Source organism: Rattus norvegicus, chromosome 5 (genome assembly GCF_021556685.1).
Source record: "Rattus norvegicus strain SHRSP/BbbUtx chromosome 5, alternate assembly SHRSP_T2T, whole genome shotgun sequence".
Classification (NCBI taxonomy): domain Eukaryota; kingdom Metazoa; phylum Chordata; class Mammalia; order Rodentia; family Muridae; genus Rattus; species Rattus norvegicus.
Window position 1 is genome coordinate 30,402,646 of NC_141538.1, and position 144,179 is coordinate 30,546,824.

At 44.3% G+C, this 144,179-nt stretch overlaps 2 protein-coding genes and 1 long non-coding RNA gene across 8 annotated transcripts; 2 read left to right on the forward strand and 1 right to left on the reverse strand.

Annotated features, from left to right (window-relative positions):
- The first annotated feature begins 12,464 nt into the window (after positions 1 to 12,464).
- Gem (GTP binding protein overexpressed in skeletal muscle) lies at positions 12,465 to 23,450 on the forward strand. Of its 2 annotated transcripts, NM_001106637.1 has the most exon segments (5): positions 12,465 to 12,601; positions 14,004 to 14,340; positions 19,722 to 19,798; positions 20,557 to 20,761; positions 22,113 to 23,450. In NM_001106637.1, coding segments are annotated over 4 exon segments (888 nt in total). In that variant the 5' UTR covers positions 12,465 to 12,601; positions 14,004 to 14,012; the 3' UTR covers positions 22,391 to 23,450.
- Positions 23,451 to 25,478: 2,028 nt separating this feature from the next.
- Cdh17 (cadherin 17) lies at positions 25,479 to 112,924 on the forward strand. Of its 4 annotated transcripts, XM_087660143.1 has the most exons (19): positions 60,858 to 60,996; positions 69,634 to 69,703; positions 73,780 to 73,878; positions 79,834 to 79,968; positions 80,791 to 80,929; positions 82,934 to 83,092; positions 83,190 to 83,389; positions 84,416 to 84,547; positions 84,920 to 85,070; positions 86,850 to 87,065; positions 89,026 to 89,102; positions 90,848 to 91,039; positions 95,329 to 95,573; positions 98,882 to 99,012; positions 102,111 to 102,350; positions 109,285 to 109,401; positions 109,528 to 109,641; positions 112,015 to 112,124; positions 112,668 to 112,924. In XM_087660143.1, exons 2-18 carry the CDS (start codon positions 69,656 to 69,658, stop codon positions 112,101 to 112,103), a joined length of 2,484 nt encoding a protein of 827 aa, XP_087516269.1. In that variant the 5' UTR covers positions 60,858 to 60,996; positions 69,634 to 69,655; the 3' UTR covers positions 112,104 to 112,124; positions 112,668 to 112,924.
- LOC102552377 (uncharacterized) lies at positions 67,787 to 87,366 on the reverse strand. Of its 2 annotated transcripts, none has more exons than XR_015620141.1 (4): positions 87,101 to 87,366; positions 71,421 to 71,628; positions 70,365 to 70,544; positions 67,787 to 69,081 (listed from the first exon to the last, which is right to left on the reverse strand). It is a non-coding gene; the product is annotated as an uncharacterized LOC102552377 (long non-coding RNA). The 2 variants fall into 2 exon arrangements; XR_015620142.1 differs by having other exon boundaries at positions 67,797 to 69,081; positions 70,365 to 70,497; positions 87,101 to 87,329.
- Positions 112,925 to 144,179: the final 31,255 nt, after the last annotated feature.

Below are 144,179 nucleotides of genomic sequence, written 5' to 3' on the forward strand. Positions count from 1 at the left end.
CAGCAGTGCTTGTGCTGCATGGCTCCGCCTTCTAGCCGCCACTTGATTGGAGGACCGAGTGGTGGTGCCTACAAGCTGAGCCAATCCGATGCTCTTTGCTGGGACTTTGGGCGGAACTATGGGGCCTGAAGGCAAAGCTGGCAGACAGAGAGAAGGTAAAACAGATGGAGATGAAGGGAGACAGAGCCCGCGTCTTTACTTTTTGTTTGTTTTCACTCTCTCTTCTTTCTCTCTCCTTCCTTCCTTCCTTCCTTCCTTCCTTCCTTCCTTCCTTCCTTCCTTCCTTCCTTCCTTCCTTCCTTCCTTCCTTTCTCCCCCGTTTCCCATTTCTTGGCTTTAATTCTTCAAAGAAGTTTCTTAGGGCCTCAAGATACTTGAGTCTTACAGGATCTACTATCATTTAAAAAAACATTTTTTTTTTAATTAGGGTGACTTAAGTTTGTTTCCAGCTAAGATCCTCAGTGAGGAGGAAGGAGGGGGAGGAGGAGGGGGAGGAGGGGGAGGAGGAGGGGGAGGAGGAGGGGGAGGAGGAACTTGTATAGTGACTTGTATGAAGTGGGCCCAGTCAGGCAGTTTTGGGGTAGTTTCTGATCCCTCCCACAATGATCTTGTAGCTGAGTGTGCCTCTGTTTCTTGTCACCTAGAAAGGACAAAAACAAACAAAAAACAAACAACCCAGTAACCCTAGAGCCTGACTTCCTAACCAAGCTGTTGCATTACAATGGAGAAAGTAGGGTACAGAAACAATAGAGTTGGATTTCCCAAAAGCGTCTCTCTTTTCTTGTTAACCTTTCCTCATACGATTTTTGTTTCCTTGGAGGGCCACAGCAGGCATAGGCAAATCCATGCTTGGCTTCTCAGCCTCAGAACAGGAAAGACTTCTGTATGATCCTGCCTACCTGTGCCAACAGGGCACGTGGCCTTTGAAGAAGATGGACACATTAGTACCTAGTAAGAGTTCAGGAACTGCGGCTTTACTACTGGCAAAGATGGAGATGTTTGTCATGTGTGTGCTCCAGGGTCTAGCACACAGGCCAGGACCCAATAGACTGTCCATCAAAATTTATCGAGTGAATTACTGAATAGGTTTTCCCTATTGGCAATTTAAAAGATACACATACAAAAAAACAAAAAACAACAAAAAAACAAAAAAACAAAACAAAAAAAAACCAACAAAAAACAAAACAAAAAAAACAAAAAAAGAAACAACCCCCCCAAAAAAAACCCAGAATATAAAACTTGACAGCAAGACACATATTGAATTATATAACTTGAGCATGCAAATGGAGGGTGCCTAATAAAACCCATTACTGCTGTGATACTACACTGCAATATTGTAGCCCAAGGCAGGGCTCCTGAACGTGGGGAGTGCACATAAGGATATTGGGTCTCCATGTTGTTTGCAAACAGCTTCTTTCCCCTCCACCCCAGATTGTGTTTCAATTTTGCAAGAGAAAAGCAAACCCTTGCTACCAGGCCATGCCTCACTCCTGCTGATCCCCCCCCCCCATCCCCTGTGGGGATGACTTCATGATTTCTCAGAGGCTCTCCTTATCTCATTTGTCAGGGGGAACACTCATAGTTTTCACATAAAAGTTAATGGCCAGAAACATCTGTTTCCCATCCAACTGTGGGGTTTCAAATTGGGTAGAGATGGCGATCTTTTGACTGAGCACAAACTGTATTTGCTATGCCTTGGATGCTTAGAAAAAACAATGTAGATCAAAGACAAAGAGACAGAGGGGATGGTGTAGAGGAGAGGCAGATGAAGAGGAAAAAGTAGGAGGGTAAAGAGATGGCAGGTATTTGGGACCAACCTCCCTGCTCCACAGAATGGCATACTCGTGGTCTTGCCCTTTGTGTCTGGTCTTTGTAGATCTCAGTTCTCCTGCAACCTTCATCCCAGGATGTAGTCACTGGGCCTCACAGAGCTCTTAGCTCCTCCAGTTGAAACTACTTCCACTAAGAAATTGCTGGTACTCCGTGGTCCTTGTTTGGGAAAGGATGGTTGAGATGCAGCAGGACATCTGGTTCCTGCACCCATTTGAAACGCCAGGCTGGCAGAACTGGCTTCCTGTTTGCTGCTGGACCTCAGAGACTTGCTCTCACCTCCCAGCGCCTGGGCCCTGGCCTGAACTCTGAGTCATTGGTGTGAGACTGAAGGGAGCATTGGCTTTTCGGGTGCAGCTCAGTGTTTGTTAAGACCCTTGATATCTTTCTTCTCCCCTTGCCCCCACTCAGGTAGCTCTCACAATAGTGTGTATGCATGCTTAGAACACACACACACACACACACACACACACACACACACACACATTTCATTCCCAATATCTGGACACATAGATGCACTCCCCTCTCAAGGTTTGTTCACAGCGTGCAAGCACGTGGTGGCCTTACCCCATTTCTGTCCTCTCACCTATTCAAGCACAGATCGCTAGCCCTCCTTTGTTGCCTCTGCTCTTCTGAGCACACACCCCTGTTAAAGTTTCTGCCATTTTACTTTGCATCGATGGCATCAGGTAGAGTTGACAAATGGTACGGGTCAGCTCTGTCACTGCTGCGTGATCATGAGTAAAGGACCTAATAGCTCGGTGACTCAGTTTTCTAATTTGTAAAATGGGTATAATTAATGATGCTCAGGTTATGAGATGACATAGGCAGATCCCTTAGTGAGCTACCTCGCTCAACTGAAGACAGCTGTCAGCACTAATTATTGTTTGTCCTCTGTGCAGAGACTGACTTTGCTGTGTACCCTTATACTCTTAGAGACCGAGGAGAAAGTTGGCAGCGGGGTGCATTGCTGTCATGTAATGGGCATTTCACATCTGTTTGTTGAGCTGAATTGTGACTCCCGTGGCCTATTGATTAAGTCTGTGTGGGTGCGGTTGTCTGGAGTCAGAAGCTGAAATTCAAGCAACCATTTTCTAGCTGTGCAGCGTTGGGCAAGTTAATCACACTTTCTATGTTTCAGTTTATTCTTAGGTAAAACAATAAGTATGAACATACCTACTTCATAGGGTGGTTGTGAGGACTGGAGGAGATGATCCAATATTAGGGTGCTTAGAATATGCAGAGAGGATCTCAACAGATGTTAGCCTTCTCATTTCACTATCAGCATTGTTATGTTTCGTATTTAAGATTCATCCTAAACATCCCCGCATGGAGCCCCTTTCGGTCACTCTAGATGGAAGTCATCTCATTCCTTATTTGCACATTCGAAATGATTACTGAGGCCGAGTATGATCCCGGCAGCATGCTAGACACTGCTTTGCACTGCTTTGCAAATCAGGTGTGAACTCCCCTTCTCTGGAGTTTGAGAAAAAACAAAAACCAAACCTGAACGTTCTGAACACACAGAAGGAGGTTTCTTAACTCGGTGAGGAAGCTCCTTCCTAGGGACTTTCAGAGAGATGCCCCTGCATGTGCTGTTGGCCAGGACAAGGTGACAGTTTTTCAGCAAAGATGAGCTTTCTCCCCCTGGCTTAGAGTGGTTGTGACTCCTCCATCTCCTGATGCTAGCCTCTCTCTCTCTCTCTCTCTACTGATGACCAAATCTCCTGGAGAAGATGGGGGATCAGAGAGAGCTGCCTGAAGCCTACCACAGAGAGTGCCACACAGAGTTACTGCAGGCCTTTTCCACCACAGCTGTGTGTCACCTGAGAGACCGCCAGAGGAACATAAGTCACCTAAGAGTTACCCTTGTTCCATGTTATTTTTGCTAAGCATTTTTAAAAATATACTTTAAAACTCAAATATAATCAAATCACTTCCCCATTTCCCTTCCTCCCTTTAGTTCCTACCAGGTCCACTCTTGTGGCCTCAAATTGAAGGCTTCTTTTTCTTTGATTTTTACAGTTGCACACACACACACACACACACACACACACACACACACACACACACTCTCTCTCTCTGCTGGTCCATTACAACTCCTGAACTTAAGACTCAGGGAACCTCCTGGAAGAAGAGAGAGCAGAAAGATTGTCAGATCAAGAGGACCAGAAATTCTGCTTTCAGACCTTGTCTCTCAGACATGATTCCTGGAACAAGACTCCAACAGTGGCAATATCAATAGATACGTTAATGCCGAAGGAGTAAAATCTCACAGGGTCCAACCCCTAGACAAATAACTACAGGCAACTGTTGCGGTAAAAATTAATAAGGATCATTTGCTATCAGTTCCCATGAGCCGGATCCCCTCACTCCAGTGATCTCCCTTTTAGACGCCCTCTCTGTGCGGTCCGTTAGTCCGTAGTTACCATGCCTGATACACACACACACACACACACACACACACACACACACACACACACCTCGTTCTTTGGGCCCTGCACATCCTCACTCCCCAGGGGCAACAGAACCAGATCCACATGCTCCAATTGCCTCTCGGCCATTTCCTTCACACACTGTCCTCTTTAGCCCAGTAGAATCAAAGTTCCAGAAACTTGTAATTTAGCAATTAGATTTACATGTTAAATTCTCAATTCAGAATACATCCACACAATAAATTCACTGCCAATTAATAAAGATATAAACCACCCACCTAGACAAGATAAAATTGACCTAGTCCACCTGGATCTGGATCATCCTGCCCTGACATTTCCATCTTGCTTTTTCTCCTTCTTCCTCTCTCCCACTGTGATGGTTTGCATATGTTTGGCCCAGGGAGTGGCACTATTAGAAAGTGTCGCCTTATTGGAGGAAGTGTATCACTGTTGGGTGGGCTTGGAGATCCTTCTCCTAGCTCCTTCTAGGATGCTGAGGCTGTTCCTGGCTTCCTTAGGATGAAGATGTAGAACTCAGCTCCTCCTGCACCATGCCTGTCTGGACGCTGCCATGCTCCTGCCTTGATGATAATGGACTGAACCTCTGAACCTGTAAGCCAGCCCCAATGAAATGTTGTCTTTTATAAAACTTGCATTGATCATGGTGTCTGTTCATAGCAATAAAACCCTAACTAAGACAGAAGTTAGTACCAGGAGTGGGATATTGCTGTCATAGGCCTGATCATGCTTTTGTTTAGAAGAATGTAGACTTTGGGACTTTGGATTTGGAAAGCAATGGAATGCTTTAAATGGGGCTTAATGGGCTATCTTAGTAGGAATGAAGAAGTCTTTGTTACTGAGAGTGATTTGAATTGTGCAGGCCTGGTTCAAGAGGGTTCAAGAGGTTTCAGAGGAGAAGAATTTCGGTATGTGCTGTAAAGACTGCTTTTGTGGTATTTTGGTGAAGATTGTGGCTGTTTTTTTGTCCTTGCCTGAGGCTAAGGTGAAAAGACTCAGATTAATTTCATTGACAAAGGAAGTCTCAGAAACGCCCACCATAGACTTTGTTTTCTGGTTAAGTCTCATGAAGAGCATTTTAGTGAAAAAAGGGAAGTTGAGAAAGGAAAAATACAAAATATAAGGTTCAAGTATTAAAGGGACACCAGGAAGTGAAATGGAGCTGAATCCTGTGTTCAAAGATATTAAATTGAATTAAGGGAGTAATGACCTTGGGGCAAGGTCCCACCCAGCTAAATTAGCTCCAGGCAACTTAGTACAAACCTTTAATCCCTGGAGACAGGCATACAGATCTCTAAATTAAAGGTCAATCTATAGAACAAGATCCAGGACAGCCAAGTTTAGGCAGTGAAGGAGTTAGAAAAGAGGAAGCTAGTGATAATGTAATAGAAGAAGGGGGCCATGTTCCAGCTCTTGCAAGCAGCAGAACTCAGCAGCTTTGGCCATGTGTCTCTGGCTTTATATTCAAGAGGAGAAGGAGACTATTGGATGTTGGTTAGCTGGAACTAAGAAAGAGACCAGCATCACTGAGGTGAAATCTTCTGGGAAGTGTTTTTTTAGAACTGTGTTCCAGAGATGCCAAGGTGTACCTAGTGCTGTGGCTGGGCTTGATAATGTGTGAGAGTCACCCAGGTGGTACTGGTTTTGAAGGCATGAAGGGGTCATAAAGAGCAGCTGAGGCTGGGCACTGTGAGAGGCCATGGAAGGGCATTGGTGAAGGTGCACCCTTGGTTGCAATTGATGGCCCAGGACTGAGGGGGTCATGCAAAGGAGTTGAGGCTTGGCACCATGTGAGAGGCTACTGGTGTAGCCTAGTTGCAACAGAAGACCCCAGTGTATTGGAGATGCCAGTACTGTGAGATGATCACCAAGAACAGCTGAGGCAGTAGAGTGGATCAACCAGAGTGCTACAGAGGACAGAGCTGGAGAAGTGAAGCCAGCCCTTTAGAGGATCTTGTATGGATCCAAGACATTGAAACAAGCTGTAACATTGAAGCTGCCTTGAAGACCCAAAGATGTTAAACATACCAGAGCCACAGGCTATCTGCTGAGGAAAGCTTCTAACAGGGAGTGGAACCAACTCAGGAGTAAGAAGTTTGTTGCAGTCAACAAAGATGAAAAAGGAGTTGAAGGTCCGAAGACCGCTTTGACATCAGACATGGAGTTGGCAGAGTTTGAAGTTTGTCCAGCTGGTTGCCTGTCTTAATTCCGGGATTACAGCTAAGTGATTGGATGGATCTCAAAAGAGGCTCAACTTTGGACTTTTAACGTTGTTACTGCTATAAACTATGTGGACTTTGAAAGTTGGACTAAATGTACCTTTTTTATTATACTATGTTTAGGTATAGCCTCTGTAGACTCGTGTCTAAACAAACCTATGGAAGCCAGGGAGTGGAATGTGGTGGTTTGCATATGCTTGGCCCAGAGAGTGGCACTATTAAAAGGTGTGGCTTTGTTGGAGGAAGTGTGCCATTGTGGGGTGGGCTTGGAGACCCTCCTCCTAACTCCTTCTAGGATGCTGATGCTGTTCCTGGCTTCCTTCCAGTGAAGGTGAAGAACTCAGCTCCTCCTGCACCATGCCTGCCTGGACGCTGCCATGTTCCTGCCTTGATGATAATGGACTGAACCTCTGAACCTGTAAGCCAGCCCCAATGAAATGTTGTCTTTTATAAAACTTGCATTGATCATGGTGTCTGTTCGTAGCAATAAAACCCTAACTAAAGGATCCACTTTATGAAAATTTTGTCCCCGCCCCTCTCTCTACTGTCCAATCATGTATCGTCTTGGCATCAACCTACAGGCAACTAATGCTCTAAGAGAGAGAATTAGCCTCTCCCAGGAATGAGCCCCCTGATTGGTTTGGTAGTTGTTTTGCTCTTATGTGGGACTCTTTTCTGGCCTCTTGTTTGAGAACATCTGCTGTCCTCCAATCAATCACATCCTTCTCCTCAAGAACGACTTTTTTCTGAAGCTGCTGTTTTCTTGCTCATGTTGTTCAATGCTTGCTAAATCTCACTATACACTACTAGGGAGGCATTAACATTATTATGTGATCGATCACCCTAGCGATATCCTCACTTTATCAGTGTGGCCTTGATGCTTGTTTTCTTTACTAAGCACATGCACATCGCTCGTCTTCACCGCTGCATCTGCGCCGCATGGCATCTATCGATAACGATGATGTCGGGGTGCTTTCTGATGGTTGCTCTTTCCAACAGTGTTTTCCAGGGCATACTTCTTTTTAGTTCCTGTGTAATAAGGTGCCCGTTTAGAAGTGGAATAGCTGGGTCGTGAAGGATATGAATGCTTTACATATTGGCGGTGGACCATACAGAGAAGAACCATTGTGGCTGATAGTCCTACAGTGGGCATGCCTTCATCCTACATCATCCTATACCATCCTTAGTATTTCCATTCCCTTTTCCAAGTTGATTTTTGAATTTTGAAAAATTGAACAGGGAAGAAATGTCTGCCCTTTCCAGGTTCCCCAACCCTCCCTGCACCCCAGCAGTTGCATCCTGCTTTCTCTCTGCAGGGTCAATACAGACGGGACCTTGGTTACCTCTGACCCTGTAGCCATGGAGACTTGCAGCAGACTGGCCTGATGGTGTGGATAGTTACTAGCTAAGAGGTTCTTTTCAGTGGGATTAAGTGTGCTCAGCAGGAATCTGATGAGAAGGAGGGGGGTCTCAAGGGGGGACACAGCAGCTGGAGGGGTTGTCCATCTGGATCCTGCAGGCCTCTGGGTGCTGGGAGGTTATTCTTAGTCATCTTTTCTTTAGTCTTTTATTTTCTCTTAATCAGGGCTCTCTTGATTGTGCAATTGGCGGCCCCCCTTACTTCTGTAAAGCAATGATTTTCCATATAGTAATTCTTTCCTTCTTTAGATTTCCCACAGTGGGTGGGTGGCTCCTTTTGTGCTCAGATTTTGCACATTGCCTCCTACCTCAGCTCCTCCCCTGAGTATTTTTGTGGCTGATGGAGACCTATTATGAGTGCTGAGTATTTGCCCCCTCCACCCCTCCACCCATCTCCGAGTTTGTTTACAAAGAGCTTAGCCATACTGCTCTCCTTGCTAATTTTTTCCTAGCACATCTAATGGGAGGAGGACATTTGCTGCCCTTCCTTCTGCCATCGCATGTGTCCTGAATTCTGCTGGATTAATTTAACTGGAGCCTGAAGAGGCAGCAGAGCTGAGGGCAGGTGGCTGAACTCCAGTCCTTGGTTCCTGCGTCACCATCACAGTCACTGCCATGCTCAGTGCCTGGTCTGTAATTCATAAGCATTTCCACAGGCAGTTTGCAGAACAGCAGAAGCCAGGCCCTCGAGGCTCAGCGTCATACGTCATACGTCAACGTCATACGTCATACGTCAACGTCATACGTCATACGGGAGGAGGAGGCAGGGTCTAGGTTCGATCTTGCTTTTCTGATGTGAAATCCCCCACCTTTTCTTTCAGCCCATGCAGAAATCACGCCCATCTTTCGGAGGCAGCAGCTGATATAAAAGGGAATAGCTGGTTGGAACCCAATATGTTCAGGATTAGTAAGGAGAGTGGGAACTGAATGTATACCTGTCAATCCTAGCTCCCCATGTTAGCTGCTTTACCTCTGATTCCTGTTCCCATCATATGAAGCCTCGCTAGATGCCCAAGGAAGAGGGAACCACCCCATCTTGGACTATGAACCTTCCAGAACCATAAGCCTCAAATTGTCTTTGTGGGTTAATTAACTTAGCTATTTTTATATAGTAACAGACAGCTGACCAATACAATATTTCAAATGCGATGGGAAGAAAAACTCCTCTGGGTTATCTTCTTGGTTGTTGGCAGGGAATGGAGACTGTTTGCATAGCTTTCTCTGCGTGGACGCCACGACAGCATCTTGATTGTAGCGAGCGTATGGCATGAGGCAGTGTGTTAAAGGCAACCGAATGCTTTCACAGCCTTTGGAATAGAGCAAGTTTAAAGTCCCAGGCATGTATGAACCCATAATCCCTCCTTCCTAGTTTTCAAGCCACGATCTTCAAGTTCATAGTCTATGGGTGGTTAAGAGAGACACACCCCCCAATACCTACATTCACATCCTGAACCAAAGGTTTTGCTCTTTCTCTACTTCTAGCCTCCTCCTTTCATCCCATCTGAAATTCTGGAAGCTGCCACCTACGTCTCCATACTGGCAGAGTGTGTGATATGGTAGGGCCACGTTATTCTTCTTACTCAGGGCTTAGTTCAGACTTGGAGAAGAGAGGGGGAGTTGTGGCTCATGCCTTTGAAGAAAGGAGTCTCGCTCACTAGGGAAATGTGACCCAGGGAAGGTCGTGGGTGTTAGGAAGACACTTGTCTAGTTTCCCGAAGGACTGGACAGGGTTCTGTGGAGCAGGGGTGCATGTGCCCTGCTGGACATGAAACAGCAGTGACGGGTGGGCCGAGAGAGCAAAGCTGTTACACGGAGCTGTTCTCAGGCCATGCCCCAGTGTTGCAGGCCACTTCCCAGGATTGCTTCTATAACTGCAGGAGGTGTTGTGAGGTCCAACAAGGCTCACTAACACCTGTGTACTTCTTAGAAAGGTGAGTTTTGTTGTTGCTGTTCTTGTGTTAGGTCCCCCTCCCTCGCTAGACTCTGGCTGCTCATTTTGCTAGGACCTGAGGAAGCCTTCAAATGCTGGCAGAAAGAATGTGGGGAAGATATTCACAGAACAGAAACCAGCAAGACGCTGCCAGTCTCTCCTCTTCAGAGCTCACCACTTGCTCGGATTCCCCAATTGTACCTTTTCTGTCTAGTTTCCGACCCTCAGATGGCCCAGGGATCCTGGGTAAGCTAGCTGGGGCTCCGATAGATAGGATTTGCCTCTCAATTGTGCTTTGCAAGTATGGTTTTTCTTCCCTCTAAATTTTTACTCATCATTTGGTCGGAACCTATTTTTACATTATTATTTTCTCATTTGTCAGCGTCTGGCTTCTTGTGGGACAGATGATTTAAAATGGCAGATTCTTTTTCTTTTCTTCAAACACATCACTGCTGTACCCCCTCTCTCCTCAACCATTACATTTTCTTTGGAGTGTTTTACATATGTCATTGGAAACAGTTCAAGAAAGTACTGGGCACATGGTCATATTTTTAATGTGAAGCTCCTCTGTGTGTGTGTGTGTGTGTGTGTGTGTGTGTGTGTGTGTGCATGCGCGTGCGTGCGTGCGTATGTGTCATGATGGGTAGAGGTCAGAGGAGACTCCTCTTGGGATGTCTTCCTCTGTTGCTTTCTACCTTGTTTTATAAATCAGGATCTTTCTCTGTCCTGTAATTCCCTGATCCAGCTAGGCTGGCTGGCCCTGGTCTCTGCCCATCTATGTCTGCCCTCCAGCATTGACGTGTCCGATGGCTGGCTTCTATGTAAATGCTGAGGATCTGAACTCAGTTCCCATGCCTGGTCAGCAACATTTCCCCATTGAGCCATCTCCACAGCTCCCTAATGCAAGGTTCTTACCAATGTGAAGACGTAGGATTAAGAGTCTGTGATATGCTTACAGACACCACACAGTTTACCCCGCAGTGTTTCTGTTGAGAACAGTCGACAGGGTAAGAGACCTAGGGAGGAAACATGGATGGTCCTTAGGGTATCTGCGTGAAAATGCCTTTCCTCAAAGACATATTCACAGTTGTGTGGTTGTCTCCCTGCCTTCCCTTCCTCCTCCACCAGCTCCCTCTTTGTCTCCATCTTTCTTACCCTCCCCCAGTCCTTTTTCCTCTTTTTCCATGTCCCTTCCCATCCAGTTAACAATGAGGAGAAACGTTTCCGGTGAGGAGCAGTATCCAAGCATTATGGTTCCAAGAATATACTTTCAGTTTGGCCGTCTCCTTCCTGAGTGGCCGTCATCCCTCTGGTACTCCACCTTTGAGACTAAGGCGCTCTAAATCTTTCTTATTCGGTGGATTCTACCTTTGCCAACTTGGTTCCTGACAGGCCTCAGAAGCTGGTCACTTGGATAATTCCCAGATCGCATAGATGCCTTCGGGAGAACTGGGACACCATTGTAACCACAGAGCAGCCCAGCCACTCCAACAGTGGTGCTGGCTGTTTCCTGAGGAGTCACCGGCCAACCCACAGCAGACGCTGGCTGGAGAAGCAGATGGATTTGTTGGAAAAGCTAGCATGGAGTCTAAACACAGCATGTGGGAAATGCCCATGTCCTGGGGACGCTCATGTCCTGGGGAAGAGGCCACTTAGCAGTGCAGTTTAAAAGGTACTTAAACTAGGCTCTGAATGTTGCCTCTGCCTCCACCCTGACCTTAGGCAGGTTCCCTTGTAGCGAGACTTGTTCTCAGTCCACAACTGTAGTAAGGAGCAAGGTTCTCTGGGCCCACCAGAACCACAGGTCTTTGCAAGTCTTTGCAAAGGGTTGTAGCAATAGGACTCTCTGAGGGAATTGAGCCTGCTTCTCCCCATGGCTGGGAAGCCCTGGCTCCAGGCCACATCCAGCCATGCTAAGCAGCTCGGTTCTGAGATGCACCGATCGGGGTGTGATTAAATTTCTGATTGGCATTGTGGCCAGACCAGGAGGACAGCAGTGTTTAGCGCAAGCTGCTTGGAGCCAAACTGCCCTTTTTCAAGGTCTTCCCCACTCTTTTCTCTGGCCCGTTCTCTTTGGATCTCTGCAGGAAAAGGGAAACTGTGTGTCCCCAATCCAGAGAGAAGGTGACAGGAAGCAGGAAGGGCCTGGTTGCTTTTCAGAGCATGCTGTAAAGGTGGCCTGTCCACTCAGGTGGCCGTAGCCCCATCCTGGAGGCCGGAGTCCCGCTCACTCTGATGGGTCTGTTTTCTTGGCACAGCTGGACTCGCGACTCAGGCCTGCTTCTTTCCCCATCCTTTATTCAGACAGCTCACAAGTGCTCTGCTGGGAAGGGCGATTAAGATGCACTAAGTGTATTTTTCCAGTGTCCACCTGATAAAAAGAAAATAAAACAAAATCAAGGAGGCCAACGTTTGAACTGTCTTTTTTTCCCTCACACTCTCCTCAAGGGGCTAAGGGAGTCACATGACTACGAGTAAATGATTTAGCCAAGTGGCTGCAACTCCGAGTTTGCTGCAGAGCCGCCCCCTCCCGGCGGGAGCGCTGACGTCACGGAAAAGCCCCGTCGCGGGGCTGCCGGGCGCGCTATAAACGGCGGCGGGCCGCGGAGGCTTCAGGAGGCGGCACTGCCAGCGGACATCACACAGCCTCAGACTGCGGAACCCGCATCGGCAGGCGGCAAGCATTGCAGCAGGCAGCAGGCATTGTCCGGACCGACGGCAAACGCCCACCCAGCGCCCAGTACAGCCAAGTAAGGGGACATGGATGAGGGGCAGTCCCAGTGGGACCCTCCGCGGGAAGGGGCGTTCCTGGTCACTGAACTTTTTAAGTTGGGAAGGGAGACCCTAGACCATGAAGTCTGTGCCAGGGGTTCTCCCATAGGAGAAAGAAGTTCAGGTGCAAAGGATGCGCTTCTGATGGGGGTTCCTTAATTCAATTCCGGAGGAGTGTCACCTTACAGATTAGGTGGCCAGGCGGCAGACTTCAAGGTCTCAACACAACTCTGTCAACCCAGGGATTGTTTTTAAGATTTAAAAAGAAACCGGCTTGTTCTGTCTAGTGGTATAGGTGTCATGTGTGAGCGGAGTGCTATCCCTGCACTCACGCGCGGGGAGCTTGTTGAGTTAACCATGGAGTGGATGCTGCTGTGTTATCTCGGGCAGTCTTGGCAAAACGGACTGCCTGTCAGCAGGGGAGGCGGTCTTGCAAGGAGAAAGTTGTAGGAAGTTGAGTGGCTTTTCCCTGAATCTCTGACCTTCTGATTTACTTCAAAAAGGTGGAATTCTGAGCTAATTAAATCTTGGACTGGACAAGATTCCTTAAGAATGAAGCACTTTTTGTACAAGTTTGATGTATCTGAACGTGAGCAGGTCCTTCCCCTGTCAGAAGAACCAGGCTCAGGGCTGGTTATGCTAAACAGTATCTGTGGGTGAGAGAGCAGAGCTGAGGCATAAACCTCAAACTGTCCCACTCCCCAAATAACGGTCTCTTCAGGCAGCTGGAGAACATCAGGGCAACTTTACTAAACATGGAAGTTCCCCCAAAGCGCCTGTCCAGTCCAGCCAGGGGAGTGATGTCATTGCCACGTGTTTCCCACTGAGGCACAAAAGACTGCAGGACACTGGGCAGTGAAGAGCCCTGTTTAGACAAGAACAGCTAACCTGGCCAGCTGGTCCCTAGCAGTACTGACTTGTTGCTGATGGTAAAGCCATTTCTGGAGGCAATGGGTTCCTTCCAGATTCCTCTGTGCCAACTTCCAGTGGGATTTTCCTTCAAGGATGGAGGAAGCTTTTGAGCAATGGATGGTGTTACTGGTACTACAAATGACAGCCTGAGTGAGAAGCTAGTCACCGTGTGTGTGTGTGTGTGTGTGTGTGTGTGTTTGTGTGTGTGTGTGTGTCTGTGTTTGTGTGTGTGTGTGTGTGTGTGTTTGTGTGTGTGTGTGTGTGTGTGTGCGCGCGCGCGCGCGCGCGCGCGCGCGCTGTTGTTGTTGTTGAAGACTTTGCTTGCCAGGCTTAGGAAGAGTTTCATGGTTGTTCCTTACGTTAAGAATTCATACCCATCCAGTGAAGAACCCCTGATGACAGTATTGAGACTCCCTGGGCCTGGCTCATTCTTAACAATGTCGCCATCTTTACTGCTCTGATTCCCAGGATCCCACAATGACTCTGAATAACGTCACCATGCGCCAAGGCACTGTGGGCATGCAGCCACAGCAACGCTGGAGCATCCCTGCTGATGGCAGGCATCTGATGGTCCAGAAGGATCCCCACCCCTGCAACCCCCACAACCACCACTCCACTGCTCCCGATGACCACTGCCGGCGGAGCTGGTCCTCCGAGTCCACAGACTCGGTTATCTCTTCCGAGTCAGGAAACACCTACTACCGAGTGGTGCTTATTGGGGAGCAAGGAGTGGGCAAGTCCACCCTGGCCAACATCTTTGCAGGTGTACATGACAGCATGGACAGCGACTGTGAGGTCTTGGGAGGTAGGTGGCCCAGTTCCCGGTGCTGTTCTGTCTTGTAAGCAGGAAGAGCAAGAGGGAGTGGGTCGTTTCCCTGCAGAATTGGGAGCCAGGCATAATGGTACACATTTGTAATCCCAGCACCGTGAAGGAAGAAGCAGAAGGACTAGGAAGTCAAGGTCATCTTCAGCTACATAGAGAGGTTTGAGGCTAGCCTGGGCTATGTGATTCTGTCTCAAAAAACCAACAAATTAAAACAAAACGTTATCTTCAGAATTAGGGGAGAAACGCATGCCTTCTCAGTACTGAGATGGGAGACAGAAACCTACCTACTGGCACAGAGCCCTGCGCGCGCGCGCACACACACACACACACACACACACACACACACAGAGGAATATGTGTACACAGTGACCCAAGTTATCAAGAGGCTTTCTGAAAGGTCAGGTCTGGGAGGTTCCAGAAAGGCTGACTCTGCCCTGGACCAGTTTTGGAGAGTTCATCACCACAGATAATTTTCCTGTGACTATGCATAAAACCAAACTGATTTTTGGGGAAAGAGACCTGTTAGAGTGGATCAATTAGTTTGTTTCCACTAACATTAGAAACATTTGTGAGTGTAAGCAGGTCAAATGCTGTACTTGAAGTAACATAATAACTTTAAAAATTTTGAAATGGAAAGATGATGATTAAACGCCCCATGTAGAGCCTGACAGGCCTTCCAGATGATTTTCTCTTCCAGATGAAATCCTAGTTCAAGGATTTATTTATTTAATCCTTACCTATTCCTAGACCCATTTTATACAAACATACATTACACAATATATTGTATATATTACACAATAAATTACAACTGGGTAGCCAGTTGTTGTCATACAGTGTCCTTCAGCTAGAGCCCCAACATCTCATGCATACCCAGAACAGCTGCACCTCCTGTTAACAGCTGTAGAAATGGAGAAAGGAGTGTTGGAACTCCTCACATGGTCTGTCCCGACTCTCAGTTAAGATGTATACCCTCACACAGACTTGGGGGGCAGAGAGGGTTCAGAATGGGAAAGATGGCTCAGTGGTGACTCGTTTCCTATTCGATGTATGCAAATCTTACTCCTCACTACAATGGCCCACGTCTTGGAAAGGGTTTATGCTCCTCAGTTGTCTTGGTGTTAGGGAGTTACTGTGTCAAAGGGCAGCCCAAGGAAAGCCACGAACGATGGCTCACCAATGTAGCATCCATTTCTATTCCCACTTCCGGAATCTCGTGGACTATAGTTAAGCGAGGGTCAAGAGAGAAACAGGGTTGGCACTGTGTGGCTGCTTTGCTCTTTGTACAATGGGCGCTAGAAGTCAGCGAAAGAGGAGGGCGTGAATACTTAGGATGGGTATTTGCAGTGGGAGGGGCCTTCCTGAAGGGCCTCATGGTTGCTGTTTATCTCAGTCCTTACAGAATTCCTAGGCTCATTTGTGAGTGAACAGGGCCTTGGGGAGGATGAGTGACAGATGGCGAATCACCCCTCAGGGAAGCTGAGTGTAGAGGCTGGGGTTTAATAATCTTATTTTGGCGCTTTTCACTCATCCTACGAATGTGGGGCCTATGCTATGTGTTGGCACTTCCTTGATAACGTGTACAAGAATAGAGTCCACGTGGTATCGACATCCCCACAGGCGTGGAGGCTAAGTGACTCCCAGGGCTTGCATTTAAACCCTCTTGTGGTTTAAACTAAACCCCACATTCTTTCACTGGCCTCTGGATTTAACTTCCAAATGCTGTTATAAATAAGGCTGCTATGAACATAGTGGAGCACGTGCCTTTGTTATATGTTGGGGCATCTTTTGGGTACATGCCCAAGAGAGGTATAGCTGGGTCCTCAGGTAGTTCAATGTCCATGTAGATCTCTCCTGAGAGACACAGCCAGAATACAGCAAATACAGAGGCGAATGCCAGCAGCAAACCACTGAACTGAGAATGGGACCCCCGTTGAAGGAATCAGAGAAAGAACTGGAAGAGCTTGAAGGGGCTCGAGACCCCATATGTACAACAATGCCAAGCAACCAGAGCTTCCAGGGACTAAGTCACTACCTAAGGACTATACATGGACTGACCCTGGACTCTGACCTCATAGGTAGCAATGAATATCCTAGTAAGAGCACCAGTGGAAGGGGAAGCCCTTGGTCCTGCTAAGACTGAACCCCCAGTGAACGTGATTGTTGGAGGGAGGGCGGTAATGGGGGAGGATGGGGAGGGGAACACCTATATAGAAGGGAAGGGGAAGGGGAAGGGGTTAGGAGGATGTTGGCCCGGAAACCAGGAAAGGGAATAACAATCGAAATGTAAATAAGAAATACCCAAGTTAATAAAGATGGAGAAAAATAAAAAAATAAAATAAAACAAACAAACAAATGCTGTTAAGTATGTAGCACACAGGACAGCACCATGTAGACTTTGGGTACCTAGGGATGGCTGAGTGGTGAGGAGCTCAGAGCCACTGAGTGTACCTGACAGACAGCATGGTGACATTAGCAAGTACTGAGAATAATCGCTCCAAGGGGCTGACGTAAGGGCAAGGCTGTTTTATTTGTTTTAAGAGGGAAGAGTTGAAAAGTTAGTGGATAGTAGGCCCAGGAGAAGCGTTTACCCATCAGAAGGCGTGGTATCTCTGCGGAGGGCAATATCCCATAGGCATAGGGCAATGGGAGGAATCGGGAACTTCTTTGGAGAGAGTCGGGAGGGGCTCTTCCTTAACTGCTACTACACTGAGCGTCTGATCAAGAGAAGCTACCTACATTAGACACCAACAAATGAGTTGATTACACTCATTTGGCTTAGAGGTGCATTAGAAGTCATTCACATTGACACACTAGCTTTGTGTTTCCAAAGCACACCCATGTGTTGTTTTTCTTTCTTTTCAGTATTTACCAGGGGGATGTGCCCGATAGCCTTCCCCATCATCTCTCCTAATAAAGAAGAATGTTACTCCAGCATGTTGCAACGCTCGTACGGTCCTCTGTGCATAGTTCATTCCATCTGTACACCCACCCATCCATCCATTCATTGACCCATTCGTTTCTAACTCGTTAGCCCAGCACTTGGTGAGGCACAGTGGAAGAGGGAGGCACGTGCGGGGAGCCCTGGAGCTTCCTCCTCAGCAGTCTCACTCACAGTCTGCGATGGAGGTCAGACGCCCATTGACTGTAAAGCAAGCCGGGTTAGGACGATGATCTTGAGTTACAGGGAGGAAGTGGAGTTTGGAGGAAAGAATTCTGCCTGCGTGAATCAGAAAAGGCTCGGTAGAAGTAAAGCTCTCTGAACTGGCCTTGAAGACAACTAGGGCTTAGGATACCTGAGCTGGGTGGGAAGGTGCCCAGAAACACAGGGAGAGAGCTCTGGATTTGGGATGTAATGAGTGGGTTGAGACTCCCCCACGCCCAGGTCACACAGACTTAACTAAATGCTCTTGGGTTAGCCTCTTTACCCCAGGAAGCTTCCTCCCCAGTATAATTGGGATGGCACTTCCTAGGGCAGTACAGGGACGGAAGGAGAGAGCAGAGAGCAGCAGCACAGTGTTGGCGTGTGTGGCCCAGGGAATCGACCTGGTTTACGGCTCACTCTGCAGCTCATGTTTCCCTATTCTGTTTGTAGCCTCAGTTCCCATGGTCAGGAAACTGAGCCTTAGGGACCCCGGAAGCACTGTCTAAAGCCACATAGGTAAGAAAGGGTAGATCCTAGATTTGAGGTGAGGTTTGTGTGTGGTCATAGCCACAGCACCATGGTATTTGCTGCTCATCCATGCGGGACACAGGTTTATATGGAGCACATACAATGGGTCAGGTACATGATGGGTCAGGGGACCAGGGAAGGAGGCACAGGAAACAAAGCAGGTGCAAATGCACACGCAGGGAAGGGGACGTGGCACAGGGTAGTAAGGACCTGGCAAGTGTTGCATGCTAGAGAGCAAGTAACACAGAGATTCATAGAGCAGGAAAAGAAGCAGAGGATTCTGATGCGATTTTAAACTCACACCCAGACAGCACAGTTAGCCGGGGCAAACACTACAGAGATCTAGGGGAAGAGATTCAGGCCCAAGAGCCAAAGAGACATAAATTGTTATGAAAGTTAGTTCCGAAGGATGGAACTAAAAACAGAAAACCCCAGAGTAGGCATGGGATTAGTGCACAGGGTTGATGGGAAATCCTCTTGCAAATATCCCAAGACATCTTGTTTTTCCAGATGGCGCTCCTCTGGCCTGTGGATGTTGTCATCCATCACTTACAGCCAATCAAGGCTTGAGTTCAGAGGGGAGTTTCCATTACTTTCTATATAACAATGGCACATTCCTAGCACCCAGGAGGCAGCTTCTAGGCCAGCCTGATTGTGTCCTGAGTTCTAGGCTGGCCAGGGCTACTAGCAAGAATCCATTTCAACACAACAAAGGAAATGGGGCGGAGAGTTAAAGAAAATAATGGTCCAGTTAGGGACCACCTCAAAATATTTTTTCTTGTGCTTCTGCAAAGAGGAGAAACATCACTGAGCTCAGAGTTTATGAAGTTTCCAGTGTGTGTTCAGGCCTGCCCCACCCCCAACTGGAACACAGTGGAGCTCCCATAAAGATTATGGAAATAGGGCTTATAGTTAAAACATCCCATAATGCAGCTTATGGTTAATGCTTTCTCATAGCTTCAGCCGTTGAACTGGAGTCAAAAGGTCTTAGGGAGTTTATTTATCCTTATAAATGGCTTTCCTCCATAAAAGGCCCAAGAATGATGAAAATGATTCCCTTTTAACTCGAGCTATTGAGCCTTCCACAAGAGCTGTGGGAAGTCTGCTTAGTGACTGGAGGACTGCGTGCTGCATATTGAAGGGGAACAATTGTGTGTGTGTGTGTGTGTGTGTGTGTGTGTGTGTGTGTGTGTGTGTGTGTGTATACACAGAGAGACTAGAGGTCACTGAACCATGTTCCCAGCTCTTTGAAGTTGATTCTGTCTCTATCTAACCCCACCTCTGTAGGTGTGTATGTATACGCTCATGTGGGGGCACATATGTGTGGATATGTGTGCATGTGCATTTGGGTTCTAGATGTCAGTCTTGGGTATTGTTCTTCCATAGACATGAGTCTTGTTTTGGGAGACAGAGACTGTCGGCTAGGCTGGGCTGTCATTGAACCTTAGGGATCTATCTGCCTGTTTCTCCCTCCCCAAAACAAGGATTTCCAGTTGCCTTCCACAATGCGTGGCTTTTCACATGGATTCTTGAGGACTGAACTCAGGTTCTTGTGCTTGTACTAAGCACTCACTGACCGAGCTGCATCCCTAGTCTCCTGGAGTATAAATTCTAGAGTAAAGTCAACAGGAACCTCTCATGCCGAATTATCTCTTATCCACCGGACTGATATCAAATCTCTCTTTTCTAGAAGATACATATGAGCGTACCCTGGTCGTTGATGGAGAGAGTGCAACCATTATCCTACTGGACATGTGGGAAAATAAGGTATGCAGAGCCTGTAGCTGTCTGTGCGTTCCTTTAGGGCTTGCCTTTCAACAGGCTGCTTGGTGCCAGAGTGACCTTGTCCTACATAGTAGATGTTCCAGACAAGGAGGGCTCATTTCCTTGATTGAAAGCATTTACTTCTGAAGAACGAGACTGTGCTGGGGAACAGGTCGTTCACAGATGAACCCTGAAGAACAAACAAATTGCAGTGGTTTTTTCCCCCGAGTTCTATTAAAAACCACAAGAGGCATATTTGTTTTAGGGAAAGTTCAAACAAGCATGGCCACTTATTTTCAATGACACAGAACCACCTTGTGAAAAGTTGGCTTTCTCAATCCTGGATTCCAACATGGCTTTTGACAGGTTTTGGGTCTCCCAGCAAATATGAAAGATCATTGTTTATTGAGAACCTTCCTATTCCCACAAAAATATTCTTAATTAGGAGGACTCCAGGGAGTCAGAAAAGGCTGGTTCTTGGCGACTTAGATTGGGATTGGGAATACTGTTTGTCAAAGTACTTTTGTATTATATCAGCCCAAGCTGTAGTAGTAACTGGAAAGTAAGCTGTTTGCTATAAAAACAGTACAGACTGCCTTTCTTTGCATCTCTAGGCATCCTGGAAGGCCAATGCCTTTTGGGGTGTTGGAAGCAGTTTTCTTGTTTTCTCTTACTTGGGATAGACATACGATTTCTTTGCAATATGGCACCTCAACTTTTAGGCTAGCCCGAGTTCATGGAAGGTCTTTTTATTTGATTAGGGGGAGAATGAATGGCTCCACGACCACTGCATGCAGGTCGGGGACGCCTACCTGATCGTCTACTCCATCACAGACCGGGCGAGCTTTGAGAAGGCGTCTGAGCTGAGGATCCAGCTCCGCAGGGCCCGGCAGACAGAAGACATTCCTATAATTTTGGTTGGCAACAAAAGCGACTTAGTGCGGTGTCGAGAAGTGTCTGTGTCAGGTGAGAGGGTGTGTGATATGGGGTCCACCCCTGCACAGCACACATCGGCCCACTAGCAGGTTCTCTTCCTCATCCCCTGCAAGGCTGCAACCAGGGCCTCAGTGGGGTGCTCCGTGAAGCTTAATGTGTATTGGCTAAGACTCTCATGGTTCTCATTGTTTGTATCAGTCATGTGTTGTTCTCTGTATCCTCTGGGTATCCTGAAGGTCCAGGGTACCCAATCCCCCTTAGGTGTACTCCCGGAATTACTTTAGAGAGGAGAGCATCCTCAGGAATTTCCTGACAGTTTTAGCCTTTGCTCATCCTCCTGTTCTCCAAGCAGATCCCAAGTTCAGGGGAGGAAAAGCCATATCTGAATGCAAGGAGAGGAACTCTGGATTAGGAGACTCAGAAGAGAGAGTTTCCAGAGAAACAGCTGTTGGCATTCCATTTAATACTCTCTAACGCCGCCCACTACTTTGTAAACTTCTGTGAGGACATCGGACTGACGGGACCACACATGCTTCTTGGTCCTTAGTTCAAGTATAATTTCTATTTGATGAGTAGGCCTCCATATTCTTTTTTTTTGGGGGGGGGGCTTCGAGATTGTATTGGGTCAGTGTAGATTTAGTACAACTGTAAAAAAAGTAAAATATGGCATTTTCAGTCTCTACTCAGTCAAGGCACTGTTCCCAATTGGTGGGAATGTCTTACTAGGACGCAACAGTGTTCAGGGTTCACATCTTTTCAAACTAAAACACGGACATGTGGACATTAAACACCATGGAGTATCTGAAATTGAGAGTGTTAGAAAAGCTTGGACAGTTCGATGTAGCTGTATTATATTTTTACACAATCATTTTCCCTAAAAATATATCATTTAATCACATTTTTCAAAAGATAGGAAAGCTACATAGTAGAGTTAGAATCACAGTTTTTAGGGACGGAAACTGAATCAGGAGAAAGTGTATAGGAAGCAGGGCTGAGTTTCCTGTCCTTGTTGGCTGTATGAGTTCTTTCATTTTTTTTTTAAACACACACTCAGTTTCTTCCTCTATCTGGTAAGAATGAGGGTATGATTTTCAAGACTGTTATGAGCAGTGAAAAGTGTTTGGAAAGAGCTTAGCCTGGGTTTTGATGGAACTGGACTTTCACATCGTGAGTTTGTGGTGAGCCGGTTCTAGCCGGCTTCCTGGAATCCTCTTATGGGCTATTTCTATTCAGACCCAGGAGGGTGCATGCTGTTGTGCGTCCTTCTACCTGTAATGTAGCCTACTGCCCCATGCTACCCCTAGGACAGTTTTCGAGCGGTGGTCTCCAGCGTGGCCATACCCTATGACCCTTGACTCACTTCTCTCCCTTTCCTTTCTAGAAGGGAGAGCTTGTGCCGTGGTGTTCGACTGCAAATTCATCGAGACCTCTGCAGCCGTGCAGCACAACGTGAAGGAACTGTTTGAGGGCATTGTGCGGCAGGTCCGTCTGCGTCGGGACAGCAAGGAAAAGAACGAGAGGAGGCTGGCCTACCAGAAGAGGCGGGAGAGTATCCCCAGGAAAGCCAGACGCTTCTGGGGCAAAATTGTAGCCAAAAACAACAAGAACATGGCTTTCAAGCTCAAGTCAAAATCCTGCCATGACCTGTCTGTGCTCTAGGCACCCAGTGTCGTCCAGATGTCCCCTTGATGGACGTCGTTGAAGGCTTTTGGGACCAGTGATCTATATTAGATTGGATACAGAAGCATTGTTAAGACGCGGCTTCCCCTACTACAGATGGGAACCAAGAGGTTAGCCTCATGGGCAACCAAGTGCATGGGTGGCGAAAGATCTCTGTCGAGAGTCAGTATTTATTTGTAGGAAAAGCTTGACCTGCTATGCTAGATGGATGCCCCAGACTCACTTAAGGGCACGTTTGGGGTTCACACGAGTTTTTCTCTCCTTTGGGCAGCAGAATATTGAATCTTGTGAAGAATGCCTAGGACAGAAGTGTTTCATCATTGAAGTTTTGCTCAGTGTTCTGTGTGAATCTGAGGTCCTTGGGTCATAAAGAAATGTAGGAAAATGGTGTTTATTGGAAGGAGAAGGGCTCTCTGCAAACTTATACTCCTGGAACTGCAGCTGCGGAACTGGCCTCCTTGCAGTTTTTACTGCTCTATCGAACTGTGGAGAGAATTGTTAGAATTTGCTAGAAACTGAGGCTTACTGACAGTTTTTGTTTAAAGACCACAGAGATTCCTAGACTTAGACGCTGATATGCGTGTACCACTTATAGGTTCAAAAAATTGTTTACTTATGTGTCTTAGAAGTGTTTATTTTGAGGAAACTATTTTTTTTTTTGCCAGATCCTACTTAGTCAAATCATCTTTTATGTCTTTTTTTTGAAATCATGAAGCTGTCATAAAATATTTTTTTAAAAAAATCTCAACTATATTGATAACTTGGAGTGCAAAATTTTAAATATAGTCAGAAGCCTGCTTTTCCCCCCCAAACATAAAGATGCCCCATCCTTTGGGTTGCTCCTTGTACGCCACAGCCGAATTATATTTATTATTATTTTGCAAATAACCATTTTAACCTTTGATAAAGCCTATTTATGAGCATATTTCTTACTGAGAAAAATGTCTGTTTTGTTACCTTTTTTATATTTTTCAAAATATGCAAGTTTTTACCTATATGTCTTATAATAAAATAAATAAAATCTTTGAAAAGGAAAGCATTCTGTTTTCCCGCCACATAAGACAACCTTGAGCATTTCCCTCTGGCTTTTAGAGCAAGCCGCATCCACAATGGACAGACAGTTTCCCGGTCACTAGCGAAGTCCTTAGCTTTTTTTTTTTAAAGACTCCCCAAGTTCTCTCCTTTGGAATCACGGTTCACAGAAGAGTTCTTTCTGGCTGATTGAGTCAGGAAGGATTTGGGGTCACAAAGCTGAGCGAGAATCAAAGCCGATTGTCCTTGTACTTAGGTCTGGCAAATTCCTGACCGAACAGATGGACCTTGCTTTGTCCATTGAAGGCTCTTAGGGCTTCGCTAAAGCATTAGGAGGGATTTAAAAATTGTGTGTGTGTGTGTGTGTGTGTGTGTGTGTGTGTGTGTGTGTGTGTGTGTGTGTTTGGCAGGGGTGTGTATGTGTGTGTGTGTGTATGTGTGTTTGGCAGTGTGTGTGTGTCTATGTGTGTGTGTGTGTGTGTGTCTATGTGTCTGTGTGTGTGTTTGGCAGGTATGTGTGTGTGTGTGTGTGTGTGTGTGTGTGTGTGTGCGAGTGTGTGTGTTTGGCAAGGGCAGTGGCGATTAGTGATTGTCAGCCTGAGACCTAGCCAGGTAAAGCTTAAACCAAATTGCTCTGCCACTAATATGGCTTGGCACGGCTCTCAGGGCAGTTCTGCAAGGGCAATGTGGCCCTTGTTGGAATAGACGCCTCTGGTGGTCCTCGTTTGCTCTCCTCTGCCCACCCTCAACCCCACATACTCCCTCACTTCCAGTCCCTTGTCCTTCTCAGGTTGTAGACACCCTAACAGTGACACAAGGTCTCTGGAACCGCCTCAAACTTCCGTGGTTTTCAAAGGCAGCTGCCATACTTTGTTTGGCTCCTTTTTTTCCAGGTTGAGGGCAAAGGTTCCATGTCTGTGCACTTTGTGTCTCTGGATTGCTCCAGGAAGTTGCACAGGGAGCTAACAGGAAAGAGTCAGGTTGTCCAGGCCCGGGATGGACTTTGGCTCTACCTTCCCTTGAGCCCGAGTGTGTCTCTGGGTTGACGACTGAACATTTCTAGCTTTGTCATCTGTGAAATGGGCTCACCATCCCTTCCTTCTGAGGCGGTTGTGAGAGTGACATCTGTTTCCGTTGTGCAGTAGGGAGCTGCAGAAACGTTGGTTTCCATTGCTCGGTGCTATGTATCCTTCCTTCTTTGAAGCTTTGAACTGGCTTTAGGAGTCTGTTTTTTTCCAAATTCAAATGGAAACCCCTTCAAATCAGAGACTACGGTGCCTTTCCCCTTAACACTCCTACTTTTCAGTGTAGACCTTACACAGATTTGGACTTTCGTGGTGTTTCCTCTTGAATTCACAGGTCTTTCGTGATCCTGTGAAGGAGACAGAATTCTTCACAGCACACGCACACACACATACAACACACATTGGTATACGTACTGTGAACAAATATGTGTACAAATTACAAACAGCACACACAGACGACATATATAATTCCGATATTACTTTTCTCTCTTTTAAAACTCAACTTTCCTTTTAACTCTTTCAGACAACTCCCTCTTCCCCTCAATGGCTAACAGAAGACAGGCCTAGCACAGAGACTTGGTCAGTGTTGTTGCCAGGGCTCACAGCTTGGCCCAGGCTGAAGATCACAGGGCTATGCTACAAATCCAAAGGGCTTTTGCTTAAGAGCTCTAGAGACAAACAGACCTGAATTTTCGATCACTGGGTACCACCAAGTGTAACTCTGTATCTCTCCCAGCCTCATTTTCCCATCTGTAAGGTCAGAAATGCCTTGTGGGAGTTGAAGAGATCCATGCTTTACCCGGAAGAGCTGCGACCCCTCCCACTCTGCCTCAGTACAGGCCCCTCCTCTCACTCAAGCTTATCACACACCCAGGCACTGCTCACTGCTGGGAATGCAGAGATGACTAAGACATTGTGATTGGCCTTGGAAACCTCATGAGCAGTAAATCTGATTGTCCCCAGTGAACAGAGATGGAATGCGGGGGAGGGAAATAAAACCTCATTTAGCCATACCTAGGGAACACAGGACGGGTCCAAGCAGCTTGTCTTTAAGAAGCTTAAATACAGGTATGGTCCATAATGGTGGGGTGTGGGCGGGATGGTGATGAAGACAACTGCACAGGCACCTGGAGTGTCCTGTGGAAGTCAGTAACCGCTGTGTGAGACCCGAGCGAGGGAGAAGAGAGGGAGACAGAGACCGAGACATACAGAGAGACAGAGACAGAGACCGAGACATACAGATACACAGAGAGACAGATATAGAGACATACAGATACACATAGACATACAGATACACAGAGAGACAGAGAACGAGACATACAGATACACAGAGAGACAGATATATAGACATACAGATACACATAGACATACAGATACACAGAGAGACAGACAGACACAGGCATGATGTATGAGAGAGATATTGATACAAAGGAGACATACAGAGGAGGCGACCACGTAGAGGTTGGGGCAGAGCTACATTCGGAAGACTTTTTGGAGCCACCAAAGCTAGAAGAGCAATGGAAGGGGTTCTCCCCTAAAGACTTCACAGGATGCGTGTCTCAAACGACAAGGATCCATGTTCTAGCATCTAGAACTGCAATAGCACTGATTTCTGTTGTATCAGCCACTAAGCTTATGCTCACACCAGCAATGGTAGAAAACTAGGCTCCATGGGTCCATTAGAACAAGGGGTCCTAGTTGATTGAGCCCACTCCATTCAGCTGGAAGGCGAGGGAGTGCCTCTCAACTCCCAAGAACACCACGAGGCCTTAATGTGTCTTGCTTACTTGTTAATTCATCTTTCAAGAGCTGGGTGCTAAATTTCAAGCCCAGGACATGTGGTCGAGGTTCCAGTTTAACCTATCTAAGTAGTCCATGCCTCCAGGTTCTCTGAGCATCCCTCTGTTACAAAGTATGGCTGGCATATCCCCCCATCTACCCTGACCTCTCCAGCCCAGGGGCTAGGCCGCCTTTTCCACAGAGACTCTTCTGTGTCTAATCCAGACATTTTGGTTACCTGCCCCTTTTGTACCATTGGCCCCTCTCTCTTCCCCTTTCCTCTCCCCACATGGCCCAGCTCAGTCTGGTCATGTCCACTCTAGACTCCCCCAGATACTCCTATTTCTGTTTCTGGTTATGCTCTCCCTTTTATCTACAATACACTTTCTCCTTCACCATACCTAGGAGCAGCCATGTCCTTTCCTTTCCTCTCTCTCTCTCTCTCTCTCTCTCTCTCTCTCTCTCTCTCTCTCTCTCTCTCTTTCTTCATTTAGTGGGGACGGAGTTAATTGGACATATAACCTAGGGAGAAGTTGCAAGGATTTTGAACTTCAAACTGGGAAGTGTTGCCTTGATTCAGGAAGCAATTCAAGTAACTAATATTCCCACACAGGGTGTGCCCCTGATGCTACTTCGGGACATCTCTGGGATTGAGGAAGCTGGCTGGAACCAGAAGGAGAGATTCACCTCAGGCAAGAGGCAGCTTTGGTTGGGAGTACTGAGCGAGGTGATCTTTGCAGAGTCCTTCAAGTGCAGACGAGGTTCTCTTAGGATGTGCATGCATGTTAAAGAGGACGTTTTGGAGTTCGTGTACCTAGCAGCATAGATTTATTTACATGTGGAGTACTAGCAAAGTAGTAAGGCCTGGTCCCCATAAATTCCAGATATCAGAACCGAAGGGCTTAGGTGAGACACAGAAGCTGCATGGAGTGGGTCAGGCAAGGCTCTACTTAGATGATTTCACTGGAGTAAGGATGTGGGTTCCAGCTATAACCGCATAGAGGACAGCCACAGAAGATCATGTGCCCCTAAACTTTCTGTGATTGGCTGGTGTAACCCTCAAGGAAGCAAAGAAGTTTGTACAGGACACCTGGTGGATGCTATGGGAAAGGAAATGTGTGGAAAGCAAAGACAAGGTTTTAAGTATTGTGTGTTCTCATGGTGGAGAACTGAATACAGACTAGCTTCACGTATCGATGAGACAACCTGACTCTCAGTATTTGTGTTTCCCAAATGGGGAGGCTATCTGTAGCTTAAGGTGTTCCAGAACACACCAAGAACACTGGGCATCCGAGAGGAACATCCCCATTTCTGAAACTTCACCCGGGCTACTGTCAATTAGGCTTACCTAAGTACATAAGTACACAAGTGAACACCAAGGTGTCCCTGCATCTCCTACTCTAGCATGTGATTACCCCTACATTTACCATTGGGCTATGGGAAAAATCACAACATGTGGAGATACCGAGGAGTGGTCCTGTGAGCCTCATCCAGAGGCCCTGTGGGTGTCTAGCTTTCCTATGATGTGTGTGGATGTCCTTCCGGGAATGTGAGCATCCAGATTTACCAAGGAAGTACACATGTGTGGATATCAGAAATGGGGATGGGACGGGGGAAGGAGGCGTTCAATTTAAGCTGTCAGCTCTAAATTTGGCTAAAAACCAGCAATCAAACATATTTGAAAGTAGTCATTTCTTTCTTTGTAAACACTAGACCAGTCAAAGCAAGGAGGTAGGAGTGGAAATCTTATTTTTAAAAAAATCCAAAGGCAACTGCCTTCTGTGATTCATCTATTTGATTATAGATGAGCAGGGTGTAAGGATCTTGGACTTGAGGAGGAATGACTGGGAAAATGGAGTCCTGAGCCGGGTTGGAAAAATAAGAATAAATGAAACCAGGGCCTCCAGATGTCTTTGGACAAGAACTGCAAACATCCAAGAATAGAGAGCCAAGGAGGCAGGCGGCCGGCCGGCCCTGCTGCCATGGCATGGGGCTCCCTGAGAGGCATATGCTAGCTGTCATGTGTGAATTATTTGAGTCACTGCCAACAGACTTTGGTGATGAGGATGGGAGTGGCTAATGTTTATTTTGGGCTCTGTCACAGGGCAGCACATGTAGATCTCTAGATTCCAAAAGATGATTCACACTTAGAGGTTGAGAGGACCTTGGCTATGGGCCCCCTGCTCCTTTTTATACAAAAAACAACTATCCTGAATTTGTCACAAGTGGTTTTTGCTCCAGGTAACTCAGTGACTCTGTTTGCTTGGGACCCTGAGCTACAGGTCTAGATCGTTGCCGAGATGATAAAAGTACACCACCGTGTCACCTGAGTGTCCACATGGCAGGCAGAGGCGCTCTTTGGTCATGCTCCTATGTATATGACATTCTCTAGCCCACTCATCCCAGCACGCGTCTAACAAAACTCACTTGTCCAAGGCTTCTGGCTTCTGCCAGGTGAGAGGATTGTGTTAAAGAAGCCGAGAAGGGGTTTATGTTTTATATCCAGAAAACACTGGGCTCAGAGTAGGAATTCTTGATATCAGCCTTGGTTTTGCTATTAATGAACTCTTAAACTCTCGCAGCACGGAAGAACAATGCAGACTCCAGAGGGTTTTTTAAGATGACAGACTGGGATAAGGGATAAAGAGTGGGTATTTTAGTCTCTACAGGACCATTAATGTGCTGTGCGCAGGAGCTGACCCAGAGCTTGTCTGCACTTCAATTACTTTGATGATCTTTAAGGGAGAATTCCAGGCATCTCAGTTGCATGGGGAGGCCCTTGGGTTTTGTGGTTTTCTTGATGTCCACCGTTAGCTTGCCTAGCACTGTCCAGCATCGAGACCAAACACTTTTTTTTTTTTGCCTACATTGCACTGGCCTTGATCACTGTCCCTCAGAACACTTAAAGTCAGTTAGAAACATTAGCTGTTGAGACAGTGTCAGTCTCTTCTGGCAGCTGAGGGAGGGAACTCTTAATTTGACTTCCTTTGTTATGCCTCCGAGAGCCTCTGTACAGACTGTCAATTAGCACTCTATTTTTAGTGACGCAGAGAAAGATCTTTGACTGATTTAAAAACCTTTGACTGAGGGCGAACTGGATCATTCCCCTGCTGTTGAGAACAGCGCTCCATCCCATAAACAAATGGGTCCCTGGGGCCTCGAAGGTGTTTCTGGTCAGAACTCTGAGTAAGGCAAGATGTTTGTCATAGAAGGCACAGGCAGGCTGACTGATGCTGTTAGGTGAAATAGCTGGAAAGGGGCACATGCTAAAATGCCACTGCATTCTGGCTGTAACACTTTCATCTTTCTTGTTTTCTAGTATGCGGGCGCGTGAGTGTGTGCGTGCGTGCATGCGTGTGCATGTGTGTGTCCATGCCCTGCCAGTGTGTCCAGGTGTTTTGATATGAAGTATCTTCCTTAATCTTTGCCTACCCTCTTTTTTGGGACAGTGCTTCATATTGAATCTGAAGCCAGCCGGCCAGTGATACCCAGGACCCTCTTGTTTGTGCCTACCCCACAAGCTGAGGTTGCAGACATGTGCTTGGCTTTCTTGGAAAGTGCGGGTGTTAGAGATCCAGACCGAGGTCTTCATGTTTTTTCAGCAAGCACTGACTGAATCATCTGCCTAGCTTGTTTAGCTTTCTTCAGCCAGATTCTTACATCTTAATGAAGGAATTAAGTACATACGTTAAATATGTTCTCTATTCTTTTTTTTTTTCCTTTTTTTTTTTCCGGAGCTGGGGACCGAACCCAGGGCCTTGCGCTTGCTAGGCAAGTGCTCTACCACTGAGCTAAATCCCCAATCCCGTTCTCTATTCTTCATATTTCTGGATTTCCCAGAAAACACACTCCTTGGGCAAAGGTGCCCTCCCCAAGCCCTGCAACTGAGAACAGGTTGAAAAATTTGAAAGGCCTTTAGGAAGTCCTAAGATGGTGAGGTAGCCTGTGCTTGAGATTTGAACAAGATGGCGGCCTGTCATGTTGCAGGACAGCAGCCTCTACCTCCTGGAGCATGAGTTGGACCTATATTGCCAAAGACCTCTGGCCTATAATCTTGTGCCTAAGCTTCTAAACTTCCAAGAGAGGGTTAGCCTTAACCTCTGCTTCTCCGGGAGTACCTCACAGGTACCGGAGGCGTTGGGGAGTGAGTGCCGGGCCTTACACTTGCTGACAGATCCCACTCACTGAGCTGTACCTCACCTCTGCTCTCCGTTGCCTGTGGTGGAAGCAGAAGCCTTTTCCTTTATGTTTTTTGTGCTTTCCCTTTTTTACCCACACTTCACAGAGGCAGCCATCTTCCTGTTGTGATTAGCCCATCGGACTTCTCTCAAGTGTAAGCCTTACTCGACTGAGCTCAGGATCGTATCCCTGAAGGTTCAGGTGCAGTGTTACACGTCATCCGAGAGAGAGTTCTCCAGGCCATTCACTCTCAGTTCATGTCAATTTCAATGAAAGGGGAGTCTATGGTCAAATGTGTACTAAGTTTGAACCCAGGGTCCTGTGCGTGCTTGGCAACCACTCTGCCACTGACTTCTGAACATTCTGCTTGTAGTAAAATGGGACTCGGTGGCTTAAGAAATACATGCTTACAGCTGGGATGGAGAAATAGCAGTAGGGGAGGAGAAGGGATGGGAGGAAAGAGAGCAGGGGATGGATTTGATCAAAATACGTTGTGTGCTTCTATAACACTCACATAAACAGTAGCAAGTATATTAAAGATGCACCTAAGGTGACAGTTACCGCTTTAAGAGTTCATTCTTCTGCCTTAGGTATGTTCAGGGCCATGCAGCCGTTACACCACCCATTTCCAGATTCCCCTCATCCAGCCTGGTCTCTGGCGGGAACGCCATTCACAGCCTGAGAAACCTCCAACTTACTTCTGGTGTCTGTGCATTTTACTGCTCCAGGCAGCTCATATGAGTGGATGGCACACTGTGCTTCTCTTTTTACTTTGTTTTTAGAGACTCTAGCCATGAAGTTCAGCTTTTCCTTAACCCCCCTCCCTCTTCCCTTAGCCTCCAAATGCTGGGATAACATGTGTGCACCATTCCTGGTTCATACTTAGCTTCTTTCATATAATGTCTCTAGGATTCATCCAGGTTGGGGTGTGCATAAGATATCTTCCTGCTCCTTCTTCTTGATCCCTTTCTTTGTTTGTTTATTTTTGCTATTGTAGTTAAATCACACATTCCCTCCTTCCAAACTCTCCCATATGCCCCTCCCTATATTCCTTCAAATTTATGGTAATTGTTTTCATTACTTGTCATTGCATCCATGTATGCATTTGTTTATTCATACATTCTCCTAAGTATAACCTGTTGAGTTCATATAGTGTTACTTGTATGTGTGTTTTCAGGGCTGACCTTTTAGCAGCGAGCGACTACCAGTGTCACAACCAGGGGTGAATTGCTTTCCCTGGGGAGGACCACCTCTCTTGATCCCAGCTTTCCTCGGTTTCCTGTCAGTTTTTGTGTAGGATTGAGGCCTTGAGGGTTTTTCCCCATCTGGTTTGGCATACTCATTGGTGTCATCCTGGTTCAGCTCACATTTGGGCAGTCACGTTGGTGACACAATCTCACAGAAAAGTCCCCACCCCTCTGCCCCTTACAGTCTTTCCTCCCCTTCTTCAGCAGTGTTCCCTGAGCCTTAAGTGGGGGAGCATTTTGTAGATGCCTACATCAGGACTGGGCTCCACAATGTTGTATTTTCACTGATTGCAGTCTTTGTTGCAAAGAGAAGTTTCCTTGATGGGTGGTGAAGGCTGTACTTATTTGTGAGTATAAGGACAAAGGCTTCTTGGTTGCTGTTAGGGTCTATGCTGGTTTAGTAAATGAATGGTTGTAGATTTTCTCCTCCAATCACCATAACATCACTAATTAGTTAGCTAGGTTTCCAGTGCCAGGTATGCTCTCCCTCTTGTTGGTTGGTCTTGAGTCCGGTTGGAGAGATGTTGGTTGTCATCAAGGTGTGTGTGCCACTACTGCACCCATAGGGCTATCATGCCATGATGGCTGTTGATGTGTTCATAGGTCAGTTGGCTCTCTTCTTTGGAAGCTTGCATGGCCCCTTCTAGTACCATGAAAGCTAGTCCTCAGGGAGGGGGTGTGCAGGTCAGCTCCAGCTCAGTGCTGTTTCTGAAGTGCATGGTGTCCTCACCAATAGGGACTTAACCTCCCACCGCTGGAGTGTAACCAATGGCAACAGTAATAAGATGTATGCCTTCGGACTTTCTCAGTCAGTCCTGGCCAACAACTCAAAGGAGGGCTTCTCAGGTTTGGTATTGGGGATTTTCTTAGGTGGCCTTCAGCTCAGCTTTTAGAAGGAGCACTGTCGGTCCAGATGAGATTCTCTCTCTCTCTCTCTCTCTCTCTCTCTCTCTCTCTCTCTCTCTCTCTCTCTTTCTCTCTCTCTCTCTCAATTTATATACTATACATAGTCTCTTCACTGGTAATAGATTCTTAGGTGGCTTTCTGTTTGGGAACATGGGTGTAAATACCTGTTTGTGCTCCCACTTTCAATTCCTGTTTATTTCTGTGGTATTTGTGGTTGAACCCAGAGTCTCAGGCATGCGAGACAAGTTCTCCCCTACTGAGCAACATCCTAGGCCTCTGACTTCAATTCTTTTGAGCATATACGGTAAAATAGTAAGTGTTTTGTTTTTTTAATTTTTTGAGGAACTATGATCTGCTTTCCTTAGCGGCTGCATCAGCCGCTAGCATGTGGGAGGAATGTAGCTCCTCGTTGCCTCAGCAACACTTCCTGGTTTCTGCTTGAAATGTTAACAACCGTTTCTACAGATTGTGGCTGTTTTCCTTTTTCTTATTGAAATTTTTCTACAATGTATTTTGATCATATGCTTTCTCCTCCTCCAATCCTCCTGGACCCTTCTTACCTCTCTTCTCATCCAACTTCACCATAGCTCCTTGCCCTTCTCAAAGGAAAAAAAATCAAAACAAACAAACAAACGAAAACAGCCAGAAGACAGAGAGATACCATAACAACACAATAGCATGTTTAAGGAAACAAAAGCAAAACACCAAACAAAACCAAAACAAACAAACCCCAAAAGCATGGATTCTGGGCATGGGGCCTGTCCTGGAGTGCAGTTGATAAACTCAGTGATATCCCCTGAAGAAAGCTGATTTTTCTCTCTCCCAGCAGGGGTGAATTGCAAATAGCTTCTTGGTTAGGGTGGGACTTTGTATCTGCTTCCCCCTTCTCAGTGCTGGGATTGTGTCTGGTTTGAACCTAGACCAGCCTTTGTGTATGCTATCACAGTCTCTGAGCTCACTCTGTTATGTCTAGACCATGCTATTTCTTTGAAGTCATATGCCATTCTGGCTACTAGAATTGTTCCACTTCCTCATCCACATGGATCCCTGAGTCTTGAGGGGGAAGGGATTGATGAAGAAATCCCCTTTATGGCCGAGTAATCCAAGTCAGTTACTCTTTGTACATTGTCTAGCTGTGATGTTCGTTCAGTGTTAATTCTCAACTGCTACAAGAATAAGCTTCTTTTGTGTGGGTTGAGCTAGGCACTTGTGAATGGGTATAGCAATATGTCATTAGGAGCCATTTTATTGCTGCTTCTTCAGCGGAAAAATAAAAGTAAGTTGCCCATAGGGTCATGACCTATCTAATCTTAGGTCCTAAACATTAGCAGTGTTAGAAATGGATTCCATCCCATGGAGTAGGCCTCAAGTCCAATCCGAATGACTCCCATAATATTTGTTTCACAGCTGCATCAGTTTATCTTGAGGTAGGTCACTTGTAAGTCTCAGGTTTTGTAGTTGTGTTTATGTTGATGTTAACATTTCTTCTTTGGTAGCATATAAATGTTGCTGTAAAATTACAAAAAAAAAAATAAATGCTATCTTTTATCCTGCCCTAGATCTGACACCGTAGTGTCCCAAGATATCTGGTAGATATCTTTTTCTCAGTCATCAAAGTGTCTCACCTACTTTGCTCCATTCCATAACATATTGCTGATGGCTACTCTCTGAGCCCGGCAACAATCTCTCTACCTGTCTAGTTCCCAAGGCAGGCTGCCACCATGCCAGACAAACACACGTCTCCAGCCACCACACACTCTCTTGAACTTAAATCGCCACATGAAAGAACACACAATACAATAATCTCTGATCCAATTGATAAGATATAATTGCCCACCTAGACATGCAAAGCCATGTACGCATCCATCCCTTAAGAATATTCATAACAACCTGTAAATGTGCAGAGAGGAATCTTAACATCAGCCTCCATGGTCTCTCTGCTGCTTCTCCCTCCCTTGCTCTGGTCTCCTCCTCTCTCTAAAACTTTTCTCCCTCCTATCCTTCCCTCTCATCCAATGACAGGCCTCATTCTATCTTGTACCTGCCTTCACCTGTATAATGACATCATCCTACATATAAAGTACCTCCGGACACCATGAACACTAGTCCGTGGCGGTGAAGTTTCTAGCTGGGTACCAGCTCAGTTTTCCGTGTTTGATGACATGAGTAAAGTATGTCTTCAGCAATAGAACCTTACCATCAGGCTATGGGGAGTAGTGGATGGCCTTGACAATAGCTGGGGTGTTTGAGGGGTCTTTGGGATCCCTTTGGCCAAAAGCCCAAAAAGATGGAGCCCATTGAAACGGAGATTTCATTTGGTGGTATGAAATGTCTACTTGGGACTCTGTGTTCCCTATTATTTGGGGACTTCATTTATATATACGTGTGTGCGTGTGTGTGTGTGTGTGGGGGGGTTTGTTGAGGTTTTGTCTTTTAGTGTCTGTTGTAATGCTAACTGTGGCCCCCAAGACCTGGAGTCTGCACATAGCCCCTGGGACCCTGCCCCAACTTAATTCTGATTGGTGAATAAAGATGCCGACAGCCAATAACTGGGCAGGAGAGACATAGACAGGGTTGAGGTTTCTCAGGCTTGAGTGAGAGAGGACCACGAGGAGGGAGCAGACAGGAAGAAGTCTCCACAGAATAGAAGAACTTTCAGGAGAGGAGAAAGGAGAGCCACCGTGGATTATCTGGGCTATAACAATGTGGCCATGAGGGCTGGCCAATTGGAGCTAAGAGCAGACCAGATGAAACATAGTTAGTGATAACTTGGGATATTGGTAGGAAGGTAGATTCTAACAGCACGGAGGGCAGGCAGCTGCCCAGCTACTGTGCTGCTTAAGGTATATTAAAAGTATAGACTGTGTGTGTCTTTCACCCGGGAACATAAATGGTCTAAGGCAGGGAAAAAGCTCTGCACCAGGATTTTAAAGTTTTTTACTACACACACACACACACACACACACACACACACACACACACACACACACACACACACGTATGTATGTGTATGTATGTATATGCATGTATGTATGTATGTATACATATATATGCATGCATAGTGTTAGTTATCTATTCCTGTCATATGTCCTTCCTTACCTTGCCTTCCCATCCCCTCCCCATTTATTTCTCCTGTTCTAATCCCCTCTTTATGTCTTTATAATAGCATATCCTATTGCCTTCTTCCTCCCCCTGGTCCCTTACTAGCTGCCCAACCTCTGTGGTTATCCTTACTGAAACACATATCTAAAGCTTAAAAGCTAACATCCACATATAAAAAATATAATATTTATATCTTGAATCTGGCTCACTTCATTCTGGATGATAGTTTCTTCATCCATCTTCTTGCCAATTTCAGACTATTTTTGAGTTTCTTCGTGTTGTCCTAACAGTCCTCTAACTCACTCTGTAGACCAGGCTGGCCTCCACCTCACAGAGATCTGATTGCCCCTGCTTCCTAAGTGCTGGGATTAAAGGCATGCATCATCATCCAGCTCAGAAATTCATGTTTCTTAACAGTGGAGAATATTCTATTGTACAAATATAGCACATTTCCGTTATCCATTCATCAGCCGATGATCATCTACGCTGTTAACATTTTCTGGCTATTATGAGTAGAGCAGCAGTGAATGAAGGTGGATAAGTAAGTATCTCTGTATAAGACATGTCATCCTTTGGGTATTTCCCCAACAGAGGTATAGCTGGATCTTGTAGTAGATTGATTTTCAGCTTTTTGAGGAACCACCACATTGATTTCCATAGAGCATGGTACAGAACTCACAATGCATGTGTTTAGAGATCATAGTGCACGGGTACAGACCTCCTAGTACACAGATACAGAACTCACAGTTCATAGATACAGAGCTCATTGTGCATGGGTATACAAATCAGAATGTGACAGTTCATAGAGGCCTGTGTAAAACTGGTAGCTCCTTGTTATGAACTCATAGTGCTCCTGAATACAGTGCAAAGTTCCTAGGCCAGCATGTAGCATGCACTGTGTAGATATCAGAGTGTCCGATTAAAAAGTGAGTACACAGGTGTGGCCATCATAAGGGTGTACAAACCATAGAGCACAGGCATGTCATGGTGCCCTTGCACACAACTCACAGTGTCTCATCGAGTTGTCACAGTGCCATCTCATCGTCACCTGCTAGGGAACAGTACACAGTGACCATGTATACATCTGCGTGCATTGACAGTACACCTTTACAGAGCACACGATATAACACCTAGACATCAGAGTTTTTACATCACAATGAACCTGCACTGAGCTACAGTGCTCTCTCTGGACATCGGTGTCTTTATATCATAGTGTCCTGACAACAGGGTGACCTGCCTTTACATCACAAATTACCTGCATAGAATCCACAGCATCTCATTTTGACATCACATTGCTCAGGAGTCATGTCTCAGGGCACCTGGATGAAGTACCCAGTACTATCTAGAGAACACAGTGCCTTGAGTTCATATCACAGTGAAGCTTTACAGAGCGCCATTAGTGCCTTGTGCCCATGCCACAGTGTACCTGTACAGCTCACAGCCTCCTATAGAGTTCACAGTGTCCTGCCTACACATCGTGGTGAACTAACTTCATGCACAGTATGTCTGTAGAGATCTCACAGTACCCCATTTAGAGATCATAATGTCCTGCGTTCTTGTCACAGTACTCCTGTGTTGAGCATAGCATGCCCTGTCTATACATCACAGTGCCCCGTGCCCTAGCTAGAAAGCACAGAGCCATGTCTCAAGTCATAGTGCATTCACACAAAGCTCCCAGCTCCCAGCCTGTATTCCCACTTCCCTCTGTTTATGTCACAACACACCTGCTCAGAGCTCACAGTGAAGCAGCATACAGACAGTAGTGTGCTGGTGTATATCTCATAGTGTCTTGTACAGGGCTCGCAGTGAGATGTACTGAGGACATAGCGAACTTGATAGAACACACAGTGTCCTAGACAGAGTCATTAAGGACCTATAAAGCACAGTGCCCTTCAGAGACCTTGAAAATGTCCATTCATGCTCATAGTACACCTGCAGTGAACTGATAGTGCTTTCCGCAGAGTTCATAGTCCACCTCTGACAACTTTATAGTGCCTCCTTTCAGCTTATACCTCACCCACATGATGCTCACAGTACACTGGTATGGAACTTAAAGTTCCTGCTACACAGGTCTCAGTGCTTTGAGTATGTGCGCGTGTGTGGTGGCCTACATATAACCCATAATGCAGCTCCATTGAGTCATAGTGCCATGTGTCAAGTTCACTCTATACATACATATGGTTCCTAATCATGTAATAGCACATAGAGATCATGTATTCTGCGTCGCACTCATAGTCTCCTGTATAGACCTCACAGCATACTTCTACTGAGCTTATAATACCCTGCGCTGAGTTCATACTATTCCTGCATGGGGCATATAGTGCATTTGGGTGGAGTTTGCAATGCCAGGGACCGCATAGTGCCCCGTTTAGAAACCACAGAGCCCCGTATTGCATCATAGTACGCCTGTGTAGATTTCCTGGTGCTCTATATAGTTCTCGTGTACTTCCTCATGGTGGTTCTGAAGAGAACTCATAATGGTTGGACTGAGCCAATAATGCCCTATATTCAGAGCTCCTGGCGAGCTGTGTAGAACTCACAGTGCATGTGAGCGTACACACACATACACACACACACACACACACACACACACACACACGTACACACACACAGGTACACACACACAGGCACACACACACAGGCACACACACACAGGCACACACACACAGGCACACACACACAGGCACACACACACACAGGCACACACAAATTGGTGTAATGCATCAGACTATAGCTCACATTGCTCTGTGTAAGCTTTGTGGTGCCCTGAATACACTATACACACTCATGTCCACAGTCCACTTTATAGGGTTTAATGCCAGATGTGGGACTCAGAACCTTGTGTGGTTGTAGCAGAATGTATAGACATCGCATCACTCAGCAGTGTGCCAACACTGCCCTTTACAGACTTCATACTGTACGAAATGCATTGTGCTCCTGAGTGGAGATCACTATTCACCTACCGAGAGCTTGAATTGGTTTGATATAGGGTGACGGTCCAATTTCACACTTTTGCACATGAGAAACAGGTTTCTTGTATTAACTAGAACTTTTTGGTCTCAAGCAATAGAAACTGATATAGGTTAGCATATGGAAAAGGGGAAATGGGGAGAGGGGACATACGTAGTTCAAAGAGCTAAAGTAAGGTAAAATACTTAAGCTTCTGGGTATAGAGGACCTGAGAAGGCTTGTGAAAGCTTAAAAATAGGAACTCATAGATGCCATCTGTGGAGCTGCATTCTGAGCAAGTCAGCTCTGCTTGAGAGCAGATGAGGTCATTGGTGAGGTGTAATGCTGACATTCAAGGCCATGGCAAGGACCCCGGTGTCTCAAACCCATAGGAGTGGCAATGCCTTCTCCAAATCAGACTGAGTAAAGAAAAGGCCTTCCCCTGGTCAAGTAAGAATGTAGAGTGTGTCAGCAAGTATCAGCCACAACTGTGGATAATGCAGCCCCAAATCACAACTTCCCACTTCCTACAGCCGGCTTCTGCACTCAGCTGTGTGCAACAAAGGGCCAAGTTTCCAGGCTGCTGGTGTGTTTCCATCGTAACGCATGTGCCACGTGATCCCGGCATGCATTTCCATCATAACGCATGCCCTACATGATCCCAACATTTTCCGTATGTGTGTCTGTTGTTTCTTTATTCCAGTTTCCCCAGCCCGGTCAATCCCAAAGCCACATAGGCTGTGACTCCCAAGCGTGTGATTCTGCACGAGATGGACAAGCGACCTGTAGGTGGACTGTGTGTGAGTGGTCAGGCAGTTTTGTGGTTCCTGGTCTCAGCAAACAGGACCATGTGAAGTGCAGGGGTAAGAGAGGAAAAGGAGCCATGGCTTCCCAAGGGAAAATCCCAAATCTTCAGGCTGAAGAGCAGGTATGGGCTTGCTACATTCCCCACTGTGGATGGCTTTCTTTCTTTCTGAAAACGTTTTCAGAGTTTGATGCTGTTAGGATTCACAGGTGGCAGATTAGAGAATATGCATTTCCCCACAACTGTTTTTCCAGAAACCCTTGGGGGCATCGTATGGGAGAAAACACTCTCATACGTTAACAGAAGAAAACGTTCACACAAACTCCTTGTGCTAGTCAGTTGTTGTTATTATTATTGTTGTTGTTGTTTGGTGATTTTATTTGTTTTTTTTTTCTTCCAACTTGGCACAAGCTAGGGTCAGCTGGGAAGAGGGAGCCTCAATTGATTAAATGCCTTCATCGGTGTGGCCTGTAAGCAAGGCTGTGGGGGCTTTCTTTCTTTCTTTTTCTCTTGGATATTTTTATATTTACATTTCAAATGTTATCCCCTTCCCTGGTTTCCATTCCATAACTCCCCTATCCCATCCTCCATCCCCCTGCTTCTATGAGGGTATCCCCCCATTTCTGCCTCCCCGCCCTGACATTCCCCTACACTGCGGGGGGGGGGCAGTCTTGGCAGGATCAAGGGCTTCTCCTCCCATTGGTGCCCAACAAGGCCATCCTCTGCTACATAGGCAGTTGGATCCATGGGTCTGTCCATGTGTACTCTTTGGATGGTGGTTTAGTCCCTGGGAGCTCTGGTTGGTTGGTATTGTTGTTCTTATGGAGTTGCAAACTCCTTCAGTTCCTTCAATCTTTGCTCTAACTCCTCCATTGGGGACCCTGTTCTCAGTTCATTGGTTGGCTGTGAGAGTCTGCTTCTGTGTTTGTCAGGCTCTGGCAGAACCTCTCAGGAGACAGCTATATCAGGCCCCTGTCAGCGTGCACTTCGTGGCATCAGCAATATTGTCTGGGTTTGGTGGCTGTATGTATATGGGATGGATCCCCAGGTGGGGCAGTCTCTGAATGGCCATTCCTTCAGTCTCTGCTCCAAACTTTGTCTCCCTATTTCCTCCTATGAATATGTCTGTTCCTCCTTTTAAGAAGGACTGAAGCATCCACACTTTTGTCATCCTTCTTTTTGTGCTTCATGTGGTCTGTGCATTGTATCTTGGGTAAACCGAGGTTTGGGCTAGCATCTGTGGGGGCATTCTTGATATTAGTGACTGGTGTGGGAGGACCTAGACCACTGTGCTACCCATAGACACCCAGGTGGCCCTGAGTTACACAGGAAAGCAGGCCAAGTGAGTCATTGCGAGCACACCCGTGAGCAGTACTCCTCCACAGCCCTGAGTCAGTTCCTGTCTCCCCATTCTGACTTTCCTTCATGATTTACTACAAGCCGTAAGATCAAATATCACTCTTCCTCCCCGGGTTGCTTTTGGTAATGGTGTTTATCACACCAATAGAAGGCAAGTCTAAAGTTCTCCTTTAGAAAGACTTAGGTAGAGCCTGTCTCCTAACCCCTCTTTGGTGAACTGGTCTAAACTCTGTGACAGAGACCTGGTTTGACTCCAGAGGCAGGTAGGAAAAACTGTCTTTCAATGTGTTAACAGCTGATTCCCCAGCTTCCAACAATGCCAACAACATGCAAGCAATTCAGTCCATTTTTTTCCCCACTGGATGAAACACTACACCCAGCCTCACAGATCTGTGTTCAGGGGACAGAGTCCAGAAGGTGTGGTCTGCCAGGCGTCTGCCTGACTGTGGCTGGACACCTGGTGTTGTCTGGAGTTGTACCCCTACTAGATGGGATTGAAGTCGGAAGGAGTAGAGATAGACAGGAGCCTGCACGCCTAGTAGGGCGCCTTCCTATCTGCAGAGCTCGGTGGCTTTCAGAATTAGTGTCATTAGATTTTCTGTTGCTGCGTCAACTCTTCCTGCTTCTCTCAGGCAGACAGTGGAACTTTTGTACATGCTGCTGTGCACCCAGGGAGTGGTCACCCATCAGGAGGAGCAGCTGATAAGCAGGAAATGGATGTCATTAATTTCAGTCACCAGCACTCACCAATGCCCTGTGAAGCAAGCCGCCTGGAGTCTCCTAGGGTCCCTGACAGCTTCCGAATTTTGTGATCTCCAGACTCACCTTGCTTTGCAGAGATGCAGTCTGGGAAATTGTATTCTGTACACTGAGTGTAAGCAGCTGGGCTCAGGACAAGTGAGAACCAAAGTCCTGAATCATGGTATTCTCCAGAAAGTTGACCAGGAGGCAGCACCAGCATTTCCATATGTGGCTAGTCACCTCTGAGTTACAGGACACTTGTCCCTATAAAGTTAAGAGAGTTAGGCTACATACATTTATTCACAACCAAACATTTGCCAAGCTTTGGGCAGTGCTCTGCATTAATGCAACATGACATTAAATAAGGGTCACATGTGCCCTTGTGATATACCTCCAGGGTCTCTCTATCTAAGTCTATACAACAATGCCAAACCCAAAGAATCCTATGGTTCCATGCATCATCGGACCACAGGGAGAGGTAGGCTCTCCTTCTCATTGGCCGAAGGCCCAGGGACTTGTCCAAGGACACATAGCTATGAGGTAGTAGGACTGGACTGACTCCAGCCTTTTGATTCTTGGGCTTGCCCATACTACTTTGTAGTTTTCAGTCACAGGTTTTATTAAGATTCTTACACCCATGAAATCATAGATATCATTTGTTATCTACTTTGTGTTCTATCCCATGCATATCCCCAGAAGGCCTTCCAGCGACATCAGTTGGTGCTGCAGTATTGGTATTTTATGGAGAAAGAACAGGCATGGGGGGTTGGGTGGGGGTGGGGTGACCAGTTTGCCTGGAGTCACAGCACTGATCTCAGGTCTCCATGAGGCTGCTGTCAAACTGACTTCTGGACAGGAATATGGGCAGGCTCTGTTCTGACACAGAGGGAAGGTTCTCTTTGGGAGGGCCCTTCCTGGTCTTACACTGGAGGAAGGGGTCAGTCAAGGGGAGATCAGGGTTCTGGCTGTGAAGAAAACTTGATGACGGCATACCTCTAGAAAGTAGGGTTTTAATAGGCATGATCATGGGTGTTCAAGGTCCAAATATCATTCCAGATTCACAGTCATTCCATAAGCCCAGAGACCCCTCCTAACAGCTAGCGGAAGGCAGGCACACCCCTGCTTTTGAGCCTGCTAAAGTGAGGTAGTTGGGCCTCACAGGTACAGCTTCTTTGCCTCTGAACCTCAGCCTGGTCTCCACATTTCAGAACCCAAAAGGCCTCCCTTTCTCCCAAAGCTTGGAGTTTTGACCTCTGAGAATGAAGCTGACACCCAAGTAGTGCCCTCAAATGCAGGCTTCTGCTCACCTCCACACTGCCATACAGAAGCCATTGAAAGACAGTAGGTCCCCAACTTACAAGTAGCACAGGCGAAGAGGGTAGAAATAACTCAATTCCCTGTGTACTATCCCTCATCTTTGAGAGAGAGGTGATCTACCTGACCCCATTTGCCTCGTGCCTGCCTTTCAGACACCATTTCGTCAGCAGCAGAGGAAGAGTAGAGTTGCACAAATGGGAAATCTCAGGCTTGGAGTAGTGCATTAGCTTAGCCATGACGCACAGAAGCATAAGGTGACTTCGGGTCCAAAGTCAGAACCCTTCTATGATGCTACTCGGTGTCCTCCCACTTCCCCAACTTTGAAGCTTTCTAGATTCCTAGGGCTCAAAGTCAGGCTGCCCTTTGTTGGAAGCAAAGGAGGCCCCTCTGGAGGGCGGGTCCAGCAGTAGGTGGGTGGCTGGTACATGAGTCCTAACTTTCCTGGAAGTTGAATCTGGGTCTTCATCAGCTCCCAAGCAGATAAGCTGGGATCAGCTTGCATCATCAGGCACAGGAAATGTGTGGGATCCAGGGAACCTTTTAAGGTAGCCAGCAGCTGGGCAGCAGCTACAGTGGAGTAAACAGCCCTGCCTGGAGATGAATCTGCTCAGCCCTGGGGAGGTAGCTTTGATGGCTGTGAAGTCAGTCCCAGTATGACAGATGCCAAGAGAGGTCACAGCCACCACAGAGATGGGCATGAGGTTTGTGTCTGTGAGTCATCAGGGAAGGGACTCAGTCATACTCTGAAACCTGGGGACAGGAACCAAGCTGTCTCCACAGCCAGCTTCCCACAAAAGCAAGATTAATTCTCACACACGAGGGCTGCAGAGCAGGATCTCTGTCGGCCTGGAGCTACAGCAGTGACAGAGCATTCAATTAATCTTTACCTGCTTGGCCTGCTGTGCAGAGGCCAAGGCCCCCGCCATGCTGGGAGAGCTAAGCTCTGCCAGGGCCTCAGGGACAGCAGCTTCATCCTGAAGCCTCCAAGCTACAGGAGAACGGATTTGAGAACTTTGAAAAAATAAAATAAATGGCAGAGCCCAAGCAGGCGAGGAGCAGGGAGTGTCATCTTGTCCCTGGAGACCCGGCAAGTCCCAGGCAAGCCTCTTTTCTTGGAACATGAAGAAAACTCAAGTGGCTTTTTTTTTTCTACCTCAAGAAAACATTTTTGAGGGAGAATTTCCAGTGGGAGAGAGAGGCGAGGACAGGTTTCCTGAGGTTGACTGTGACCACCACAGGCCTGGGCTTCTCACAGGGAACGTTAATCTCTCACCTTATTGAGGTCTGTATTGAGCGAGGAATGGGGTATCTTTACTCAGTGAAGGCAGGACAGACTAGCCATGCTGTGACACAGTAACAGAAGCACTGACTCTTTCCACAGGCGGTGTAGAAGGGACCTAGATAAGCCATTGACATCCTTCACAGACGGCTTGCTGGGATGGGAAGATCTGTTTCAGGGGTTTGGAGTCACGTCGCTCAGGGTGCAGGCCGTCCTGGAACATGGAGCGTTGAGACTAGGGTTCAGAACTTTGAGTACTAGCTGGATACTGACGGGCTTGAGTCAGACATAACTTCATCGCACCAGTGGTCCTGTGGCAGCTGCTCCACTCCAGTTTTCACGCTGTCCTGTGTCCCCACTGGAGCTGTTCGAGGGTCCGTTGAAATAATACTGGATTCTCTGAGCCTCTCAGCTTGTTAGGATCATCCTTGCCTTTAATATATCTTTACAGACCTTTGACCTCTGGGCAGATGGCTCACTGCCTACAGTGCTGAGCAAGACTCTTTCTATGGTGTGGTTAAAAATCTAAAATCTAAAACCTGAAGGAAGATGCTGAAGTAAAAAGGAAATCTCCCCTGTATAAAAGCTCATCCGAATCTCAGTTCAGTTTCTCAGTAGACTTATACGATGTCCCCTAACCTCAAAGTAGTTAGGAAATTGGAAGGCAGCACAGGAGGTGGTTAAGATTTTTGGCTTGACAGAGCTTCCAGGGACTAAGCCACTACCCAAAGACTATACATGGACTGACCCTGGACTCTGACCTCATAGGTAGGAATGAATATCCTAGTAAGAGCTCCAGTGGAAGGGGAAGCCCTGGGTCCTGCTAAGACTGAACCCCCAGTGAACTAGACTATGGGGGGAGGGCGGCAAGGGGGGGAGGGTTGGGAGGGGAACAAAGGGGAGGGGAGGGGGGAGGGGGATGTTGGCCCGGAAACCGGGAAAGGGAATAACACTCGAAATGTAAATAAGAAATACTCAAGTTAATAAAGATGAAAAAAAAAAAAAAAAGAAGTAATGTCATTATACTTTGATTAAAGTTGAAAAGAAAAGCCAAAATAAGAATTATGTAGGTTACCATGCCCTATTCCACTTCTTAACCCAGCACATCCCTTCCGCTTTCTTTCCGGGTAACCGATGGAACAAGTCTTATTTGTGCTTGTTTGTTCTCATTCTAATGCCTGCTCATCTTGCTAGATATTCCAAGAATTTATATTCTGCTTCTATAGAAGGGTTGCATAATTATGTTCAATGTAAAAAAAAAAAGATTCCAAGGTTGGGATCTAATAAAAGCTAATTGAACATGAAAAAAAAAAGATTTTTGGCTTGAGTCAGCTTTCCTGGCTATAGCACGTCCCTGGCTGAGTTACTTGGTGTGAGTTTATCCCAGCTCCCTGGGTCCGAGGCTCCCTATAGAAGACTGTGAGAATGACAGCATGTACCTTAAGAGTCCGCTGTTTTAGACCTGGATGAGTTAACGCATTGTTATTTTTTTTTCCTGGTACAGCATGAGTCCTCACGTGATTATTCCTTTATTGCTTGATGTGCTTTTTAGACTCAGAATGCCACTTCCCTGCTTTCTACTCATTACCCCTGCATTAAGGCCCTGGGTTCCCTCTCTGTGGCTCTGATGTACTGCACCGGCTGCCCTGGCAGCGGCTTAGCTCCCGCGCTGGTTTGAGCTTGGCTGGGGTGTTTGGTGCATCGGCAACTGTGAGGAAGGCCAGCAGGGATCTCTATCCACTCACCCTAGAGGATACTGTGCAGAACCGTCATTTCTTACCTACCCTGGTGGAGTCCCACTCTCTGGGCTGATGGTTGTCCATCACAGTACTTGGGTACTCTGCCAGGTACTTGGCCTCTTCTGCATGCTGTTAGCCCCTGCCTACTGAAGAGAAGCCACAGAATCAAGGAGGGAAAGGGTAGGTCACATCTCTTGATATACTAGGCTAGCAACAGGTACTAGACCTGTAGAGAGATGGCCTTCTTAGCCCAGATGCCAGAAGGAGCCCTCAAGGCAGACAGCAAGAGTGCTTTCATGATGATCCGCCCCTTATGTCTCCGCCTCTGAGATGCAGCCGGGAATGAGAGCCCATCTGAGCCAGATCCCAAGACGCAGTTTCTAAGGTGTGTTACCACTGCCTGAGACCAGCTGGAGGCCATAGTGCAGCTACGCTGTTAACTGGCCGCATCTCACTAGCTCTTTGAAAAACGTTCTTGCTGCTGCTGACGGCACCCATTACAGTAAGCTCCCACGGGCAGAAATGAGCTTGCACCTGGGTGATGGCTTTCCAGGGCTTCAGTAAGTTTCTTCAACAGTTGTTTCAACAACAACTGTCGAGAGAGTGTGGGGGTTGGGATATGTGGGCATGCCTTTCTACCAAAGCATCCTCAAGACTGTATAAGGGAATGTTGGCTTGCACAGACCCGGGCGTACATCCAGCCAAGTATGTTCCTCACAGTGTGCTTCACCAAAGGGGCAACCATGGATCTATAGAATCTCACATGCCCATTGTACTTTTGAAGACAAAAGACAATGCATGCCAATTATTACCAGTCTAGTTCTATAATCAATTTAGTATAATATGGTCACAATAGTAGTTATCAATGTATAATCAAGCTCCTTCAATATGTTATCTCGCTGTGTATATATGGGGAGGGGGATGTGTACTTGTGGTCAACCTCAAGTGTTGCTCCTCAGGAGATGTCCCCCATTTATTTTTTTAGACAGAGTCTCTCTCTGGCCTGAAGCTCACCAAGTGGGTTAGGCTAGCTGGCCAGTGAGCCCCAAGGACATGCTTGCCTCACCTCCCAGAGCTGGGCTTATACACATGCGCTGCCGTGCTTGGCTCTTTATGTGCGTTCTGGAGATTGAATTCAGGTCCTCATGCCTACAAGGCAAACCCTTTACCCTCAAGTTACCTCCTTAGCCCTGCATGGATGAGGTCATAACCAGGAAAACTCTAGATGTCAGGTCCTCATCAACTCAATGAACATCGCCGTGGCTCCAACTTGTACTGCTTGCCCTTCCTCCTAGAGACAGTGCAGTGATGTGGAAAGTCTGGTTTCCACTTATTAATAGCACATTCTTTCCAGTGAAGTCATAAGCCTGATTCTCCACAATCCGTGAGACGGTGAATGGCTATGACCTTGCTCTGATTCCTGATTCGGTGTCAGAAAGGTCAGCATGGTCAGGAGTTCAGCATTCAGGGTGTCCAGGTCTTCTGTTTTTGTGGCTGTCATATAACCACTGCTGCTAAACTGTTGGATTAATTCAGTGAGATGTGTTTACCATTCTGCCTCTCTGGGTATAATTGCGTGTTGATGGCATGCCCTGGGCCCCTTACGACACCATGATGCCTTCGAGTCATTTCTGCAGCCATCAGTTCCCATGGTATTCTGCCGTTCCCTTCTCATTGATAGGGTGCTAAGTGCATTGTCTGTTATTGCATTCCTTGCCACAGGGGGAAGGGAGGCTACATTTGTCTAGGATATTGTTCACAGTCTCTCTAAAAGTGATACAGGGATCTGGGAAGCACATGTCTTCCTCCCTTGTCTCTACCAGCATCTGCCCAGCTCCCTCCATCCTCTCATCTGCTCTTGGACTCTGACTAATGGGTGGCTCAGGGCAGAGAGCTGTTTTCTGACTCACTGGCTTTCCTGGGTGATGAAGTTGCCTTCGCTTTCAAGGATTAGAATGTTTACCATACTTCTGAGTATGGCTTTTGTGAAGAAACTGCCAACCAGCGGTGTTCACAAAGCACTGTCCAAATCCAAGCTCACCAAGTCCAGACTGCAGAGATGAGGGTTTCCAGGCCAGATCATTTCTCTGGGGTGCATGAGCCTGGACAAGTCACAAACTTTTCTTCTTTAGCTTCTTCAATTAACCTTCTTCTTATTCAGAAAACTGCCTTCTACGTCTGTCATGGCCCAGGGGAGGTCTACAGTGCTAACTCACAGGCTATAGACTGTGTGATGACTTGTAACTGCTCTCAGGCCATATCTCCATGCAGATGTTCAGACGAAGCTCTCTAAAGCCTTAAGACACACCCATAGTTCTGGCAAATCACCGCGCCTAACCTGAAGGGGATGGTCACCTTGAGCTTGCATTCTCCTTGTCTGCTCAGCACCCTCCAACTCCCCAGCCCAGCTTCTGTCCCTACTTCACAGACATTGATGGGGCAGGACGCTGCTCAGCACAGGGAACCAGGCAGTTCCAGGATGGCTTGAAGAATCAGCCTCTTTTCAGTGTTCCGGCCCCCTCAGGTTGTACTCTTGACTCTAGATTTCCCTTCTGGCAGGAATCTGCATTCAAGCTTTCTGCAGAGCGTGGAGGTGTCCACAGCATTGGCAAGGTGGTAGAAGAATCGTTTCGCAATCGCTTCCTAAAGAAGTTAGCAGTGTTATAGAAAGAAACATTCACCCCTAGTCCACCGTGAACCCTGGAAAGAGGCGGGTGGTGGTGGTGGTGGTGGTGCGGAGGGATAGGCATGAATTTCTTATGTCTCAGTGTTCTTATTTTTAAAGGATCTAAAATCCAAGGTAGAACATCCTATTTTGTCTTCATCCACTCTGGATTTGGGCGTCATCTGTTTGTGCCTGACCTTTCACCTTGCTCACTCCCCACCATTACACCCACCTGAATAGAATAGGTACTTCTGAGGCAGATCCAAGACTAAAATCCGCTTCATTCATAACTGTTCCTGTGTCTATTTGGAGATCCAAGTATTTAAAAACCCCACCTACCACCGTCGTATTCTGAGACCCAGAACACGGATTGGCTATTACTTAGGCATGCTTGCCCTGCAGGGCTTGGTGAGCATGAGTCTCAGCAGTGGGGTCAAAGCAGGGGTGTGTGTGGGAGGGGCATTAAAAGGTGGGATCTAGTGTTCGGGGTTGTGCAGTTGGCTCATGATTACCTTTGGAAGGGACAAATTTTGGCAGTAAATTCTCATAGGAGAAGGATATTCCAAGGTGGGACCAACTTAAGAGATTGTTCTTAAGTTGTGACTTGTTCTTCAACATTTTTTACACCTGTCCCTCTCCCTGTCCATCTCCCTGTCCCTGTCCCTCTTCCCCTCCCCCCCCCCCCTCTCTCTCTCTCTCTCTCTCTCTCTGTGTGTGTGTGTTTGTGTGTGTGTGTGTGTAAACATGCCATTGCACATGTGTGGAGGCCACACTCTATGAGAATGAGTTCTCTCCATCCCGGAATTGAACCAGGGCAGCAGGCTCCCTCACCTCCTAAGGTCCCAGTTTTCTTTTCTTTGGGGTGACACATCCAGGGCTCTTGCCAGAATGAGGTCATCTTCTAGTCACCAGAATTCTGTACCAAATAGATCTCCTTACTTTATACAGCAACTAGAGGAAGATACTTAGTTATATAACACAAAATGGACCAGTATGATCCATTCTTTCAGTAATGCCTACAAAAAATATAATTGCTCCATTTGTTAGTTAGAAGAGTCACATAAAGAATAGCTTTTGATTGAGCACTGGTGACTGGGTAAGTGTGTCCATGGTCAAGAGCTGGTTTAGTACACACAAGACTTTCCATTCTACCTAATGTCACAAGCTAAATGTGTCATGAGCTAAAACAACATCTATCTGGCTACTCTGAGACGCTTATATTAGCCAAGGTACTTCTTGATTTCTGCCCCGAACTTAAACTTTTAGAGTAAGTGGGCTGCCTGGCATTTTCCAGTGGGGTTTGTGGGGCATATATTACTGAACACAGTCGTGATCTCATGGACGCTTAATGTATTCAATGTATTAAATTCATTGACATTATTATTCCTACCCTGTTTTCTGGAGGCAAGGCCTTTCTAATTAGCAAAAGCTGGCTTAGAACCCTAGATTTTCCTGACTTGTTGCCTGAGTGCTAGACATGTGTGGGCCACCATGCTTGGCTTGGAGTCATTATTTTCCCTGCTTCTCTGACGTCCCCATGTGCTTTGCCATCAAGGGCTCCTTCTGGCTTCTGGGTGCTTGATGTTCTCAGGTTCGAAGCTTTCTCTTGGTGTGGTATTGACAAATGCTACCCTCACATCTTGTGTGTTTTCCACTCCAGGCCATTAGCCATCAGATTATCTAAGAAGACTAATTTTTTTTAATCTCTTTTTTAAAAATTAAAAAAATTAAATTTATTTATTTATTTATTTATTTATTTATTTATTTTTACACTCCAGATTTTATTCTCCCCTCCCTCAGTCCACCCTGACTGTTCCACATCCCATACCCCCACACCTTACCCCACCCCGTCTCCACAAGGATGTCCGCACTCCACCCACCCCACCCATCCCACCAGTCCTCTAAACTCCCTGGTGCCTCCACTCTCTTGAGGGTTAGGTGCATCTTCTCTGACTGAACCCAGACCTGGGAGTCCTCTACTGTATATGTGTTAGAGGCCTCATCTCAGCTGGTATATGAAAAAAAAAACTCTTAAAACTGAGATTTAAAAATCACCAGCTGGTGGAAGGACAGCTCATTGATGAAGAGTTGCTACTTCTTTGTGTGTGTGTGTGAATGTGTGTGTGTGTGTGTGTGTGTGAGTGTGTATGTGAGTGTGTGTGTGTATGAATGTGTATGTATGTGTATGAATATGTATGTGTGTGTATTTGTGTGTGATGTGTGTGTATGTGTGTGTATGTGTGTGTATTTGTGTGTGAGTGTATGTGTGGGTATTTGTATGTGAATGTGTGTGTGTGGGTATTTGTGTATGAATGTGAGTGTATGTGTGGGTAATTGTGTGTGAATGTGTGTGTGGGGTATTTGTGTGTGAATGTGTGTGTATGTGTGTGTATATGTGTGTGAATGCAGTAGTTAAGAGAAAAAAATATCACGAGTCTAAACTAATATTTTGAATTTGGTATTGCAGGCCTTTTATTTCACCTCTTTGATTTTATAATCATCTCTTTTTACCTTAAATCTTGGTTCTAAACAAGAGTAGCAGTGATTTACCTGTTTTACTATTATGTGTTTCCGAATGGTGATCTCAGTTCTGCAGGTGACAGTATCATTTCTGGAAAATGCTTAAGAGACTATTAAAGTTCTTATAGTCTGTCCATAAGGCTCACGGGGATATAGTCAAAGACCACTTCACATTTCATTCGGATTAACTCTTGAGCAATTACACTTCCAGCTCATACACTGAGGAGGCCCATTTGTCTCACTTCAACTTCAATTCTTTTTTTTTTTTTATTAACTTGAGTATTTCTTATATACATTTCAAGTGTTATTCCCTTTCCCGGTATCCGGGCAAACATCCCCCTCCCCCCTCCCCTTCCTTATGGGTGTTCCCCTCCCAACCCTCCCCCCATTGCCACCCTCCCCCCACCAGTCTAGTTCACTGGGGGTTCAGTCTTAGCAGGACCCAGGGCTTCCCCTTCCACTGGTTCAACTTCAATTCTTAAGAACCGCTTCTGTCCATGTCGAGTTGACGTTTTATAATAACATAAGGCACCGGCACAGGTCTCAAGTCAGATTTATACACTATACCATTATGCTCAGAGGAAGTTCAACTTCTAGCTCTTTCTACCTGGCCCCTCTCTTACTGTGATAATCCAACAATGCGGCTCATCTTTCTGTTTCTTACTGCAGAAGTCAATGCATATGTCCACATAGGTGTGCATATGTGTGTGAATTGCTTACACTGTGTATCTTACTCCTTGTGGGTGACAAAACATTATGTTTACATTTGAGGGGCATCGGGATCAAACTTACTAAGCACCAGTAGTACTAGGTTACATATGTTTTTCTGCTGTGTTTTTTACTTAAGAGTATATCCTAGAAGTCGGTCTATAATTGTAGATAGCGATTGTCCTCACTAGGTCACTCAGGTTGACTTCACACATGGCAGTCCTCCTGCCTCAGCTTCTGTTGTGTTGGAATTATAGACTTGGCTTTAGTGTGCCATTTTAATCTATGTATCTACTGTATAACTATCATGTAATAGATCATATCCATTATCAGACCATGTTTACAGTATACAACGGAGCAGTCATTAACTCAAATTCTCATTTCATTGTGTTGAGAGTTTTATGAATCCTTTTTAGTAGTTATTCGAAGCACTCTCTACTCTCACACTCTACTGTTCTGGAAGGCTAGAGTCTATTTCTTCTATTCATCCAAGCCTGCTAACAATACCCTTTATTTCCTGTCCCCTACCATTATCAGCGTCTAGTGACCACTATTTTACCTATGACACCTGTGGTTAGTATTTTGATCTTTCACATATAAGTGAGAACATGTAGTATTAATCTTTCTGTGCCTGAGTCATTTCACTTAGCCTCGTTCCATCTAAGTTGACTTTAATCTTTTAAATAACCAAATGATATTCAACTTCATACCTAGGCCATACTTCCTTTATCCATCTCTCTGAATGGATATATCTCAGCTATTGCGAAGAATGTTGTAATAAATGTGGGGATATAGGCATGGATTTGGCACACCAAATTCCTTTTCTTTGGATCTACTTAGTAGTGGAGTGTATAGATCCGCTCTTCTCATCATACCTACTCTACTCTAGGCCCCCAGCACCAAAGCTTTCTTTCTCTGCCTCCTCGCCAGAATGCTCAAACTGCTCTGATTCTCTTTCTCTCCCCTCTCTCCACTGTGTGCTTGCTCCTCCTAGTGACTCCCGTTGTGGGCTGGCCGTGTGGTGAGTGGGCCTCTGGGGGTATTCCACTCACCTGGCCATGGTGATATTCTCTATAATTGCTGTTTTATTATTTTTGTTTTTTAGGTCCTTTTGCCTACATGAATTCCTGGTGCCCACAGAGGCCAGGTATTGGATCCCCTGGAACTAGACTTACAGGTGGTTGTGGGGTGCCATGTGGGTACTGGAAATTGAGTCTGGGTCCTCTGGAAGAATACCTAGTACTCTTACCTGCTGGCTCTCTCCAGCCTCCACACTGATACTCGTATGGTCTCTAAGTTTATGAGTCTTTTAGCTGGCTCGTGGAGTTTTCTTCTCTGTAGGAAGGTAGAAGAGGATGAGAGACGGTCATTGCAGTGCCTGCTACTGAGATTCTGCAGAAGGTAGCAGCTTCTATTTAAAGTATACCCTTTGATACTAAAAAAAGATGATTTAAGAATTATTTTAAGTGTATGTTTAAGCATCTGCCATGTGTCTATGGATGCCTACGAGGACCAGATGAGTGATAGGTGCCCCAGTGAGCCACTCAGACATGGGTACTAGGAACCAAACTTGGGTCCTTTGTAAGAGCAAGTGCTCTTAACCACTGAGTTACTGCTCCCTGATATTTTCTTTTCAAACTAGACCTGGGGGCTGGAACCATGGCTCAGTAGTTAACAACATTGGCTGCTGTTCCAGAGGACCTGAGTCCAATTCCCAGCACCCACATGGCAGCCCAAAACTATCTGTGACTCTAGTCCCAGAGACTCAGATGCCCTCTTCTAGTATCGTTGGAGATCAGGCATGCATGTGGTGCACAGATATCCATGTAGGCAAAAGACCCATGCACATAAAATAAAAATAAAACTCGAAGAAAATGTCTTCGTGTTTTTTACATTCCCCCTAGTTTTTAGTTGTGAAGATTGAATACGATAATATATATGGAACGCTTGTAAATGTGTCTGGTAGAGGATATGCATTTAACCTGTTAGTTCTTAATGTCCCCATATATCAGAATTAAGGAGACTTTAAAAAGAAAATTCTGACAGTTTTCCTCAAACCCCAGAACAGCCGGAATCCCCATGATGGCATGCAGCCAGGGTATAGAAACCTTGAAGGAAAGTCATAGTTCTATGAAGCAGAGTCTTCCTGGGCATAGGAGGTGCAGGAGGCATTAAGTCTATGTCGCGTTAACTGCTGCTGTGTTTCTTTGGTTTACTATGGTTATTTAGAAGATTGAAGATAGGTACAGCTGCTTCTGTCTTATCGTGTATCTGGTTGGATATGATCCTGGTTCTGTGAAATTGTGTCTCCCATGACTGGAAGAGCAGACTTGGAAAGATCCCAGAATAAAAGGCCTTTCTCAGAAGTCTGCCTACCCAATCAACATTAAACCAAAGGGTGAGGGTACTGGGACCCGGCATATAAGTGGGGAGCTTCTCTCCAGATGGTGTTTCAAGAATCTGGTGTTACAGGAATGAAGGAATAATGGACCACCATTACCCAGGGCATTGTGTAAGTGAGAGTCGTGATATTTCACTTCCTGTGTTCTGTCACATAGCATTTGGAAAATTCCAGTTCTAAGACATAGTGACCTCTTCAGAAGTTCTTCTGGGTTGATGCTGGGACTGAACTTAACTTTTTCCTGAACTAGAAAACAAAAGGGAGGACAGTTTGTTTCCTTGGTCTTCTGACTTAAGGTTTAGTGACATAGCCCTTTAGGGGCAAGAGTAATGAAGTTGCAGCACATGGTTTGGCTAAGCCAAAGCTTAAAGGCTGCCAGAATTATCACGAAAGGGGAGCACGCAAAAGGAACACTAAGGTAGGGGCTGGAGATGACTCAGCCGTTCTGAGCACTTGCTGCCCTTTCAGAGGACTGGGGTTTGGTTCCTTGTACTTACATCAGAGAGTTCACAGTTGCCTCTAACTCCAGCTCTAAGGGATCTGATGTCCTTTTCTGGTCTCTGTAGGCACTCCCACACAAACACTAAGCAAAAATGAATCTTAAAAAATAGAAGACATGGTAACTACAGATTGTGATGTTTGTTGTGAATATGGGGTGTGGTTACAGCTATGGGTAGAAAAGATAGTCATACTTCTGACCAGAGGAGAGCTCTGGACTGGAAAGAAAACTTTGACATATCCAATCTCTAGACTGAAGTACAAGGCAAGGTAATATGGGCTTGGACCCAAAGAGTCCCACATACACGGTTGCAAGAGATTGCCTCAAAGGGTAAAAGAAAACCCAAGACAGTTCTGGTGAGGACACCCTGGGTAAAAGGGATGGTGTTGAATGCTATGCGAGGTCACAAAGGCATGGATGGGAGGGCGCCACTCTGACTTTTCATGAGACAATTGTTGGTTACCTTGTCAAGTGCTGTCTCTGTGGTGATGGAAGAGGACACCAGATGTAGATACATGAGTCCTTCGCTAGATGTAAGCAGAAGCTTGTTTGGTGGAATCTGATGGCAATCTCAGAAAACCAGCGAGATCACTATCAGCCCTTGGAATTTAAAGATCATGCAAGGTCAAATCAAGAGTTTAGCTGACTGTGAGAAAAAAAAATGTTAGTGGCAAGACGGGCATGTTGTGTGTTCCAGATCTGCATTGTTGTCCGAGGTTATCTCTGCAGAAATGGGTCTTCCGTGTGGGAAACCATAATCTTGACAAGCACAGGCCTTGAGGAAGACTGTTCTTTGATCCTCAGAGCACTAAGCTCTGTGCTCAAGGAAGGATTCATGCTATCTGTGTCAGAAATCTAGACTGTTGGTACAATACCAGTTCCCTGGATGATTAGTGCCACTGAGCTGATATTTCAGAATGGAAGCTAGGCTTTGATAAACTATCAGGTTCGGAAGGTCCAGCAGCCATCAGTCCAATGCATAGCCAGGGATATGAGAGCTTACCTATGTGGACTGGCTATTACAGATCATATCCCTGGACTGAAAACCACTGATCAGGTCTATGTCTGCCAAGGGGGCATGGTTTTGTTATTAGTTTCAAACTCCTTTTTTTTTAAATTTAAAAATTTTGTTTTATCTTTAGTTGTGGGTTTGTGTGTGGGTTTGTGCCCATGAGTGCCTTTACAAGAGGAGATGAGAAGAGGTCACTAGGTCTTGTGGAGCTGAAGCGGTTGTGAGTTGCCTGATGTGGGTTCTAGGAATTGATCTTCAGTCCTCTGGAAAGAGCAGTATGCATGCTTAATTTCCTAAGCCATTTCTTTAGCCTCCAAAGTTCTTAAATGAATATTTTTAGGACCAGTGTAAGGTGGCCACCTTCTACAGTTTTTGCAACAGCAGTATGGTGCTTAGAGTAAGAATGGCCCTCATAGGCTCATATACTTGAATTCTTAGTCACCAAGGAGTGGCACTATTTGAAAGGATTAAAAGAAATAGGAGGTATAGCCTTGCTGGAGAAAATATGCCATGGGAGATACGCTTTAAGGTTTTAAAAGCCAAGTCCAAGTCCAGAATCAATCAATCAATCAATCTCTCTCTCTCTCTCTCTCTCTCTCTCTCTCTCTCTCTCTCTCTCTCTCTCTCTCTCTGTTTTTCTCTTTCTCTCTCTTCAGATCAGGATCTAGCTCTCAACTACTTCTCCAACATCATGCCTCCCATGCCTACTATCATGCTCCCTGCCATGATGATACTGGATTTAACCTCTGAGCTGTAACCAAGTGTCTAATTAAAGGCTTTTTTAAAAAAATATGAGTTGCCATGATCATGGAGTCTCTTCACAGTAATAGAACAGTGACTCAGACAAGCAGCATGTATGGTTTTATGCTGTTAGCTGATATTCCATTTTATTATCTAAGCCTAATTCTTTAATGATACCCTATTGTTAATCTAGCTTAGAAAATTTCTTAAAAAATCAACAACCAACCAGAAGGAACCTTGAAATAAACTCAGCAGCAGATATAAGGACTATGAGAAAGGAGAAACTGTTCTGTTTGAATTAGTCACAAAACAGTTCCTGTCTGGGCCAGTGAAAGGAATCATGGAGGATTTGGTTTCAGCTTGAAGTACTGACCAGCAGGAAATTAGTTTTGTTTTATCCAACTGAAAACATGTGGAACAAAAAAATGTAAACTCTTCCTTGAAAGGTGTGTAGAGTCATTTGGTTGTCTGGATTCCTGTCAGCTGGCTGAGCCTGTAGGTTTATAAGCTTGACAGTTCAGAGCTGTTAGATTACATGACCAATGAGCCTTCAGGTCTAAGAAGTGATTCCTAAGAAGCAGTGAATGGAAGCTTTTGGTGTTGTTTTTGTCAACATTAAGTTAACAGATGCTGGACACATATTACATTACTAAAATACTTCCTCATACTTCTCTCAAGCAAGGTGATTGTTGACAGGCTGATGCACAGTGTATAACACGTGATTTAGAGAAATATTTTCAAGTGATTCAAAGTAGAAAATGTCAGAACTCACTGCTTCTCGTTTCTTGAAAGGCTAAATATAACAAAAATGTTCCACACTTTAAATCTTAAGAACAATTGTAAGTTGTCATATTGTTTCTACGAGTCTACTTACACTTTTTTCCTCACTAACCTTATCCATAAATGAGACTTTACTTCTGAATTTCCTATGGCCAACATTAGAGGAATGACTAAAATATCATTACAGACAAAAGTTCTGAAGTGTTTCACCTTCATGAGCTATCTACAATTAAAAGCGTCTTTCAAACACTCTTGCTTACTTGTTAAAACAAAATATTTTAATAACTTTTTGGAAATTTTACACATGAATACAAAGTATTTTGATCATACCCATCTCTCTCTTCCCTTAACTTCTCTCGGGTCTAGCTGGCATTCTCCAAATTTTCTATCCTTCCCCTTTGTTTTGTATAATCTCCTGAGTCCTGTTTGTGTTGCTCAAATACTCTTGGATATGGGGTCATCCACTGGAGTGTTGGTCAACCTACCAAGGACCACACCCTGAAAGATACTCTTCTTTCTCCAGAAACCATCAACTGTCTACAAGTCCTAGATTAGACTTGAGCCCCTGAACCACCCCTCCATGCTGGTACGTTGCCTGGCTTGATCCTGTGTAGGCAACCATGAGGGCTGTGATTTCGTGGATGCAGTGTTCCCTTCATGTCTCTGACTCTTACAGTCTTTCTACCTCCTTCCCCTATGGTGCCTGAGCCTTAGGAATGGTAGCATGGGGTAGGGTACAAATACAGATGCCCTATTTGTGGCTGAGAGTTCTACGTTTAGTTTGTGCTTTGACCAATTGTTAGTTTCCATGTTAGCTTCTGTCTACTGCACTAAAAAACTCTGATGAAGCCTGAGAGCTGCACTAATCTATGGGTAAAGAGATAAAAATTTATAGGTACAGAGATATGATTAAAAATAGTAGTAGTAGATGTGCCCCTGGCTCTCTGAGTTTCCCAACCTTGGGCTCTTGGCCCGATTTACGGTATCAGTTATGTGTCTCCTGTGGAACAGGTTTTAAATACAATTGGATCATAGTTGGTTGCTTACGTGACATTTGTGCCACTTTTGTACCCATGAGCGTATCTTGACATGCTGGTTGTTATTGTAGCTCTCAGGGATCACACCTGGTGAGACCCTTGGTGACTTTTCTACCCCAGAAACCTGCATAGAATCTTCTGGTACTATGAAAGCTAATTAATGGAGAGAAAGCTTTCTGGACAATAACAACTCGATTTTCTCAATGTCCTATGGTCAAAGTGTGTGGAGTCCTCAGTAAGAGGGCTTAGCCTAAAGTTCTGCTTTAAGAACAACTAAGAGTAATAGACATAGGGTGTATTGTTCGGGGAGTTTCTAGGATACCTCTAAACAACAACTTATCCTACACTTGACATTGGGCTCTTTGTTTTGTTAACCTGTGGCATATGGGAGGAATGTATCCCCTGTATAGGGTAACTGCAATTAAATTCTTTTATATGAATAGAAGTTTTTCATTTGTGTGTGAGAGCATACATTTGCATAGATATGCATGCATGCATGCACCTCAGGAGTTTGTCTTTTTGAGGTTTGTCTCCCACCTGGGACTAAGGGCCTGACTGTTTAGGCAAGATTGGTTGGCCAGCAAACTCTACAGATGTTCCTATCTCCATGAGTCCATGCTGCCATGACTGGCTTTTTACATGGGTACTAGAGGTCAAACCTCTGCTTCTCATGCTTGCTTGAGCAGGCACAGCTCAGCACTGACTGCCCCTCATTCAACAGTTCTTGTCATAAAAAAAACCAAAAAACCCTATGTTCTTTGCTTTCAAAGGGGGAATCACTAATCTTATTACCGATATTGACCTTATTCCTGTTATTATCCTGTTATTACCAGGAAGGTGTTAAACTCCTGTTGTCACTGCATGCAAATGGGTTTCTAAAGCACAGTGCTGTCTACCCTGACCCATGTATTGGTCAGCATGAAGCATCAGTCTCAGGAGTGAGTCTGGGGGAATACTGGTCTGATGAATCTCGACACTGCTCTCAGAACCATGTGACCCTCATACTCCAGAGAAGACAGGAAACAATTCAGAAATTCAATCACATGTGAAGAGGATGGCTGCTTTGGGACTTTTTAGAGTTTAACCAACAAATTATGAGTTTGCAGTCAAGGATACAAGTAGCGTAAGATAGGGACACAAGCAGGATCGTGGTCATCTTCTGATAAGAATGGACCCCTGGGGGATTTTTACTTTATTATTCGCAGGAGCAGGAAGAGCAGAGTCCACGTCTGAATGCTGTCTTTGTTTTAAATCAGCTAGACCAGCTGGGATAGACTATCTTGTCACAGGCTGTGTGACTCCACCCAGATAGAGAATCTCTCCTTACTCTGTTTCCTGTGTCTAAGCTGGAATCTATTCATAGACATGGGAAGACGAGCTGAAAAGACACCCTTAGCTGGTTTGCCCATGTGCCATGGCCCTGGTGGCATGGCATTATCACTGAAAACAACAACAGTCTAAAATTTTATCCAGCTACACATTTCCTTTTCTTAAAACAAAACAAAACCAAAAACAACCCCCCAACCTCCCCCACCCCACAAAAACTTTGTAGACTTAAAAACTACTTTTTACACTATTATTAAAAGACGACTAGGCAGGAAGCCAGCTCCTCCCAGAGAAGTCCTGTGAGGAGAGATGCAATTGATTGATTCCAGGAAATGAATCATCAGGCAGACTAAAGCTATTTGATTCTGTGGCCCAAGGTCATTTTATCTAGCTGATGGGAAAGCAGACATGGTCAAAATTTGAGAAGTTCTTGGCCGAGTCAATCTTACTTCTCTAAACACAGTGAGATTAGCATGAGACTGAGGAGGGGGTGCTGTCCCTGCACCCTCTGTTCTACCACAGATGCTGCAATCACTGTGCAATGGAGTCGTTTTCCCGTTAAGCTACTGTCTTTCTGTCAGTAGTTTAGAGCACCCAGAAAGCTGTTCGAGAGATCTTAGAGGGAGGGGGCTCCCATCAAGATGCCCTGAACCCAGCAAAGGAAGGCAAAGACAACAGCAGCTCAGGAGTCATCCGGACACACTTTAGAAACAGGACAAAGTTTGATCTAGGTGACCTCTGCCTGGCATTTCTTCTCATTTTCAAGATGGCCTCCTAGAGGCACTAAAGTATGGGACATAGCCATCAGTCAGAATGAAGCCTTGACTTAAGATGTCTATGGCGGTAGCTACCGTCTGGGCCATCTACAGAATCACTTGTCAGTGGCTGACAGTGGATGCCACTGTCACCAGACGTGTTACCTTGAAGTTTGGACTTGTATAGAACCTATCCAAATCTTGCTGACAGAGTCTCCTTACAGCTACTCTGAGAGTGATTGTCTAAAATGTTGGCAACTCTCTTTGATGCCACAGAGCTCACACTCCAGAGATAGCTGGATACGCACTCAACGTCCTTATTTACGCTTCTTCTAATTTGCTCATATTTTTAAAACGACAACAATGACAACAACAACAGCAGCAGCAGCAGCAGCAGCAACAACAACAAGAATTCAGCAACCGGTTTGAAAGCATGTTCAATATGAATGGGTATAAAGTAACTTTTTTCTTGGACTGATGTAACGATACCTTTTATGATACCAGTGACTCTCAGATATCAATAAAAATGTTGTGGTTAATGTTTGACTGGGGTTGAAGGGAGAGGTTAGAGGAGAGAGCAGGTTGAGGAAGTGTCTCTTGGGGTTCTTCAGCCACAGCAAGTATCTCCACGGCTGAATGGACGACAACGACTTTTAAGCAGTATTTTCTTACTTACAGAAAGGTAAGGGTGGATTGTCCTCAGTATTCTCTCAGGAATTCATAAGAATGATAACTTAGATGACGGGATGGGTGGCTTATGGTTTAAGAAGAGCTGGCTAATGTAACCCTCGAGGCCAGTGTGTAGCACTGCTACAAAAGGTGAGTGTTCCTCATGTCTGTAGCCTTTCGGGAGGGCATGGTTCCTTTCTCTAACACTCAGTGGCTTTTGGTGGCTTTCGGTCGAACTGAGTTTGGGATGGAGTTAAAGGAAACATTGGGTTCTTTGAGGCTTAAGTGAGTGTGAACACCCATCGTTAGTGATCAGCATCTGAAACTTGTCCAAGAGCAACTCTAGAAATACACTGTAGAAGTTGAAGTCAGAATCTCAGTCTCATAAATCGTGGCGTCTCTCACATGTCTTGAAGGATCACTCAGTCTACTTTTCAGAGAGGACAAATTCAGTGTTGGATTCTTAAGACTGTCTGGGACGAGGTGGGAAGGGTTGGCCCAGAGGAGAAAGGAACCTTTTAAAGAAAGCACTAGAAGACTTAAAGGGAGAAAACCAGTCCCACCTTGCAGCTGGGAAAGGGAGGTTGCTGTGTATGTGTCAGCTTCTGCTTCCCTTCATAGCGGATGGGCTGTTTGCTAATGAGGGTTTCTCAAGATGTCATATATCACTTGGAATCTTTATAGTTTTGGCGATTGCCTGTGTGTCTTGATTATAGGTGACCTTGTAGGGATGAGACAGATGTCCTCTGTAGTAGGGTGTATGAAGCAAACTGTTCAGGCCATGTCTTCTGTCATACTTTTCTATAAAATTGAAGTAGCAAGTGAGGCACTGTTTAAAGAAGAAAGTGCACATTGGGAAGCCAAGAAAAACAGGCAGCACTGAGGCTTTCTAAAGAAATAAATGGAATCCTTTTCTGGAGAGTCTACAGTAAACTGGGGGACATACACTTTATGAGTCTTTGGGGTTGGTCAGTCGGGTTGGGTCCATTTCATCATTGATAGGCTGGAGCACACAAGGCTGTGTACTTATGTCCTCTGAACCTTAATCTTTTTCATTTAGATAACAGATAACTTGCCCAAGTGGCTGATCATGAGAAAAAAATGCACAGGTAAAATGCTTGCTGCAATGGTAAGCACTCATGAATGTTGGTTTTCTTTTCCAGGAGAAAGTCCAGATACTGAGTCAGGTCAAGCTGAGGTGTTACTGTAGGCTCTGTAATGCCATAGCAGGAAAGGTGTTTTAGATGGGTACTTGCTGTGCAGTATAGGCCACTCATTTTGTCCTTGTGATTCTTCTGCATGTTGGGATCATATGTGTGTACCACCACAGCCTTCTAAGGGGATCATCCTCTATTGGACACGCACACAGGCACAATACACAATGCCCTCCCCCTGTGCAAGGTTATGCAAAGAACATGGATCTAACATGGTAATAAAAAGGATAAGATGATTGGGTTCTGGTAAATAATATTCAAAAGTTAAAAGTCCCTCAAATGGTTCCCATGTAAACCTTCAAGTCTGAAGATCTGAGGGAAGATCTGAGCTCTGAGGGGAGTCATTGCTGTTGAAAATGAAAATTGCATCTGCAGTATCTTCTTATTCTTACCAAGGTCAAAGTTTGTCCTGCGTCCTACTGCCAAAGATAGGATCCATAAAAAGAACCCGCTCCACTTTCGTGTTGGCACAGGTGACTCTGAGGAACAATGCTGAACATCCTTTTGATCCTTTTCTCAGAGGTCCACAAATAAATGTGCCTATATGTTGCCATAAAAATGTGTTCATTCAGGAATATCCGGTGTTTAACTTAGAATGGTTCTAGCCTTTCTGTGACCTACTCATTGATTACCTAAGGGAAGAGGCTGTGATAGATTGTGTTAGGTGTCAGACCCATCTGTCATTTGTAAGTCGTGAGAATGAACAGGAATAGTTACTTCAATTTGAGCCATGTTAACTTACTACAATGAGACAGTCACCCAGTGACTCATATTTTTATGTACATGACATGTTAACAGATTAAGCTGTATTTGGTGGTTGAATGGGTGGTAAAGAAAACCTTAATTTTTCTTTTATGATGACAATCTGAATTGTATTTATGATATCCAGATTCAATACTTTCTTACCATATTAAAAGATTATGACTTGTTGATATGATCAAACCCAGGGCCACATGCATGGTAGGCAAGTGCCAGGTGTGGTTCTTGAGTGAAGAGACTCAGAACTCTAGATTTGTGTTTTGGAAGAGTTTGAAAATGAACATCTTCCTCACAGGCATACTGCCTAGACCGTGCTTCCTTCTTCGATCTCTACATTCAGTCAGTAAAACCTTTCCCTTAGTTTAGTTTCCTGCCTTGTATGATAATGGGACCACATTACAAGACTGTGTGTTTAAATGAATAGATTTTCCAAGGTGCTTTGCTTTAGCAAATGTTTAGTAAATGCAAGCTTTTAAAGACATTTGACTCATTATGCGCCTTTAAGGGATGAGGTACCCTTCATTTGGTGGAATTAACTTATGTTCGTTTTTGCTTCCTGTCCTCTGCATACTCATCAAGGTTTAATTACAGGAAGGAGAATGTTAACCTCCTGTTCTTCAGCAAGATTGTGGTTTTGCTGCTACAATACTTGCCTCAAGGTCATCTTGCAAATTAACTAGAATAATAGCCAGTGGTGACTGTTTTTCATCCTTCAATGTGTCCGTCCTGTGCTATAGGATTTCTATTGACTTTCTGAGACTAGCAAGTATGATCTGATTATCTCCGCAATGCGCTTATCTTTACGCCACATACACATGAAGAAACTGTCACAAAATTTTAATCCATCTTTTAGGAAAACTAGAAATCCCTACCCCTGGTCTTTAGGTCAGAGAGGACCTTCATGGTCGTGGTATGGCTAATATTTGGAGTCTTTCTGCGCCCCTCCCAGGGCACCTGGGCTGTGACCCTGATCATATCAGGGAATGCAGACCTAAATCCTGTCTCCTGGGATAAGAAAGGTGAATCAAAGCCCCCCACCCTCTGAAGACTGGGGACATTTGTCCTTTTGAAAGGGGGCTGGAATATTAGATACTTTCTACATCAGTTGCCTTCCTGTGATAATATACCATGGCCACGGCAGTGTAGACGCCAGTGTTTATTTGGGTTTCTGGTTTCAGAAGGAGGGTCCATAATGGGGGCAGTGGGTGGGGCTTGGCAACCAGCAGGAGACATGGAGGCAGGAAGAAGAATCTGAAGGATCACAGCTTCAATTGTGAACATGAACCACAGAGTAAACAAGAAGTGAACCTCCCAAACCCACTCTTAGTGACGTGCTTCCCCATCAAGGTTGTACCATCTCCCCAAATTGTGCACCAAATGGGGATCGAGTATTCAAAGCCCCAGAGCTCTGGGTTTCTCTTCAAATCACTACAGCTCGCTGTCCTGTGAGCCTCTGAGTGGAGGCCTTTTCTTCTAGCCCGCCCAGTCCTTGTCTCCTGTGGGAGTGCTAAGTGAGACGAAAGCCAACTGAGAAAGAGCATGACTGTTTCTCAAAATATTCCCAAGAGCTCTATTTTTTTCTTTAGTAAAGATAATTATGTTGATAATTCCTATTATATTTAATTATACACATTTAAATAATTTTAAGTTATCCAGGGGAACTATCTATCCCCTTGTGAATTCACGCATCTCATCATAAAACTACTGATAAAATAAAACCCTTCAATTTTGGATACATAAATCCAGACGCTCGTATGCCTTTCCGCAGTAACATTTAGTGAGACCAAGAAGCTTATTTTCTTGGTAGGTGTCTGGGGTAGATAGTGGCTGTTTGTCCCCTCTCCTCCTTCTTCTTTTCTTTTCCTTCAGCTCTAAGCACACCAGACTGTTTCTCACCTCAGGGGGAGTCGCCAGTCGGCAGCATGAGGTAGCAGACCTCATTTTCTGCCTGGGTGCTTGTTTCTAGCTTATTAAGAGCTGCTTTAATTGGGTCCCTAATTTGTCAGGAGCACAAATTGGTCAGCTCCTACTTAAGCAGCATAATTGGTGCCAGTGATTTGTGAGCCAGGGCAGAAAGATGGGCTCGAGTGACCTCGGCATGGCTTGGTGAACAATGGTGTGGGCCAAGTTTTAATCTGATCTTTATTCATATCTGGCCTTGCCTTAGAATTTATGCTTCTCTTCGCAATATACAATGCCGCTGTAAAATAAATGACACACAGAGTATGAGGCACTGCTTAGTCCTGGTGGCATTATGAGTCTGGTCACATTCTTTCTTGCCCACACTACCCTGTAATAAACTAATTTTGTGTCCTTCTCCCATCTTCTCGTGCTTTGGGCTCATTCCTTGATGTTGGATGAGTTATTTCAAAGCCCATTGCTGTCCCTCTCATAGTCTCCTACCACCCTCCAAAACAACCAACCAATTAAAAAGACAGGTAAAAAGAGGAAGAGATGGCTGAACTTGTTTAAGATTTGCCTAGCACTTAGTCTTTAACCAGGTGTGGGTGTGGACCAATGTTCGAATGTTGAATTCTTTAGGTTTGGAAATCTGAGAGCTAGAGGGTCCCTGTAATTACTCAGATAAGTGCAGAAATGACAAGGGTGTCTTAAAATGACATGAAGCCATTTGAAAACGTCGGAGACTAGAGAGAGAATTGTCCATGCTTGTGTTTCTTGTGTCTCCTCTAGGATGCCATGAGATGTATAATAGCACTGTAAAGTTTCCTTTGACCAAATCTCTGTTCTGAGAGGACAGTGTCTGGTTCAGTCAAAGTCAGGAATGAGTGGCTTAAACAGAGTTTGCCCTCTTATGGTTCTGGAGTTCAAGTCTAAGACCTTGGTGTCCGTAGGGTTCCTTTTGAGGTCTGTGGAGAAAATTCTGTCCCAGGCCACTCTCTGGGCTTGTAGATAGCTATCTTCATGTTCAAGTGGTGTTCTTTCTATGTGTATGAATCTATGGCTAAATTTTCCATTTTGGAGGGGGGCAGCAGCCATCTTGGATTAGGGCCCACCCTGGTGGTCTCATTGTAACTTCGTTTTCTACGAAGAACTCAAAATGAGGTAGCATGTTGAGGAAGTAGGGAGTTAGCATACTGACATATGAACTTGGGAGGAAGATGACTATTCGTCTGATCGCACTGGGCTGGGTTAAAACCTGGGAAACACCCGGGGTGAAGCTCAGTATAAGAACAAACATCTCTCCAGCTGGTACAACTTTTGCACCTTGCACAACTTGGCACAGTGGGAGGTGTGTGTTGGACAGGGTGAGTCATGTTGGTGTAGGAAAAGGTCAAGCAACCACAAAGTAAAAGCAGAATCTTTTGAAATCTGTGGACAGAGAGAGCGCACAAAAGAGACATTTTCAGGCTAGAAGACCCTGCAGTGAGAGCATAGGCCTGGGAATGAACAAGGCAGCGTGACCTTGGCCTAGTCCCTTAACTTCGCTGACTTTTGCTTTTTGATATTTTCATCTCAAATGCATGTGGTGTCTGCTTCAGAGAGTTCCTGGAGGGGGAAAAATCATAAGATAATTCAATGAAAGGCTCAGCACTGTGTAGCTCGTTTCTAATAAATGCCGACTGACTGCCTTTGTGTTGTGATCCTGTATAGTCTGCTGGGACATCTGTGACTTCCAGGCTAAGGTGGACTGAGGGAGGACACCTCTCCAAGAGAGTTCCACATTTGAGGACAAGGTCCTGATAAGCTACCTCCTGGATAAGGTGACTGAGGTCTTCTCAAAACCCATTAAGAGCCCAGAGCCTTTGATCTTTGTCACTGCAGGTACGCTTGGCCTTTCAGATAGTCACCACAGGAACTGTCAGAATTGGTCTTTGCACCTGAGGCAGACCCTGACAGAAAGCGAAGCAAAATTTTTAAGCAAATGATTGGGTCAACCCTTCCAGGAATCTCAGAGGAGAGACCACAGAGTTCTCTGAAACGACCAACTGAGCCCTGTCCAGCTAGTGTCCCCAAGTTGTCCTATGATGTGGGTGTCCAGTGACTTTAGGCAAACTTTAAACAGTGGTTTCCTGTCCTCATGACCCATGGTCAGATATTCACCTAATGAGTCATGTACCTAGGAAGAGGAAGTGAAAGCAAGACTTGTCTGAGGCAGGACAGAACCTTAGCATTGGTGCAGTTTGCTCTGAGTCAAGTCTTCACCGTGTGTGTGTGTGTGTGTGTGTGTGTGTGTGTGTGTGTGTGTGTGTGTGTGTGTAGGCTATGGGGAGCTGTCAGAAAGTAGGCTGTGGAAGGAGACATCCAGGGCATGGTTTAAATTCTGACTGAGAAAGCACAGATTGCAGATGGCGCATGCTGTCCAATACTAACTCCCTGAATCCTGTCACTCTCAAAGACAGATACTTTCACTGCCTTTTGCTTTACGGTGAGTGACCAGGGCCATAAGTCAGCACAGACGCCAGGCCCTAAACTATCAACCTCCAGGGTTCATGCTTCATACAGCTTCACGGTCTGGAAGGCTGTCCTCTAACAAACCATGATGCCCTTTCCAAAGAGGCAGCAAGTGACCATTGTTATTTCCCCCAGGAAAGAATGGGCGACTTTTGATCCCTCTCTGTTTGAACCCCTGACTAAGACCTTCATTTTGTTAATGTTGATTTTTCTGTCATTTCAGCTTGTAACTCTTTGTAAGATTAAAGATCCTAAAAAACACTGGTTCAGTGAAAGAGAACATATCCCAACTGTTTCTCAATCGTTTATTGGAGCAAAACTCTTACCGCGTCTATCAGAAAAATAACCCTTTTCAACAATTAAAAAAAAAAGAATTGTACCTTCAAGATAAGGCTTTAAATCTCAAATTAATGAATAGTCATTTTATGAGAATATTTATTCTGATATTTATTCAATGATGGATACTGTAGAATTTAACAAACATCTGTTGAGGTCTTAATGTAAGCAAGTTATGGTATGGAACGCTCTGGGAGGTTAAAAAGTAACAAGACCTCTATTTTTTAGGGGAGTCAGTAGCACTGATAAATAAAGGATAAGTAAATAATATAAATAAAGGATGAACAAATAAAAGATAAATAATAAAAATTGGAAATGCAAAAGGAAAAGGCCCCTGTCTGGAAATCAAGGAAGACTTCCTGCAGGAAGTAGGAACAGAGTCTAGCTGTGCTTCTTGTGTGGGAACTGAGTTCCTAGCATCCTGTCTGGTGCACATAGAAGTCCGTAAGTAAAGGGGTGAGTAGGACCCTGCTGAGGGGTGAGAGAGAAGCAGGAACAGTTGTGAGAGATGAGCTCTCAAGGAGGTATTTGTTAGGCAAATACCTGCTGTCCATTGTCTGTGCCTGGGCCCCTGGCAGGTGGGGAGAGCAGCTAGCACAGGACACAGATCCAGTGATCTGGGCAAAGGGTACAGTGGCCAGGGTGTGGGGAGGGAGTGGCAGATAAGCAAACCTAAGAGAGTTGTCAGAGCGGGTGAAGAACCTGGATACTGAGAAATTTGGGGAGTGGGACCACCAATGGCTCAGTGCTGTTCTTTTCTTTGGAATAAGAAACTGTAGGTTGATAAATGATTGTGCAGATTTGGCTCATGTTAAAACGGTGGTTAAGCCCAAGCACTGCAGTGTCTAGGGACTTCTACACTTACCAGATCTATGCTGTTCAAGCCCCTAAGGTCAAAGGATGTGATGTTGTGTGCAACCAGCCACCTCCTCGTGTACACCCTGAACCAGCTCTAGATTACCTAGCTGCATAATTGGTTTTAATCTCAAAGTGATTAACATGTAAGGTTAGCTCCGGCCGGTTTCCTTCCCCTCCCTGTGGGTTTCCTTCTCTGCTTTCCCATTCTGTGTTTTACTTTGCTCTATCGCCCACGTCCCTCAAGATCTCTTCCTTCCCCCTCATAATTGTCTTTCCAATTTCCTGACTTGTAGACACAAATATAGAAGCACACACACACACACACACACACACACACACACACACACACACACACACACACACACATTGAATTGTGAGGCTAGGTTCAGCATATAAAAGAAAACGTGTAGCATTTGTCAACCGAGCATGCTGTCCTTGGCTTTACATAATGATCTCGGGTCACCCGCTCATGGTAATCTTACTCTTCAGTTCCACACTCTCTTCCTGAGCCATCGTTTCTGTGAAATGTAAGAGGAACTGGTATGAGTTCTTTTGGAGCTCTCAAAAGTACAGGCTGTAATACTATTCAGAAGACCAAGAGGGCAGCTGGTAAGGTCTCAGAAAGCTATAGAAGTTCTTGGCTTTCTTTGCGCTTGCAGAATCTCATGTATTTGCAACTTTGATTTAGAATCATGAAAATAATCTGACCTAGCTTCGCTGGCATCTGCCACAGTCCATCTCCTCACCTATGGGAACAAATAAAAATTCTAAAACAAAACGCAGAGCAGACATGAGCGGAAGAGGTCTGCTCTGCCTGTGATCTAAGGCTCTGAAGTGAGGTAGTCATAGACATTACAGAGCTGGTTTGGAGATGCCGGCTGGTGCGTTGGCTGTAGATGGGGAGCAAGAAGCTTCCGGAAGCTCGGCCATTCCACACAGTGGAGAGTTGGCCTCTAAGGACCCTATTTTGTGAGGTTTGTGACAGGAGGTCATCCAAAGATCCTGACTATTGGAAAGATAGGACTTAGCAGGCTGGTAACTAACATGCTTTTTCTCTGGTTCACTCACAGGAGTCCAAGTGAAGAGAGCAACATGGTCTCTGCCCAGCTTCACTTCCTGTGTCTTCTCACGCTTTATTTGGTAAGCACAGAGGGGAGGGTGTCTGCAGGTTATTTCCTGACATCCTTATCATGAAATGAACAGTTATCACCAATATTTTAAAAGGTGGCTTATATAAATTGTACAGAAAGATGTGATGTTTTCTCTCCTGGGATGTGTCCAGTGAAGTGACCCCAAGCCCCGTGATTGTCCATTGTTGAAGGGTGCCCTTTATTCTCAGCTCTTAGAAGGTAATAAGTCACGGAATAGCAAGGCTTAGCTCTATGGTTATAGTTTTATTTGTTTCTGTTTCTGCTACTGAAGCCTGAACCCCAGACCTTGTACATAGACAAGCGTTCTACCACAGAGCTACAGCCAGGAGTCTAGACTAAACAAAACTACTCTTACCTGTTGCTTCTGGCCCGGAAAGGAATTACACCGATTCATCTATAAGTCTCTATAACCCAACTTTAAAAACAGCTATGAAAACCATCCACCAAAACACCTCACCTTTCCTGTCTTCACCTTCCTGTGCTCTGTATTTTTATTTTCATAAATGGCTTGGAGGTCCCTAGTTAAATTTGCCTTTAGCCTCGTCTTCTGTTGTTGCAATTGTCAGAGACAGGCTTTCAGCATGGGACAGAATGGAAACTGGGCTCAAGCTATTGGGTAGGCAGTGGGGTACCATATTTGTTTTACTTACATGGTTCTTGTGGTGCAGAAGGATGTCCAAAGTTTCACTGTCTTATGAGCCAAGATCTCGGGTGTCTTTTTGCTCTTTTCCACAAAAGGAAGTTTGTAGATTGTTGCACCTAAAAATCTTGCTTCCTTTTTTTCTTGTACCCAAAAACAACACACCAAATTTTAAGTCCTCAAAATCCTCCTATACAGTTTAAAAATTTTAATGTTTTTTATTAATATACATTATACACACATATATATTAACACATTATATAATATATTTTTATCCCCCCACCTTCCATATTATAGAACTGAACCAAGCTTTCCAGAGCCTCCTTCAAGGTTAAAGAGGAGACTGCGTTCAGCCTGGGACTGAGTGAAGACCATTGCTCTCCTGTCTTTCCTACCTACATTATTATAGAAGGACAGTAATGTCAGAGCCAGGTTCTAGTTTGTGGCTACCACTTGCCCATGATAGGAAATGGACTGAGTAGCTTTAAGCTTTAAACCTCAGTTTTCTGTCCTGTGGAATGGGTCCAATCCTAGCATTCGACATAGAGGAGCTTTTAAATTACGGAGCACAGCCTACGCTCTGACTACGTAAGAGTCATTAGTTGTATGTATTTCAAATGTCCAACGCCTGTATGGACCCACCCTCCATAATGAATGAGGCCACCTTAACAGGTTTTTCTCAGCACCTACACAGAGATAGGAGGTGATTGCATGAGTATGAGTTAGGAAGCAGCATCGAGATCAGAGAGAATGAACCGTTGGCTGTGGCACTTTACTGGTGGTGGCCTCGTTTTCTTCTTGCCTGAGGTCCCTTGCCTTCCTTTCTGTAGATGAAAACTGTCCTTTTGCCACTTCCACCATGCCGTCCTTCTCAGCTCTGACGGTGTGGTTTGGTGACTCACCTTGTACACATTCATTTTGAAATCTTTATAGCCCCAATAGTCATGTTAATGGGAGGGAAGGAGATTTGTTGCCCCGATACAAGGATGCAACTTTGAACCCTGGAATTGACTCTCCCTCTCTGCAGCGTGCTAGCTATACAGCTATATGTACAATGTAGCCTTGCCTGTGAGGTCTGTGGGCTAAGGACGTTTCCATGGGTGTGGGTAATGGCATGGCTGGTTGCTTGCTGGGTGGTCTTGGAGTCAAGCCTCAGAGCCTGCTGGTAGCATTGAAGAAAATATTGCCCTCGTCTTAGATCCATCCTGGTGACACTGGAGGCCTGTGGCAGTTCTCCTGCCTCACCTTCCAGCAGTAATGGAGCTGGAGAAGACCTGAGAAGAAGGAAAGAAAGGCTCCAGAAGGAAGGCAAGCTCAGCCAGTTCGTGGCTAGAAGTCTGGAAAATTATTGTGGAAGTTGAAAATGCTTTTAGCTGCAAATAACAAGAAATTGGGATTTGGAGCAACTTAACATAAAAGAAAGGTTATTTCTCAGAGATAACAGGAAGCCCCAGTGATATTAATTCAGAGCAGGGTTAACACCATTCTGTGATCTATTAGAACTGGAAATGTTTTTCTCTTTGGACCTCCCAGCTCAGGGTGCACATACAAAGCCAATGGCCTTTCTGAGACCATCAGGGAGGGGTAAAAAATCTCAGCTGTAGCTGTCCTTTCCCATGAGGAAACAGTGCCTGGCCTCCTCATCTCCCTCCCGGCTTCCTCATTCCTGTCACAAACAAGAAGTACGAGTCTTAGTGTTTTGTCTGCAAGGGAGCCTGCAAGGGGATCCCTTGACCCCCTCACCTCTGTGGTGGGCAGCAGCGAAGAGGGCAGCTCGCCTGCGAGGCAGCCACGACTAAGGGCAGAAAAGACCAAAATCCAAGGCCTTCTGCTTTTTTGTTTGTTAATGTCTTTTATCTGACAATGTCAACTCAGTCAAGGTCCAGTGCCTAAGATGCAGGCCAGGACCTTTCCCTGCCCTTTGCATACTATTTGGGTTGTTCCCTGAAGGACGGGAAACAAATAGTCTTCATTTCAAACACATTGACTTGCCATTAATGTGTCTGACTCTAACCTGTCTCAGTCCACCCCAAACTGGGGGCCCAAAGAGCTCCTGGGAAGAGAGGCCAGCATTCAGATTTCTCGATTTGGCTGCCTGTCCCCCTGCTCTACTCTGCCCCCCCACCCCCACCCCGTCTCCCTTCAGGATTGGTAGTAAGGGTAGTAGCGGTAGCAGCCATTGGCTGTGGGGTATTCCCCAGGGGTTGGAATGATGCGAGCCATGCCTTCTGGCACAACTCCATTACAGCCAGCTTTCCTTCCCTCACTTTTGCATCCCTGGTGGGCAATAATGCTGATGGGTTGTGAAGTCTGGTTCCAGAGTTGCAGGTTCAAATCCAGGCTCTGGTTACTCTGTGGGCAAATAACTTTTCTTTCTTTCTTTTTTTTTAAAAAAGATTTATTGATTTTATGTGTATGACTACACTGTTGCTCTGAGGCCATCGGATCCCATTACAGATGACTGTGAACCACCAGTGGTTGTTGGGATTTGAACTCAGGACCTCTGGAAGAACAGTCAAGGCTCTTAACTACGGAGCCATCTCTCGATCCCTCAAACTTTTCTATGCCTTAGTCTCCCCAGGGCTGACTGTGCTATACTTTAGTCAGTGCGTAGGGTTACTGCCAGGATTCAATACGCTTAGGACAGGCTCCCATGAATACCAGCTTAGCAGTTATAAACTTTCCTTACATCCTGGTCTGGGTTTGAGTGACTGTAGACTTGCTTAGCTTTCTAAGGTCTTTAGACTTTAGAACCAGGTGAGACCACTGCTTGAAGTAAACACTTTATGGTTTTAATGTCTGCAAATGAATGTAAAGCGTTGGTCAGTTATGAGATTTGCCAAAGTTCCAGTTTGACCAGAATTTACCAGGTGATTTTGTGCCACGTGGGCACCGTGAGAAACTGTCCACATATTCTTTCCCTTCGGATAATCTCAACTGCCTTAGAGGTGACTATAAGACTCCAGGATGCTGGGGACACGTCACAAATGTCATAGAACGTTTTTAAGTGGTGGTGGGGGTATTTTTAAAAAGGCTGGTGTGACCACGTATAATTTAGAAGGCAGAGCGGCTCCTGGGAGGCTGCAGACTTTTGTTTAGTTAAGGTGGAGCATCTGCCGTCCCTGCCCGTCACACCCATTCTTTAGTCTGGGCTTCACTCCTAGAAGTCTCCTTTGTAACATGGGAGTTAACATTCTTCCCGTGGGATGGTAGTTGTCATGGCTAAATGAGGAAAAGCAGTTTGAAACTTACAGCAGACTACTTTGGCAGGGTAGGAGAGTCCCTCAGTAAACACTACACCAGTTTGTGCGCTGACCAGGTATATACATTGTTTCTAGCCATCGTGGAACCCTCGGCTCAGTGTATTGTTTCTGCGACTGATGCCCATCGTTCTTACTCAGCACCTTTTCTCTCTTTATTAACAGACTGGCGCATATGGCCAAGAAGGGAAGTTCAGCGGCCCCCTGAAACCCATGACATTCTCTATTTTTGAAGGCCAAGAACCGAGTCAAATCATATTCCAGGTAAAGGCTAATCTTTGATATCTTGACTTTGATATCTCCTGTTCACAGTGGAACTTTGCTCTCATCTCTGCTGAACAGCAGGGAGGAACATGGAGGCGGGCCGACAGTTTTTTTTTTTTTTGTTTTTTTTGTTTTTTGTTTTTTTTTAATCAAATGTGACTCTGATGAAGCTAAGTTGCAGAGTGGGGTAGATATGGCATCCTCACACAGGCTCCCTTAACCGCCTGTGGCCAGTGCTTCCTTTCCTCTCAAGAGGAGGTGGGCATTATGGACTCCGCCTCTACCCTGAGGGGAAAAGTTACTCATTTCAAGAGGTGCTGGCTTTCTGATCATTAGGACATCTGCTCACCGAGCTTGGCCTGTGAGATGGTTTTGTTCTGTTGTGTTTGGTTTTATTTGGGGGGGGGGGACTTCTCTGTGTGACCACAGCCTGATTTCCTTCCTGCCTCTTCTGAATGCAGGTTGATGTCCTTGCCTGTGGGTTTCCCAAGGCACACTGGACGTGTTAATCACCTTTTCCATTACTGTGATGACTTTAGTTTTATTTCCGTCTGCTGTGGTAAATACTCTGACAAAAATCAACCTAGAAGAAGTATTTCCTTTGGCTCACAGTATCCAAGAGGATACAGTTCATCATGGTATGGAAGGCAGGGCAGGAGGAGCGAAACCAGCTGCTCAAATTTCATACCTGCTCTGTGAGTGGAAAGGAAACAGGAAGAGAGGGTCAGGCTATAAAACCTCTAAGCTTCTTTCTGGTGACCCTGTGATGCACTTCCTCCAGTGAGCTTCACTTCCAAAAAATTCCAAAACATGGCCACCAGCTGGGGCCCAAACGCCCAAACACACAAGCCTGTGGGTAGCATTTCACTTTCAAGCAACAATGACAAACTACTGGGGGGTGGAAGGAGAATGACTTGAAGAGAAAAGATTTGGACTCATGGCTTCCAACCTGTGGCAGGCAGGGCCGGTGGAGGAAAGCAACTTGACCTGTGGTGGTAGGAAGCAGAGAGAGCAGGGAAGGGTCCAGAGATAAGCTACCTACGATCTGTAAAACCCCAGAGTTCACAGCACACAACACTTATCTCTCCTTTAAAGTTTCCCTTTGATGGCCCCTACTAGGGATCATTCTTAGCAACAGTATTATGCATTTAAATTTCTTCTTTAAATAATTCAAAGTAGGAAATCATTTAACAGGTACTTTTTAAATAATTTTAATTGGTTCCAAAGCCAATTATGCCTTAGTTTTAATCCCACAGAGTCTGATTCCTATTAATTATCTTTTGTGCAGCTCAAATCATTTGCATGAATTCTGACCCTTTCTTTGAGATTATAATATAACTACATCATTTATCTTCCCTCCAAACCCTCCCACATACGCTCCCAACTCTCCTTCAAATTTATGGCTTTTTCACTAATTATTATCCCAAGTATATAAGTATGACACACACACACACACACACACACACACACACACACGATATTCTGACATACTTATTCCTTATGTGGAAGTCACTAGGAGACACAATCTGACAGGAGACTCCCCCATCTTGTGACTCTTACAGTCCTTCACAGTGTTTCCTTCCACAGTGTTTCCTGAGCCTTAGGTGTGGGAATGGCAAACACTATCTTTATCATATAGAATTACCCTGTCATCCAGTTATGCTATACCTGGACACATGTCCAAAGGGTTGTGTGTCCTACTTGTGAACCTGTGTTTATACTGTTCTGTTGAAATGGCCAGGGAATGGACATTTAGGTTAGGTCCATTTCCACTTAGAATTCATCTTTAACCTGTTGGCTATGAAAGCATACCGTTACTTCACATATCTGTAAAAACCCTGATTCTAGCTTATTATAGGTTTCTAATCTCAGCCCATTGTTTTTCATTTGACTTATGTCCTTTAAAGTGTTTTTAAATGACTTTATCACTTGGTGTAGGGTTTATCCTGGAGAATATTCTGTATAGTTTGCTTTAGTTGAATGGCGTGCTCTGTTGGTTAGCTTCTAGTTTGTCTGTGGTGTTACTCAACGCTTTCTTTCCTTATTGGTTCTTGATTTGTTCTGCACATTATTGAAAGTATTGAAATCGTCAGTAATGGCAGTTTCATTGTCCGCTCTCCCAGTCTTTGATGCACTTTAGAGACCGTCTCTAACACTTAGGTATATAAATGCTATACACTTAGAACAATACAGTAGCTATAGCTTCTGCATATTAATTCTGTATCTTGTCTTTCCTTTTGAACAGGATCTCATTCTGTAGCTCAGACTATTAACTTATTCTGTAGCCCAGGCTAGAAAGAAATCTTCTTTTTCGGTCTTAGCTTCCCAAGTGCTGGGATTATAGGTATGAGCTACCCTGACTAGCTCTTTTTATCTATAACAAGTTTGCCTTAATCTCTGTTTTGTCTGGTTCTAGCTTAACTTACCCTCGCTGTGAAGAATTGTTTTATTGGATTAGAAGCCTTGTTTGTCTCATAAAGTGTAGCACTTGGTATGTGTTATCTCACAGTCTTTGGCCTTACTGAGGAATCTCCTCATTTTATTAAAAAGTTCTGTGTGTCATGATGTTCGATTTACTACAGTCCCTTCTGATATTTTCCAGCATACTCTGTCATTCAAATATTTGATTGTGCTGCAACTAGGATCATGTGTCTGTGCTTTCTCCTTTCTGGAGTTTACTGAGCTTAATGGATGGGTCTACGAGTAGGCATTCTGTCTTCAAATAGTCTTTTATCTCCTTTTCACTTTCTCCCCTCTTGGGACTCTTACAGCCCATGTGCTCACTTGCTTGATGGTGCCTTTTCGAGCATTCATTTTGTTGATATTGTTTTTTTTTTCTTTTTGTATTTTAAGGTGGGTAGCTCATTTTCAAGTCCTCTGGTTTTCCACTAGCTCACATGTTTTTTCAAGTTCTCTGGAACATTTATTTTAGCTAGTATACTTTTAACTCGAGAAATTTTATTAAAAAAAAAAACCAACACAAAATCTTCGTGTCTGTATTCCCTATTTTGTATGCCTTATTATCATGCTTTCCCTAGTCTTTTTTTAAAAATTTTTTATTAGATATATTTCTTTATTTCCCTAGTCTTTTAAAGATGACTTCCTTTAGTTCTGGACCTAGTTAAAATACATCGTTTAGGATCTTTAGCAAGTTCAACACCAGAGTTTCCTTAGGAACAGTTTTTGTATCTACAATGTTACTTATTTGGCTGTTTATTTAGTTGTATGTCACACAATCATTGAAGAATAGGCTTTTCTCCTTTTTTAAAAATTTTGTTTCCCCTCTCATACTCCCTACCCCCCTGCTCCTATGAAGACGCTCCTACTCCCACCCACCCACTCCCACCTCAATGCCCTGGCGTTCCCCTACATTGAGGAAACGAGCCTTCACAGGACCAAGGGCTGTTCCTCCTATTGATGCCAGACAAGGCCATCCTCTGCTACACACGCAGCTGGAGCCATGGGTCCCTCCATGTGAGAAGAGTAGACATTTTAAACGATGTGATATGGTAGTCCAGACAGCCTATCTCTTCCTACCTCAGAGCGTATTGCTTCTACTTCTTGTTTAGTGGCTTTTATGGGCTAAGTCTGAAAAGTCAGTATTCATTATTATATCCGGCCACTGGAATTCCTGCTCAGCTTGGTGCTCAGCGAATGGCTGGACAGAGATTATGTTAGGTCCATCAGATCAATAAGTCTCAGCCTTTACCAACAGGCACTTGGAACATGTTGCAGAACATCGCCAGCTGTGTGGCGTATAGTTTTTTTTTTTTTTTACAGCTTTGACTTTCCCTTCAGTTCAAACTTGTGCAGAGTCTCAACGTTAGCCGGGGGTGAGGGTTAGACCCTTCTCTGGCCTTTTCTGGCCATGCTGGCAGCTCGGTTAATGGATGATGCCTCCAAGGAGTAACACACACGGTTTACAAAATCCCCTGCAGACAGTTTATTCTCTACCCTTTCCTTTAAACGCGTGACCAGTCTCTCGTTTGCTTCCGCTATTGTTCCTGCCTCGGCTTCAGAAGGAGCCATGGCTGACAGTTCTGAAGGTTATTTCCCTTTGGAAAGTTTTACATATACCTTGTATACAGTGTATGTTAATCATATCCATCTCCCACTCTTCATTCCAATTCCCCCATCCCTGACTCTTACCCACACATTTCCCAACTTCATGCCCTCCTTTTAAATGTTTGTTTCTTAGCCCCTGACTCCAATTAGAGCTGCATATATGTGTGTATAGTATGAGATCATCCTTTGGGGCGTGGTGTGCCAGTGACCACACCTCTCCTAAGAATAGTGACTCTCCCTCCCTGCAGTAACCAGCAACTGCAATATTTCCTAAGGGAGGGCTGGGCCTTTGTAGCGCTGCCCCCACCCATGGTGGAATTTTAATTTAGTTCATGTGTACAACATCCATTTCTTGTCCAAAAAACAACATTTTCCTTTCTTCACTCAGATATATATATATATATATATATATATATATATATATATATATATATATACTTTTTTTCAGCCTCTTTTCAGTGATGTTACCTAAGCTTTCGTGAGGGATTTTATTTGTTTGCCTGGTATTCACTATATATCCTAAGCTGGTCTCAAGCTTACAGCAATCCTCCTGCCTCAGCCTCCTGAATGCTGAGATCGCAAGTGTGAAGTACTATGTGTACCAGTTTTGCATTTTTTTCCCATAGAAGTCCGAGGATGCTAACAGAGAACTAACTAAATAAATAAGGCACCAGCAGGCTAGATAATAGTGGTTCTCTGGCAGTGGCTTTGGGAGTTCCTGTCTTCTCTGCCCACTGCCACACTGCAATGGTGAGGCTGTCCTGTCCCTTCTATCCTCTTTCACACTGAGCCAAATGTCAATGGCATCAGGCAAATTAAGGCATCAGAATTGGGTGCTTGTTGTCATCTAGGAGGGTTTTGGTCAGTCCCGATGCTCTGATGAGGTTGATACATTGGTGTTTGCCACTATCCACCATTTTCATACAGTCTTACTCCACCTCTTCCATTGATGTCAGACTTGTCTTAAGGCACTAACGGTGGCACTGTTTATTAATAGCCATGTAATATCAACAAGTCAATTTGTAAAGCCCTGTTTATCCATGCTGTTCTCACCTCCATTGCTGACATGAACACTTCTGTGTCCGAGACAACCACAGCCTGACTTTACTCTTGTGTACTTGGGTAACAGTCTATTTACTGTCTTCTATCAAAGACTTATATCTTACATCTCAAGTCATTCCAGGTGGGTCATATAAATTATATCCCATCAACAGTATCTATTTCTTTGCAGCCCAATAACCATGAGATGTACTTAAAGTTATTAATAAAGTTGAACAACTTTTCTATATTCTTAGTTTCATGTAGAATTCCTTTATTTATTTATTTATTTATTTATTTATTTATTTATTTATTTATTTGCTATTGTCTTAAGAGGAGTTTTGACTATCCATAAGAAGTTGTTGATTAGTGTTTCTACGTTATAGAAGGTCACCATGAAGATTATCATTCAGGAATATGTGACAGTGAAGGCACGTGTAGACTGTTTTCCTCAACATTTACCCATGTCTTCACCTTTGTCACAAGTTTTAAAGTATTGAGTGACATCTTTTGGTTCTGGCAATAAAGCTAGAATTCTCAATGTTTCTTAGGTGCTAATAACATCAGGGCTCTCAGATATTCAATGAAAACTATCTTTTAGCCTTAGCTACAGTTTAAAGCACCACAGCCTTCCCTCAGGTAGTATGATACTTTGTTTATTGAGAGAAATGTGTTCTGAATGCTACCTGAAGAATGCCCAGACAAGATGTTAGCATTTGCTACCATAAAGGGCTCAGGGTTTCTTATTATTCATGTTTGTACAAAGGAAATATGAGGATTGGTGTCTTTGTACAGATTCTACAGCATTGTGTTTTCCTCAGAACTTGATCTGATTTCTTTGCTTTGTCTCAGTTTAAGGCCAACCCTCCAGCTGTGACTTTTGAGCTAACAGGAGAGACGGATGGTATATTTAAGATAGAAAAGGATGGACTTCTTTATCACACAAGAGTCCTGGACAGAGAAACAAGGGCGGTTCATCATCTGCAGGTGAGCTGAGACCAGTGGGTGACACTCAAACTTCTGTAGCACCCCAGTCCCAGAATCTTCCAGCACCTTTATTCCTTGCTTCTTGTTCAGCTCTCCCGACATTAAAAACTGCAATCCCTCCCTTCCTTCTTCCCTCCCGCCTTGTTCCCTCCCTTCCCTCCCCCTTTCCTTCTTCCCTCCTTCTCCCCACCTTTCCGAAACCAATTACAGAGGACTATTTTGACCATAGTCATGCAATTTACATGATCAAAATCCTCAGATGACCTTACTGGGGTTGAAACTCAGCACTGTGTGTCTCATGTGCCCTGGTGCTTGGGATGTGGCTGTTGTATGGGCTCCACACCCACAATGAAGGCAGCATCAGTGCTGCGCAGAGCCACTGGGACCCCAGGATGCAGAAGGACCTAATGGTCCCACTGGAAGTCCCCTTCCTTTCCTTTCCCCACAGCTTCCTACTGGGTTCTGAGTAGCTAGAAGGGCAGAGCGCTAACTGAAAAAAAAGAAAGTTGGAAGTGTCTACTTTGCTTTCTGCCATGGGCTCTGTAGACTGACCACCATGCCATCTCTGAGGAGTCATAGCACACCATCATATGAGTCGTGCCCTGTGTCCAGTCCCCTGCCCGTCTAGAAAGCCTCTGCCATCAGACTGACTTAACTGATTGGACCCCTATTTTAGCAGCACCTAATCTGGGCTTTTGTGGGTTTTTATTTTCTGCAGTCAACAGGCCTTCGGTCCTTTGAATTTTAAGTTCCTATAAGTGACTTTTGGGCATGTATCTGAAGTCCAGGGTCACAAGGTGGTTTTCATTTCTTCAACAACAGCTTGCAGCCTTGGATTCTCAGGGAGCTATAGTGGATGGCCCAGTCCCCATCATCATAGAAGTCAAGGACATCAATGACAACCGACCTACATTTCTCCAGACAAAATATGAAGGCTCAGTGAGGCAGAACTCTCGCCCAGGTAAAATAGGCAGTCTGGATATGTCTGTGGAATGATGAAAGGGTGGCATTGTGTGGCTGGCAGTCGTCACTATAGCTCCTCAAGACTCACTTTATGTAAATTCCATAGCGATGTGAGCGCCATTTTATTGCGTCAGTTGTTCTGGACCAAAGTCTCCCATCCTTGGCCTTGTTTAGTCTTGGTACTGCAGGATGCTTTGAAGTATCTCTGATGTCTGTCTATGAGATGTCAGAACCGCTCCCCTCTCTAACCTGTGACAATAAAAAATACCTCTAGGAGTTAGAGAGATAGGGCTTAGCAAAAGCCTTTCTGCTCTTCAAAGGACCCTGAGCTCAGTTCCAAGCACTCATACTGGGTGGCTCTGTCATTGTCTATAACCTTAGCTTTAAGGCAGTCAATGTTTTCTCTTGGCCTCTGAGGGCACCCACGTTTGTGTGCAGTACCCCTCCCCCCAATTAAAAATGAAGCAAATCAGGTTGGTGATTTAGCTCGGTGGTAGAGCGCTTGCCTAGCAAGTGCAAGGCCCTGGGTTCGGTCCCCAGCTCCGAAAAAAAAAATATGAAGCAAATCATTAAAAGAGTCACTAGATGTTGACAAATGTACAGTGAAAGTCAAAACTATGATTCTTTGGTGAACTTTCAAATACCACACGGCTTGAGAACACCCAAGGGCTCTCTGGAAAGATGAGCTTACTGTTTCACATCCTTGCGGGGTACTTAGAGTCGCTGTTGGCTTCTTTCCTTCTGTGTTCCCCAGCTGGGGCCCACTCTTCTATGTTGACTGACCCTCTATGTCTAGACCCTTGATATTTCCATCCACTCATATCATGGAATCATTTGTGCGACTTTTTCTTTTTTCAGTCTTCAGTCGCCAAGTAGCCAGCACATGGCTGCACTGTCCCTGTCCCTAGATGGAAGACCAATGACTCACTTATGTAGACTTTGCTTCTAGACAGACTCTTCTAGACAGAAGAGCCTTTTTTCTCCATGAATCAAATCTCCTAGAGAAGTGATTTTCAAAATCGCGGAACTCCTGTGTTGCCTTAAAAGCTGGAGGAAGCATATAGAAAATTTTAAACCCGTGAATTATTCCAGGTGTATCTTGGTCAGTGTTTAATAGCTGTTTCTCCTGGGGTGAGTGGGAAGATGTGTGATTTGTGCCCTTTGCAAGATTTAATGGTATGATTACCTTAGCATGGCCGATTTCAAATTACCAGTGCTATTAATACATAAGTCTATAGGCTTTAGGTCTGGTTAGTTTCAGTATATGGCGTTTTTATTTGCATGATTTTTTTTTGTAATCAAATTTACAACAACTTTTGAAAAACAATTGACTGGAAATTTTCTGGAATTCAAAATTGTGCTTTCACAAGATGAGTCCAGTGTGGCACTGGCTAACTAGAAAGTAAAACACTTATTTAGTAAATAATTTAAAAGAAATGGAGTGTTTAATGGAAAGTATATTTTTCGAGACAAAAATAGTTTATCAAGAAAGATGACGTTGTTTGAATCGTTGCAAGTTTCTTTGATGTCAGGATGAATAAAAATAATTGGGCTGAAGGTGTGTTTCTGCAACCATACTGTCACCACATGCTGCTTTGGTTGAAGTAGTATACAAGGAAAATTAGCCTCACACAGATCGTCTTTAGGAAATGAGGACTATTCTAATAGCACTTCTTGCCGACGAGTAGCAATATATTAATGATATGTTTTGTACAATTTTACATTAAAATCGACTCAATTATCTTGTTCATAAATGGATCTTTTCCAGATATGATTTCAAACACCATAAACTTCTTGAAATATGCTCGGGGACTCTGATAGGCTCCTGGACCATACCTTGAAGAAACCCTACCATAAGGATAGGAAGAAAAATAAAAATTAATTTTCCCAGCTAGGAACTCGGGCACTTTCTTCCACTCTCTCTCTGCATCTCCCAAAGCAGGACACAGATGGACATGGTTTATGTTCCAATTCTTTTCTTCTGTGTTTGCTTTGTTATCAGGAAAGCCTTTCATGTATGTCAATGCTACAGACCTGGATGACCCGGCTACTCCCAATGGCCAGCTTTTTTATCAAATTGTCATCCAGCTTCCCAAAATCAACAATGTTATGTACTTCCAGATCGACAACAAAACAGGGGCAATCTCGCTTACCCCAGAAGGTGAGTCAAGGCAAGCCCTCACAAACTTCAGTCAGAGGAAGGTCTGTCACCTGTGGGGACACATATTTTTTCTCCTTCTCCTCCCCTACTTCTACAGGTTCTCAGGTATTGGATCCAATAAAGAATCCGTACTACAACCTGGTGGTCTCTGTGAAGGACATGGGGGGCCAGAATGAGAATTCCTTCAGCGATACCACATCTGTGGATATTACTGTCAGAGAGAACATCTGGAAAGCACCAGAGCCTGTGGAGATTCGAGAAAACTTAACTGATCCTCACCCCATCAAAATCACTCAGGTAGTGTCTAAGTGACATCTACAGCTATCTCAGACCCATACCTTGATGTGTAGAGACCTATCTTTGTGGTCTTCATGTTGCTCTCGAGTGCACGAGCGCGTGCGCGCGCGCGCACGCATACACACACACACACACACACACACACACTTTACTGGGGTGTTTTATTGTTTTCACCTAGCAGTGTGAAAGATAGCTGCTTTCTAATAGGTTGAATGACTTGTGATATAGCATCAACATATGTTGTTAGTAATAATACCAGAGAAACCAGGCCCTGTCTGCCTATGTATCAGGTCTTACTTTTGAGTATTTTTGTTGTTGTTGTTTGGAGAATAATTCTAGGGACTGGTAGTTATTTTTATTTCTGAGATCTTTCAGCCTCTAATATTTGAGGGGTGCACCTCACTATGTGTCTCAATTAAATGAATGAATGAGTCTAAGTCAGTGCTTCTCAACCTGTGGGTTGTGACTCCTTTGGGGGTTGTGACCCCTTTGGGGGTTGAACAACCTTTTCATAGGGTTTATATCAGATATCCTGCATCTCAGATATTTACATTGCAATTCACAGCAGTAGCAAAGTTACAACTATGAATTAGCAATGAGAATAATTTTATGGTTGGGGTCACCACAACACAAGGAACTGTATTAAAGGGTCACAGCATTAGGAAGGTTGAGAACCACCTCTTTAAAGAATCTTCTATTGCTCAGAACTCATTTTAACTTTGGATTCTAGAAGTTCATCATACATCATATGAAGTGCACTTGTCTTCATAATGTTACACCCAGTCAGAGTTCTAGAAGAAAACAGCCCACAGACTCTTCTTCAAGTTTGTAAAGATTGCTTGAGGGAAGAAAGAATTCCCCTGTCTGCCTGCTTTTAGGTTGAGCTAAAGTTGAGTTGCCCTGATAAACTCCTCATGTGCAGACAGAGTTGTGAGAAATTCTGAAGTGAGAATATGGAAGCTGTTGATCACCTTTTCAGTCTCTTTGTCCTCTTGTCTTTCTCCACCATTCGCTTTGGCCATGCAGGTGCAGTGGAATGACCCAGGGGCCCACTATTCCTTAATCAACAAGGAGAAGCTGCCACAGTTTCCATTCTCGATCGACCAAGAAGGAAATATTTACGTGACTCAGCCTTTGGACCGTGAGGAAAAGGACTCTGTGAGTGAAACGGGACGTTCCATGGCCACAAGACAAATCCTATGTCTACTTACAGTACATTAAAAAGCAAAAAAACCAAACCAAAACTATGTTCTGGATCCTTGACATTTATGCATTCTCAAAGGCATGGTGATTCGATAACTTCCCCACAAGTCTAACCAACATACTTAGAACTGACTATTGTGTATGTGTGTGTGGGGGGGGGGGAGTGAGTATGTCTGTGGATGATGAAATTCACTCTCCTCACCCTCTTTTCTCAGTTCTAAGTATGTTGACACTCAGGTTGAGAACCGGTTAGTAAATCAGTTACTCTTCTCCACCTGTTAAAGGGACAGTGAAGGCGTCTTCTGACCTTTGACCCTCATGTTGCAGCATGTTTTCTTTGCCACTGCCAAGGATGAGAATGGAAAACCCCTCGCATATCCACTGGAAATTCGTGTGAAAGTTATTGACATTAATGACAACCCACCGACATGTCTCTCTCAAGTGACTGTATTTGAAGTCCAGGAGAATGAAGTCTTGGGTAAGACATGTGAGCTGTTCAGTGGCATGGACCTGCCTTCCTTGTTGCTTCTGGGATCCCTCTCTAGCCTCTGGAGTCTCAGGTAGACCTATTCTGCAGTCCATTGTCCATGTCTAGAACAGCACAGAGATCGAAGGTATCCTGAAAGTCATACGGGTCCAGTGCTTTGAAATGAACACTATCTCTGGTCCTCTTAGGTGGATGCTTTTAGAACTGCCATCACAGCCACTGTTTCAGTGACAGTCACTGCACAGCAGCATCCTGTCCACATGTCCAGAAGGGTCCTCCTTGCAAGGTTTTCCCTTCAGTTATCTTACTGGACTTCTAAACAGCTCATGTTCAAGAGATAACCTCGCCCAGCTCGCTAAAGATCTTGATCCTACCATCCACATTCAGAGATCCCACAATAAGTAGACAATAAGTAGACAATACCAAGTTCAATGTAATCCCTTTGGAGGAAGCCAGTGATAACAGAGGGAGCTGGCGAGTGAAGTTGAGCCTCAGGCATGCTTGCCATTTTGATCTTGCATTTTGTCTCCTGATAGTTTTACATTCATGGGAACAATACTGTTGTCAACAAGAACGTTGACAACTTCTGAGGGTTTGTTCTCTCTCTCTCTCTCTCTCTCTCTCTCTCTCTCTCTCTCTCTCTCTCTCTCTGTTTCTCCTGCAGATCTCTTCCTTCCTCCTCTTCTTCACCTCCCTCTGTGTCTCCACATTCTCCCTTTATGTATGGGTGATTTCACCTCAGTGTAGCTGCTTATATTTCGAATGGCTTTATTTTCAAAGAGGGTCTCCCACAGAGGTTGGAGGTGGATGTAGATTCCTTTAGGTGGGTGAGGAGCAGGAGGTACACCATGTAGTTTCCACTAAATCTTGTGTGGGATAAGTTGTTTCCCCTCTCCAGTTCATGGGGTAGAGTTCTAAGTTCAGAATATGGCTATGTGGATGTAGATGTTTTAAAGAGGAGGTTGAATAGGATGCCTGGCTGGGTAGGATGTGAGTCGGGGGCTGGTAAGATAGCTTAGTCAGTACATTTCTTACCCTGAAACTATAAGGACCTGGCTTAGATCTGCTGACACAGTCAAAGCCAGGCATGATAGTACATATTTGTAATCCCAGTGCTGGAGAGGAAGAGACAGGTAGATTACTGGGGTTCACTGGTCAGACAACTTAAACAAACCTAGCAAGATTTTGGAGAGAGAGGGAGCTAGAGACCCTTTTTTAAAAAACGAAACCAAACCAAGCAAACAACAACCACAAACCAAACAAAAGAAAAACAAGTACAACAAAAACTCAAGGAGGATAGCTTCTGAGGGATGAGGCAGAAATTGCCCTCCGACTCCCACATCACATGGATATGCATGTATATGCACAAACACAAGACAAGTAGGATGAGGACCTGATGGTGGCCTTAATCTAATCTGACTGGAGTTCCTATGATAACTTCGGATGCTGAGGTACAAAGGGGAGGTACACAGGGAGGAGGAAGAAATAGCTAGGGAGAGAAGCTTAAAGGAAATCAACCTCCTCAACACCTTGACATCATGCGTCCAGCGTCTAGGTGTCTGAGAAGGCAGATTTTTGTTTAAGTCTCTCAATTAACAATACTGTATGACAGTCTTGGATGCCACAGTGTTCAATGAAGCATACCATGGAAAAATGCAAGGAGCCAAAGTAAATCTAAATGTCTTCTTTCATTACCCACAACTGTTCCCCATGTTTTCTAGGAAGCTGCTTTATGAACTAGTGTGAATTGTTGTCCTTTCCTCTTCATAGGTAGTAGCATTGGGATCTTTGCTGCCCACGATATGGATGAAGCTAACAATATCAACAGTATTTTGAAGTACAGACTTGTAGACCAAACACCCAAAGTTCCCTCAGATGAACTCTTTCTCATTGACGAATATGGAGGAAAGGTCCAGTTGGGTAAACGGTCTTTGAAGAAGCAAGACAGTCCTCAGTACAACTTAACAGTAGAGGTGTCTGACATAGGTAAGCACTGTACCTGATGTGGTGACTTTACATACCTGTTTTCCTCCTACTTAGGATTCATGAGGCTCTTCTCATGCCAGAAGCATTCTATGCTATCTTTGCGAATGTGAGGAAGTTCCAGATTTTCTCAAGAGCTAGAGGTTCAGATCAGGAGACATTGTATTGTCTTTGGTCCTATGGGAACTAGGTATCAAGAGGGATTCAGTGACCATCTTAAAGGGAATGCCTTTAAGAAAAATAGAAAGGAAACTTTGAAATCTAGGGCATCCCCAGATGGCAATAGTGGCTTGATTGTGATGGAAGGAGTTTTGATAACAATGTTCTAGACTACTAAGCACTCTAAGAAGAGTTCCGAATGGCTGTCTGGAATTCTGCAGGGCATTGTCTCTGGGGATAGGCCTGTCTTTGCTTCACTACTTGCTCAGTAATTGTCTGGTGGCAGCCAATGGAAGATGAGGCACAAGCGTAGTGTTGGTCACAGCCTAACAGTGCAGACACCATCAGTTCAACTGTTACAGTCACCAGGCACAGTCTCACGACTACTGTAATTACAGGACAGGAAAAATTCTAGCCTTATCCTTACTTCCAGGCTGAAAATGATCTGTGTCTGAAAGAAGTAGAGAAATGTGTCTTTGGAGAGAGAGTTCTGCCAATTCTGGCCAGCCTCAAATTGCCCGCTAGACAACAACAGGAGACCTTTTCCCTTAATCCCTGTATACTGTCAGAGTGGGTCCTGTTTAACCTCTCCTCTCCCTGAAGCAGAGGAATCTTTAAGAAGCTCCCGGGAACTTCCCATTCTCAAACGCATCTCCACATCCACAGACAAATGTACTGTTATCTCTGGGGTACTCAGAGTCCTAGGAGGTAACTGGCTCATGAAATAATTCTGTAATTGTTTTCTGAGGAACACAGTTTACATAGGTGTGGATAGGAAAGGACCAGTGGTTCATATGTATTTCTTACTTTTTTCCCTTTCCCTTGGATGCTGGGAGAACTTGAGTTAAGCAGGTTCCAGTATAAACTGCCTGTCAGTCAGGTAGCTAGTGAATTGACGCACAATGAAGGTCTGATGCTGTTTATCACTATGTTAAGAGGTCCAATGAGATAAATTTATATCACGCTGTCCATGGAGAGGTGGCAGACTCTCACGCTGACTCTCACCCGTGCCTTCAGTATCTAATCACTTGCCTTGCGAAGGTACCAGATGAAGCATTAGGGACATACAAATAAACCGACCAAGTGTCTGTCCTTAAGGGAGTACCCTATTTGTCAAGAAAGATGGATACACAAGTTAACAATCCAAAGGGATGTACTGTCTACTGTCATTGTGATGGTCTTCCTAGATACTGTCCCATAGTAGACTTGCAGGCCAAGCTCACCTTGCATCTAGGATCCACCGACTGGTTCCAATTAGTCCTCAAATTGTCAAACCACCCTCAAAGCCTGGGCCATTTCTGTGAGCTACCTCTTAGCCTCGCTTGGAGGTGAATCATGCCAGTTTATCCCGAGAGAAAGCAGGTGACCTTGAACCTCCTCACCATACTGGCTGGAATTGATGCTGGACAGATGCACTCAGAGAGGGGAAGGCAGTCTGTAGGATGCTCAGCAGAATTGTACACAGTGACAGTTTTGCTTTGGGTATCAGAGATTATATAATATTCACCTCTCAGGTAAGGGAGCTACTTCAGAGAAAAGCAACCATCCTGGTTGTTGAAAAGCTTTCCCAAGGATAGGGCAGTGTGGTGCTCAGGAGAGCATCTCTAGGGCTAGTCTGGCTCCCATCTCCTCTCGTTGACCTGCTTGTGGGTGAAGTGGGGGGCAGAGCAGCCTCCATTCACATGAACCGTGGAATTGTGGCAGCAGTTGTCATGCATGTCTCTCGCCAATACTTTCCTTACCAAGTCCTGCTGCCAGTGCATGATTTCCAATGAGAATTCTGTGACATGACTTTGGTTTCCAGATTTCAAGACTCTCTGTTCTCTTCAAGTCAACGTTATTGATATCAACGATCAGATTCCCATCTTTGAAAGATCAGACGTGAGTAGATGTCACTATTTGTTTTATTTTTGTTTGGATCATATTAATGAGCCTTTCATTTAAATAAAAATGCAGACAATGTGCCAGGTAGCCTGGTTGATGCATCAATAAAAACCAGCTGCCATCTTCACATACGTCCTTAGGGGCACTAAGGTCTACAGACAGTATTTGAGGGGTGTCTATTTATAAACTCTTGTCAGCAGCTCATTTATTCTAAATGCTGCTTAAAAGCTACAACCACAATCTTTTTCTGACGGAAATTAAATGGCTGCTTGTGGCTTGTTGTAGATTTTGCATACAATGAACAATAGATAGAGCTACTAGATCTATGCCAAGTGTTTGGGATTAGACATATTGGCGACTTCAACTCATTTTGTGTTTAACCAGGTAAGAGGAAAGGAAAGAGGAAAAATATCTCTGGCTTAAGCCTAAGAGAAATGTGCTCCCTATATCCACAAGAATTAGCATTGAATGTAGAGTAACACACGTCAGGGCAGGAAGGACATCAGGGCAAATGGTTGTGGTCACAATGGGGTGTGATCATTGTACCCCTGAAAGGAATGTCTCAATTTATTTAGCTCTGGGGAGAGAGAGAAGCCAACTTGACTAGATTGTTATGTTAGAAGTCAGTTTTGAGGAAGCCCAGAGCCTCCTGATGATGTCCATAAATCAAAACAGAGACAAGGCTATAACAAAGAAGGGAATTAATTTACAGTAGAGCTCAGAACCCTAACAAGTGTGATGGAACGTATCTTGTCTAACAGCCACTGAGGTGAAGCGAGCATGAAATAAAGAATTCATTTTATTCCCAGCTTCTATCCTCTGGGGTATTTTTCACTCCCTAGTGTTGTGTGTTCCCTGCCTTTCAGCAGGCAGTGGTCAAGTAGACTGAGCAGAAGAATTCTCAGTGGGGAGTAAAAGCTTGGAGATGCAAACCTGGCTAGGCTAGCTTTTTCCGTGGCCAGCATCTTCTCTTGGACCCTGGCTGTTACCATTTTTAAGATCATGATGTGGGAAAGAGTGGATCTTGGGGCTTCAGGGGAGTCAGAATACTTTATGGGAGTGTGAGGAACACAGGCTTTGGGGGTTTGGTTTTGATCATACTAGCTGTGTTAGCCTGGGTCAGGTTGACTATGTTGGCTCCTCTGTCAAGTGTCACTGGTAAGTTTGTGGCCCTATAGTGTATTTTGCCACTCATCTTTCATAAGCACTGTATAGCAGCCATTTAGAGACTCTACACACATTGTCCCCTAGTGACCACAGGTTGCATTCTCCTATTAGACGAGTGAGCCCACGTTTAAAGAAATGAGATAACTGCACTATTCAACTAACAAACGGCAAGTTTAGGGTCGGTAGCCAACTCTGACTTCAATATTTTGGGCTCCTAATGTCTATCCCTTGGTTGATTCAGGAATTAGAAGTATCTGTCACACCATAGGCACTTACATATTACAGCTATTGATATCGTTATTATTCAAATAATCATAGTTATTAAGCCTGTGGATGTTGGAGGGGAAGTCTATTTTAGAATCCTTCTAGAATGTCTAAGTTGTTATGTTCCTTGGTGTGGATTTCAGTTCATAAGAACAAATAATGTTAAAGTCAACTGTCATGTGTTCGTTCAGAGGAAAACCATGCTGGGTATTAAAGCCAACTGTGATTTCTGGGATCTCTGAGTTGTTTGCCCTTTGGCCAGTAAACTCAATGACATGGACCTTCGGTTACCTTTCTTGTTTCTTCCTCAGTATGGAAGCAAGACTCTTTCTGAAGACACAGCCATCGGATCCACCATCTTAATCATCCAAGCTACTGATGATGATGAGCCCTTTACAGGGAGCTCTAAAATTCTGTACAAGATTGTACAGGGAGACACTGAGGGAAGGCTGGAAGTTGTCACAGATCCCATGACCAATACAGGATACGTCAAGATCAGAAAGGTAGGTAGCCCACTTAATGATTATTAATAAATAAATAAAGCAGATTATTCTACCCATGATTATGTCATGACCAATAGGCAGAGGTGACACTTGCACATGAACACAGAAGTCATCTGATGTGGATTCTAGGAACCAAACTAAGATCTCCTCAAATATTTATCTGCTAAGCCTCCTCTCTGTCTCCAGAGATGAGACTGTAGACAGATGTTCCTTATGTAATTAACATGGCCATGAACAGAGCTAATTAGGAAGGTGATCAGGAAATTTTAAGACAGGAGAAAGATGTGAAATGAAGGAAGGTGACAGACTTTTGTCCTGATTTTAGTTAACTTATGAGTCTGAGTGAGGGGCCAGTGCTTTTCACCACAAAGAAATTTTAAGAACTGCAACCCCGTCCTTTACCATGTTGCTAAGTCCAGTTGGCTTTTCTCTGCTTCTTATAAAGACTAGAGTGTTTTGGAGATAAAGTATTAACTCACAGTCCCCATGTCTTTCTCCAGGGTCTCTCCAACTTTCCCTCAGCCTATTCCTGTTTCTCATCCTGTACCCGAGTTTCAATTTTTCTCTTTTGTAACTGCATAATTTGTGTTAGAGCTCATCATGGGTTTACCAGATGACTCATTTGGAACCAACACCATGCAATAGGTATTGAGTTAAAGCACTTTCCATGGGGAGAGCTCAAAGCCTTCCAGGTAAACAAGGAGAGGTGCAACAGAGAATCTGTTGGGATGTTGCTTGTTGGTTGGGATTTTAAAAAAAAAAGGCTTTAGAAATGTTTTGAACTAGAGTAATGGAAAGATGAGAGTAAAGGCTAAAAGTGAAGGCCAAGCAGAATAGTTGCACAGAAAATGAAAACAAGTGAAGGAGAGAAAAATAACGCTCGTCTGGAACCAGCCACAGACAGGATCGCATTGTCTATTTGAATGATATGTTGCCCTTAGTCTCCTGTTTGGACAGTTGGCCTCAACCTGGTGGTGCTATTTTGTAAGGTTTTGGATCCTCTGGGAGGTGAAGCTTTGTCTAAGAAACTATGGCGAGAGTTTAGAAGTTTTATGGGCCAGCCTTACTTCCTACGCATTTATTTGCTTTCTGACAGCAGACACGTGACCAGCCAGGCCTTCCTTGCTGAGATGGGTTGAGTCTCTTCATAAGTTGTAAGCAAAAGTAACTCTTAAGCTGCCTCTTGTCAGGTATTTGGTCACAACAAGAAAAGAGTGTGCACTGCCATTTGTACCCCATCTGGCAAGGGTGCCTACTGGGTTCGGCAGAGTTCAGGGTATAATACCCATAGCCGTCTGTGGAAGTCTGACATTTGGAGAGCATACGATCACAGCTTCCCCCTTCTATTCCTGGCTCTCCACATGGAGAGAGAAGAAGGAAAGGGTGGAGGAAGGGGTGTTTTCAGAATTGGGATGGATAGTCTGCCAAGCATGGTGGTGTGAGTCTTTGCTGCAGGACCAGGTCATCTCTCTCCTCCCTCCACACTAGGGACTCAGAGAAGATAGGGGATGTCTGTCCCAGTAAACAACTGCATGTCACTCCTTTCTTTGTGGTATCTTCTCATGTAGCATCGACAGCTAACCTGACCATGTGCAGTGATTGTGTCCTTTAGGGAGATGATGGCAGCGGAGAGCCACAGCTCTCCTTCCACATAAGCCATACATTAGGTACCATTAAAGTGGAGCCAGGCCACTCGCCAAATGCTCGCGATCCTTGTTTTGTGTGTTGCTGTATTTACTGTGTCTAGAATTTTGCTCGACACATGGCAGATGAGGATATTGAGTATTGCTTGACTGAATGATTAATTGAAATTTGTTTCATGTCCAGTTACTAGTAATCACAGAAGCAATTGTAGAACCCGAAGTTAGAGACCTGAAGTCTCAGCTCTCTGTTCCTCAGGCATTGTGACAATAGAACTTGAGTGTCACAATTTGGCAGGCTGACCACTGGAAGGTAATCTCAGAACACAGCTGGCATCCTGGAACCCTGAAGGTCACAGCTGTACCAGAGGCTTATCCTCCTATTGACAATGATCAAGAGAGATTCTGTATTTTACGTCAAACTAAGTGCCTAACAGTCTCTCCTCCCATAGCGCCAACCAAGCATATCTCAGCAAGAGCATTTTGGTAATGGACATAACACAGTGCTAAGGGATGGGGTAGCTGGAGACTTCCTCTGGAGCTTGGACCTCAGATTAGGCTCTTTGAAGTGCAACAACCATTCCTCAGGGATGGATTTTAGCCCATTGGATGTAGAAAAAGATGTGATATATATGTATCACAAATTACGACTATATATAGTCATACATACATACATACAATTGTATTACAATTTTCTTTCTATCTAAACTCTCAAGGATCAAGTCTTCATCTCTGTACCCCCTAACTGATAAACTATGGGTACTGTGAGTCAGGCAGGAATGAGAAGTGAGGTGACTAGACAGTCCTTCCTCTCACAGAGCTGATGGCCAGCAATTGGACAGAATAAGAACAACACAGCCAAAGCCCTGGCTGGAGTTTCATGCAGTTGCAGAGGAGGTTAGCCCATCTATCTACGCTATGTGATGGGATGAGGAGACCAGTATTGCTCAGCTCCTGGGGGAAACGAATGTTCAGATGTAAGTAGGGCAGGCTGAGTCAATGCCACCTACGTCTGTCTTGTACTTCATGAATGGATGTCACCATTACAGTGTACTGATGAGAGAATGATACAAGAGAAGGCCCAGAGGTCTTGAGTCTCTGAGAACAATACACCTACATAAAGCCATGAGTGCTGCTTCCTCAACACATAGTGTCTGTCTTAGGGTTTTATTGCTGTAAAGAGACAACATGACCCAGGAAACTCTTATGAAGAAAAATGTTTAATTGGACCTGGCCTACATTTTCAGGGCTTTAGTTCATAATTGTCATGGTAGGAAGCCTTCCAGTGTCCAGGCAGACATGGTGCTGGATGGAACTGAGAGTTCTACATCTTGATTCAAAGCAACAGAGGAGATTGGGTGTTACATTGGACACAGCTTGAACATATAGAAGACCTCAAAGCTTGCCACACAGTGACACATGGCCTTCAGCAAGGCAGCACCTGCTCCAACAAGGTCACACCTCCAATAGTGCCACTCCCTATGGGCCAAGCATTCAAACAGATGAGTCTACGGAGGCCACGCCTATTCAAACCTCCACAACATCCTTTTGGGCTTTGCATTGGTTCTTTCTAGTTTTTGGTGTTTTAGGTCCTTTTGAGAAGCTGATGACGAAACAAAACAAAATGAGAGCAATAAAAAACTACCTGACTACTTGACTGGGGCTGGCAAGGTGGCTCAGTGGACGAAGACACATACTCCATAAGCCTGACCACCTGAGTTTTACCTACATGGTGAAAGGAGAGAGCTAACCCCACAGCTTACCCTTCTCATCTTGGTACACGTACTATGGGATGCATGTACCAACATGCATATGCGTACAAATAAATAATGGAAATTTAAAGGTCCATGTGCCCCCATCTTAAAATAATACACACACACACACACACACACACACACACACACACACACACACACACACACTGTTTAGATTTTAGTTTATAGGAGTTCAGAGTCCTATGGGATCCTTGAGTCTTGAGATGGTGGCCTACACTGCAGGAGCCATCACTTCTTGGCCTCTCTTTTCTTATAGAACAGTGGACTCCTGCTTAGAGGGAGATATGAGGTCCCATAGGGCCAGTTGCTCATAGGATAGTTAAATCTTTCAGTGCTAGGGCATGTAGTTAAGTGTATGCTTGAAAACTTACAGAATTCGGAACGAACCATTTTCTGAATCCACTCTTTCCATTTTAGGGAGCCTGGTTGTTAAAGTCTCCCTCACACAGAGCCAGAAACAATGTCCTGTTCTTACTCCTGGTCCTATCTATCCAGGTGGAACAGAAACATCCTCCTGCCGGCATGGCCTCTGTTCACCTCTCCCAGGGTCTTGCATTTTGGGTCTTTGGTTCTGAAATCACTGTTCCATACCCTGTGAACATCTCTGTAGTAGAAATATTTTCTTAGGTGTCTTTGTCTGAGGACAATCAAGACTTTGCAGAGAAGATATGTAGGATGCTCCATGGTTAAATCTGGGGAGGCCCGTGTTAGAGTCTCTTTCTGGACAAGCCAATGTACACGAAGTAGAGTTCTGTTCTGGTTTCCTTGAGAAGATGATTTCAGTTAAGATTGTATGACTTTTAAAAGAAATAAATCCTTTAAGGGAGCTATTCACTCCAAGATTAATTTCCCCTTGTTTTCTCTCCCTCCACAGCCTCTTGATTTTGAAACCGAACCAGTTACTAGCATTGTGTTCAAAGCAGAGAACCCTGAGCCGCTGGTGAATGGCATAGAGTACAATGCTAGTTCTTTTGCCTCCTTCGAGCTGACCGTGACGGATGTGAATGAAGTGCCTGTATTTCCCCAGCAAATATTCCAAGCCAACGTTAGCGAGGATACTGCTATAGGCACTAAAGTGGGCACTGTGACTGCCAGGGATCCGGAAGGCCTGACTGTGAGGTACAAGGCAGCAGGGCTGGGAAGACCTATTGGCATGCTTGCCAGCAGGAGGGCTGGCGAGGCAGAGAAGCAGCATGCACTGGCTTCAGGACTGGGACAATGGAACAGACATCAGAAGCAGGGACTCTGGCCTTGGTTCAGTGGGTCAGACATATGGCTTCAGGGGCCATTCTGTCTTCTTGCTGGAGGCCTCAGTTAAGATCTGGCAGAGGTAGAAGGTGGGAGCGCCACTCCCTGAGATTGGGTAACCCATGGCCAGGCCCTAGTTCTGAACTGTTGGGGCTCTAGAGAAGCTTCTTGGGAAAAATAGACTAGAGTCATAGAGCGATAAAAACCCAGAAGTAGAGAAAGCCACCTTAGAGGTAAAGGGAATGTCTTAGATGTAGAGAGTCTGGGCTCTTCCTCTCCCTGGAGAGCAAGATTCTTCCCCCTCATTCTGAGGGTGTTAGCGCTCAAGGCGAGTTGCTAATGTTTCTGTCTTAGTCGTTCTCAATACTTTCTTTTTGGTGCAAATGCCCCCACGCATATTTGCTTCAGTCATGATTAATTAATTCACTGAATACACATGTACACATTTGTATACTACCTATATGGTTTTAAAGATCACATGGTACATCAGTATAGATAGGACTTGAACTCAGAGCATTTTTGCTTGTCTTACACAATATTGTCCTGGACATAAACAAATACTTCTACATGATGTAGCTGATACATGTAGTTCCAAGTCTTTAAGTTTCTCTGTATATTTGAGTGAACTTTTGCCTCCTACCGAGCTGTCCTGCAGACACCTAGGGTCATATGGGCTTTACTGATTTTCTTGCATAATGTATATTACTAGTTCTCTTACTATAACAAAAAGTGGGGAGCTGGGTAACTTTACAAAGAAAAGCAATTTATTCAGCTCATAGCTCTGGACATCTACCTACCGGCTTAGCACCAGTACAGCCTGGGTCTTTTGAAGGCCTTGTGTGATTATTAACACAACAGCAACACAAGCACAGGGAAAAGATCACATTGCAGACAGGAAGCTGTAGCCACTGCATTCATACAACTCCTGCAAGGGAGTTTCCCTAAGTTACAAAGACAGCCCACTTGACCCTACCTCTCAACAGTCCTGTATCCAGCAAATTTACCATCTGAGAAGGGAGGCTTCTAACATAAGAACATTTTTTGTGGGGGAGAGAGAAGGCTCAAATCATGTCCATATCGTACTGAGGTGTAACAGTGGTGAGGATTATCTTGCATTATTCAGTGTAGAAACAACGATATACACCCAGGTCACAAGTCATGATGGAATTCAGATTATCCAAATCCCACAGCCCATTATTATCTAACAGATACCTCTGTATTTTCCCAGGGGAATGCTGTAAAAATTGCTGGTTGTAATTAAAAGATAAAATAAATCAATAAAATTACCAGCCGGAGGTATGTGCATGTTAGTATAGAGAAAACAAAAGGATTTAAGGAAATTCCTCTGGTGGCTCAAAAGCTGGTATAGAACCAGAGTTGCCATCAGGAGATGAGGTGGTCAAGGGAGACTGAGAAGCGACATCCTGTAAAGTGTGTTTGCAGAAGGCAAATGAATGAGGAGTAATCAAGGCAGCCCTGAGGTGCATGACGTGATAAGAGCTAACTTTACTGACTCCGACATTGTGGACAGAGAAATTTAACTCTCCAGCTGGGTAAACTTGGAGAGCCCATCAATATTCAGTAGATCCAAATCCAACCCAGCTTCAAATATTACAGAGCCCATGGATGACCACAGATCCAGAAGCCAGGCATTTCTGACTATTCCCAATGGGGTCCAAGGCATTGCCACCTCTGTTGTGAAACCCTCCTTTCCTATCATTCCATATCCCATCTGAGTCGACCATGCACTGTAGGCAATGTGAGCCTTTAAAATGAAGTAAACCAACTGTCCAACTCCTTGTCCAACCCTCCCTTGGGATTCTCACTTCTGTCAGGGTAGAATCCCAAGTAGCTAGGAGCTCTGGTTGATTATTCACACACAAACATGAATACAGTGCTTGACATATACAGCATGCTAAAAATATAATGGGAAAACCAATTTAACTATATATAATTATAATCATTCCTATTCCTGGACACATAGGCCAACAGAATTTTCAAAACTTATAGGCAATGTTTTGAAGTCCCGCACACATAACAATTCCTTAACTCCTATCCATGTCACCTGTTATCAAGGTGACATTTCCAGGACTGACTGAATGGCTTGCAGCTATAGACATCTTTACAGCCATATGTGAGGCTTTACAGAAAAGCTAGACTCACTGGCTTTCCTCAGACAACACTTGTTCCTTTCAGATTAATCTTTTCAACATCCACCAATGAGTTCTGTTGAAGCCACAGTTTTAGCCAGGTTACCCTTCCACTCAACACAGCTCAATGGCTGTCTCTTGTATGATTTGGCTCTCCCAGGCTCAGTGGAGGCTCATTTACTGCTGCCAGTTAATATCTATGCACTGTACACACACCAGGATGCTCTTGGATTCTCTATCTGGCTTGTGTATCTTTGTGGTATCCTTCTTGTCTGTGTCAGCATTTTCAGAAAGACTTTTCTATGTCCAAGTAATCTCTCTGTGATCCTAAGCATATATACTATACTTACCACACTTGAATGGTTTATCTATGTATCTAAAGGCCTCATTCTTCAATTCTTGCCTTGGCCCTGTGTGCTGAAGTTGATGTTCCTTTAGTAAAGGATTTCCGGGCCACCAGCTGCCCATGTCACCAACCTTAGCTGCTCAGTTTTCCTTAGCAGGGTGGTGTACTGAAAGGTTTCAGAAGACATATACTTCGGTTTAGAATCTTGATTGTCAGGGAAGTATAACTTTTCTCCTGGAGCTGGTCACTCTGCCATAAATAATAAATCCAGCACAGAACCATGCTGTAAAGCAGTGGTTCTCAACCCTCCTAATGCTGCAACCCTTCAATTTAGTTCCTCACGTTGTGTGACCCTCAACCATAAAATTATTTTCATTGCTACCCCACAACTGTAATTTTGCTACTTTTATGAATCATAATGTAAATATGAGTTTTTAGATGGTCTTAGGCGACCCTGTGAAAGGGTTGTTTGATCCTCAAAGGGGTTGCAACCCACAGCTTGAGAACCACTGCTGTGAGGACAGCTCTTCTTCCAAAGAGAGAGATGTAAATGGGATGTTGATTCTGTGATTCTGCTCCGTAGCTCACCCAAATGATGATGCTATGTCGGAGTCTAGAAGCACAGACTATCTTCCATTTTCATGCAAAGTAACAGGTTTTCTTCTGCTCTCCCCCTCATGAAGTTATTCACTGAAAGACAATAAGAGAGGTTGGCTTAAAATCGACTCCGTCACCGGCGACATATTTAGCACTGCTCCGCTGGACAGGGAAACAGAAAGTGTGTATCGAGTACAAGTGGTGGCCACTGAAGTAGGTGAGCAAAACAAATCACGACCAGATTACAGATCATCGGGATGGGGTGGCATCAATAAAAATGAGTGGGAGAGCAAGAGAAGGTTAAAAATTGTTGCTGAGTATGACCGTAAAGCCATGGTGAAACAGGTACAAAAGGGACGGGGAGGGAAGAAGAGAGGGAGTGTTTGTGTATGTGTGAGTGAGTATGAGAATGTGTGTGTGAGAGTGTATGTATGTGACTGTGTGAGTATGTGAGTATGAGTATGTAAGTGTGTGAGTGAATGTTTGTGGGTGAGAGAGTGTGAGTGTGTGAGTGTGTGTATGTGCGTGTGAGTGAGTGTGTAAGTGAATGTGTGTGAGTGAATGTGTGTGAGAGTGTGAGTGTATTGTACTAGTATGTGTGTGAGTGTGTTTGTGACTGTGTGAGTGTGTTTGTGAGTGTGCATGAGTGTGTGAGTGTGAGTGAGTGTGTATGTGAGTGTGAGTATGTGGGTAAGTGAATGTGTGTGTGAGTGTGTGTGAGTGAATGTGTGTGAGAGTGTGAGTGTATGTGTACGAGTATGTGTACGAGTGTGTTTGTGAGTGTGTGAGTGTGTGAGTGTGTGAATGTGTGAGTGCGTGTTTTCAATTCCTCGTGGATGTGTTAGAGAACACTTGTGCCAATCTGTGCTTCTAGGCAGTTTCCCTGAGACTGGCAGGGTATCAAGGATGCTGTCTGCTCTGGTTTTCTGTGGGGACTGGAGCCTCTTCTTGGAACATTATAGAGTCCCTAGCTAACCTCCCTCACTACCTCCTCAAAGGGGATTGAGGGCTTCTACAAAACTGGAAGCCAGTGACCCTCAGAGCCTTAAATTACAGCCTCTTGGCGCTTATGATTTTTTGGAACACAAAACATTTTATGCAAGACTGTCCACCTGGGCGTCCATCCTTGGGGATTCTGATTCAGCAGGTGTCAGGGGACCTGGGTATCTGCTGGTTTGATGAAGCAAGATAAACTTTGCAAGGAAGGCAATTGTACAGATATGCCAAGATGTTGGGACCATCCTTGCATAAGCCTTGCAACCTATTTAATTCAGTTGTGATACAAGTTGCCCGCTGGCTCTGAACATGGAGTTCCAGGAAAATTTTAAGATTAAAATAAAGAATAAACTCACAGGAAGAGTGTGGTATCCAGGGATAAGGTTGCTAATTAAAATGTTGAGTGTCTTTAAATGGAATTTTCCATCTTGTAGTAGGAATTCTGTGGATCTTGAGCTGATCAAGGACTCTAATTAGCTAGTGATGTATCTGCTTGGTTTATAACAAAAAGATGAGAGCAGAACTAATGACTATCAGACAGTTTTAGACCAAAAAATAATAAACTTTTAAAATACAAAGCCCCAAATTAGAGGCAGACACGGGGAACAGAGAAAGGAATCATAAAAATGTATGGGGGAAAAATTTAAAGAAAACCCAAATGACTATTGCTACGTTCAACTACAGCAAGACTATTCATTATTGGATGGGATCTACGAATAGACAAGACTTTGCTGAAACAACTCAGTCTCTGCCACTTGCCACATTCTGCCATCAGGATGTACGTTTAACTGGTGATTTAAAAGCTTCCAGGAAGTCCAAGGGAGGTCTCTGTCTAAACCTTGATGCCGTGCCTTCGCCTTGATCGCACAACAATTAACATTTCACTTTGCACACGTTTCTAAGTGCTTTTCATGTTTTAGAAGTCTCATGGGTTGTGACCATGAGCCAAAATCTATTCCATTTGGCACCAAAAGAATAATAATGTTAATAGACCAAACAACTTCAAGGACATCAGTGGTCTTGTCTTTGGTTTAAGAACAGTCAGAGACATAGAAGTTTCTGTGAAGAAAAGCAAGAAAACAAGGCTTCCTGGAATCAAAGCAGGAACCATAAAACAGTTTACAGGAACACAAGCAGCGTCTTCGTGAGGTCAGGCAGGGACAGTCAGGGTCGATTGTACCACACTGGATGCCTGTGTAGTTCTGCTATTGACCATATTTTGTGCACAAAGAAACCAAGGCATTGAGAAATTGATTTGCCCAAGAGCACACAGCTACCATTGGTCACAATGAGGAGGACAGACTTGGTCTTCATCACTACAGCGGGCGGGACATCAGTGCCACCATTTGCTGTTTTCTCTCCGTGTGTGAATGAGATCTCCACTAAGATCTTCACGTAGCCATGTGTTTCTCAGCTGAGGAAATGAAGCTTAGAACACTGAGTTAGGATGCGAAAGGCAGTGGGAAGTGATCAGGGATGTGGCTGGTAGGGACCACTCCACTGTGCACTATGTGTGAACATAACTAGGTCACACAGCTTTTGAGCGTCACTCTTCTCTGTAACGTTCAGAGTTGTTTTGAACACACACACACACACACACACACACACACACACACACCACTTGATTAGTATTATCGCTGAACATTTAAAACATTTTTATTGCATTTATTTGTGTGTGTGTGTGTATGTGTGTGTATGTGTGTATGTGTGTGTATGTGTGTATGTATGTGTGTATGTGTGTGTGTATGTGTGTGTATGTGTGTGTGTATGTGTGTGTATGTGTGTGTATGTGTGTGTGTATATGTGTGTGTGTATGTGTGTATGTGTGTGTGTATGTGTGTGTGTATGTGTGTGTATGTGTGTGTATATGTGTGTGTATGTGTGTGTATGTGTGTGTGTATATGTGTGTGTATGTGTGTATGTATGTGTGTATGTGTGTGTATGTGTGTATGTATGTGTGTGTATATGTGTGTGTATGTGTGTGTATGTATGTGTGTGTGTGTGTGTGTGTGTGTGTGTCCATCAAAGAATAATTTATGGGAATCAGTTCTGCTTCCTCCATGTGGCTTCTAGGGATGGAACCCATGTCACCAAGTTTGGCATCAAGTGTCTTTTACCCACCAAGTCATTTTGTTGGTTCCATTTAAACATTTTAAGCAATACTAAAATTAAGTGTGTAATTCTAAAATCTTCTTTCTACTACTTTAATAGACCCAACTACTTAAATATTGATTTTTATTTTTAAGGAAAGAGAAAATGACTTCTTATGAAGGATGACAATGATGCCTGGAATTATATTCTAACCCTTCAATTTCTTAGGTGGGTCCTCTCTGAGTTCTACAGCATATTTCCACCTGGTCCTCATGGATGTGAATGACAACCCCCCTCGCCTAGCTAAGGACTACACAGGCTTGTTCTTCTGCCATCCCCTAAGTGCCCCTGGGAGCCTCATCTTCGAAGCCACTGATGATGACCAGCAGTCAGTTCGGAGGCCCAAGTTTACGTTTGCCCTTGGCAGAGAAAGCTTACAAAGTGACTGGGAAGTGTCCAAAATCAATGGTGAGTTATCAAGTGTACAACGAGAAAAATCAATGGTAGATAAAGGAATTGTGTGTGTGTGTGTGTGTGTGTGTGTGTGTGTGTGTGTGTGTGTGTGTGTGCGCGCGCGCCTTGGTAGGCTTTATAACTCACCATAGAATTTTCTTCTTGTCACAAGAAAGCAGGCCATGCTCTGGAAGCACACAAGGAAAGTCTTCAAAGCCTAGGCTTTACAGAAAGGGAAGCTTGACACCACTGCATCCTGGTTGATGTACATGGATAGATGAACAATTTGAACATCAGTTGTAAATTTCCAGTGGAGCTAAGAAGTGCATTTTATAATATTTTTTATTGAATAACATATAGTGAACTTATGTTACATTTCATCAGTGTATACATACAACTTTATAAGAATTCACACATATATACACACAGAGATACACACAGATACTCATATACACATATACACACTCATACACACATACACACACGCATACACACACATAAGATCAGCACAATCAAGTGACTTTTTTTGCCACTCTCAAGCTTTTTCTTACCCTATTTTTATTGCCCCTGCCCACCTCACTAAGCTCACCCTGTTTTTTCTCAGCCAATAGCCCATCTTTCTGTTGCTATAGATTTGTTTTCACAACTTCATGGACTTCCAAGTTCTTCCTCCCAGCATGGTTATTTGGGTGTCCGTTCTTGCTGTGTGGACCAGAGCTTCATTTTTATATTGTGTATAGGTATCACAGTGCCTCCCTTCCTCTCAGTCACTGTTGGTCACTGGGCACATGTATGGACTAGTGTGGTAGGAGCATGATTCCTCATGTTTCGTAGTTAAACATCAAGGAGTGGAGTGACTGCATCAATGGTAGCTTAATGCTTAGCTAGTTCAGAAAAGGGCAAAGGATTTCCCAGTTTGTTCTTAGCACTTTGTGTTTCCACCAGCAAACCAGACCTCAGCAGCACAGCACTCTCCCCAGTGGATTTGCTCAGCTCAGTTACCTTTAGCCTTTCATGGTGCACATCAGTGTCCTGCTAGATTTTATTGCTATTTCCCTGCTGACTAATGCATTAAGCCTCTCTTCTTCTCATCTTCTTAAATCGTGACTTGTCATCCATACATCAGTGATCTGATCAAATATTGTTCCCAGATTGGGGATCTTCAGCTTCCACTGTTGATCTCTCTCTCTCTCTCTCTCTCTCTCTCTCTCTCTCTCTCTCTCCCTCCCTCCCTCCCTCCCTCCCTCCCGTCCTCTTTCTCTCTCTCCCTCTCCCTCCCTCCCTTACTCTCTCTTTCTCTCTCTCCCTCTCCCATCCCCCTCCCCTCCCCCTCCCCTCCCTCTCCCCTCCCCCTCCCTCTCTCCCTCTCCTTTCCCCTTCCCCCCACTCCGTTTCCCTCTCCCTCTCCCCGTCTCTTCCTTCACTCCACCCCCCGTGTGTGTTGTGCTTTATCAGGAAATTGTATTTTTATAGCAATGTCTTCTCTTCACTAAAGACTTATTTTCTATTATATACGTGTGCCTTATGAAAGTGCACAGTGTGCAGGTAAGAGGGCATCAGGCCCGTTGGAACTGGAATTACAGTGGTTCTGCTGCCAACATGGTGTGTTAGGAACGGACTCTGGTCCTCTGCAGGATCAATAAGCACTTTTAACTGTTGCGTCACCTCTCCAGCTCCTCTTGCAGTATCGTTAAACAGCAAATAAAAAATGCTAAACTCAGAATTACTGATCTTTTATGTAATCTGTGTTTTTTAAATGTGCCTTCTCTTTTCTGAAGGGAGATTTCTTAAAAAATTAAGAAAAGAAAAAAGGAAAGAAAATTTGCTGAACACAAGGTCACTAAAACAAGATCCACTTCGTGTTAATGTTTGCATAGGGTAAATGGCCGCAATCAAGGTGCTTTATATTACTATGTCTACCTAATTGTTCTAACACCATACATTCCTTGCATGGATTATCTTTAAAGTTTCAGAAAAATTCAAATGAGAAAAATTTATCTTACAACACTATATTGCTTTTAATTCCTATAGCTAAATAATAAGACTGTAAATCAGGTGGTATAACTTTTCCTGTGTTTTTTTTTTCAAAGCTGTTTCATCTGTTCTAGGCCCTTTACATTTCAGAATAAATGTTAGTATGCCACTTGACTATTGACACAAAAAGAAATCTGTTGAGGTTGGGATTAGATACTGCAAGACTGTATGAGCGCTTGGGGTGCAGTGGGAGTTTCAATTCATGAAAACTGTCTCCACTTACTGAGGTCTTTAATTTCTTTATCTTAACTTTCATTGTGTAGTTCTTACAGTAGTGCTTTGCTCTTTTAAATAGTGTTTTAAGATTTGTATTTCTATACATCACTAGGATATAGAAATACAACTGGTGAGTTTTGGATATTATTCTCATATGACAACACATTGGCATTGTTTACTAATTTTTATTTTATTTCGATTCCATTAATATCCTGTGTAGGTTAATTGTGTTGCTTATTGCTAACAGTTTAACTTCTTCCTTTCCAAACTTGCCTTATTACTGGCCCAAATTTTCAGTAAGAATAAGTAAGGAGGACACAGGTTCTTGCCTTGTTCTCCTGGAAAGTTGCTATCTTTTGTTTGTAAGCATATTTCAATGGTGATCCATATTTGATACTTGGCTTTCTATCCACAATTTCCTGAGAATGATTTTGCTTTCTGATTGAGTTGGAGGTTTTGTTAGTGGTTGGTGGATTATAGTGGCTTTTATCTTGGAACAACTGTATTCCTGGGATGAGGTCTATTTGGTGATGAAATAGTTTATGTAATTTTGAATTTAATTTGGTAAAATTAAGACTTTTGTGATTATATCAACAAATCTATATGAACTGGCCTGTAATTTTTTCTTACAATGTTTTTTAAAAGCCTGTTTTTAATATCACCAACTGCTAATCTGATAGAGTAAGTTAGGAGATGTTCTACCTATGCAATTATCTGGAAGCTGGTGTGTGAAATTGGGACTATTTCTTCCTTAAAGTTCAGGAGAGAATTTATTTAATGATGAATACATTTGAGAACAGAAGGTTTCTTTATTTTTCTTTTTTTTCTTTTTTTTTCCCGGAGCTGGGGACCGAACCCAGGGCCTTGCGCTTCCTAGGCAAGCGCTCTACCACTGAGCTAAATCCCCAACCTCTCTTTTTATTTTTTGGTTCAAAATTTAACTGTGTATTTCATTTCTTTTTTATATAAGTCTATTTGATTACACATTTCTTTTTGGTTGATCTTGCTACTCTACTCTGTAGCTTTCAAATATTTTTCTGCTTCGTTTTGCTTTTCTAACCCATGGCATACAGATACTGTGTGTAGTGCCTTCTACTTATGTATGCTAGCCTGTAGGCATTAAGAGTTCAGGTAAGGGGTTGGGGATTTAGCTCAGTGGTAGAGCGCTTGCCTAGCAAGCGCAAGGCCCTGGGTTCGGTCCCCAGCTCTGAAAAAAAAAAAAGAAAAAGAAAAAGAAAAAAAAAAAAGAGTTCAGGTAAATCAATACTAGATTGATTTCTTCATGTTCTATGACTTAAATATGTGGTATATCCAACAATAGGATCTCACTTTCTAGTTCTGGATAGTAACCAAGAGCATCCTAAATAGCCAGTAATGTTTGGTGGTCTATAGGGCATCACTGATAAATGACTCCAACAGAGGTTGTTTATTCATGGCACCACATTTTTAATTGTTAACTTATAATATCCAGTAGGAGAATTATTACCATGTTATGGGTTATATCCATTTAAAGTCTTTATTTGTGTGTATGTATATGTAACAAGTTTTTAACAATAGTAGGTTTTTAAACAACTTTCAGAACAATTCAGCCAACAAACTAATACCAGATGCACAAATACCAACACAAAAACAGCATGAAAAACACCCACCTACTTTCAAAAATACAAATTTCATAATTTGTATTTCCCTAATAAAAGTGACATAGAAGGATATTCAGGCAGAAAATTAGAAATAAGGACTATAACTGTGTTAAAACAACCCAAAGACAAAGAGACGAATGAAATAAGGAAGCCTATCTAAGACAAGAGCTTAGAGAAAGAGATGTTCATCTAGATTCAAGAAGATTATAGAATGCCAAACAGGTTGGATCAAAAGGAGGTACTTTACAACATATTATAGTTAAAACATATATAACACAGAATAAATAAAAGATATCGAAGGTTGCATGAGAGAAAGGTTAAGTCATCTAAAAACTAGGCACACATGCATTTTAAGTCCTAAAAGACTGCAACTCTCCACCCATACTGTGGTGCCCAATAAAACTGCCTATTGAAATGGCAGGAGAAATGGCACTTTCCATAATAAAATAGATTAAAGGAATTTATGCTATCCAACCAGCTCTACAGAGGATAGTAGTAGGAATACTTCAATATGGAGAGCAGGGTAAACACACCCAAGATATCCCAAGGGACAAATAAGCAAAACCTAGACAAGTAATCAAGACATCTGAGAAAATCAGCACACCACAGAATCAACACGATGACAATAATTAACACATAATCTTCAATAATCATCATGAATTTTGATCATCTCAATCCTTCAATAAAAAGACACAGAATAACAAGTTGGATTAGAAAATGGGATCCGCCTTTTCAATGCTTCTAAGCAACAAGCCTCTTTTTCAACAGTAATAGACACAATCTCAGGCTAGAAAAGCTGAAAAGATACTCCAAGTAGATGAAACTCAGAAACAAGCAGGTCAAGCTATTCTAATATCTGACAGAGTAACTTCAACCCAAACTAGTCAGAAGAGATTGGGAAGTATATTCCATACCCATTAAAGGAACACAATCCACCAAGAAGATATTACAATTCTAAATATGCAACAAACACAGGGTTACCCAATTTTATAAAACAAATTATTACTAGATCTAAAACCACAAATTGATCCCAACACAGTGATAGTAGATAGATCCAATACCACTCATTTCAATAGACAGGTCATACAGAAAAGCTGTCATCATAAACCAAATGAACCCAAAAGGGAATGTTCCATCCAAACACTAAAGAATGTACATTCTTCCCAGCATTCCACAGAACTTTCTACAAAATTAACTATACATTGGGACACAAAGTAAGTCTCAGCACACAAAGGGAAATTGAGATCACATCCTGTGTTCTATCTGACCACAGTGGTATAAAGCTGGATAGCAATAGAAACTAGAAAAAGTACACAGAAACTGAACATGTTACTAAATGCTAGTTGGGACAAGAAAAGAAATCAAGAAAAAAGTTAAGTTTCTGTAATTAAATGAAAAGGAAAATACAATATAGCAAAATTTATGGGGCACAATGAAAAAACAAAGTAATCAATGTAGTTGAAGTCTTTGGAAAAGAAAAAAAAAAACCAACACCCTCCCACCTCCCCCCCAAACAGACAAGAAGATCAGCTCAAGAAAGGACTCAGCAGTCAAGAGCACTGGCTGTTCTTCTGGAGCATCTGGGTTCTGTTCCTAGCACCTACATGGCAGCTTACAACATTCTGTAACTCCAACATCAGGGGATCCAATTACTCACTCTGACTGCTGTGTTTACTGCATGAATATGGGGCATAGACATAAATGTAGGAAAAGCAATCATACAAATAAAAAGTGAAAAAGGACAGGCAAGAATAAATAAAGGCAGGGCTGACATCAACGAAAGAAATGAGAAGCTAACAAGACTGAACTTTCACCAACTCAGCCAAAAAAAAGAAGAGATCTGAATTAATAAAATTAGGAATGCAAAGGAAGCATTAAAACAGACACGGGAAATTCAGAGACCCACAAAGACATACTTGGAAAAAAATCTCTTCCAATAGACTGGAATCTATAAGAAATTTCTAGGCATGAGTCCTACAAGAGCTAAATGACGATAAAAGAAACAAGCTGGCCCCTAACATCACAGGAGACAGAGGCAGTAAAGAAAATCTTCCAACAACAACAACAAGAGTGCCAGGGCCAGGAAGACTTAAACTTCTACAATACTTTTGCAGAAACAACAGCAATACTCAAGTTATTCCATATTTTTTTTTCTGAGACAGGATCTCTCTGTATAGCCTTGGCTGTCCTGGAACTCATTCTGTAGCTCAGGCTGGCCTTTAACACAGAGATTTGCTTCCCAATGTCTCCTGAATGCTGGGATTGAAGGTGTGCACAACCACTGCCCAGCTCCCATAAACATTTTAAAAATTGGAAATGTTCCATTTTCTATGAAGCCAATATTATTACCCTGATGGAAAAAAAATAAAAAGATACCCTCCCCCAAAAGGTCTGATGAACATGGACACAAAATATTCTCAATAAAATACTTGGAAACCAAAGTCAAGAACACACCAAAGGCACTATCCACCACATCTGTTTCATTCCAGAGATATGTGGAATGATTAAACGTACGTAAATCAGTAAGCATCATATAAGTAAAGTCAAGGACAGAAACCTATAATCATCTCATCAGATACAAAGAAAGCAATTGACACAATCTAGCATCTCTTCATGATAAAAGTATTGGAGAATCTAAGAACACAGGGGACATAGCTCAGTATAACAAAGGCAATATTCAGCAAGCCCACAGCCAACATCATGCTAAATGGAGAAAAACTTGAAGCATTCTCACTAAAATCAGGAACAAAACAAGACTGTCCCACCCTCTCTGACTCCTGTTCAGTTTAGTACTTGTAACGTTAGATAAAGCAATAAGACAAAAGGAGGAGACGCAGGTGACACAAAAAGACAAGGAAAGAGTTAAAGAGTGTTTTAACCCATTTTTCTTGGTAAGAGCCATGGAAAAATATAAGTTAAATTACTGAAATTATCACCCATTATCAGACTATTTTCCAGGCTACCTAATTATCCACAATGCAAAAATGAGCTTGATTCCTGCTGAGAGAGCATTCTGAAGTTGTATTATCATGTGACTCATTTTCTCCCTGTTCTGACAGGCACACATGCTAGACTCTCCACCAAGCACACACGCTTTGAGGAACAAGTTTATGACATCCCAATCCTCATCAATGATGGGGGGCAGCCACCCATGGAAGGCATTGTCTCCTTATCAGGTAGGTACTTTGTAAAGGCAACGTAGGATATCTGCTACCTAAGTTTAAGAAATGCTTGCCTTTAAAGTGGGATTCTGCAACTCTTCGCTTAAAGACTTAACCTACTGTCACTGTTCTGTCTTTTAGTTACTTTCTGCCAGTGTGTGGACGGAAGTTGTTTCCGGCCAGCAGGCAACCAGGTTGGGATACCCACCGTGGGCATGGCAGTTGGTATACTTCTGACCACATTTCTGGTCATTGGTGAGTGTGACTTCTCAGAGCCAAGGGTTTCTGTCCCCAGACTTAGATGTGAGCTCATCATGCCCTCTTTGGCGATACTATGGGGGGTTTCTTGCCTTAGGTGCCAACCAAGAATACAAGATGCCAGTCAATCACATCAAAGCACCCTGGTTGAGAGATACTTAGTCAGAATCACCCATCTTCCTGTCATTGTCTTGCTTGGAGCTCCATGCTGACATTTATACCAGAAGGCTCTTTGTTTAACCAGCCCTTCTTTATTGTAACAAATACTTAAGACAATCAACAATTTTTTAAAGTTTCTATTTGGCTCATGGCTTCAGAGTTATCAGAGGTCCACAATTGACTGGCTTGTTGCTTTGGGGTCCACAGGAAGATGGTACTTTATTGAGGAAAGCTGCTCACCTCCCTGTTGGGAACAAATGAGAGAGGGAGGGGAAAAGGCTAGGGTCCTACTGTTCCCTTTCGGGGTACAAACTTCAAGATGTCTAGGGGAAGTCATCTGCTGATAATGCTGATGGAAACTTTTAAAGGCCATTCAAGATTGAAACCATATCAAGCTTTACACACGAACTACTGCACTTTGAGCCTAGATACTAAGTTTTTTTTTTAAGCTGTTGTGTCAGACATTGAGTTTGTCAGAATTGGTATACAATGGGCAAGGCCTGCATGACCCTTTACTCAGGAGAGGTCACAGGCTCCTCTGCCCCTGTTGGAATAAGGAGGGATGGGCTGTGAAACGAAAATTCTGTGACAACTGAATTCTGAGATGTTGTTGGATTTCACTTTGAGTCATTTTTATAACTTTGGACTCTGCTTCTTTACAATCTGGAGTAATTTCACAGCACCATGGCTTTGATTCTCTCCCTACCTGGAGAGCAGTCCTCTCTTGTAGCTGTTCCCCCAACCCCAAATGGTCAGTGCCTAAGATAGCTATGCTGTCCTCATAGTGGTTAATTAGAAAGATATTTTAATATTCATGTGAACATGACTGAATGGCTTAACATAGTTTCACTTTCCTTCTTTCTTTAAAATCATCTTGACTATTATTTTTATACCTAGATGTTTGTTCTCATATCTCAAGTTGTCATACTGAGCTCTATCACAGGGCTCTGAGAAGACTCACTTTTCCTTACACTCTTCAATGCAAACTCCTCATAACATGGGTGACATAGGACAGCTATGACAAGGTGGCTGCTATTCACTCTGTCATGCATGGAGACCAGCTGGCCTCCTTGAGAACGCCTTCTGCTGCACACATTTCATACTAACAGAGATGAGCATCCCTTCTTTTGAGAAGGATTGCTTTGTAGTCTAGATTGGCCTTGAACTCAGGCAAGCTTTCTGTCTCGGCCTCAGAGTTAGATTTTGAGATTTCTTTTTTACTAAATCCTTCTGCTTTTATTCCTTTTATTGTTTTTCCTACCTGCCTTGAGAAGATTGAGTTTATACATCAAATTGAAACTTTTTCTCACAGTCTCATTCCCATGATCCTACTCTAAGTTAAAAAATGGGCAGTTTTGAGGATATATAGATATAGAATTAACTGGGGTTTTTTTTGTTTGTTTGTTCACTTGTTTCATACCCTTATTCTTTTCAAATGGGGGCATGTGAATTACTGCAGAATTGTCAGCAAGTGTCTGCCTGTCCAGTCTTCTCTGCCATGGGGCCTTCTGTAAGCGTATTGATGAGCAATTTCCTTAAAGTAACTCCACATTTTTCCTAGTGGGCTCTGACAGTTCAGTTTAGTGCTAAAAAGCACAGCGTAATCCTGTAATGGCTTCAGACAGGTAAGAGAAACCAGACTGTGTAGGCAGTCCACTGAAGGTCCCTCGGGATAGACTGGCACTGCAGGGAAGGTCCCCAAGCTGTGCATCTGATGACTGCTTTACCACTAAACTGCATGCTAAGACCTTACTTTGAAGTTAAAATTGTTTTAAAGTCAATTTTAAGTCATAAATAATCCATATCTGGTAGTTACAATGAAAGTAGATTCTAGGTAGGTTATCAGGTCTGAATAGCTCCATCGTTCTGATTAAAACTAGAATCAATATTTGGGTACATATATGGTTCAGACAGATGTATTTCCACATTCTTTTCCCTCAGAGAAGTTACAGCATTGCCCTCTATTCCCTAGTAGAAATGCCTCCAGCTTCCGTGTTGGTTATAACTTGGGGCTTCCTACATTCTCATGCAAGTGACCTCTTTACTTATATAAAGGCCAAGACCCAGAGCTCTATACTCACTAGAACAGCAAAGCATTGTTTAGTCACACAGATGGAGATTCCTACTCCCACACTTACCAAGATTCTATTAGTGACTGTATTAGGACATCTACAGGCTGTGCTTGTTTGACCCTGAGTTTTCTCTTTTCAGGTATAATTTTAGCGGTTGTATTCATCCGTATGAGGAAAGATAAAGTTGAAGATCCACAGTCCCCTGAGAATAAGCCTCTGAGAAGCTGAATTTGAACAGAAATGTTCAAGGTTGTACACCAAGCACTGTATCAATGCCTCAGCTGTTTAATTTCATCCAAAATGTGAACTATAATTGGTAGAGATTATGCATCATGTGCTATATCTGGTCCCCAGCTGTTTAATCTCATAATTTCATCCAAAATGTGAACTATAATTTCTTTGATGGCATGCCCTTCTTGTCCTGCAACACTTAACGCTACTTAGATATTTTATCTCTGTAGACATTAGAGTTACTCTCCATTCCCCCATAACATTTTGCTCCTTTACAAAAGCCTACATAACATGAACTTTCCCTTCTGGGAAAGAAGATGAACTAGGTATAAACCCTGTGTGCTGTTGTTTCAGAGACAAGTCTGTTTTCTCTCAACTGACTTTTCTAGGCTCCACTTATCCCTTTCTGTTTCCACCTGCGCCCTCTGATCTCAGCATTACATTAAATTTAAAATGTGTCACACAAAAGAACAAAGTGAAGTCCTTGGGGGGGTGTTGCTAAGTGGACAGCCTTATTCTTTAGCACAAACAACAGCTTCTCTGTGTTGTCATCTTTAATAGAGGTCCTCCAGCTTGGCTATGGTGTAGACCCTGGGGAGGTATCAAATACAACTGCTGTGTTTCAAGAAAGACCTACTTCATGAGGCACAGGAACTGACGAGCTGTCTGGGTTTACTCACTACTCCGTGCTTACATACATGCTGTACATGTTTTATTTGTATATTGAAGTTTTGTTATATATTTATCATGTGGAGGAAAGACGAAAGCATGTACGTGGTGAAGAAATCCAAAATAAATGTTGGTTTCAGTTGTTTTTACTTCTCTGATCTCTCTTTTATTACATTTGTGTGCTCATGTGCATGTGTGAGTGTTGTGCGCATTTGTGTGTGTGTGTGTGTGTGTGTGTGTGTGTGTGTGTGTGTGTGTGTGTGTAGGGAGACAGGTATGTCCAGATAGTAATGGTTATTGGTTGTTTTTCAAAATCATCTGACGTATGGAGTTAGTGCAAGAGGAGGGGTCTACAGACTTTTAAATCATTACTCACCTTGGCTTTTAGACACAGGGAACCTGACAGGTACTATCCACACTTCCCACACATGTACCTGGGACTCAGGGAAGGCAGCAGCACTGTGGCTAGGAAAACTGTCACTCCACTTAAGAGATTCTTCAGTCAATAGTAGCCTGGGTCGTGCTGCCACCTCCAAACCTGTGAACCCCACAATGAAGCTGAAGAGGTTCTGGTTCTCTCCTACTTCGTCTATTTCCTAGTAGGTCAGAGCCAAGCAATCCAGTGGTTGTGTCTACCTTCTTTAGAAGAGGCTCTCAAACATGACCCTCTGTGTATGTACTTGGAGAAATGGCTATTTAATGTCCTTGACAATGTTTTAAAAGGATAGTTTTATAATACCTTTACTTTCTGTTGTATTGATTTATCCATGTTTCAGTTTTCTCACCTAGCATGGTGTAGCTCCATTTAGCATTTCTAAATGACTTGCTGAGGACCTGCTATGTGTTAGTCATTTGTAAGCTATCAGGACTCTTAAGGCCAGGAGGACAGCTTTGTGAGGTGATTTCAGGGGCTAGGGATTTAATAGTGATGGCTAAAATGCAATTGTAGTTCAGATTTCATGTAATGTCTGCCCTGAAAAGTCACTGCTTTCTTTGGAGAGAAACTAAAGGCCCCTTTGCTCATCCTAGGAGAGCCAGCTAAGAGGATAGTGGGGCATAGAAGTTATAGGAAAGCAGGTTCCTGCAGTCAGGGCTTATCTGACACAGGAGAACATTTTCATATTTGTCATTGCAACATCTGGGCTGATGTTGGTGCCTGGAATCCAGTGCTCCATTTAGAAGAGAAGGGGAAGTGCATGGGGGAGGTAGAAACAAAAATCGCATATGTGTTTACCCTGTATTTGTAGTTACTTTTAAATTAAGCACAAGACTGAGAGGAAACAGCAGTGTTTTTGGTAGCAGAAACCAATATGCTGCCTCTCTGGCACTTGGCCAAGAGTAGATCCTAAGGCAGAAATTCCTGGGGCCTCTGTTTAGGCACATACAGAGGTGGTCATGACTTTGGTTCACGGGCCACACTGAGAATCAGGGAAAGGGTGTTGGAGTAGCTAGTACAGGCATGTCTCAGAATGGGATGATCTTAGCTAAGGTTCTCCCTTCTGCAAGGTGATCTCTAATGGGTTTGTGGAACACTCAGAACGGGATGAGGGATTTGTGTGTAAACAAATATGACTAGTCAGTCCCTGACAAGGTCCTAACACAGTTTGTCTTGAACATTGACCCCCCAAATCTCTACAATACTTATGTTCTTTGTGGCTGTCTATCTCTCTTCTCAGGCCCGCTTCTTTGACAGGACCACACTCACTCAAGAAACTTAGAAATCATTATTTGGGCTCTAAAGAGCATCATCGTGTTCTAGTAGGTTCTCTAGCCCTTCAATGTCTGGACCTTCAAGAAGCAAATTCTTCCCCCCTTTTGGTGTGTCTTTACAAGAACCTACAGAGGATAGACCAGTGAAGACGAATAGGTCTTTAGGAGCATGTGGGAAAAGTCAAAGATGAAAGTGTGGTAACTGATGGGAGAGAAAGGTCCTCAGGAGTCTCAGGCCATCACAGTTCTAAGACTGAACTAGACTGATGTGGAATCCCACAATAATGGTGTCTATTGTGGGATCACTACTGGCAAGAAATCACTCAGCTCCAGGGTGCTTTACTGAGTATGACGACACGATACCAAGTTACAGCAGCAGAAGACCTATAAAACTGCTAGCTTCCCCGTCAAGGACTGTCTGTGTGTCTGCTATGTGCACACATAGAGACCAGAGGCTGACATCAAATGTCCTTCTCAACCATTTATCTTATTCTTGATATAATGTCTCTCACTGAACCTTTTAGAGCTATTTTAGAGCTAGGGAATTCATGGCTCAAGGGTTAAGTGATTTCCCCAAAGTGCATAAACTTGAGGGCAGAATAAAGAGACAGCGTGGCTCTGTTTTCAGATGCTGCTGGCTCATGTCGACTCCTGTGGTTCTGTTTTCAGATGTGCTCCAGGCTGTCGGCCCACCTTTCGGAAGGCAGGTAGTGATAAGTCCGCTTACCCAAACCTTCTTGCCCACTGAACTCTCCATTTCCTAGGGGAAGCCTGAGTGAAGGCTGGATGTTGCCAGCCCAAAGCTGAAAGTCACCTTAGAGAGCTCATAGCTCATCTGACGTCATGCCAGGGTGAATGATGGGCAGGAAGTTTCTGGAAGAACTAGCACATGACTGTGACCTATGAGTCATTCCTATTGCCCAGTCCACTCAAGCAAAGCCCTGTGCTGGTACCAGAAGGACTTCGCAAGTCTTGGCTGAACCCCAAGAATTGAATAAAGTACTGGGTCTTTTCGCTGCCCTGCTTGCTCTGACCCTCTCTTTTGTCTCTTGCCTCCTCATGGTTGCTCACCAGTCTTTGGTCCCTTTGCCCATCCACTGCTTCCTTGAAGCTATGCTCTTTCCAATCCTGTTCCATCGGTGTATCTCTGGGTGCAGTATTCCCCTACTCTCAGTCCCTCATGTGGTAATTTTTCTGTTTTAGAGCTCAGTTTAAAGGTTGTCTCCTCAGAGATGCTCTTCCTGCTATTTCCCAGCATAGCACTTTGTGAACCTCTTTCCTATGACATTTCACAACACGTAATTACATCTTATATTAGTTTGCATCTTGGAATCAGGGGCCTTGTTGACTGGCATCTCCCAGCAGGGGGTATGGTGCCTGCCATATACAAGGAACTCTCTTGTCAATTAGCAACTGTGTTAGTTTATTTGATGACAGAGCTGAAAAGATGGCTTAGCCAGTAATGCGTTTGTCATGCTAGCATGAGGACCTGGGGGTTTGGTCCATAAAAGCCATAAAAAACTGTGCATGGTTGTGTGCTTATAATTCCACCACTGTAGAGTTGAAGACAGCTAAGCTTATGGCTTAGCCTAACGAGTAAACTGTAGGCTATTGACAGACCCAATCTCATAATACAAGATGGACAGTACTTGAGGAATGACATCTGAAGTTGTCCTCTGACTTCCACATACATGTGCACACATGACGTGTGGCCCCACCATGCACTGGCACACATGTGAACACAAACACAAAGAATCTAACTATAAAATCAAGATGTACATATGGCACAGGAAGCAATGTGCTGAACAATGTACAGAACTCAGGTGTGCTCTTCTCTCAGGATGCCTGACAGGATAGATGTGAACACAGTGGGCAGATTCCAGAACTACGGGTGGCCAAAGAGGAAAAAACCAGTTGGTAGGGGGTGGGGGCAGAGAGGAGACATCCCACGAGAGGATAAAGGGTAGCCAGTCTTCTGTTCTTTGTGTGATTGAGGCTCCTTTGTTATTTGGATCCATTTTGGCTTCCATGATTACTTGAGTCTCCTCTTCCCTTTATTGGAACACAAGGCTAAGACGATAATGTTTTATTCAGTCCTTCTGGTTTCGGGGGTTCCCTTGAGGGATCATGGAATTGACCTTGCATGAGGTCCTTGGAACAGGAAGAAGAATGTTCTGGAAATACGGTTATAGATATTCTTCTTACTCTTGCATCACATGACATTGAAAATCTCCATGTCCCATGGAATTCATTCATGTGGAATTCATGTACCTGTGGAATTCATTCAAGTTTTTCAGAAATTTCAATAGACCTCACCAATTATAGTCTATTCTAATAGTCCTTTTATAAAACTGGATATTTTATTTATTTACACTTCAAATGTTATCCCCTCTCCTAGTTTCCTCTCTGTAAACTCCCTATCCCTTCCCCCTTCCCCTGCTTCTATGAGGGTGCTCCCCCACCCACCCATCCACTCCTGCCTTACCACCCTAGTATTTTTCTACACTGGGGCATCAAGACTTTACAGGACCAAGGACCTCCCCTTTTGTTGATGCCAGATAAGACCCCTTCAGTTCCTTCAGTCTTACCCTAACTCCTCCAGTGGAATCCCTGTTCTCAGTCCAATGGTTGGCTTAAAGCATTCGTATCTGTATTGGTCAGACTCTGACAGAGCCTCTCAGGAGACAGCTGTATCAGGCTCCTTTCACCAAGCACTTCTTGGCATCAGCAATAGTATCTGGGTTTGGTGTCTGCATGTGGGATGGATCCCCAGGTGGGAGAGTCTCTGGATGACCTTTCCTTCAGATTTTGCTCCACCCTTTGTCCCCATATTTCCTTTAGACAGGAGTAATTCCAGGTTAAAATTTGGGAGAGGGGTGGGTGGCTCCATCCCTCAACTGGGGGGCCATGCCTAACCTCTGGATATGGTCTCCACAGGTTCTCCCTCTCCTTTGTGAGGTATTTCAGCTAACGTCATTCCCATGGGGTCCTGGGAGGCTCTTGCTTTCCTTGCATCTGAGAGTTTCTGGTTGCTACCCCTCAGTTCCATTTTAACACAGAAATGTGCTTCTGCTATTTTAGATTTCCATATCATAGATATTGATGGTAAGAAAAAGTGAAGATTTGTCATCTTCACATGTCCTGGCTGGTACTCAGAAGCCATTCCCTTTAATTATCTGGAGGGATGCCTCTTTTTAGGCTGTCAGGTCTTTCCATCACTACACGTCCATGTCCTTGCCTCCCCTGCCTCGCCACATCAAGTGCACATGCTGACATCTTGAGAGTCAGAGGCCATATTTCATTGTCTTTGTGAGTTTTCCATGTACCCTTGGAATGATCTTTGCTATGACAGATGCATTGTAAACACTGAATGAAGCTGGAGGACTCCAAGGCCTTGGAAAAAGATTCATTCTTTGTTTGCTCTTTTGGGTGCTGGAGATTTTTTCTGTCCACTTGAGTTCAGACCTATCATCTGTTAACCATTTGCTAGATAGTTTGAATCCAAAGTGTCCTTAAAGGCTATGAGTTGAATTCTCCATTTACTGCCTGTGGTGGTATTGGGAGATGGCAGAACCAATCTTCAGGAAGTGGAGTCCAGTGGAAAGGAACATTTATTGGGACTTTGCTTCCTCCTCCCCTTTCAAAAATAACTGGTTGATAACTGGTCATCATAAGATGAGTAACTTTGTTCTTTGTTCCACCATGTACTTGACACCATTGACCCCCAAGCATCAAAGACAATAGACAACAGACAAGCCAAAATAAACCTCTCTTCCTTTTAAGTTGATTTCCTCAGTTATTTTGTTACATCGATGGAAAATTGGTTAAAACACCATATAACCCCAAACCTGCCATGCTTGTCAAACTCAACTAGAAAAGAAATCTTAACTGATTTGTGTTTTGACTTCGGCATCTTTTCCTTATCCCAAATTAGACCAGATTGGACAAGAGCAGAAAGAATGAGCCCAAAATACCTTTCACTAGTACTAGAACAACTCAAAGCTCCTAACAAAATCACATCACTTTTTAGAAGCTTCTAGCTGTTCCGGAGTTTGGAGGGAATATTAATTGCTACACTTTGGCAAAGACAGGTCATCTGACAGGGTTAGGGATGAATCATTCAGGTATGTGCTTTCTGGAACTCTACCCTTAATGGTTTTCTTTTTGACATATGTTCAGCTTCTTAAAACAGCTTAATATTAATAATATTTGTAAGGTTTTCCTGTAACTTAATAATATTTAGAATACAATGGAAGTATGGTAAAATTCTCAGGGTCACAAAAGGGGAGAGAAAAGAAATTAATGAAGTGGTACTCTCTGTAGTGGGGGGTGATGCCTACTGTCAGTGGGGTCTCAAAGCTATCTCAGCCAGCAGGGTGTTTGCTCCAACTCAGCTAAGGAGCCTCTTTAGATTTCCACAGCTTAGCCCACAAGTGACTATTATTACTTTCCTATCCATAAGAAGCAATCGCAACAACCTTTGCTTTTGGAGTTCCCTTTCCATTTACTTCGTAGTCCTATCTGGTCTTTGTGTGTAATTTTGGATGTACCCAGATTCTAGGTTCAAGGATATTTCTAAATAATAATTTATTATTATTTAGGGTCTATCCAAAGGTAATCTCAAAATGACTAGTCCATATTTACTGTGATGTTTGCCCATCTTAGGCCAATCTTAACTCTGCTATTTTATCATTATCAGGGAGAGCATCATGCTAAGACCAAGCACTAAACGTCGGTATAAAAGCTCGTTTCTAGGAGGTCCGTTGGTGGAATCGCACAGGGAGCTGGGAAAGGTGTAAAAGCTTACACAACAGCTGGGAACAGTCAGCTGAGTGCAACAAAATTCATAAACCATGTTAGGAGTTTTGGTGCCCTGGAAAAAGCTCCCAAATGTCCCAATCATTAAATTAGTTGCCTTAAATCACTTTCAGATGAACAAATTCAGGACAAACACGACCAACTTTTAAACGGAATCATATGTTCCAAGAGCAAAGTGGAAAACAAAAAGATGAATAATCCATTCTTCTCCACCCGCTTCTGAAGGCGTCGTCAGACTGGGTAGCAGCAGCATGGGGCAGAAAAAAAAAAAACATCTTTGGTGTGCCTTCCCATGGGTGCTACAGTCTGAATATATACCTCCAACCACTGACTCAAAGGAAGCTAATCCTTACAGAGGGCTGTGCCATTTAAAGTAATTGATTTCAGGGTCTCTAATACGTGTTAGATGATCAGTAAATAGTCATTTAATTGGAAAGTGAATACATCAAATGCAGTTTCCTGTGAAGAGGTCAGAGGGAGGATATGCTTCGAAAACTCTGAAAGTTTGTTCTAGTAAAAGAGCTCTCTTTGCACGAGGCCGGAAGCAGTGACTGAGACGACACAAGGTCATCGACATTGGCCTTGTCATCACCTACAACGTTAGGAGCAGCGTCAGTAGACACTGGCTCCTCCCTGTAGCATGAGCAGTCCATCAAGTTCCATGGAAAGGAGCACACCGTTGCTCTCCCAACATGTCCAGCAACAAGGCTTGGCCCTGCAGAGTTAAGGGAAGACCCAGAAGGCGCCATTGCCTAAACACCTGGTGAGGTGGATGTCTCCACAGAGTTCATTTGTACTTGGCTCTCTTACGTCATGAAAGTTTGGTAGAAAAATTCCAGTCTACAGCTGGCTCTGGTAGTGTGACTGTAATCTCGATTCCTGAAGAGGCACTCTGTAAGATCAGGAGTTGAAAGCCAACTGCATAGCCATTTTAAGGTGACTCTGGACTACATGAAACCTATTCTCAGAAAAAAAAAAAACAAAAGCAAAAATAAAGAAAATTCTAATACATTCCAATCTAGTTTGATTAGAGAGACAAAATAGGTAACAGGTTGTCACTACCCAAATAGTTTCCAAACTGTTCCCCCTCCCCCCAGTATGTCTCATTTGTCTTATTTTCCTTTATCTACCTTTCTTTGAAATTGAGCATTTCACCTATGAATCGGTGTTTTGATCAGAGCCACCCCCTCACTTCCGTGCAGTTACTCCTCTCAGCTCTTCTCCCTCACTCCATGCCCACTGAGTTGAGTCAGGGCCCTGCATGGTGAAGGTCTAACTACTGGAACACGTGAGTTTCAGGAGCCACATCCCTGAAGAGAAATTGTTCCCACCACCCGGAAACCCCCAGAGCCACCAATTCCCAGTAGCTTCTCCATTAGGGGTGGGACTTTATGAGCTCCTCCTCCCATTCATCTTGTCGGGTTTGTTGTTGTTGTTGTTGTTGTTTCTTTGTTTTTGTTTTTAATGGTATTTGCTTTAAATCACTTTCTCTTTTAAAAAGACACCCTCAAAAGGACATGTAGAGCCAGGCTCAGCACCTACATCGGTGTAGTTATTTTGACTCAAGAAACGTCCTAACAGAATAGAATTCCTCTGATACCTGCATTTTGAGGCTTCATGAAGGTGACAGGTGACAGGTGGAACTAAGAATGTTAAATACACCAGGAGAGCCTCCCTACCACTGAGCCACACCCCCAGCCTGATTTCCCAATACTAATAAACTCACCCAAGCCCAAAGGACACTGTAGAAGACCTTAATGAAGCTCTAGAAAGGTTAATGATGAGACTGAAATTTAAAGGCAGACAAAGGGTGGGTGGGGGGGGGGGGACAAGTACAAAGATACAGGCTTGGCCTTGGAAACTATGCTGACCAGAAGACAATGGGGATTTTTTTAATGTTGAAATAAAACCTATAATTTAGAATTTTATGTTCAGCAAAAACAAACAAAATCACCAACCAACTTTCAAAAGATAAAATAAAACTGTTTCAGACAAACAGAAGATGAGGAATTTGTTACCAATAATATTTCTACTAGAAACATTAAAGATTGGTAAAATAACATTTGGGAGGCAAAGGGGAAAAATACTAGTTGGTGGAGTTTGGATTTACACAGATGTGATGTTTAATTTCATGCGTCACCTTGACTAGGTTAGGCAGATCCCAGCTCTCTGGTCCAATCATATTTCTGGGTGTGTCTCTGGAGATGTTTGTGGAAAAGATTCCCATTTCAATCTGCTGACTTGGCCTGGTCTTCTTACCAGTATGGCTTGGCATCATTTAAGTCGAGCATGAATGAGACAGAAAGGCAGAGAGAGGGCACACTTGTTCCCTCTGCCTGAGCACAGCCTTTGTTCTCAGTCAACACTTCATGGACAACTGACTTCCAGTAGGATTTATGCCAACCCCTTGGGTTTCTAAACTTCTGCTTTAAGATACAATGACACCAGCCTTCCAGGGCAATCAGCTTACATACGGCAAGTCCCAGACCTTTCCAGTCTTCATAACCAGAAGAGACAAGACTCATAATAAATGTCCTCTTATAGATTACACATGTCCTATTGGTGCTGATTCACTGAAGAAGCATGAGTCTTCAATAGGATGAAATATACTGGGTATAGCAAATATGTGCTTGAGCATCAATCAGAGACTTCTAATTTTTTCTTTGAAACATAACTGGCTATTGGAACAAAATTATATATTTTCAGATGCATGATGTGTAACAGTAAAATGTATGAGAAAGCAATATAAGAATATACCAAAAAAAAAAAAAAGCATAAGACGCACATAGGTGGTGCTGTCATAATACAACATACCATTTCACAGCAAATGTTTTTATGAGTAATGGGATCACATCCTAATGATAAGGCACAGTACATACCTAACCAGGAACATAAATATCAGTATACTAGGTGATGAAGTATATTGGTAAGGGATTTTATACATGAAATGGTACAATATTATGTGAAGGATGCTCTGTGTAGACAGTGCCTATTCTAAAACTCATGACATGGGGGGGTCCCTGCTCTGTGATAAGGCAACACATTATTTACATCTGTGGGGATACTGGTGTATGCGAACCCATTGCACTGCTAGTTAGACACAGCACTGAGCACTGATACTGATATTTATGTTCCTGGTTAGGTATGTACTGTGCCTTATTTAGGATGTGATACCATTACTCATAAAAACATTTGCTGTTAAATGGTATGTCGTGTTATGACAGCACCACCTATGTGTGTCTTATGCTTACTGTATTTCTTCAATGTGTAAAGACGTTTTGTACATGAAGTGGCTTTGGCCTGAAGAAAGGCCAAGTAGAAACAGAGAAAATGGAAGGCATATTGTCGAATGGTGGCTTTAAACTCAACTATGTCATGGTTAGAAAAAAAAATACTCTAAGAAGTACAATTAAAATAGTGCCAAAAAGAAGGCCTCGACCCAATTTAATCAAACAAACATTGGTGGGCTTTAAGTAACAGAGAGGCCACAGTACAATATTATTCAGTGACTCTACAGTCATTTGGACAAAAACAAAATAGCCAACAGCGAAATATCTATAAAACACACGTTAATCTCAGCAGTCGATGAGACATTCTCCAGAATAGATCATACTTTAGGCCATAAATTGCAAGTCAAAATAAATACTATAAAAGCCCTTATCAGATCTTAATAAAATAAGAATTCAGCATCAAAGGACGCCGCAGAGATTGAACAAGGTCCTTCTAGCAATCAGGGCTAGTGACATGGGGAGCACAGGTCTTAAAACTCCAGAATGAAAGGAAAACGTGGAGACAGCATGGAAATATCTGTATGACACAGGGAAGAGGTTTCGCTCTGAAGTGTCTACCTTAAAAAAAAAAATAAGAAAATGTATAGTCTAATCTCAAGGTTTTAGAGGAACAGGAACACACCAAACACAAAGGCAATAAAAAGAAACAGATGATAAAGGTTCAGAGCGGAAGTAATGAATCAGACACTGTAAGAATGATGGATCAGCGAAACAAAGCCATGGTCCCCCGATGGCAGAAAACTGATAAACCCTTAGTCCAATAAACTAAAAGACAGAGGCGAACCAAATCAACAATGTCAGACATTAAGAGATGATATCATAACATGTATCACTGAGCCCAGAGGAATGCCAGGCCCTGTTCTGAATATCTCATGAGATTGGCATAGTAATAAAATGTTTCCCATCAAACAAACAAACAAAATGTCCAGGACTGCACCGGTTCATTGCTGAGTTCTACCGGACCCTGGAAGAGCAACCAATATATGCTGGCTACAGAGAGCTACTTTAATATGTATAACGTTGGTTTTTAAAAGTTGATGGAGAATGGAGGGCTGGGGAAATGCTGACAGTTTGATGGTATGAGCTGCTAAGCCTGTTATGCAAAAGAGTTCCATTTCTTTAAACAGCTATTAAGTTGAATTTTATTTTCTTGCAACCACATACTCTCTAGAGAGGAGACTATGTCACATTTATGAACCCTGCTGACAAAGGTGTGGGGGATTAGACCAGGCAAAAAAAGGGGAAATGTATCCATTTAGCCCTCCCCTTGACTGATGGTAACATTAGTGCCAGCTCTTAGCCTGGACAAACCTGCACTTTGACATCTATAATGACAACAGTAACAACTGACACACTGGGAAAGATGGAGAGGTAGCACACAAGAGCGCCAGGCTTCCCCCTTAGTCATGCAGACATAATAGGTCAGTAGCTGGAGACCTCATTGTTCACCAGAATCCTTATGTGCAGGCTGCGAGTCTTTATACAGTGTAACAAAACTTCATTCAGTATTCACTTTAGAATGTCGATGGCTGGCGTGTTGGGATTTTTAGAGGGACGTGAACTGAGACGGAGCCAGTTTTCCAGATGAACGGGAATACTCAACTAGGCACAATGTTTTCCTCACAGGCACCCAATTTGATGCTTTATTTGAAGGAATCTTAGTCTGTGACTCATTTGCACGTCCCGTGACCCACGCTGCTTTTCACATGACGAACCACCCTGACAGTGATCAAAACTCTCCAGTTAGCAGACATTTGTGGTCAAGGTTTAGAGATCTTGCCCATACATGGCTTCCACTCTACTCGTTTAGAGAGAAGCAGATGCTCACAAAATTCCAAAGAACAGCTACCACCCAGGAGAAACCAGGGCCACCCAGTGGGTGACAGATTCAAGGAGCAAGACTTGAGTCACCCACTGCTTGCAGTAGGAACCAGTGGGTGAGGGCCTGGTACCCACACATCCTGGCACCTCACCTTTCTCTCTTCACTCCTGGAGCAGTTAACCCATCATTCCAATTAGTTCCTTAAATAAAAAAAAAAGACAGTTCCTGGTATCTCCCAGCCCTAGCATTTCCTAGCTGGATGAGTTAATGCCATCAACAGAATTTAAACACACAAGTTCCTAATGTGCACAATAAACACAATGGTCCTGTGCTGATAATGATGAACCAGTTAGTATTTATGGGGAGCTCACTGAATACAGAATACTGGTTTAGGACTTTCAGTGCATTAAGCTCATTTAACCTTCACAGCTGTATGGCATAGAGTCCTTTATTATCATCACCATCGCCGTTCAATGTTAAGACGCTGAAGAGAGCGTGGGGAAGACCAAGCAGTCCACATAAGCTTGACACTGGGATCTACTGGGAAGAACTAAGCCAAGCTGAGGACACAAGCTTCGCTCGCTTGCTGGAAAGGGGATTGTGATGCACTGCGACAGAACTTTTCCAATCCTTCCTAAAACAATCCACGGTGCTCTAAGCCTGTTGTTTTTATTTCACAACCAGACAGGCATTAGCTATCTTCCGCCACTGCAGATAACCCCGCTCTACTAATATGGTCTCTTAGGACATTTTTTTCCATTACCCTAGATGTACTAATGCTAATCTCACCCTGATTTCCTCTTTTGCCAAGCTGAATTTTATGCGTCTGTACTTGTATTGCCTCCAACCCTGTCCGAAGCTTTCCACCACGTTCCCATTGCTTCAAAGATATTTCCTGCAATCAAAAAGATTTATTCTCCGGATGGATGTCTATGGAAATCATTCTAAAAGATTTTTCTTTTCTTCTTGACAATAATCCAACACAGCAATTTTTGTATCGCTGCTGTTTAAAAAAAAAATGGATCCCGGGGATGGTCTCAGGATTTGCAGTGTCTTCAAAGATGTGACTCCACGGGTTGGGGATTTAGCTCAGTGGTAGAGCGCTTGCCTAGCAAGCGCAAGGCCCTGGGTTCGGTCCCCAGCTCCGGAAAAAAAAAAAGAAAGAAAAAAAATGTGACTCCACTCTCCCAGAAGTCTCTTCTCCAAACCAGGTTGACTGTACATGAGTCCTCTCCTCCTACCTCTGTTCTGTTCTTTCTGTATCGTCCACCTCACTGGCTTCTGCATTTCTTCTTCCCATAATGCCACAGTTCCATCCCTCCTTGTGCTCCTGATTCCTCATCCTTCATCCCATGTCTCTTCCTGCACTGGTCCATCCTCTCAACTATTTGTACTTCCAGCTCCATCTCTGTTAATCTCTGGAATCCCCTCTCTTGGGACACATTTGTAGGTGTGTACGTAGCCTGCATTTAGAGGCTTCATGAAGGTGACAGCAAACTGAGACTCTTAAATACACCAGGAGATCTCCCTACCACTGAGCCACACCCCCAGCCTGATTTCCCAAAACTAACAAACTCACCCAAACCCAAAGGTGAGTAGCCCTAGCGTTGCTGTCACCATCCGAGTAGCATCTGGTGCTGTGGAATCTCCTCTTGCTCTCTAATATTGGACACAGTCTCCTTCAACCTATCCTGGGTGTCTCCAACAAGCCTTGCAGTGACTTGTGTCTGCACCATCCTTGTCCTTGTAGAGCACAGCAGTGGTCCAGTGGTCCGAGTCAGTCCTAACTTTGTGTTTATTTTCTACCCTCACATAGGCACATAACCTGGCACTAATATAGGGCCCTGCTCATATGACCTCAGCCTTCGCTCCACTTGATGGCATCTCCTTCACGGTCATAGCAGACATGTTAGGTTTGGGAGTCCTGGATAAACCTACCAAAGCAACTGAACAGAGGCAGGAAGAGCTTCCAAGAGTTCACTCCTAGGCTCTGCCACCAGCTTCTACCAAGTCACCTTGATGACGTCAGGGTAGCTTAGAAGGCTGGTTGTTCTGAATTTCCTGCAGCCAGCCTGGCTCTGGAAAAGAATTCTTCCTCTAAGAAGTCACCTGGGAATGCTTTACTCTGAAAATTTTCTCTATTCTATATGCCCCCAGCATACTGTTGGACTCCTGCATTAACCCTATTACCCAACACTACCACACAACCATGACTGCATACATATTAGTCATCTATGACTGTCCATGAGTCTCCATTCTTCCAGATTCCCTATACATAAGCTCAATTTACCTTATAAGTACTTACCTTGATTCTCATAGCAGCCTGGGGATGGTAAGCAGAGAAGGGTAGAGATGGGGTCCTGGAGAAGAAGACTAGTGAAGAGGTTAGCTGATGTCTATTATCAGGGCTGGCTCTCTGGATGAGTGACAGCCCTGGTATAGAAAGTGGGCCCAGTGCTCACAGTAGTGTCTTGAGGAGTCTGGACAGAACTGGCCTGACAGTCCAGGAGAGACAGTGGCCAAAGACACAAAACAAGCCCTTCTAGCTTCGCAAAGAACTTGTGGACCCTCTTTCCTCTGAGGCTTGGAGGCTTGGATAGGGGTTTGGGTGGTGAGATCTGTGTGACTGGCTGTGACAGGGGAAGTGCCATGGTGAAGGCTGTGAGGATGACAGGGTGAAGTGGAACAGTATGGGTATCAATAACAGGCTGGCAGCCTTTGTGAAGCACTGGGGGGCTCCTGGGATCGAGCAGGAAACACCTTCTATGGGTGGCACTAACAAGACTATCACAGCGTTGATGGGCAGGTACGTGTGTTGACCTCAGGCTGCATAACATCACAACAGAGCCTTTGGAAAATATGCTCAAATCTGGCAAGTGTGTCTCCTTTTTGTGTCCCTGGAGAGAGCTTTGTGATGAATCTCATGAGTCACAAAACATTCAGGCTTAACATAATACACACTCCTCAGAGCCCCTGAACTCAGTATTCACTATAGGGACCCAAGAAGCTTAAGGTTATGTTGGCTTAGTGCATTCAGTGAGAGAATTAAGGCGAGAAGATTCTTAACCCTTCAGCAGCAATGCATGTTGTTTGTAAGGGCCCGTTCCTTAGTGCTTTAACAAAGATAACCAGCATACACGTTACTTCTGCCTCTGCTGAAAGTCTAGAGTCCGGTCCAGGGCTGCTATAACAGGGCTTCAGCCATTAGTACCCTGGTTCCTTCTACTCGGTGGCACCAGTAGAATCACATTTCTAGGATTCTAGGTGACGTCTCCAACTCTGTCATTCTGTCTACATCCCAAGCACCAAGAAGGACATTAACGCCTGGCAACGTGCTGGTGGGAGCAAGGCGATGGGAGGAGAGACACATGCTGTTTAAATGCACAGCTGACTCACTCTACAGATTCGTTTGAATTATTGCATTATCCAGAATTTTGCTATTAGGGCCACATGTAGCTGCAAAGGATTTAGTTAATAATCATATACTCAGTTAAAAATTTTACAACTTTGAAATAAGGGGGAGAATTAATATTGGATTTCAACTAGCAGCTTCTGTGCCATTTGCCTCCAGTGGAGTGGAAACTTGCTGTGGGCCAAGCGGGGAGGGAGGGGGGGCAGCCAGACTCACCAAGCATTTATGTAATATAATATAAAGACCTGCTGTGAGGTCTTGTCCTGGCCCTTGTGGCCATAATGTGATCAAGGTTTGGTTATGGTAGATAGTATATGTAAGCTCACCCTCACGGGATCCTTAGTTTTCTAACTCCGACTTAGTATGGTTCACTAAGCAAGTCAGCCTAGGCTTCTGTAAATCTTAACGAATCTTCAGGTTCCTCAGAAATTCACTGCCCAAAATAGGTACTATTAGTAAAGATTAAAGACAGGTTAGTGTCTAGTACTTGGTATTTTAAAAGAAAAGTCTTTGAAAAAACTACACGCTCTCTCTAGCACACCCATGTGTCCTGGAAGCAGGTAAGTACAACTCTCGCCTCTCATCGAAGAGTTTCTTTTTGTAGCAGTTGGAGACCATTACAGAAAGCCACAACACGCAGAGAGTAACCAACTGCGGGGTGTCCAGTTGTTATGCCACAACTCCTACACCTAACGTTCAGGGAACATCTCAGAGGAGGAGTCAGCCAGGAAGTCTGCCCTGAGTGGGGTCTTCTGGATATGACATGAAAGCTACATCCATGAGATCTCAACAACATGGCTGCTTAAACAAGACCTGAACAACAGCGACAATACCAGCTGACATGCTGACATGGATGGGGACTACCTCAGGGAGCCCACACCCAGATGAAAAGCTACAGGCAACTAAAGATTGCTACGAGGAGGAAAATTAGTCTCTCAGGGGATGATCTGCCCTAGATGGTTATCCAGAATGGAGTGGTCACTCCCAAAAATATATGCATATAAGCAATGCTAAGTAGATTCAGCAGGTTGCATTTATCTGTTCACACACACACACACGCACGCACACACACACACACACAGAGAGAGAGAGAGAGAGAGAGAGAGAGAGAGAGAGAGAGAGAGCAATAAAAATTAAGGAATATAAAGCTATGAGTTTGAAGAAGGGGGATATGGAAGAGCAATAGAAAGTAAAGGATGTAATTATATTTTAATTAAAAGCACAAGCAATACAATCAGAAAATTTTAGCAAATCGAACAACTAACCCTTCCCCAGGAATGTCAGGGAGGGGCCTCTTCTGGAAGTGTGCCTTGAGGATAATCAGGGTGAAGGAATGGGTCTCTGGGAAGTGTGCTCACTTGAGGCGACCTGGCTAATATGTGTAAGGATATATACTACTCATGCTCACAGAGCACCAGAGCGAGACCACAGCCAGCAGCAGTAGGAAACCAGCACTGAATCTCTCCATGAATCCATGGTACGAGGTTTCCTCAGTAAAACAGTTTTGCTGGGGAAGGGATTGGGGGCAGTGGGCAGAAGAGAGATGGGAGACTTCCCTTACAGTTTTCAGGAACTGGTAAAGAGCAAAGTGCTTTCAATGAAGGCGCTGTCAGTGCTGCAGGTTCTAATCCCACAGGAGGCCTGATTCCTCACTGAGATTTTCCACTTGCCCTAATGGGCTGCCCCTGTTCTCAGACAATAGGTGATTCCAGGCATTGAGGACGCACATTGCTTGGGACAAGGCAGTTGGCACATTTTCTACCCCTGTAGAAGGGAGAGACTTGACCACTGTTTAAGATGTTTAGTTACAGAATTAACGGCTTAAATAGTCATTCTCCAACTATTTGCAAAATTTTAAAAACGATATGCCTTTGAACATGTCCCTTTGAGGAACACGAGTCACATTCACTGATACAGTGACAAGGAAAGGACATGAGGTTTAGAATCTCACAGACTGTAGATCACGTTCCCAGGTCTGCTACTTAAACAAGAGACTTGGGACGAGTCCCAAACTGCACAGAGCCTCAATTTCCTCATCCATAAAATGGGAGAAAATTTATACCTTGGTAGGATTATTCAAAAAATTAAGGTCATGTCAGAAAAGCACTTGTTTCTAGAAAAATGCCGCAGAATCCTGTGTTTAATATTGTGAGAATGGCTAATGTCCCTTTAGAGCACTGGTTCTCAACCTTCCTAATGTGGCTTCATACATGGTGACCCCAATCTTAAACTTAGGTTTATTGCTACTACATAGCTGTCACTTGCTACTCTTATGAATCATAATGCATGTATCTGATGGGATATCTGATATTCAACTTTTGTGAAAGGGTCATTCAACCCCTGAAGGGGTCAGATCTATAGGTTGAGAGCCACTGCTTTAGAAGACCTACTGGGTCAGGGGTCCTTTCCATTCCTGTCCTACCCAAAGGTCAGGATATTGCATTCCCTGACTGCATAGGGGATCTGCCTCAGGCCTCTCATTTGATAAAATCAGATCTTTCTTATTTCCCAATGCCTTGAATGTTGACCGGTGTGCCTTCCTGTGATTATGCACCATCCTCAGATGCATTAGCAGGACAGAACCTGTCATTACAGTAGAGAGACATGGCTTTGAACTCGGTTCTCACTCACTGGTGGACACTTTGGATACGTTCCTCAGCTGCCTGATTTGATTTCCAAGTGAAGAAGAAATGTTAGCAGTGTATCATCGGGAAGGCTTTTGCCTCCAAGCACGGGAATGATTCAACTACAGTTGACTTAATAGGAAGGACATCTAGAACTCAAGGCTGATGACTCCGAGGCTCACCTGTGTGGTTCAGGACGGCATTCCCCCTTTCTGGCTCTGTCAGGTTGAGCCTGGCTCTGTTAAGCTAATCAGCTCTATGGCAAAGGTCCTCCAGGCACCAAAGGTAAAGGGAACTTTCTGAGACAATTCCAGAGGCAACCTCCTCTCATCTCACTGTCCAAATGAGAGGCGGGTATACTTGCTCTCCAGCCAATGGCTGGGAGGGAGGAGCACTTGCCCTGCAGGAGCCCAACACCTGAACAGGGACTCAGTGGTTTGTTTTTCCCCAAAGCCATATCAAGAAGAAAACAGGGATTCTGTTAAAAGTGTTAAATTGTACAAGCAGGAGACCGTTTCAGTGAGGCTGTCTCCATTTTTTGAGTTCCAACAAAACAAACCACAGCCTAACTTCGTACATGACCTAAATCTGATCTAAGAGCGTATTTAGTAACACATAGCCAAACGGTGAGACCGTTCCCAAATAAGGGAGCACTTAGCTGCAGCCAATCGCATCTGCAACTTTGCTCCTGTCCAGCCCACAAAAGCCCTCTGCGCGCCATGCTGGGCAGAACTCCGAGTCTCCTCTGTTTTGAGGCATTCTTTGCTCAGATAAACCATCTGAAATTGCCTCAAGCTCTTTGCTTCACAGAGGAATGGGCAAAATGGATTTTAGATGGGCAACTGGGATTCCTTGGGCCAATGTTATCAGAACTCGTAAAAGCTTAGCTGTAGGCTTTGGGTCTCAATAGTCATTCATGTTAAAAGAGTGCGCGCGCGCGCGCGCGCGCACACACACACACACACACACACACACACACACCTAAACACCAATTTCTCAAAAATTTGTATAATGGGATCAGAACTAGGGAGAGAAGGACTCTACTTCTTTCTGTCTTGCCCAGAATGCTGTAACAATTTACAGAAAAGATGAAACAGAAGGCTGGGGATATACGTATGTTGATTTAGCTATCTGTGAGTACTGGTCACAAGAACTAGTGGGAAAACGTCCTCCCGTGCCAGGGCTCTTGAAGAAACCACCTCCCATCCTAGCATGGTACGCTGTTTCCCAGGGCTCTGTTATGACTGCCCCATCAGGCTGACAGGAGTTGGGGCATAGAGGAACTGAGACAGTGAGCACCCACCCATAAATGGCACTTCTTTGAAGGATTGGTTTCCTTTCTTTCAGTGTTCCTTTTCCAGCCTGGCTCCAGTTTCCTTAAGACTCAGGCAGGTGACCAGGGGGCGATTCTGAAGAAAAAGAGTTTCCAGTATCAAGAACTGTGGGGCAAGACTTTAAAGTAAAAAATTTGGGGGAGAAAAAGCTCACCTTGAGGTCACAGCCACCTAGAACTTTCCTCTGAACCAATGCTAATCACAGGCTCGGCTCTGCTTCCTTACTCATGAGGAGGACTGCAGCTGTTCTCACAGGTGATTGGTTCTCAGAGTCACGCACTCCGCCTTCTTCTCCACCCCCACTAGATCCTCCCTCCTTACCTGTGAGCACGTGAAATCGCCTGCTCTGGCCACACTGTCCTTTTCCACAGAGTGGAAAATTTCGAGTATCGCTGTGAGCACAACAGGGATAATGTTGTCAAAAATGAATCTGATATAGTTCTTATTGGCTTTTGGTCCTCGAATTCTAAGTCTAGGTGTCAGGGTCAGGTTCATTATTCAAGAGGAGGAGAAGGGAGAGGGTGGGTGCTCCAAAAATAGCAGAGACGATGTTTTTCACAGTTCATTGTTGGATACTGGTTTCCACATTAGAACATTCCAAAGAATAGACTGGGTTTTTCCCCCTCCACGAGACCATCTGTCTCAGAAGCTTATGCTTAAGACAACACTCTCTTAATGTTTTCCGGGACAGAGCAGGGTTGTCAAGAACAGCATCATGGAATAACTCCTTGATGACATCAAGATTGACTCTTGTGGGATGACAGACAACCCCTTCCCCAACACACACACACACACACACTCTCCCTCTCTCTCTCTCTCTCTCTCTCTCTCTCTCTCTCTATTTCAAGAGTGACAAAGCAAGCTAGCATTGAAAGGCTTATCCACACTTCTTTTTTTTTTTTTTTTTTTTTTTTGGTTCTTCTTTTTTTCAGAGCTGGGGACTGAACCCAGGGCCTTGCGCTTCCTAGGCAAGCGCTCCACCACTGAGCTAAATCCCCAGCCCCCCACACTTCTAAACCCTAAATGAAATCTGGGAAGGCAGTTGGTAGGTCTGAAAAAAGGGACTCTATGCCAGACATGTGAAATAAAATAATATTTGATGATAGGATATTTCTACTCTTCATAGGCCAAGGATTAACTTATTAACTATTCAAAATACAGATTTGAAGAATTGATGTGTTTATTTTCTATTAAAAATGAGTGTGAGAGATTATCAGCAGCCAAGACATATGACATGTTTCAGATACTATGCGAGTTATTGTATTCAAAATATTTATATAATGGTCCTAACATTTGCATAGGCAGATGGTCAAACCTATCCAGGAGAACTCTAAGTGTTGTGCCTAGCAGTTTACACATGTTTAAATTAAAAAAATTCAAGTGACAGCCAATGAGAATGCTCAGCTGATGAGGACATTTGCTGCCAAGGCTGGGGACCTGAGTTCAATCCCCAAGACCTACACGGAGGAAGGAGAGAACAAGTTATCTCTGACGTTCTAACTGGAGCCCACGGCACACGTCCCCACACATAGACATATATGCACAGATGCAATTGTTTGGTTTTGGACCCTGGGACAATGGACTGAGGTGTGTATTTTACATGCCAAAGCAGACATGGCCTCCAGGTTTCCCCAGCATCCTTCAGTCCCAACCTGGCATACCCTGCCCCCAACCCTGAACTTTCCAGCCCAGGGCCTGGGCTGCCCTTCCCCCAGACATTCTCTATCTAATTCAGACATTTTGGGTTCTCTCTCCCCATCTCCTTCTCTCTTCTCTCCTCCTCCTCTCTCTGTGTGTGAGCCCTTTCTCTCCTTCCCCCTTCCTTTGAGACTTCCCCGGCCTCCTTCCTTGGGGCCAGTGAACTGGCCCACTTGTGAGCCCTTTCCCAGTAAAACTGGCTTTAGTATAATTTAATCTGGCTTTAATTGGATCATTTCACTGGTGGAGAAATAACCTCTCAGCAAAAATTTTTAAAATTAAATGTCCATTTTTGGGGCTTCTCAGTATAGACCAGAAGGCAAAGGCTACATGGGACCACAGAAGGCTGAACCATTGTCACACATAAGGAGAAGGCTCTCCCTGGTTGGCCCAGTGCACACAAGGGCTCAGCCTTCTGTGAACCTCCCTACTTTCCTTCCTTCTACATTTCAATGTAATCTGAGGCTGGTGGGGGAAAAATGGGAGGTTGGGAAGAACAGGATACATTTTATTTTCAAAAAATTTAAGCATCTTTTTTTGTTTCAGAAAAAGACTGAAAATAGCCGTGCTGCACAAAGTCTCACGTTGTGAGCAACAACGGGGATACCCCTCACAGAAGGGACCCCAACATACACAGGACAGGTAGAAGAGTCCATGATTCCCAAATAGTATGCAAACGCAAAGAGCATTTTTTTATTCAGCAGAAGTCCAGCATGCTCAGGTCGACCATCTTCCAAGATGGAGGCACCCCAGTGAGCTTGCAGGGCTGATTTTAAAGCACATTAGGAGAGTTCTGGAAGGAATAGGTGACCTCTTTCTCTATATCTAGGGACATTCAAGAACCATTGTTGGGCTCTGGGGGACTGGAAATTGTGACTTGTGAAATCTGGAAACTACTGCTGACCCATTGTCCTTGCCTCAGGGCAGTTTCTGAGGCCTAGTTTTTTGGGATTTTTTGTTGCTGTTGTTGTTGTTGTTGTTCTTGCTTGGACTTGCCTGGGCTTGCCCAGTTATTTAGGCCTAGTCTCCTGAACTGCCAATTTGAACTCTGTTATGGAGTCAGCCTAGCCTGTCTCACAGGCCACCCCAAAACAGAACAGACCCCTCCCAACATGCACAGTACTTGTTACCTCTCAAATATGACCCCCCCCCACAGTACAGGACTCCCAACACAGTGCAGTCCACCTCACACACAAAATGGACCCACACACACAGTCAGGCCACACCCCCACAAAATGGACCCCCACACAGTATGTGCCCCCTATACACGGTACAGTTCACCCCCCCACACATGAGACATTCTGTGAGTTCTCTTTTATCATTTAAGGTACACAGGAGGGGATCAGCTCTCTGACCCTCTCAATGCACATTGACTGAGGAGAACTGAACAATTTTCCCTATTTTCAACCTCAAGGGAAAGACTGTCTTGATCTGTCTTGGCATTTAGTTCTCCACTTGATGCCAGGACAAAGCAGTTGCCAAAGAGACTTATTTCAACTCATAGTTGGGCTTCTTGTAGTGAAATGGGTAAGTTGGGAGCCTGCAGACCGAGGGAAAACAAGACGTGGATAAACTTAGGATGATGCCGGGTGAGGATTTGTGTAGCTCCTAGGGCTACGTTTCTCCCAGAGACCTCCCCCGAGATGTCTGTCCACAGGAGTGGGAAACCCTGCCCTTTCTGACTTGCTCTTCACTATGGCTGAAACATTTCACCCTTGCCTCAAATTTGTTCATGATTATGTATGAAACGACACGTGTGTGTGCACGTGCGGGAAAAGGAGACCACTTTGTGGAGTCAGTTCCTTCCTTTTAAGGTTTGAACTTAGGATGGTAGGCTCAGATGGGAGCCATTGTTGTTGTAGTGGTGGTAGCGTGTGTGTATGAATGTGTGTCATGCCTGACTCTTGTCAAGGTCACCTTATCTGACCTTGTCCTGCCATCCTGGGTTGCAAGTCTACCTCTCCACCCCCACCCAGCCATCTGCTTAAACGCCCTCTCTCTGCCCTACTCTAGTCATCGAAAGCTGAACTCCAGAACCTTAAGCCTAGAAGGAACTTTGGTGGGCTAGACTTCCTTTTAAAAAGGTGAGGTATTCAGAGGTCCCTTTTCCATCTGCTTTTCTTTGGTGTTGAGGATTCCTACACATGCTCCAAGACAACCTAGTCGATCCAGAATCTCCCATAGAAATCCTAACAATTTGGTGATTGATTTTCAAGAATTCTACACACTCCATAATCTAAGTCTAATACTTCTCAAAACTGCAAAGCCTCCTGGGGGAACCGTTAAAATACAGACCCCCCCCCCAAAAAAAAAACTTCTGGCTCTGTAGGTCTGGGGCAGTGGGGCAGGGCCTGAGACTATCTATGTCTAACTCTTTCTTGGGAGCTGCTGTTCTGTCTGGAGCACAGAGGAGTGTTTCCCTTCCTGAATCTACCTAAAGAAGAGGTGGTACAGATTTATATCTGAATCTGGTGCCTTCCTTCAGCGATTTTCAGATCCTTACAATATAACTGGTCAAAGCTGGACACCCCACTACAACCACCTCATGGCAGGTTCAAGACACAAATGGGCAGCCACGCACAGTGCCTATCTCAGACTGTTCACCGCTACATCCCTACTCTTAGACACTGCCTTAGTGAGTTAGGAAGAACAAAGGCTACACAAGCCCATTCTTATTCCAGAAAGACACTCTCTGAGTGAACTATATAGATGACCAGGATGCACTAGGGCTTGCCATGTGGTCATTTCTCCAACCCCTTGGAGATAAAGTCTTCATAGAAAGGTCCTGCTGGCTGGAGAAGTGGTGGCCGCCGTCCCTCCCACCCTCTGCAGACCTGGTGCAGGAGCTTGGGGCTCCTTCCACCACACACAGTTTCTTCTCTCTTACTTCAAAGAAGGGTGTGACCATCTGACCTCCTTTGACCAATGAGATGAAAGTAAACACGAAGGAAGGAAGCAGGGATTTGTGTCTTTCCCACTGACATTCCCAGGAGGTGCCTTTTGCCTTTTAAAGTGCATCCAGATGCTGCGTGTGCAAGCTCACAAGCAGAGAGGCTTGAGGAGGCAAAAGTTAAGTCTAAAACACCTGTTTCCTGGGCAGGCTCCACACTGAAAGACATGAGCTGACTCCCACACCACAGCTGACCCTCTCACCATCCTTGAGTTTTTGTCTGGACAAATTCAAGGTTGCAGGTGTTCTCACCACATCTGAAGAAAGGCTCCCTCCTGTCCTTGCCTTCTTAGAACAAATAGCAGCCAAAGAAACCCCAAACAACCCAACCCACTTAAAACTTTGAGCTGTATTCCGACACACAGAAGGCCACATGACTGCAGGAGGGGCAGCAGTCCAGCTTCCCAGGGTCCGAGTTAGGAATCTGAAAGGCCCCTTTAGCTGAGGTGGCACTGATCAGCCCTTAAACACGCTTTATGTAAATTTTCACTTGCCTGGCTTTTGCTGTTCTCAGCTTCATGGGTCACTTTAAATCTCGCTAGTTCTCCTCTGCAAATGGAACTGTTTATCCACCCCTCCCCACCCCGCACCCAGTGCTTTACTAATGAAAATCCAGTTTTACTGCTCTTAAATAATGAATGCCCCATGGACAAGGACAGAGGATGCATCACAGTAGTAGAGTGTCTGCCTTCCATGTGCAAGGCCCTGGAGTCAGTCCCCAGCCCTGCAAAGCAAATCCATTAATTCAGCCTTCCTGATCCTCCAAAACTTCAGCTGTCTCCTCCTATTCTCTCCCAACCCCCCAACCCCACCCCGCCCCCAGCAATCCTTTGCCAGCCGAGATCCCAAGATCCCAGAGGGATATTATCTTAGTGCATGGAGTGTTCTTCAAACCAGCCCAGGACTACCACTCAACGTGTAATAAACATTTGAAGAAGAATGAAATTAGTTGTTTGAATCCATTAGACTTTTCTCTGCAAATTCATGTTGTACTGCAGGTCATATTTGTAGTTCCTTTTAAGTGATCTCAAGAACCCAACTAATTTGGGGGATGGGGTGGGAAAGATGGCTCAGTGGTTAGAGTGCCTGCTGCAAACCTGACCATCTGAGTGCCGTACCCCCACCCATATGAGAAAAAAAACAAAACAACAACAAAACCCAAAACCTGATAATACAGTCTGTCCTCCAACTTCTCTACACATGTCAGAATGTGAGTACCCCTCACCCCACAATATACACAAATAATGTAACAAAATTTAAGTGTGTAAATCAAATCGGCGTGTGTGTGTGTGTGTGTGTGTGTGTGTGTGTGTGTGTGTGGTGTTAGACTGCATTACAAAAGGCAAGTGGATATTTAGTATCATTAAATTGCTTTCTAGACAAAATCTGTCAGGCTTTCTGAGAACAATGACGTCAGACTCTGGGTGAGACTATGTGGAAGGCCAAGCACGCCTTAGCGTGTCTTGGTCTGTTGGACCACTCTAATATCACAGATTAGGTCATTTATAACCAACAGGAGTTTGTGTATGACACTTCCTGAAGCTCTCTAGGATCAAGGTCCAGTAGCTTCGGTGTCTCGTGGGGACTTTTGGCCTGGCCCACAGTCCGTGTTGCTTTCTGATTTGATGAAAGGAAATAGCTGTGTGGGACCTCTTTATAAAGGCATGGTCCTCAGGAGGACATCACCTCACAAGAGGCCCGTCGCCTTGGAGACAGAATCCCAACGTTTGTATTTGGGGAGATGGGAACACGCACACTGAGGTCATAGCAGTGTCTACGCATAATGCGTTATTTATTGTATTTTAGACTTTCTTGAAAGTTCTCACAGACTACATCAGTATAGAGCAAGCTAGTCTACCTCAGCCTGCCACCGGAAACACCGAGTTTACTAATGGCCAACTTAGGCAGCCTCCAGCTTTTCCCAGTAGAATGGCAGTCAGGAGGCACCAAGGCTTTGTCCTTCCTCGCTGTTGGCGGCCAGAGCAATTGATCTCTCCAGTCTAAAGTTCTTAATCTTCCTTTTCTGTATGACATGGAAGCTGTATTTCCTTTGCAGCAGCAAGCAGGCTCTACTGCATTCTCTGCAGCTCCTGAAGGTGCTTCCCTGTGTCAATTAATTCCTGTGTGTTTCTCATATCTACCTGGCTGGCCGTGAGTCTTATTCCTTACATTTTACTCTAATTGATTGGCTTTGTTTTTCAGTAAAACTGCATATATTTCAAATTTTCTTGAAGATTCTGATAGGTCTGTATATATGAACGCATTATAAGCAGATACAAGGGGGCTATGTCTCAGATACTTTTCTGTTGCGGTGGTGGAAAGTCCACAGGATACTGAGAACTGGGCGCAGGCCTGCAAGATTTAAGAAGACACACACAGACTCGGGTCACTCATGTTTCAAGAGAATGAATGCCAAAGCTTTTACTGGGTACACAGAATATATACCCCAACCATTGAGTGGAAGCACAATGGAGAAACAGAACTGAAACTAAAGCTGAGATCAAAAGATCTAGCCTTCAGTGTTAGCTACCCCCTGTGGTGGACAGGAAGGCCAGGATGTTCCTACAAGAGAACAAAGGCTTTCATATGCATCATCGAGGTTCAGCAGGGGGCAAACACTGACAGAGTCCAGGAGGGTCCAACAGGCAACCATGGATACATTGCTTTGGTTGGGTTTGCTTATAGTTCAGGGAGTTAGAGTTGGTGAATGTCGTGGTGTGGCACATGGCAGCAGCCAGGTAGGTGTGATACTGGAGAAGTAGCTAAGAGCTTACATCTGATCCACAAGTAAGGGGGCAGTGCTAATTAGTATGGCCTTTAAACCTTAAAGCCTGCTCCCAGTGATAAATGTCTTCCTACAAGGCCACACCTCCTACTCCTTCCAAAACAGTTCTACTAGTTGGAGACTGAGAATTCAACTATATGAGCCTGTATGGGTAATTCTCATTCAAAGCACCTCAGACTCTAAGTGACTAGTTTCTTTTAACCTGTCAGTACTATACACTATTTTTTTAACCAATGACAAACTTAAGTGACTTCCAAGTTTTCTCAACAGGATGGCTGGCGTCCCTCCCTTGCATTGGATAGCAGGAGAGAATGCAGTAGGCATGCTTTGTTGCTGTAGGATTGATTGCTCCTTTTCTGTTTTGTTGGAGGGTGAGCCCAGGGCCCCACACATGCTAGGTAAGTACTCAACCTGTGAGCTGTGAGCTCCGGCTCCAGCCAAACAAATCTTATAGATGTACTGAGTTAACTGCATTTGGAGTTCTGTAAAACCTCCGGAGATGTTTGTCCAGAAATCTAATGCACCTAAAAATAAGTCATTGAACCTGGTGAGAAGCTGGTGGCCATGGCCAGAGGGTGCTTTGGAGACTTCGGTGAGAAGTACATTTTATCTGTGGAAAATCAGTGAGCTGATGCAGTGGACCAGCAAATTTTGAAACACTACCCATGAAATGATTCAGCTGATACCAAAGACGTCAGACATCTGGACAGGAACAGACATTTTTCCCTAGTTCATGAAAGACATGAACCAAAGTTTGAAAAGCACGTGGATCTGAAATGCTGACTCTGTAAGTGGGAAACCCTACAAGTTGGCCAAGCAAGAGATCATCAATGCAAGCATTGGCAGATGAGCCATAACTTGTAAGTCACTTGTTTTCTGCTTATATTCCCTTTTTAGATGAAAGTTTTGTTTTGTTTTATTTATAATTGTGTACTTTTGCATGTGGGGGTGAGTAGGTGCAAGTACTCATGCTTCGAGACACCGGATATGGGTGCTGGGAACTGAACTTGGGTCCTCTCTTAGAGCAGTACTTGATCTTCATTGCTGAACTACTTCTCCAGCCCTCTGTAAAGATTCTTTACTGCATAACTAAAATGTCCACCACATTCAGAACTGAAAGGTCTGGTTGTATAGAGTCACTTCCCATGGCTCTACTGCTCTGTGACCTTCAATGGCTGCCAGCCTTGGCATGTGTTTGTTGAACACCCATTTTTCAGTGTCTGTACTAAGTGATAGAGCCTTGAATCTCAGTACTAGCCTTGAAGGGTAACATGCTATCATGGAGACAGGCACAAATTGCTGTGAGAAGGCTGCTTTGTGTTCATTCTACCCTTAATTTAGAACAGCTGTGGTCCTGTCGGGCATTATGACTATTTTGTTGTCAAGGAAACTGAGAGTCAGAAACTGATTTTGCTTCATTGATGTTATTCCCGGCGTCCTCTTCATTCACACTAACAGCAGTTGGGACTTGCAGTTCACACTCTCATTTCATGTTCACAATAACCAGAGGTTTAAAGAGAGTTCTCTGCTCAGCACTGAATGCCTATGGGTTCCTATTCTGGGAATAGACACATCCCTGCTTTCAAAGAGATTTAATCTGATTTGCAAATGGTTTATAAGGTGCTGGAGTTGGCAAAGGCATGGTTGGGATTAGTGCCAGCACCAGTATCCCAGAATGCCAATATGCACTCATGCATGCAAGCAGCCCTCACTTGTCAGGTAGGCTCTGTGTCAGGTAACATAGTCAGGAAGTTACCAGAGAATAGGCCCAGGTAGGTGTTCCCTTACCAACAGCTCTTGTGGCCACAAACTAGACAAACTTTGGCAAAGCTTGGGTAGGGTTGAAAGGAATGTTCTCACTCGGTTTTGGGGACCTTTTCCTGGTCTGAATACCCCCAGTAGCATCCCCTACCTGCTGCTATGGAAAAACATCAGTTCTATCCTCCATTCTTGCTTCTCCAACCAGCACTGCCTGCCTGCAAGATGCCAGGGACTTACTGTAGAATTCCCTTATTTATTCTTGTCTCCTTAAGGTTTTGTTTATGTGTACTTTCCAGTTTCCAAAGTGGTAAGAGATATGCTGGCTTTTCTTTCTTCTCCTGCAGGCGGTTCCCTGCAGATCGAGCTCACAGGAATACTGTATTAAACAAGAGATTGCTACCGAGGTAGCATTCACTTTAATTCAGCGTTGCCCTTCTTACACGGATAAAGCCATCAGTCTTGACCTCAGGGATTTGTCTAGCCCAAGGAAGGTTGCAGCAAATGTCAAATTTGCCTAGGTCTTTGCATATTCAGAAGGAGATTGAAGATTATTTAAACAGACTAAACATGCAATTGAGTAAGCATGATACAGCCTATTGGAGTATAACTATAAATAATAACACTATACTATATATAGTATACAATATACTGTAATAAATGTAGTATAAATATAAATAATAGTAATATAAATAATAATAAATAATAGACTTGAGGTTAATGGGAAAGCAGCGATGTTGAAGGCCAACTGTACTTTCTGAGAAACAGACTTAATAGGAAAGGAGGTTGTTTAGTAAATATTGTGTCACGAACAGGGCAGGCAAACCTTCTTTGAAGAGTCAGACAGTAAATTTTAGACTTTGCAGGGGCACACAATTCTTGTCACAACTGCATAAACGTCTTTGCAGCATGAGAGCAGTCACAGAAAATAGCAAAAAGATGGTGAAATTATTTTACAAAGACTAACAGTGATGGGTATTGGTGGCTCATACCTTTAATCCCAGCACTAGGAAGGCAGAGGCAGGTGGATCTGAGTTTCAGGCCTGGTCTACAGAGTGAGTTCCAGGACAGCCAGGGCTACGCAGATCTTAAAGACAAAAACAACATAAAAACAAAAAGCAAACAACAATGACATAAAACCAGAGTGGCCCACATTTCACATCTGCTATAGTTTGCTATTTCTTGGCTCAGAGCATTTCCAGGACTGGGCTGTTCCTTTAGCTCTGGGTTCCGTCCCTGTGAGACTTGGGACAATCCAAGAATCTTTCCAAGTCTCAGTTCATCTATAGTGTGAGGATAGGAAAGTAATTGTGTTGTGGGACTAGGGTGGGACTTCCTTTGGATGGGGGCTGACTCTGAGTAAGAACTGAATAAATGTTGACTGTGGCTGCTCGGCTAGGAACTCAATCAGAAGACTCCAGCAAAGGCACACAGGAGGATGACAGCTAAAGAAGGCGAGACTGGGCCCTTACACTATATAACGTGTTGCAAACTCTCTTCCAAGAGGGAGGACTGAACACGGTCCTTCTGAAGAGTATGTAAAGACAAGATGGCTTTTTGAGACTTTCTCTGACACTCCCAAAATTGATTGGCTTTCACTTTTTCCCATCATGCTTTGTGTCATCTGTCAGTGATTGAGGAGGCAGCCTTGAGGTATGAATGGCCAACACTCCCACTCCACGATTCACAGCTGGGCCATGCCGAAGATAAGTGTTGATGGTGACTAGTTTTTTAGTTTAAGACTCAGTGTTAGTAGAGTCAGCTTCAGTGTGAAAGCCATGACCTCACCTGTCCAGTGCTGTTTGGAAGGAGGTTGGGGAGGATCTTCTTCCAATGGAGCGAACATCCCCCTTGTGTAACTAACAGTTCCTGCACTGGCTCCATTTAGCATTCTGAGTGTCTCTTGTCTTTCATTCTGAGGGTCAAAGATGAATCCCTGTAATGCCTGCAGAGTGCTCTCTCTCTCTCTCTCTCTCTCTCTCTCTCTCTCTCTTTCCCTCCCTCCTTCCCTCTCTCCCTCCCTCCCTCCTCCTTCCCCTCTTCTCTCCTCTTCTCCCCTCCCTCCCCCTCTCTTTCTGAGATAATAGCTCACCATATTTTCCTGACTGGCCTAGAACTCACTGCACGGATTGGGATGGTCTCAAACTCACAGAGATCTGCCTGCCTCCACCTCCCACTGGAAGGAGTTCAGGAACTAAAGGTATGCAGCACCATACCCAGGCTTCAGTACCTTCTTGAATAACCCACTGCCCTCTGGTTATTTAGTGGGCAATCTTACAGGAATAAAAAGCTAGCTGAAACTCCACAGTTCAGCAAGTATAACTTGGTAGTTCTGTGGTAGACTGAGGCCTTGCCACAGTGTATAGACCCAGACAAGGAGAGTGAGAAGGCAGATTGCCGGTTGTCCACCCCCCCCCCCAACGCTGTAGGCATTCTCCCCGGTGCCTCTCTGGCAGGGTACAGAAGGGCAATGCCAAATGGGGACACAGCTGCCATCCAGCTCGGTTCTGACAGACACAGATCTGTGGGCCCTGGCATCTTGTCCATCTCTTATTTGTATTGCTTTTGAAAGCCAACTCACCCTGCAACAAAATGTGCTTTTGGCTTCAGCCAAATTTACTTCAGTTGTCTGCTTCTGTGGTGAGTCATTCCAAAGGAGAGGTGGGCAGAGTTGGGAGAAAGGCCTCTTCCCAAGGGCCAACATCTTCATTTTTGTACAACCAGGGCATTGCCACAGAATTGGAGACACAACAGAAGGAAGGGGTGCCAGAGGGACAGAATGAACGTGTCCTTGTCCAGAGACAAGCATAGTGTGAATACTGACAGCACACTCATGTTGAATCTCTGTAAGAAGCCGAGACCCTCCTAGAGCCCTTCCCATAAATACAAGATATCTTGACAACGGCCAAGAACCATTCAACTTCCAGTGCTTTGTCCCTGGCTTAGGCTAATGCCCAAAGCAGCTAACGTTTGCTATGTGGACTCTCCTCAAACTCAAGCCCTTTCTGTCCCAGGAGAAATTGGCCCTATTAATTTTCCTTGGAGTTACTTTTCTTTCCCAGACTCCCCTGCTTTGGGCTCTCGGGGCGATAAGTCAATATCTGGACCTCAGTTAAGCTTTTCTCCTTCAGAAAAGTCTTATCTCACCCTAAAGTATTTGTCAAACATGATAGCTATAAACTGTATTTAAACAAATCTTGGCT

Coding starts and splice junctions, on each gene's coding strand:
- Gem (XM_087547866.1), top strand. CDS start 14,013: ATGACTCTGAATAACGTCACCATGCGCCAAGGCACTGTGGGCATGCAG. Junction 14,341..17,223: donor CGACTGTGAGGTCTTGGGAG/GTAGGTGGCCCA, acceptor CTTTCTTTTCAG/TATTTACCAGGGGGATGTGC.
- Cdh17 (XM_087660142.1), top strand. CDS start 69,656: ATGGTCTCTGCCCAGCTTCACTTCCTGTGTCTTCTCACGCTTTATTTG. Junction 95,574..98,881: donor CCGGAAGGCCTGACTGTGAG/GTACAAGGCAGC, acceptor CCCCTCATGAAG/TTATTCACTGAAAGACAATA. Junction 99,013..102,110: donor AGTGGTGGCCACTGAAGTAG/GTGAGCAAAACA, acceptor TCAATTTCTTAG/GTGGGTCCTCTCTGAGTTCT.